This window comes from Populus trichocarpa, chromosome 2 (assembly GCF_000002775.5).
Source record: "Populus trichocarpa isolate Nisqually-1 chromosome 2, P.trichocarpa_v4.1, whole genome shotgun sequence".
Lineage (NCBI taxonomy): Eukaryota > Viridiplantae > Streptophyta > Magnoliopsida > Malpighiales > Salicaceae > Populus > Populus trichocarpa.
In genome coordinates, this window is record NC_037286.2 from 5366995 (window position 1) to 5506301 (window position 139307).

The following is a 139307-nucleotide window of genomic DNA, read 5'->3' on the forward strand; positions in this document are numbered from 1 at the left end:
AAAGTAACATGGAAGAAGGAGAGCAAGAAGCGACCTTTAGCAGCCATATCAAAGTACCCAAACCTCCCTTTTGATCAACAAGATATGATCCACAACGACGACGAAGACAATAATAGCCATACCAAGCAACTGGGTGCCTCTCACAAGTCCTTGGATTCAGAAGCATCCAATAGACAACTCGCCGACTCTTTCCAAGACCTAGGCAACAAGCTAGCCGAGGTATTTCCCTCTCTCCCTCATTCTTCTTCTTCTTCTTCTTCTTCTTCTTCTTTCTTTCCCTGAAAAGTGCAAATTTGACAATATTATTGCGGAACTTATGCTATTATTGAATTTTTTTGTGATATTTCAGTGTTTATGTTACAAAAGATTTGAAATTTATGGTTTTCCGGACATAATGCGTATGCAACATATGTGGGTTGTGTGGAACTTTTTGATATCACTGTTTACTTATTTGGAATGGCAGTGAGGAGTCTCTATGATTTGCTTGTTCATGGTAAGGAACGTTTACTGCGTTACTTGATGCTAATCTACCGGTTTTTTCCGATTCCTGCTGTTGTATTTTCTGCAGTTATGCCAATAATGCCAAGTTATTGAATTATCTCGTTTCTATTTCTGTTGATGGCATGTCTCTGATGTGTGTGTGGTGTCTGTTTTCTAGCATCTGTTTCGGTATAAGACAAATTGAAGAAGAAACTCTATTTGGAAGCACAGGCTCGAGTTTATTCTATGCTTTGCTTAAGTACATAATGATGACATTTTAAGCAACAGCTGGAATATATTTTTTGATTTGCTATCTCTTTGAAGGATGGAAAATATCGTGAGGCACTTGGGAAATGGGAGGCTGCTCTTAATTTGATGCCTGGAAATGCAGTCTTACATGAGCAAAAGGCACAGGTTTTGCTTGAAATTGGAGATCCCTGGAGTGCATTGAAGGCAGCAACTCGTGAGTTTCATGCCTTTTCATCTCTCATTCATGAATTTCAACCTGTGTTTATTGCCTTGATTGTTCTACAAATATATGTTGTATTTTGCATTTTTCTGAAAATATAAAGTCCTAGGAACCTCAATTTACTTTGGAATTTATTGACAGGAGCAACTGAGTTGGAATCGTCATGGGCGGAGGTATACCAATGGCATACTCTACAATGTGGTTGCTATTCTGCTTTCATGTTTTGTTAGCAGGATGCTATTACGGTGCCATCTAATTCACCCTAGTTAAACTAGCCCTTTCAATGAACTTGTTTGTTGAATATTTCACTGCTTCGTATAATTTACCCTAGTTTGCCATACATGCAAGTTTATGTCTGAGACTCCTGGACTGTTGACACCTCCTTGTCTCTGCTTTTATTTCTCCTTGGAAATTTTCCTCCATCTGTCCCTTTTCTTGTAATGTACAAGTAAATTTTGTTTCCCTCCCTCCTAAATGTAGTGCTTCCTTAGCTATACACAAGTCAGGTAGTAGTGGAACTTGTCTCACTTAGAATGTCAACCGATTGGCAGATGTGGCTGATTTTGCTAAATTGCAGTTACAGCTAGTCGTGTAGCATAGCATTCATGAAATATAGTTTCATAAATCACTTTATCTATTTCTTAGTGCAGTTCTAGTTATAACTAAAAGAAACTCTTGGTGCAATTCTAGTTAACTCAAAAAAATTGTCCTTTAAAGTTCGTTAAAATTATTCTCTCACTTTTTTCTTTGCCGTGGCCTTCTCAGGCATGGATCACCCTTGGCAGAGCACAGTTGAACTTTGGGGAGCCTGACAGCGCAATTGAAAGCTTTGATAAAGCATTAGCCATTAAGGTAAAAACTCGTGTTTTGGAGGCTTGACCTTTCTGTTTTAGGATCACTGTTTGTCTGAGCTTTCAACATAATATAGATTGATGGGTACTAACTGACATCCAATGGTGAAAACAAGAAAATTCCCTGGCTAAAGATTATTCGAATTCTTAACATGGGCGTAGGTTACTGAAATTATATAATGTTGATTTTGCTTATATCTTGGCAATTTGCTTGTGTTGGAAAAGTATCTCAACTTCGAATGTAGAAGCTTGAGTGAGTTCTTATTTTTCCACCCGTCCCATTCATTGAGTTGAACAGTCTAGTAGGATTGTGTGGAACACTTGTTGTCTCACTCTTTTACAGAAATAGAAACATGATGATTGTTCCTAACATCGAACTTAAGTACTTTTCCATCATTTGCTTCTTTCACTTTTGCCACCGTGAGACTGATTTATGATAAGGTCTCAGTTTAGTACTCCCATGACATGTGGCATTCCTATAAACATAATTTAGCTTCTAGAGGTTGACCGTAAACCATTTTCATGTCTGTATAATATTTGCACACTCAAGTTTTTGAAATGCTTTGTCTGCAGCCTGATTCTAAGGAAGCTCAAGGTGACAGACACGGTGCATTACAGCTTGTAAAGAAGCGAAAGCAGCTTCATTCATCAGGTTTGAGTAGTAAAGAGAACCGTTATGTGGTCAGTGACAAGACTGAGAGCTCCTGAGGGGGGATTTTAGATCATGGATATGCTGATGGCCGAATCAAGCATTATGTGCTGTATAGAATTGTCAAACATAGTGTCCTTGTAAGTCTGAATGAGAAATCTGTTTGTGTGAGTGAACCATTCAAGGTTGCTGCCAATAAGAAAGAAGAAAGTGAGTAGATTCAGGAGTAATTCCTTCAATAAGAAGGAAGAAAATGAGTAGATTCAGGAGCAGTTCCCTCAACTGTCTATTTCTATAAAGTTGAAGACAATCAGAAGCTGTCCTATCTCAATTTTCAAACGGCATGTTTTCACTTGTGTTAGGACAGCTTTTGAATGTGCAGGAAAATGAATAGTCCATGCGCCTGTATAGTGTAACTTTTCAAGCTTTAATCATTAGAGCCACGCTGTTACTCTCTGCTTCAAAACTGAATTTACATGCCTCGGAAAATCTCAAACAAAAATTGAAAGAGAAATGCCATTCATTCCAAAGAATCTATTACCGAATCAAGTATCTTATAGGTGTTATGAGGGAATTTTTATTAGGTTGTGTTTGGTTAATGTTATAGGAAAGAAGATATAGATATAACAAAGATAGAAATATTGTTGGGCTGCTACAAGTGTTCTAGGATATAGACATGTATATAAAAGAGTTAAAAATGTGATAGGTTGAGGAAAGATAGAAAATTTTAGAATGGATTTATGAATTTTTAAAAGAGACGTACTTTTTATCATCAAATGCTACCTTTATTCTTCTATCTATACTTTAATTATTCAAGAAAAAGAAAAGAAATGCCAGATTTATATTTCAGGCCCAATTCTATTACCAGCTGGGAAACCTTCACATGATAGAGAGCGAGAGTATTCCGGCACTCACGCCTACAAATAACCAGCTACTGCTGACCAAACGATCGATGTGCACAGCTACCCCAACCCACAAAAAATGTCTAGTACTGAGCAACACAACTCACTCTCTAAGAAGAACAAACAGGTAAGCTAGCCAACGGACTAGCAAATGCTGTAGTTCTTCCAATGGTACTGAAATCAGCCATTGAACTCGATATCATAGAAATCATCTTCACAGCTACTAGTGAAGGTGGCTGCGCATGCATCTCAGTGATCTCACCTGCCAAGATTGCAGCTAGAATTCCCTCAAAGAACCCAGATGCATCCGTCTTGCTAGACCGAATGCTGCGTCTTTTGGCAAGCTATGATATACTCAAGTGCTCAACATGCATTAAAGAGAACGGGGAAGTTGAGAGAGCGTATAGTGAAGGACCTACATGCAAGTTTCTTGTTAAATTGAAGGTGGAAGTGGTGGATCTGTCGCCCCTTTGTTTTTCGTTGCATCATTATGAGGTCTTCATGAAAAGCTGGTATTTCCTGGTGTTTTTTGTGTTTTTTTTGTTCGGTTCACCTTTTAAATAGTACTTTTGAATCAATAGAGAAATTAGGCTACTGCTTTAACAAATTGATGAGCATTTCTGATAGAGAAAATAAATCGTATGGGTCTGTTGGGTTGGATATGACCTAAATCAGACACCAAGAAATGAAGTGCTCAATTCAAAGAATTTGACATTTTCTGTGCTATAACTAGACCTGTATAAAGAGAGGGGGAGGTCAGAGTAAATAACTTTCCCTTACAGAATGTTGGTTTTAAGTGATGTAATGGTCTGCCAGGTACCTCCTTAATGATGCTATACTTGAAGGGGGATGACAGCTTATGAGTATCCAGAAACTGATCAAATGTTCAGTAGGGTATTCAATCTAGCAACGTCAAACCACACTACCTTGATCATGAAGAAGATCCTTGATATTTACGAAGGTTCATGGTTTCAAAGAGTTAGTTGATGTTGGAGGTGGAATTGGAGTTGCTATCAACATCATCTCTTCTAAGCATCCTCACATTCAGGGTACAAATTATGATCTGCCCCATGTAATAGCAGATGCACCGTCATATCCAGGTATCATTGCCTTCTTTTGTTTTTATAGCATTATTGTACACGCAAGACTCTATCCCGTCTGTATTTTGATGTAATTTGCTCCGTAAAGAACTGTGGCTAAACAACAAAGTGGTCCACTGTTGTCCTGTTTTTCTCTTTTCCTTCCTGCTTCTGAAATGATGAACGGTGTTTTATCACTTTGATTACTCATACACGAGCATCAGAGCCTTTAACTTACTACAAGGCATTTTACGTCTTAGGCGTGGAGCATGTTGGGGGGAGGTATTGTTTGCGAGTGTGCCAAAGGGAGATGCTGTTTTCTTGAAGGTAAAGCCTCCTTGATTTGAAATCTCTGTTTTCTTTAGTTAGTTGATGTCAGAACCAAAACTGCTAATTGAAGTTCATTGTCAAGATGTGAGAAAAAGAAAAATTAGTGAAATCAGAAGACTAGTCTGAACTTCATAGAAAATAATTTAGTCACCCCAGGCGATGGTAAGGTGATCATTGTGGAACTGTTGATTGGAGCGATGAGCGTTGCTTGAAACTTCTCAAGAACTGCTGGGAAGCTCTTCCAAGAGATGGTAAGGTGATCATTGTGGAATCAGTTCTTCCCGTTGCACCAGAGAACATTGCTTCTTCACACATTGTCATTGAGCAAGATTTGCTGATGTTAGCTCGAAATCCTGGAGGTTAAGAGAGGACATAAAAGGACTACTAAGCCTTAGCAAAGAAATCTGGTTTCTCAGGTTATCTGTTGTGCTTACAACAATTGGGTTATGGAGTTTCAGAAAGCACAGCCATGAATTCACCTTAGCAATTTTCCATTTTTGTTTCTTCTCGTTATTGTTTCTTTCCCCTCTCGGTTGCTCTTGCTCCCGGTGGTTCAAGTCACGGTGACTCTAGGCTCAAATAAGAGGGAGTCGAATGGCAATGTTAAATACCAATAAAAGCTAACTTAATTGTACTTTGTTATTTCATTCGAGATTGAGAAAATTCCTGCCAAAGTTTACAGTTAGGACTTATGATTGGGCGTAGATTGTTTAAAAAACCCACCGGTATTTAATCAGAGCACCATACTTTTTAATGTGATATTTTGCTCACTAGACAAGCTTGACAGCAGCAAGGATATCATCAGCCCAAATCAGAAATCAGTTCTGCAGCAGCACAGACATCACATTGTCAGGCATGGATTACAAAGTGTGTGTTTATATTACAGTGTAGGGTATTTTTTAAAATTATTTTTTTATTCTTGACTTCACACAATTTTTTTAAGCAAAAAACAATTTAAAAAACACTTTAAAAACAAATTGTAGAAAAAAAAAATCACAAATTCACTAAACGCCTTGTATTAAACCATCTGTAAACATCATGAAGAAGGTTTAATTACGAAAACGGTGTGCACCATGCGAGTCTTCAAATCAACTGCGCACCACAGCACTCCAGAACTGCCATGTTGAAATGCAGTAAGTATGCAGACATTCCTGCTTTTAACTTCAAATCACCACTGGCACTCTCATCAACTAGGGTACTCATTTCAAATCACTCTCCGTTCCCTTGATAAATGCAGCTGGCCAAAAGACTACACCTCCAGGGAATGAGAGAACCATCAAGGTTCACCAGCTAAAGACCTGCATTAGTTGGGCGGGGGGCGGGGGGCGGGGGACGGGGGTGAAAAGTTGGAACTTCTTCAAGTACAGAAGAAAATGTTCCCTGTCATTAAAAAGTACAGGTTGTTTGAAATTTGGGAACAGTTTCTAATTTCACAACATTACTGTCAGAATTAGCTTTCCCCTTACAAAGAATGAACCGTATTTAGTACAAAAAGAACAGAATGATGGCCGTCCACTGTTAAAAACATCATCTCCAACACATATCTTATGATTCCCTGATCCTCGTCACTCCATGTCATGTATTTGCTAGTTGCAAACCAGTAAATATACAAGCCTACAGATCATGAGCCTGCCAGGAGTCGTGTATCCAAGTCAGCAAAACCTACGAGTTTACAACCTAATGAAATATTCATCCCCTGTAAAGCGGCATAGTCAAGATTCTTGGCATCAGTTACGCATACAAAATCAGTATGATATATGATCAAAAACTCAAGACTTTTATCTTGTAATCTCCTGAAAATGTTACATGCTTTTCAACTCTTCATTCGATTGGCAGCCAACTTCACAATTTAGTGCTGCAGTTATAAGCATGTCCATTCCTCTACCTTTATCTGATTCTTCTCCACCCTCCTCGTAAAGTTTCTTGAGGTTTTCAGATTCCTTTTTAACCCCCTCATCATTCTTTTTCCGATGACTTTCAGATTTCTCATATGCCCTCCGTACCCTGCGTAATCGCTGTATTTTCACATCACACTGTCTGCAAAACCATTTCCCTTTTGGTACAGAAATGCGTGGTGGAATCATGCAATAAAGGTGGTATGCATGGTCACAGCCATCACATAAAACAATCTTATCATCATCTCTATCAGTGATGCAAACTCTGCATAAACAAGAAGGGCAATACCAACGATGACCACATGAATCTATCTGCCTCGTTGTCAAGCATCTCACATGGTAGTACTTGCCAGGGCATTCAGAGTGATCACAAATCTTTATCTTCTCTCCATTACCCACTGGACTTCCACAGATTTTACAGGTGCACACGTTTCCAGTCCCTTCTGATGAAAGTTTGACCTCATTATTCGCGCTAAAATTTGATGCCTCTTCAAAATCATTGAATGGTTCTTGAGTTGATAAACCAATTTCATCATCAGCTTGATTATTTTGGATCCTGCAGCAACTCAATCTCTCACATGCTACACAATTCTTATGAGGGGATCCCATTCCACTTGTTGTGCAGTTGTGACAGTACCAGCTTTTGGGGGGAATCTCTCTGACAGCTGGCACAATACAAGAGACATGGTACATTTCCTCACATGAATCACAAACTAAACAATCCCTCCCATCTGCCTTCTCCCCACAACGCCTGCAACTGCAGACTCTGTAGACATAACAAGCATCTGTTTGCTCTGGCTTACCATGAGAATTGGAATCCTGGGTACAGAATTGTATTGCAGCACAAAGGTTTAAATAGGAATCAAAACCAACTATAACTTAAAAGTATTACAGTGAACATGCACTTGGCTTGCTACTGCAATTCAGTGGTATATATTTCTAATGCCAGCATAACAAAACTAATTGTACTGCCATGTTTCACAAAAATTACCTCATGCTTTTTATCTTCAAATGTACAGTCTACTAATCCTCCCACCTGGAAAGCACAAGTAAACGTTTCAGGTTTAATGAAAAGAAAACCATAAAAGGGCATTAAGAAACAATGGTAAATTGAAAAATGAAGCAAATGCTGCATTTAGCACAGAACTCAAGTTCTTAGTCTGCCAGAAGAGTATCTACACGTTGGCTGGCTTACCTGTTCATTATAGCAAGTCTTTGATATGTTTGATAGGCTCTTTGCGAGAGAGATTAATTCAGCACCAAAACCTTGAAGTTTTCTCCAGAACTGAAAATGTTGTTCAGTTTAAATGAATGGCACAACAAAAAGAAATTGCATTTTCTTCTGAGAACTGGTAAACAGAAACAAAATCATACATGCTGAATGACATTACAATGAACAGGACCAGTGACATGAACATGTAGTAGTTAGCCAATTAAAATGAACAAGCTATGATCACGGTATAAATCACAGGAAAAAGTTATTGTTAATATAGTCACTTACATGTTCTATATTAACAGTAAGAGATGTGAAAAATCTAACTTATCAAAGTATAAGTAATAAAGATGAAGGCATTATAGTTTTCAAGTCCTAAGAGATCCCCCAAAATATGTGACATGCAGAAGTGAATCGCTCAAAAGTTTGTTAACTACCAGAGAGGGTAGAGGTTGCACAAGTGTCGCAGGAATTCATTTAAACAATTGCATCTAAGAGATAAGATCGTGTAAACATTGTGGTGATAAAATGAAACTTTAAAAGTATAACTCTTCATAAAGGACCACAACATCAAACAAATACTTACTTTCATTGGTGCATGATGTCTTAAACATTGTATCTTTCCTTTCAACTTTCATATAAAACAAATGTGTATATCCCTTTTGCATTTAATGGCTGGTTACACAACGTGCAGGGGCGGGGGGGTGCTAAAACCTTGTCTAAAGTGGAAGATGTATCCCTTGGCTTTTGTAATCGCATTAGTGGCACATAAGCAAGGTGATACCAGGAAAAACCAGACATTCAATCCTAAATCTAACTCAACAATGATTTCAGCAAAATCTTTGTAATTGACAATATCAAACAATGTAGAGAAGGATTGTAATAAATTACCTGCTCAATATCCTCACAGAAAAGCACAGGCAAACGGTCATAAGCTCCCTCTTTCATCCTTTTGTCTATGAAATTCAGGCTAAGAATGCTGTCAGTCGTCATTCCTTTGAAATTTTCAAACAGTAGCTTACAAAGAGAGGTGAACTTTTCTGACAGTAAGGTGTTAAGGAAAGCATGCTGGCACAAGTCAGTTACACTGTGATGCTGTGATTCTTCCAAAGTTCCATTTGAAATGACACCTACATGCCCTTTAGCTGTGCTGTGAGTTCCATTAGCCATCCGCCCCATTGAAGGTGACTTATGCCAATCTGCATTACAGTTACCAGATTCCTGCGACGAAAAAATTTAGAGACAAAAAAAATGTTAACTAGTCAAAAAACATGAATGAGAAATGAATCTTATATTTATTTAGCACATTCAATTTAATAGCTGCATAGATCTTAACTGCCATCATAAGTGCATCCCTGATGCACCTCTGTATGCCATGTTCATCATTACTTGATGATTGATACATGTAGTCAAGGACAAATTTTCTCCACTGCCTCTGTGAAACGTCACTTGAATGATTCAAAGAAGCATGATTCTCACGAAGATGGTCCTGTGAATCATTCTTTATGGTCTGCAAGAAACCACATCTTAGCTAGAGCAAAGAACAAGAATAAAATGCACAACACAAACACTTCCAGTGCAAGTATCTTCTCTACAAAATCATACTCAATAAGAGTAATTTCCAACAAGTCATTACAAGATGAGATTGCATAAGGAAAAATTGGCATGGACGGCCTGTGTTTGTGAGTTACCTGGTCTGCCAATCTACTAGCAGCTTCCATAAAAGATTTCCCATCCTGTTGACCTTTCCCATCCAAACTTGACCTCGTGTTCCTGCGTCTCTTGTAAGTTCGAAAACCTTCACTGCTGCCAGAGCTTGCTTCAACACCGTCATTTCCAAACCCATTGTCCATTGCTTCAATCTTTAAGGGCTGAACTATTTCTTCTGTACCCTCACCATTGCCCATTCCCTCTTCACCAACCATTCTTAAAACGTTCAAAAAGAACCCTAATTTCGAGCTTTTCAGCGCCAAATCAGGGTTTCATTGTGACACCCACAACAAAAAAGAACCCAACTAGGGTGAAACCACTGAAAACATTACACAAGAAATTAAAAAAAAAAAAGCAGCATAAATTTTTTTAAAAAAACCTCCGAGTCAGTAATGTTAAAAATAAACCTAGGCTTCCGTCTGGTATCCAGGAAAAAAAAACACAAAAAAAAAAGGAAAAGGAAAAAAAAATTGCACTAGGTTACTCAGCCTTAATCAAGTGAAATACTAGCAAATTCGTGTAAGTTCGACATGAATGACCGGCAAAAAAAATCTGAACATTCTTTTCTTTCTCATTTTCTTTAGCATTGCACAGTTACCACACAGTTAACATAAACAAAATAAATAGAAAATTAAAATAGAAGGGGAGAGTGCAAAGAAAGCGTACCAGACCGAGTAGAGAATTTTTTTAGTCTTTGGAAAACCGAAACCCTAATTATCTGAGAGCAGGAAAACGAAGAAGACGATGAAGGGAGTTGGATTTGTTAGAGAGCGAGAGGGACTTGGCTCTGCAAGTAGCAGGTCTTCTTATCCTTTTTTGTACTCCCTAGTTTTTTTTGAAAAAAAAAAAAGAAGAATCCGGGACCTCGTTAGAGTTTTTATCTTTACATTTTACTCCTTTTTTTTTTCTTTTATTGAAAGCGAAAAGGTTGGGTCGGATCTTATAACGAATTACCCATATGTTTTAATAGACACGTGGAGGTTTTCAGTGGGTATGGACTTGACTGTGAAATGATTCTCGGCTCCTCCTCCTCCTCCTCCTCCTCCTCCTCCTGAGTTTGGTGAGTGAGGCAAGAATCTAGTAGGTCCCTCCCAGATTCAAGTGGATGCCCCATGCCATGCCATGCCTCGCCTCCACGAGGCTTTCCATTTATGGCTCCAGCCTTCCTTTTTAGGTTTCCATCTTGCTTTCATCTTTTGCCTTACATATCGATTGATTTAACCATCCATCTATATATTTATTCGATGTGTTTTTTTAATAAAACTGATGTTCTTGACTTTAAAATACGTATATGATATACAGGATTTATTAATATTTCAAAAAAAATATTTTTAGTTGGTACAAGTCTGTTTTAATAACAGCACATGTTTTAGGCACACACCAATACTTCGGACTCCAACATAACACCTAAGCCAAGTCGCTGGGTGCACATCTAGCTTTTCATGGGACCGGGCAGCACATCCAAGCCCAGGTGTAGCTTTTCATGGGACCGGGCAGCACATCCAAGCCCAGGTGTAGCTTTTCATGGGACCGGGCAGCACATCCAAGCCCAGGTGTTGAGCACGTGACTAACACCCCTGTGGACTTGGGTGTTGTGCTTGATCCCAGGCACAAGGCATTCTCAGCATCTCATGGGCTAGGCACACGCCTAGCACACCGTGGCCTCAGGCCTTGCGGTCGGGCTCAATGCACATCCTAATTTTTTTTAGACCTGTTTTTATATCAAATCCTTATCCTTTTGCATGGATCTTTGTAACGCTTTAATTTTCTGGGACGAAACACGTGCTTAAATTTCAGAATTACTAGGAAAAAAATTTTATGTACTCAATAGAAATCTCAGAAGAGTTTTCTCTATAAATAAAACATCTCAAGTTATCAACTTATCAAATCAACACTTTTATACAAATTACAAACCACAATTCAATCATCTTGGATCATTACCGTATCAACCATTTATTAATTAAATCCAAGACATCCAATATCACATTCAAAATATTCATATGAGACATTAATAAGAATATTCATAGTATTTTAGCATACATGAACAGTGAAGACTTTTACACTGACTTATTGGTCATTAAAAAATTAAATATGGATATTATTGTCTTTTTATATTATTTTATACAGTAAAAATATTTTTCTACCTCTGATCAATGAATTTAAACCTGGTGACTAAGGTTTTCTTTTAGCTTTGTACAGACTTTAAAATAAGTAAAATACGTATTTGCCATTAAATAAAACAAGATAGCTTATATGTATTCAAGGGTGTTTTGGTACTTTCATATTGGTTTATTTGTTATCTCCAGAGTCATGGAGGGCTTTTTGGTAATTTAAAATTTTTTTAAATATTAAATTCAAAAAGTTGTTGGCTTGTGTTTTTCACGCGTCAGCACGTTGTGGTGTCCACGTTTTTTTTACATTGCGTACGAAACCACCATTTGTTCGAAAATGCCATTTCGTCATGGCATTAAAAGCGCCGCCACGTGCTATTCCTCTTGGCATGGATCATGTTGGTGGTGAACCGGCAGTTTGTCGTTGGTGGTCGTTTCTTTTTTATTCTTTCTACTTTTCTTTCTTTTTCAGTTAAAGTACATGTTTGTCCTCTTTCCTTTTTGTTTTTCAATTTCAATCCTTATGTTTTTTAATGCTTATTTTTATCCTTGACCCTTTTAAAAAAGTTTTATATGTTTTCAATTCAGTCCTTAAATTACAATATGTCATATATTGTTTTCTCCAATTCGGTCCTTGTTCTTTTGATTTGTCATTTTCACCCTTGGATCTTTTGTTAAAGTTTTATTAGTATTCAATTTTATCATTCAATCAAAGTTTATGTTGTTTTTTTTTTAAAATCTATCCTTCATTCTTTTGATTTCTTTTATCTTTTTGTTAATTGTTTTTTTCTTTTTAATTTAACATTGCAATTTAATTTTTAAATGCCCTCAAATTTATTTATTTTATTTCAGTTTCCACTTTTATTTTTTAATTAATGTTTTTTTACATGATTGATTTTTTCCCCGGTTACATCCTTTAGTGTTTGATTTATTTGGAACTAGGCATTTTGATTTTTCCATTTGTCATGCTTTCAATTTAATGACACGAGTTACAAGTTTTAAGTGCTAATAAGATTAGAAATTCTTTTTTTTTCTCATTTTATTTTGCGATTTTATCATTCTACATTGTTTTTTAGAAAATATTTTGTGGTTACCTTCATATTCTTTTCTATCAGTTTATCTCGGTCTCGTTATCTAAATCATGAGTTTTGCAAGCTATGTTTGGATAAAGTTTTTTTTTTAAAAAAAACCTTTTGTTTTCCGTTTAATTTTTACTATTTTTTTTTTTTTTACTTTATACAAGTAGGTTTTGTTTTGTACAAAAATATTTATTTTGAAACAATATTTCTTGTATGTTCGGCCATGCATACTTTTTTTTCTTTTTTTATTCACTCTGTTTTATATATATTTATTTCTATTATCTTTTATTGATTTTAATGAACAGATTTAGTGGATATAAGTGGGTAAATATTTCATTTTGCGAGATCAAATATCTTGATCTACATCTATCTTTCAATTTTTTCAGTTTCTCTTTTAGTTATTGTTAACAATTTTTTTTACATAAATAATTATTAGATATTTAGATAAACTTTTGTGATTTACACTTATAAATTTTATCATGTAAAAAAAAATATATCAAAATAGCTTATATACTCAAGTTTTTTTTAGAAAGAAAAATTATGACCCGCTACAGAGCACATATTAAATCAAATTTTTAGTTGCTCTCTAATTAATGTTCCTCCCTCCCTTTATTTTTTAGATCCTTTTATGTAGTTGATTTTTTTTCTTGATTTTATCTTTCGACATTTGATTTGTTAGAGATTCGGCTTCACACGATTTTATCGCTCTGCATTTGTTTTTTTTAACATTAGTTTTGTAATTATCTTCAAATTTTTTTTTATAAGTTTATCCCGATTTTATAATCCAGGTTGCGGGTCTTGTATGCTATTTTTTAATACAAGTTTTTTAGAGTTGTTTTGTTTGTGTTTGATTTTTCAAGATGTTATGCTAATTTATTTATATATTTTTTGGGTTTTATACAAATGAAGTTTATTTAATTTTTTTTAAATAATATTGTTGATGTGTTTGGATTTGAATAATATTTTTTTAGGGCATGAGTTTATTTAGCTAATTTCATTTGTGTTTATCTTTTAAGTTATGAGTTTTTGAGGTTGTAGATTTATCTTTTATTGATTTTAATAAACAAGTTTAGTAAACATAATTGGATGAATGTGTTGTTTTTTGTAATTAAATATCTTAATTTACATTTATCTCTTAATTTTATTAATTTTATTTTAATTTTTATTAATAATTTATTTATTTGTATAAATAATTATTAATTTATTTAACAAGATACTTCCGTACTTTTTAAAAAAAATTTATGTTAAAAAATATGTTGAAGAAGCCACCATGAAGCGTGAGTTAAAGGGCCAGTACTAAACTAAAACCAATCAAAATCTCAAAACAGTAACGGAGCTAATCATTAAAAAAAAAAAGAGAACAATTACTGATCTAATTATCCCTTGTTTCATTTCATTTCGATTTGTCCCAACAAAACCACCATTCTTCAGGCTGCGGCTGCCCCCTCGATCAATCAAATCCTCCTCCTCCACCCCCAACTCATTAAAATCCGCCTCTTCCTGTGCTTCATAAAACTCAACGAAACACGATGAGAGGCCACCTCTGTACAGCGTCCCGGGTAGACACAGAATGCGAGACTGACTCCGACTCCGAAACCATGAGGTGCATATCTTGTAAGGAGTACTACAGCAGATGCGATGCCGGAACTTGCAAAGAGTGTTACGAGGAAGCAAGCGATACTGAAGAAGAGCTTAAAAGAGAGATCGAAGATCTCAAAGCTAAAGTTGCCTTCTTGCGTTTCTGGTCTCCTCTTGATCTCCACATCACTCATCGCTCCCCAGCTGGCCCTTGCTTCACCGATGTCGTTTTGATTGCTTCCTCCGATGATGGGTTTATCGGGACTCCATCCGTGCCTGTTCCTGCTCACAAGGCTGTTTTGGTAAATACCCAATTCCTCAATCCTATTAGTCAAACTTCTTGATCAGTTAGAAGGCTTGCTTTTTTTAATTGGGTAATTCTGAATGTTGTTTACTGCAAATTCTCTGTTGATCAGTCTTTTAGCGTCTCTTGATTGATCAATGATCATGCATACACACACAGTTGCTGCTGAGGAGGCGCATGTTTCTATTATTGTAAGGATGTGGGAAAATCAGTTTAGGCTTTATCCAAGTCTGCCCAGACGCATGCACGGACTACTTGTATTTTGCAACTGTTAAATTGATGTGTCAAACAAGAGGAAATATGGACTTGTGTTATGTTAAAGACAATCGGGTATTTTCCAAATGCATACCTGGTTGGTGTTATTTGCATGGTTGTCCCTTAAATTTGGTCCATCCCATTAAGATTTTAGCTTATTTTCGTACAAATTAGACAGAACTTGAACCGATGAACCATGGGAGACAATTTTGCGTTTTGCTTTCGAGTTGTTCCTGTATCAGTCTAAACAAAAAGAATCCCTGCTTGTCCACTTAACACTGGATAAGACGATCTGGTGATGTGTTATGGGGATGCTCAATTGTTTTCTTTCTGACTACAGGTGAGCCGTTCCCCAGTCTTCAAAGCGATGCTTGAGAATGAGATGGAAGAAAGCAGGAGTGGCACCATCAAGATCAGTGATGTATCATATGATGCACTTCGAAGCTTTGTCAACTATCTGTACACTGCTGAAGCGTGCCTTGATGAGCAGATGGCCTGTGACCTTTTAGTATTGGCTGAAAAATACGAGGTGAAGCATCTCAAGGCCTATTGTGAGAAGTTTTTGGTGTCAAAACTGAACTGGGACAACTCAGTCATGAGCTATGCCTTTGCCCATCAGCATAATGCAAAGCATATGCTTGAAACAGCGTTGTCATTGATCACTGACAACATGGACAAACTTACCAAAAGGAAGGAATACATAGAGCTTGTGGAAGAGGATCCCCGGCTTGTCGTGGAGATTTATGAAGCATATCTGTCCAAACAGGTTAATACAGCAGCGCACAAGGATTCTTCTTCCATGAAGCCATAGGGAAATCTGAAGGCAGGATCAGTTTTATTTTTGGCTCATGGATTGTTGATGTAAAGATGTAATTAATTTTTCTTTTTCTCGGCAAAGTTTTGGCTTGGGTGAACCCTGTTGGACATGTCTGGGGATTAGTATGAGCGTGGGGGAGCTTTGGCAGTCATGGTAACTAGAACACGAAATCATAATGTTTGATTAGAGATTATGAACATAGTCTCTTGACATCAATTTTGCATTTGACGGACCTCAAGGGTCTCTCTTCCCCTGCAATCCCATTCAAGATATAGATTGGTGTATTGGCTTGGCTCGTCCTCGTACTTTCCAATTTCCATAATCCAGCCCCTCGTCAATTAATAATTTTGCTGATGTCACTGTTTGGTTTCATTTTGTTGCTTCTGCGGACCATCGTTATATAACTGACTTGCAAGGGTCAAAGCCTCTGTTTTAACCATATATATATGTATCACTGGATGTACCAAAAAAGAAAAAGATTTTAACTCGGAAAAACAAAATTTTAATTATTTGTTAAGATCATTGGTCCTGGCTTGCGCTTGTGTGTGAATGCAATAACATATCAGTGAGGTAGCCATTACAGTATGACAAGATATTTGCAAATGTATCTTTTCGCTTGAATTTGGGACTCGCTTGTATCAGAGAGGTATAGTGACTAATGTACAAAAACGATCACAGTAAAAAATGGAAAAGATTGTACCATGAGACAGGAGTCCCATCTTCAGAGAACCAATATGACAAACTCATGGCATCCTTTTATCGCAAGTTAAAATTTTCCAACTCGCATGGGGACCTTCACCCGTGTCCCGAAGTGTACACACCCATCTCGTGGCAGTTGCTATCTCTTGAAGCTCGCTCATAACAGATATTGTGTCACGTATATAAACAGTTCCACCAGGCCTTAGCATGCGATCCATCTCAAGCATGATACTTGAGACTTTGCATTTGTGCCTACAATCAACAATAATTTGCAGAAAGTTATATCTACCAGCGAAGCACGAAGAAATAACAATAAGACAAGCACGAGGAACCTTGAGTCGTACCTTTTCTGCTCGGCAGAGAACAAACCTGCTGCATGCAATAGGTCATAAGTTCTCGGGTATGTATCAAATGTCTCGCACCTGGGAAACAAGATTTTGAGAATTATGAATTCATGATCAAGATCAAGAGCTTGGTAACAACAAATCAACGACAAAGAACAGATACTTTTACAGTTAAACCTTTAAAAAATACCCAAATGAAGCATGGGGACTCTGGAGTAAAGGTTGGGAGAAAAAAAAATAGTTCTGGCCCAGCAAAGTCCTCAGTCAGAGTTCCCAATGGCACTTCACTTCTAAATTTCTATGGTCAAAGTGCTCATGCAGCTCGGCTTCTAAGAAATTTTGACAGGTCATTTCAGCAATCCAGGTTGTCTAGCTACACTTGTTGGTATGGTACAGGAGGGGCGAAGAATTCTAGTTCTAGTTCCGCTTCTGCCTAATCTTTAGTACCACTTTGAGATTGAATCTTTAGAACCAAGTGCCTAATAGGGCGATGACCTTTCTAGCCTTAATTCTTCCCCCGTTTCTACCTCCTTCTGCAATAGTGATCTATCCTGTCCACCTGCTAGCTATCCATTCTAACCTGTCTTTGCCTAGCAAGATACGTCTGGTTTTCCCACGCTTGCCTATCTCAGTAGGAAATTGGAACAGTGTCCGATTTCAAAGGCAAAGCCGAGGCAAGAGCTATACCTTCTGGAACCGGAGCAATAACTGCTATAAAGGAAGCAGCAGGAACGATCCCTAAAGCAAATACTCGGAATGCTTCATGACTGAGTATACCCATTCAGACTTGCTTTTGTTCAATTATATATAAATAACCACTTTAATGGATATTTGTAGCATCATTCAAGTAAATATAGATTGAGATTGTAGAAACATGAGCCTGTGATATAAAAAGCTACAGAGATCATAGCATCTACATTTTGTAGCCAGAACTTTTTAGTTGCTTGGATATAGAAGCAAAATTAAGATACTTGATTTAGAACGTATGGAAAAATCCTGTCTAAAAAACATTCCAATTCTACTAATTCCATCAAATGGTGCCCCAATATATAATTGACTTTTTCTAAATCATTTAGCTGTTTATCTCATTCTCAATAAAGTTTGTTTCCTAAAGAAAACTATGAACTGTCAAAATTATTATTATTATTATTTAAAAAAAAAAAAAAACTCCATAGTCATGTTCCTTTTACTCCCCTGATGAGTCTATAGGCACTGGGACAGCTATTCTCAAATTATTGTGAAATAGGGGTAAGAAATAGGACTGAATAAATTCAAAGAAACTACCAAGAATAGAAGGCAAAAAGAAGCACTATCCATACCAGTCATGCATGACTCCAATAAGTCCCCGGTCATAAATCACAGGTAAAGTATTGAACTCACTCACGGGAACAACATTCATAACCCAGCAATCAACATCCAGATCATGTAATGCTGCAGCAAACCTGCCATTACAAAAATGATGCACAAATTACACAATATTATGGATTCCTCCAAAAACCTTGTACAGTTAATATTGAAATTAAAATCAGAGAATTCACCATAGTGCCTTATTGAAATGCAATAGCAAAAAGAAGGTACCCTCCAAATCCCGCTCTCATGTCCATCACATTTCGAAAATTCATATGTTTCCAGTGGAAAGCTCTGACATAACTTTCTATAATCTCATTCCAATATTTTGACTCTGCCTTGAAAAGTTCTTTTCTGGAAAAGGTGGCATCCATTCTTATGCTCTGGAGTCTATCTGGTGGATAATGAAGGCGTACAGGCCATGAAGTGACATTAGCTCCATAACCATTCTCAGGCAATCTAGTTATGCATGACCTCAGACTGACATACCTGCAAAGGACATAGATATCTTACAAACTTCACACATATTGTCAAAACAATGATGATGCAGTTATCCAATGTTCAAGTCTGATGGATGAGAACAGATAGAAGCTGCTATAAGCTATGCACAGTTTATTCCTCGAAACACAGGGCCAGATTAGATCGTAAAGGAAAAAGAAAGAGAAAACAAAGCAATTGTGTATCGACCCCTCAGCATTATTAGAGCCAACACGAAGTTGCCAAAGTATGTCCACTGATTTAATTGGTATAGATTCTCTTGTTGAATCTCATTCCAAAAAGAAGATCAGAATTAAAGTATTAAACCAACTCTTATTAAAATTTACTATTCCACTTAGCCAAAAACTTGAAGGAATGAGCCAGGGCCTACCAAACACTGTCTGGATCATCATTGGAATCACATAGAGGAGGTTGTGCCCCACCATCACGACTAAGATAGCAGCTGTTGTTTAAAGGTTTCCGCCAAATGGCAATATATCCTTCCTTCTTTACAAGTTCCCAACAAATGCGTCTAGTTAGGTCCTGCATTTCTGAACGTAAAACAAGAAAAAAATTCAATTCAAGCAATCAGGAGGTCTGAGTTCCTCATCTCGAACACTATCTGGCTGATGGAAATCAGGGAGTCAGAGAAGAACACTAATAACAAAGGAAGAAAATAGGAAGAAGTGGCTGTGATCTTAAAGATACAGCAAAACAGGTTGATGAACTACAGAAAAGCAATTAAAAAAAAAAGGCAATTTCTCTTAGAATCGAGAGGATCACCTTTCCATTGTTCTTGGAGATTTTCTTCATGTTTATATACAGGTTGTGCTGCCCAGACAAAGTAGCCTCCTGCCCTTAGCATTCTGTTCACCTCAAGAATCAAAATTCCATCTTCAATTCAGCCAAAGAAAGACAGAAATGGTGAATATAAAAAATCTTTTGATTCCGACATATAATGACGAGTCTCAGACTTGATAGTAGGATGAGAAAATGTACCATCACGAGTCCAATCAATTCTACATCTTGAACAGTGTATCAAATCAAATGCTTGGCTTGGGTACAACAAACGCCGTGTTGAAAATACAGCTGCCATTGCAGGAACACCACGCTCCAGTGCAAACTGAATCTGGTTCTCATGGACATCTTTTGGTGCTATTGACAAGGTAGTCACATTACGCTGTAACAAAAAGGCACCAAAACTTGCCACTCCACAACCAATGTCTAATGCAATGCGGGTATGCTGACCAAATGCAATTTCAGGAACCATCTGCAAATCGAAGTTGATACAGCAATCAAAATCATGAGAACAAAAATAATAAGTGGCGGGAATTTTTAAGTAACCACTAACCAACCTCTGAAATCTGGTTTAAATATTGATCTGCTCCGTGAATAAATTGAGTTCCTCCTCCTGGGAAAACAAACTTATCCTTTTTTAATGCTATCCAATTTTGGCCACCCTTATCTTCGACCAGACGTGTATGTGGCACATTACTGAACCACACCTATTATTAGATCTCAATATCAGACCAAAGAAACTTCACTGGAAGATTGAACATTTATTTGCCAAGTACAAGGAAATTGACCAACATTTTCCAAAGCAACAGAACTATTGTAGACATTCAAATGTATTAGTTACTGTAACGACACAATCGGCGGAATGCATCAGAGCCATCATTATGGATCAATTAACTTCTGTACTCTTAGCTACTCGTTAGCCATAAATTTTAAACAGCCATCAATTATCCAAGCAGTTCTAACTACTCTACCTATAGTTTAAACTTGGTTATACACATTTAGCACCAACCTAACACCAAAACACCCAGAAAATCTCCAGTTTTATCAGCAATTCGACTCCCTTGAACACTAACCCACAAATCCACTAAATTCCCAGAATTACTAAACAACCCAGTTACATTACACAAAATTACAATTTCCAGATCAACCAACCTAAAAACGAAACCAAAAAACAAGAAACAAAAAACTACCGTTAGGCCGGCCATTAAACAAGTACAAAAATTAAAAAAGAAATGACAGAAAATTCACAAAATTACCTCGTCTCGACTCCTAGGCCAAGGTATAGACCTCTTATACCCTTTAGGCATAGGCACCAAGCAATCCAACCTCTTACCTTCTTCAGGGCAATGCCTCTCATATATCACCAAACTTCCACTCAAATTCAACCTCTTAATTTCCTCCACATTATCCAAACATGGTATGTAATCTCTCGTACTCTCCTCACACACTCTAAATCTCTCATACTTAACCCTGGTTAGTTTACCATCTTCTTTCGTCGATGTCTCCTCTCTGCCACCAGTTAAATTTCTAAATTCATCCATTGCACTCGGATCAAACTCCCCGATTACAAAATCCTCCGCCATTGCACCGTTCTCGTCCACTATCCCCGTCCTCTCCCCCACCGTCGGAGGTGGTGGGGGCCGGGTTTTTTTGGGACGAGGTGAAACCAAGGACGCGTTATTTTTTATTTGTTGTGGGGAGGTGATGGAGAAGGAGGGAGAGAAGGAGATAGAGGAGGGGAAGGGGGAGGAAGGGAAGAGGTAGAGGAGGGTGATAACAGAGAAGGAGAAGATGGTAATGGCCGTAACTCTGACGAAGTTTGGGGCTTTTACGACATCTAATGTGGCGGTGGAGGAGGTGATTGTGGCGGAAGGTTTCATGGTGGTTCTGAGTTTGTGTGTTTGGTTAGGAGAAAAAACGTGGAGTTGAGAGCCCACGTATGGATACGTAGGTTTAGTGTAGGGGCCGGGGAATTCACGGAAGGTGACAGGTGGGGCGGTGGGGTGTCTTAATTGTACTTTCCTCTTTCCTAGGGGGGAATTTACGGAAAACATCAGCTTGTTTGTTTTTAAACCTTGAAAATATTTTTTAAAATTATTTTTATATGTTACTATTAAAAATATTTTTTAAAAATATTTTTATATATTTTAAAATAAAAAGTATTTTAAAAAATAATTATTATCACAATACCAAACATGCTCTTAAAGTTACTGTAATTTGAAATTGCGATATTTTATTTAATAGTTCCTAGAAAGATCTTAATAATGCAAATCCAACAATATCAAGAAATGTTATCAATGATGACCGGAGTTAGTCACACTCTCCGTTTAAAGGTAAGTGGGCAATTACAATGAGGAGAGATAGAAAAAAAAAATCTCAAAGACACAACAAGTTTCAACTATGACACCACTAGCACCATCATAAAGCTCTTGACAAGACAAATACAATAACATTAAAAAATGTCACCAATAACAATTGCTATGGGCCACATTTTACATCAAAAGATAAGTGACTCACTTGTTTTTGGGTAGCGCGTGTGGCTCACTCCGGTTACTGTTGTGTTGGGTTTCTGAATATACATGCGTGCAGTGAAAATGATAAATTTAAAATAATATTTAAGAGTTCCTAGGATCTCATTAGAGAGATTTAGAGTTGTTTAAAGATTTATTACTTGAAGATTTAATCTTCTTCAGTTTTGAATAATTCTTTAAAGGTTGAGTTATTGCAAACCACAAGTCGTTCAATTGAGTGACCTCCAACAATAATCCACACTAATCACCAGTGAAAAATCTCTTAAATCCCTGTTTAGAAGAGAGGGGTTGCTATGTCTGAAGTGCTAGCTCTTTATTTTGTGACTTGTATACTTTTTTTGTCTAACAAACAAACTCTTAAAAACATAAGAGGCATAGTTTTATATTTACATAAAATCTTAAAAACCCTATAAATGACAAGATATCTACTTGCTCCTTAAATAATATCCATGTATTATTTAAGGATAATTTTAGAAATTTAATCAATTAAGTCATTACTTGATTAATCTAAAACTAGAATTATAATCCATGAATTAAATACATTCTAGAAATTTATTTTCTAAATTTATTTTCAATCAAGTTACACTTAATTAATTATCCCAGTTTAATTTATGACTAATAGTTCTTAATGTGTGTGACCCATTAGGTTCCTAATATGTTGACTCAAATATAAATTATAATTATAAATAAATAGAATTAAATAGATCAAACAATTTAATTTATTATCAATTTAATATTTGATTAATTTATAATTGAAGATCAAGTATATCGTTTAATAACATATCATGATCCCCAAAATATTAGAAAAGTCATAAGTGGTTTAACTTAACCTTCCAGTGACTTGTTTTTCAGTGTAATTATTATTCTTTCATCAATAATGTTTCGATTTAGATATTTTAACATGGAGTGTGTCTGTCATGTCAAATCAAATTTGTTCGCATATTATAGTCATTGATCCAAGAATAAGATTTGAAACTCTTTTTAAATCTCATTCCACCTTACACAAGGATTTAACAATCAATATTATTTGAGAACATATGGAACATTTTTCCTGATTCATATAGGGTGATGAATCCTCTTTTGATCACTTAAATACCTTCATATAATTTATGTTATTATATATGGTGTTTGCCCATTTGTTACATTTACCAAGATAACGTATAACAAGATCAAAATATAATATTTTCTATATAATATAACTTGGTGATCTCAAGTTTAAGAATCACTTACATAACCGTCACGTGAGCCTTTCCATAGACACAAGTGATATCTTCATATGAAATTCTCATGCGAGTCAGTTCAGTAAATATGTCTTATGACAAGCACCTATATATTAGCTCCAAGTTTTCTTTATACCTCAGTCTATGAGAACAATTGCTTTCTTTCATAAAAAAAACATAATATGTATCAGTATTTATGACTATAGTGAATGTCCAGCATTTAAGAGAGCATTGACAAGAAACATTTTATAAACAACGCTTTGATGCAATAAGAATCTTATAATTATAACAACTTTATAACTTTTTTTGCAAAGCATTTTTGTTTTATGAACTTTATCTTCACTCTAGATTTATAAATCAAATATTATATTTATTAATCTAATATTACATGAATATAAAAGATAAATTAAGTCTTTATTAATAATAAATATGTATTTATATGAATATAATAATGACACATGTAATCAACTGATTGACTACATTGCATAAAACTAACACGTTGGTGGCCTTTTTAGTGTCATTAACTTGTCCCGTAGATATATTTTTTATGGTATCAGTGATGTCATAATCGGAACTTTGGTATGTCTCCGACATAGTTTTGAAACCCGAACCGGGACCCGGGTTAAAGAAACAATAGGAAAAAAAAAACTCGGTGTGACCTAGTGATCCGGTTGACTCGGCAAAACCCGGTTGTAACCCATTGACTTTTAATTTTTATTACTAAAATGACATCATTTTAATTTTTAAAAAAAATTGACCCGGACGACCCGGTCAAAACCCGGAACCCGGGCCTTGGATCCTAAAGAGTGTGATCCACTCCAGTCACCGTTGGTGACTTATTTAATATTGTTGGATTCGTATCGCCGAAATCTTTCTAATAGTATCAATGGTGTTGTAATTAAAATTTCAGTATGTCTTTGGAGATTTTTATTTTTTATTTCTTCTCTCTTTTCTCTTTTTTATATTAGTTTATTTAATAATTTATTTAAAATGTTGTTTTTTTCACTAGCAATATCTTAATATTTATCGTTTTCGTGAATTTTTTTTTCGAACCTAGTTATTTTACTATTTTTTAAAAACCGTGCTATTTTTTTATAAAAAAAATCCTATATTAATTTAGTTTAGCATTGCTACTAGGAATCATAGGTAGGAGTGAGCCACCATCTCGCTTGGGGTGGTATCACTTTTTGGATTGCTTGAAATTTTGGGCTATGAAATCATTTCAGCTTTTATGGAAAAAAAGAAAGAAAGAAAGAAAGAAAGAAAAAGGAAGTTATGGTCACTTTCGAATCCATTGAATGATTAAAAAATCTGTCATTTTTTCGCATCCTTCGCTTCCCTTGCATACCTACGACGACATTGTTTCGTTGCAATTACAAACTTTCTTTGTCGTGATTAAATTCCGATCGCAAAAGATAACTGGACAGTGAACCATGTACAATAATTAGTCAGTTTTCCTCACACTTGTTGAAATCGGAGCTCGAAATTGGGCATGTTTTCTTGTTGGCCAATTATGGATAAGAACTCTAAATTGAGGAGGGAAGTTTTCTGCCATGTTAAGAATACTCTCTGGGTCAGGATGGAGTTATTGATATGATAAATGATCTTGGACATGCATGTCCGTTGATTGATCCTCCGCGTCTGGTAAAATGAAGCCTTGATGCTCAGGAAGATAACTCCTGGTTAGAGTGGGCCAAGCTCGGCATGGACAAACATGTTGCAGGTCTGCCCCCATCTCTAATTTGCAAGTTTACTGCAGTTTGAGACCAAGTTATGAGCCCAAGAGTGGACACAATTAGTTGGTGAAACGATATGATATGGTATCATTTCTAACAAATTCTTCATTTTCCTTTTCCTTTTCTTTTTATCCGCCTCCATATCCAGCTGCCTGCAAGGCAGGATTTCCGAAGATTTTTTTTTCTTGGAACTTGTCCTATCCACTGCTAGATCTTTCTTCAAGGAGGTTTGCTTCGTTAATTAAGGAAGCAAATCAGGTGGCGAACAGTGAAACTCTGATTTTTTTTTCCTATCCACTGCTAGATCTTTACCACCATTTCTATGTTGTGAGACTGTTGCCATGTTTATCTCTCCCTTTAAAAAATATCGTTTGATTCTTATAAAAAACTCAAGTTTTTAGCCTACGCACCTTAAGCGTGGAGGAAGAAAAAGGAGTAGCAACTTTTGTAAAGAATTCAGAAATGGAGAAGAAGTGAGATCCCATCTTCTTTGGGAAGAAAAGAACACACTGGTATTCCAGTAAAGTTTCGAAGGTCGGAATTTCCCAAGAAGGTCAACCCTGTCTTCTGATACGGTTGTCATGGTGTTTTTAACCAAGAAAGGACAAAATAACGGTCGGTGGGTTTTTACACATTAGAATCAGGTTTGGGTCCTACACTCCTACACTCCTACTCCGAAGTCCTACCTCAAAAAGGAACGAGGATTAATTAAAATTAAAATTGAGGAGCTAATTTTATTTATTTTTTCCCTTGCCTATCTTCTAATCGAGCCATGCCAGGGGAACAGATTAAGTCATTGGAAGCCATGCCAATCCTCATCCCAACCAAAAGTAACCTAAGAAATTCTGTCTCTCAAAATAGACTGAACCTGAAACTGAAACATTAGTCTGCATAACAGCTTCCCAGCTATAATTCAAGTACATTATCGAGATAAATATTCAGTAACAATAATCGGGGGCTCTCGGGGCACAGTTTCATTTTTATACCCACAGTGATTACGAGCCAGGCCTAAGATTTCATGAAAAGAGAGAGCAATACGGTCACAATGAATGCCTTCTACAATGAACAAAAGAGGTTTGCAGTAAGGGCTCTGGAAAAATTAAGGATCATAAAGTTTATGGATGCTTGCTATGGTTACAGGGAAGAGCCTTTCAAATACGGGTCATCCCTATATTTCGAGTACGTTGGAATGTCTAGAGCTCTCTCTGCAATTCTTCTATCCTCATGAATCTTTGCTATCAAGCTCTCAAGCGATGAAAAATTGGCCTGTAGTTTTTCAAAACCAAAATTTAGTGAAAAAGGGAATGCAAGACGCTGATGACAAAGGATGCAGAAAGAACACCAATTAGCGTGATATAACAAGGAATACAAAAAGGATACCGTGAGAGTTGATTATACCTCTGGTCGAATATAGCCAACTACCACAAGGCGCAATTCCTCACCATAAAAATCCCCATCAAATTCATGAAGCAACCAAGGTTCCTACAATACAAATTAGATTAAGAGAATAGATTAAGGCATGCACAGGTCATCACTTATGTCAGTGTCAAACTTACTATAGTCTTTTCGGTGTTGTTAAAATATGGGTTCCAACCAATACTCATGACCATTTTGTAAAGACCTTGCGATGATAATCCAGCCCAACCAAAATAAACACCTGATGGATGTTCTGAAAGAAGTGCTGAATAACCTTTGGTAGATAAATTAGCTGAAAAATACAAATAAACTTGTTAGATGATGGAATGACATAGAAGTCATCATAGAGAACATGGATAACCCATTTTTATGCTCAAATTCATTGAAACAAAGTGTGACACCAAGGTCAGATAAGTAGTGAAGTAGATTCCCAAAAAACTGATGATGTTATTCAACATGCACAACTTCAGACACAACACATAAAGAGAACACATAGGAAGATACATACCAGTTGGGATTCCAAGAACCTTTGAGCCACGACCAAATCCCTTGACCACAGGACCGCCAATATGCCAAGGTTCGATAGGCAAAGTACCCTCCATCCCTGCAATCACAGATCAATTTTCTCACGAGAACTAGAATGAAAAGAAAATAAAGGCAACTTCAACATTGACACAGGTCTTTTGGGATTTACAATCTTCAAATGGAGGGAGGCCCCACAATTCAGGTTGTAAATCAAGCAGAGAATTGATAACTTCATCTGCTTCTGTATAAAGATGAGATTTTGGAATGGATGGTACAGCAACTACTTCCATGCCAGCGGCCTTACCACCAGTAACACCTGGCCTGACATAGCCACAACCTTTCCAAAATCAGTAAAAGGAACTTTGTGATAGAAAGCAGGCACACATTTCTACTTTCCCATGTACTTTATTGAGAAACAACAATATTTTGATGTTATTCGGTTCAAAAATTAGAGTGCACAGACAGAAGGAGACAATGGTGGAGAGGGTAGTGGTATTCCCACTCCACATTTTTTGTTATGACTAATATAACATTCTTTAATATTTTTTTAATCATATACAATAAATATGGAAAAATTCCTTAAGTTAAATCTAATAAAAAATCAACTAGTACTCATGATCAAATTAGAGTTTCAGCATATAATATTGGTGCATGGAGCATCTTTATTTGACTTGTGATCTAAGCATAGATGCTCGGTACTGCATGAATATATCCCCCATAACAATCATGAGGCAAAAGGTCTCGAAAAAAAAAGTTGAGATGTCTTTTGATAGAATAAATCTATAATATTTTACCATCATCGATTCTTATTCTTGTTTTTGTTTCAGTATATGATTATGTTAATGAACATATAATAAAGTGGGCTACTTAAATATTTGATCCTATATTTTATTTAATAATTAGAAAACATATAAAAAAAGTTCATAATTGTCATTTCAACAAAATATGAAGCGGGAACACCATCCTAGTGGAAAAGCTGAAAACAAATGCAATAGGGGTTAAGTACTAAAGACATTGTGATTCTTGATCAAATCCTACGCCAACTTAAACTGTCAGTCAGAATTAGACTGCTTGAAAGTAATTAACTTTTGGATCATCATTTTTTAGGACTGCAACACTCACAGTATTTCTTCATAGAGCTAGGAGACACAGTTAGACAAATCAAAAGGTTTACTACAATAATAACTTATGTGTTAAACTCACTCACAAAGAATCTTCAATCACAAGGCAGCTGGATGGTTTGACATTTAGCCTTTTAGCAGCTTCCAAAAATCTAGAATGACAACCTTACAAAGTCAGAATCCAAGAACATTTGTGACTTTTCAGTCAAACAAGATTGATAATCCAAAAAAAAGTAAAATACAAATTGTAAATGTATCTTACATTTCAGGAGATGGCTTTCCTGTTCTCACTTCATCACCAGCAATGATGACAGAAAAGGATCCCTTCCAGCCTGTAAGCAGGTATAATGAGCAACCAAGCAAGTAGAGTACGAATGCAGTTCAAGTTTGACTCTTTGCTATGCCACCCTAGCTAATTTTCAAAAGAAGCAACAGGAAATAAAACCTATCAGTTTCATTAAATTTCTTAAACAAACCCACCCTGATGGTAAGAAATTTTGGATTCTATATTTGCCCTTGGAGAGTTTGAAGCCAATGCCATAGGCACATTATGACTACTCAAATGTTTTATTAACCGATTGGCACCAGGAAGAGCCTTAATGCTGCACCACCTTCAAATTGATAAAAGACCCAAGTGTCAATTACTTCCAATATATAAGATCAAGTGCGTGCACACAACAGTCAGAAATTCAAATTTTTCATAAGAAAGTCCTACTATTCCATGTTTTAGGAAAAGAAAATCATAAACAGAAAAACATAGAGGCAGCAAAATGGCAATCTAACAGTTTGTTTATTTTATCTTTACACATCTATTTGGTCACATGATCAACCATGTACACAAGTCAACTATGTGTTTCAAGTAAACCCACTGACTTACAAAAAACATTAGATAATATTTTCGAGATGCCTTCACAAAAGATCCCAGATCCACATACATAGTGCATAGGAGTGTAGAGATAAATTACTGATCATAGAGCAATGGGGTGATTTGAGTCAGAAAATCATCAGTTGAACAAGGAAGCTCGTAATCTTCCACCACAGCAGCAGCAGCTTCCAAAGGTGTCTTTCCCACTATTTTTTGAGTTTCCCTCCCATCCCATTGTTTTCCATACTTGACCACGAAAACTTTCAAAACATCGCTCACTATGCCATCTGTGCCATTAAATCGAAGAACAATTATGTCCACACACAAGCAAAAATGTGACAGCGAAAACGACCATGTAAGTAAAATGAAAAATGAATCCAAAGTGCAAAAGCTGACCTGTATGAAGAAGGGTACCATCCAAATCAAGAATAACAGCAGATACTAACTTCTTCAAAGGCTTTGCAATCGACATTTTTAATAACTATATATCAACAGTAAAATTTATGTTCATGTGAAGACTAACCCTGAAATTGAAGCAAAAAACAGATCATCAATAACCAGAACATGCCCAGTAACATATTCAAACTCAAAAGCAATCCATTCCACCAAATGGGCACTTAAAAACAGGCAGACCTCACCCCTTCGTTACCAAACAAGCTCGGAAAGAAGAAAACAACAATTTGCCTGAAAAGTAACATGGGTCTTTTATCAAACAACGTCTGTTCAATTATGATGAGAGGTAAAATTCCCAGATTTTCTACGATGAAATTGTAACAGTTAATGGGGGGCTTACAGCAGATTAACAGACAAAACACGAAAGATTAGAGAAGCAAGACACAGGCATCGTTAAGGAATCGAAGAAAGTGAAAGGAAATAAATATTCCACGTTACTCCTCGCTGCAGTAGCAATTTATACTATAGCCGAAGTTTTTTTTTCCAAATTTTATCCTCAAATCTTCTTTTTTTAATTGCATTCTTTTATAATCAATTTGATTTGATGCTCAATTTGTAAAAAAATATTATGAAAAACAAATTCGAGGATCTAAATGTAAATAAAAAAAACCATGGCCATTGTAAAATTGAGGGAAAAGTACTTTTTCATTCTTATACTTTTATTTTCCTAAGATTTTGTAATTTCAAATTTGAACCAAAAGTTCATTTCTTTTACATTTTAATCTTTATAAGCGAGAAAATAGAGATTTTTTTACTAAAACGCCTCACTAAAACACTATAAACATATATAGTAGAGCCTAAATTTATATTCAACTTTATTTTTTAATAACATCCTTCACAATTGTTAACAGAAAAAAATCCAATAAAAAAGAATCAAAATGTAAAATAATGAGAAGCTCCTGGCCTATGTGAGATTGGGGGGAATTGTTTTTCCCTCTTATCATTTTCTTTTCCTACCTTTATAGTCCCTATAATTTTTATAATTTTAAATTTGAGCTATAAGTGCATTTCATTTATATTTTAGTTAGGAGTGATTATTTTCGGTTCGGTTCGGTTTTTATCAAAAAAAGTAACCAAACCGAATTTTTTTTTTTGAAAAAAAAAACCGAAACCGAACCGAAACCGGGTCAAACCGGCCTGTTTCGGTTCGGTTCGGTTTTTTAGGGAAAAAACCGGTTCAAACCGGTTTGGCTCGGTTTTTCCGGTTTTGGCTCGGTTTTCTTGGTTTTGGCTCTGTTTTTTCCGGTTTTGGCTCGGTTTTTCCGGTTTGGCTCGGTTTTGGCTCGGTTTTTTTTCCGGTTTTTTGTCGGTTTCGGTTCGGTTCGGTTCGGTTCGGTTTTTTGTTTATAAAACCGAACCGGCCGGTTTTTTCAAAAAATTAATCGGTTTAATCGGTTTTTTTTTCGGTTCGGTTTTTTCGGTTAATTTTTTTCTGGTTTTCTCGGTTTAATTGGTTTTCCGGTTTTTTTGCTCACCCCTAATTTTAGTCCCCATAAGTGAGAGAAAAGAGAGGTCACCAGGTCCTAGTTAAAATGAGATAAAATCATTCGTTGATATCAATGTTAGCCACTAAAATCATTGATTTTAGTGTAAACGAGTTTTATTTTATAAAAGTAGTTTGATAGTGATTATTTCGAACCTTAATCTTATCTAAATTCTTTTTTGTTTTATTTTTTGTTTTTAAATTTTTAGGGGTTTTTAGGTTGATAATAGGTTTTTGGAGACTTTAAAGGTTTTTATTGATTCTTTTAAGCGAAAATATATTGAAAATAAGTTTTTAGATAAAAAAAATTAAATACAAATTTCCGCAAACCACGATTACGATTAGATTCTGGAAAACCAAATGACATATCATCTACTTATTTATTAAAAAAAAACAAATTGGGATAGATGACCTAGCCATATGCCTAAGCTTTGTTTGAAGGACCCGAGAACTCTAACTACCTATGTCAAGCCTCCATACCTGGTTTTTTTTTCTCTTTTTTTTTTCTTTTACACTATTTTTTTTTCTTACATGGTTTTCAAGTTTTTTATTTTTTTACATCATATTTGTTTAAAAATAATAATTTTTCTTGGTGATTTGTGGGACATTTTGATAATAATAAAAAAAGAATATAAGAAAAAAATAAGAATATATAAGGATGAAAAATTTCAAAACAATTTTTTTAAAAATAAAGTTTTATTTCATTAGATATTCAAATTAGTAAACAAGGTTTATTTTTGGTTTTTCTAAAAAACATAGCTATAACAAAATACAACATATATATTATATCTACATCCAAATTAATAATTAAATACATCCTAAAATTATTAAAATATAATTATTTTTTCAAAAATAATATTATATTATAATAATCAATATATTTACCATATATAAAATACATGAGTAAAAGACATCATTTGATAATCTTTATGCTACAAATGAATAATTAAATAATTTCAAGAAATTATAATTAATTCTTACATCCATATTAATTAAAAAAACCCTTTTCCAATTGCTATTTGTATGATATCTTATATTAATGAATAGTTAGTTTTGTATTAAAATATAATTATTTTTTAAAAAATAATATTAAAAAATAATAATCAATATATTTACCACATACAAAATACATGAGTAAAAGACATCATTTAATAATCTTTATAATAATTAAATAATTTCAGGAAATTATAATTATTTCGTACATCTATATTAATTAAAAAAAAGCTTTTTCCAATTGTTATTTGTATGATATCTTCTTATATTTAATGAATAGTTAATTTAATTTTTTTTTTTCATATATTTGTGCTTGCCCCCCTCCCCGGCTTTTTTTTGGTCCATTATCAACCTTCAATATTAGGTTTTTTGTTGAGTTTGTTTTTCAATTTTATTTTTCAATATTTATATAATCTCAAATAGGTTTTTATATTTATTTACCATGTAACTATATATATATATATATATATATATATATATATATATATATATATATATATTATTGAACTTATTAGAATTAATGATTTAAATCACAAGTTTAGTAGATAAACCCGGACTGATCTAATATGTCATCGTTTCAAAGCTTTTAAAAAAGTCATTTTAAAATTTTTTGACATTCAATTTTTTTTTTGTTTTACCTGCATTGTAGCACAAGAAGTAACCTAGTTAGTTATTACTCGTACAAATCGCTCATGGTTTCTGCATAAAAATTAGCCTTTTTTTTCCCAAGACTAGGAAATTGAGAAGCAACTAATTTGTTTGGTTATACAATTTCACTTTCTTTATTGTTCTTTGTTCTGTTTTTAGGGTTTTGTTTTACCAAACTAACACAGTTTGGTAAAAAATATAAGCATATAGCATACATAAGAAAAGTTTTAATGAAATAGCACACTTTCATACAATAACGAATATGATTATCGGTTTTGTCAAATAATTGTGAATGAGAATGGCAGTTGAATTATAAAACCAATAATAGGAAGTACAATTATGTTATTAACCAAAACCTTAAACTACCATAACTCCAAATTAATCCTAAACTACCTTAACCCCAAATTAACCACAAATCAAACCTCAAATTAACCCTAAACCAAACCCTAAAGTACTCTTACCCATAAATTAACCTCAAACAAAACTCATAATCCCTAACCATAAACATTAACCCTAACCTTAAACCTAAAATTATAAAATTCAAAAGCTCAGGAACTTTAAACCCTAAATTCTAAAATTCAAAACCCCAAACCCAAACCTAAGTTCATAATCCTTAACCTTAAATCTCAAATTCTAAAATCCTAAATTCTAACATCCAAACTCCCAGCCTATAAACCTTGAACTTAAACCCTAAATGAGTGTAATCCAAAACCCTAAATCAATATCTTAACATAGTGTTGAATAAAGTAAAGGATGTAAGAGAAAGTTTAATAAGAAGTCCAATAATTGATGTTGTTTTTGTTCGTTATTATAATAGTAATTGGTGTAATATTTTAACATTGTTTAACTTAAGTGTCTGTACAAACATGAAAGGACATCTTAACCCCAATTATATAGTAAAATGGAGTTGAAGTCCTCCAACAGTGGTGGGTAGAACAAAAGGCACACGTATCCCGTTAAAATCCATGAAGAGTATGTTGATAAACATATAAAGTATATATGTTCTAGCATATCTATACATCAATAGCTTAAAATCCACATCAAATCATTCAATATGTTAATTGCGTTATTAGTTAGCATAAACATACCATCGTAGAATCTAATCATTAACATGAACAGGTGATTCAGAGAAATTGTTATGAAGCCATCTCATACATAAAGTGTTTTCATTAAACATTTCAAGAGAAGAGGTGCTCGTTCAAATGCCTGCTTGCATAGAGCAATCTTATTTTGAATACCCACAGTAATAAGTGCTCGCCCATTTATAGACAAGCTAAACAAAACAACAATGTCTTATAATATAGACGTCATCTCACCTACTTGAATATGGAATGTATGAGTCTTCCTTCTCCATCTCTCAATAAGTGCACTAAGCAAGTCAATATCCATCTTGATATGCTCCAAATAAATGATGTAATAAAAAGTTTTCTTGCATGATGAATGGAATCAGAACATCTGAAAGTGACATCAACTTTTAGAACTGACAAAACATCTTACCTAAATCCTGCAAAACCAAAAAAAAATTAAATGTATTAATATAAATGATAGGATATCTAATGAATATGTTATTATAATTAGCATAATATTTTTAATTTGTTGTGATATAAAAACAAACTTGCATTCTCATTCCGTATATATGGTCTCTGAACCATACAACTCCTACATCCATAGAATAAAAGGGTTAACCAAACCAGGATTCATATACTGAAAAACTTTACCTCTACGTGTAAATGAAGAATTACCTCATATATATGGCATCCTAACTAAGGGTATATATAAAACAAATATTTGATAACATCAACACAATAAAATGCAAAATCAAATTTGATACATAACAAATTATCAAACACCACATGAACAATCATAAATCAAAATTTAAAATTTCTTAATTCAACAATGAAACCTATAAAAGTAAGAGAAAAGGAAACTATTTTACCTTGATTTTCTAATGGCTAGGTAGTGGTTTTGTCGGTTGTCACGGTGAAGAGACTGAATCAAACTGATTGAGCTAACAGTTTGTTTTGGAAAAATAATAAAAAGATACGTGGAGATGAGGGGAAGATGATTTTGATGTTTTGATGGAGAATTGAAATTTATTTTAGTGGTAGTTTTTTTCTTTAATAGAGCGGCGACAATGGGAAGCTGAAACAAAGTTTTCATATTAATTGTAATTGTGATTATGAATCATGATTATAAACAAATATGATAATAAGAATTGCAATTGTATTCAAATCACACTATTTTTCAAGTATTTTTTCAACATGTCTTATTTTTCCAAAATTCTACACTAACCATGTCATTTTTAAAAAATAATTCCTATTTTTTAGTTATGATTTGCCATGTGTAGGATTCATGACAGGGTAGCAAGTTAATTAATCCTCTACCCGACGATTTTGTTTTGTTTGATAGGCATCGATTTCCTCTCTTTATTCTATCACTATTTTTATATCTCAAAGTCATAACGAAACACAAAATAAAATGAACAAAAACAATATTTTTTTTTAAAAATCAACACAATTTGGTATATGTTGCGATTGAAAAACACAATATTTTAAGATATTGCTCATAGAAAATGCAATATTTCAAAGAAATTATTAAATAAATTGGTACAAATTACAATAAGAAGATAAGAGAGAAAATATTAAAGAGATCTTTGAGGCACCTATAACCGATTACAACACCACAGGTACCATAAAAAATATCTTGATGAGACAAATTCAACAACAATAAGAACTCACTTGCCTTCGGACAAATAGAGGGACCCAATCCTGTCACCATTGATGATTTTTCTTGGTGTCATTGGATTTGCCTTGTTGAAATTTTTTGAATGATACCGATTGTGTCGTAATTGAAATTTCAATGTCTTTAAGGTCTCTTTCTTTTTTTCCTTTCTTTTTTCTGTCCCATCTTTTCTAGTTGTAATATGTGTTGGCTCATTTAACAATATATTTGAAATACTGAGTTTCCTATTAGAAACATCTTAGAATATAACATGTTTTCATTATAACTTATATCAAACTGTGTTTTTTCATCTATCAAACTGTGCTATTTCATCGGAAAAAAAATTTCTTATGTTATTTGGCAAATATTTCTTTTTAGATAGTGTTAATAAACAAAAATACTCAAAAAAGAAAGAGAAAGTGGTGGGCAATTTGCATAAAAAGCAGAACCACTTCCAACTGCTTTTCCTGGGTCGCCTAAAATAGTATCTGACTCGATCGATTGTGATAAATGAATTAGTAACTGGCTGAGGCCTGGTTTGGTGATTGTCCAATAAGAAATTATTGAGATCTTCTCAAAATAAAGCACTGCCAGAGTGACGGTGACGGTGACCATGTACAGCACAGATAGCAATCGTTCGAGATGGAGTAAGACTCGTGAGCTTCATTTATCTCTGCCCATTACCATGTTTTATGATGACTGATGTGAGACAAACTAATGATGATTGATGACGGTAAAATTATAGATATAAAATAACTCGTTTCTTTTCAAACTAAAGCCGAAAAGCAACTAATAAATCAAATTGACTTTGAATTTTCCTCCCAATCTGATAACACAGCTACGGAAATTTCGCTGAACACAGCATTGTACTTCACCGTACAAATGAATAGTTAAAAGACAACTTTGATTGCAAAATAAGCGAATAATTTGCTTCACAAGGGGCGATTATATTGCAAAATATTCCCAGTTGAATATCGATTTCTACGCATCCTGGTCTGTGTTTCCATTGCTTGAGAAGTCCTTCTCACTGCTGACGTTTTACTGTTTATATGATATACCATTTTCCGTGGAAAATTGCAAAGTGGAATACTGTGAAGAGAGCACGGACGGCCAAAAATACGAGTTAGAATATATGCTCCTTCATTGACGAAAACAAAGTGAGCTTCCATGAAACCTCAGAGAGTCATAACCTGAGCTCAGGATTTTACAGATCAATCAGGGGGGAGAGCCAATTTGCATTGCATGTATCAGCCCATCGTAATTGAATGAATGTGTGCGGGCTACGTATACATATATTGCAGTAAACTTCATTGCTCTTTCGGGTGTGTTTGGTATTGCGGTAGCTGTTGTGGTTGTGGTTTAAAAAAAATTATTTTATAAAAAGTACTTTTAGTTGAGGTTGGTTTGAAAAAATAGATGTTTGGTTAAAACTGTGTTTGAAATTGAGGTTTAAGAAAAAGTAGTTTAATGTGTTTGGTTAAGAATGTTTTTGAAATTGAGGTTATAAAATAATTTTTAAAAAAATATATTAATATTGATGGTTTTAAATTTAAATATTGTAAAATTAATTACTCTTATTACATCATGAAAAAAAAATACTTTATATAAAATATTTTTTATTATTCTATTAAACTATTTATAATTCCATTGCGTCCAAAATTCATCCGATAAGAACTACAGTTTTCATATCTTTTTGAGTGTGTAATAAAATTAGATAAAATATTATCAGATATAAAATTGATATTACTGTGCGCGTAAATTTAATTCACTCTATACTAGTTTTTCGAGAAAAAAATATTGTTCACATCGCGAATGAATTTAATTCTCTAAACTAGTTTTTTTTTTAAATAAAATTAATACAATTAACACACTAAAAAAAAACCGAGAACAATGCAAGTGAATTGCACTGTTCACGTGAACAGTGCAATTCACTCGTGAACAGCAGTGAATTGCACTGTCCGCAGGTTTCTACAGTGCATGCAAAGCAGGTTTTCGTTGCCTTTTCTTTTTAGCGTTTTAAACACAAAAAACATGTGAACCTCATACACAATAAAGTAAGTTTTGTTATTACCAAACGCTGTGTTTTAAATAAAACGCAGCCGCAGCAACAAACAGCCTCTTCATGTGTCCGTTGGCCACGATTGGAATTTTGACGGTTAGAGATTTTTTTAATTAATAATGCAACGAAAGGACATTTGACACTTGCAGGTGTACGGTAGTCTATTTCATGGGTGTTTTCTGGGAAATTCCCATTAAACTAGTAAAATTATATCACAAAAGATGAGATCAACAGCTTCTTCATATACTGTCTTGGTCCTACGAACATCCTGGGAAAGAAACCCGCACGATGTTCGTGCATGCATCTTTAAATCCTTTTCTTGTTTAAAGATAAAAAGGGTTTTCGCATCCATTAGAATATCAATCAAGATTCAGCATCATTTCTAAATGATTCTGATGACGCATCTTCTTCATTGATTTCTTGCATCTTTAAAATTTAATGAATTTCCCCATATGTCTATGAAATTCAAATCAGAAAGTTAGAAAAGAAGACAAATTTTCTTAACCATCAAGAGAGAATTCCTTACGAATAAAGATTTATATATGTTCTGGATTCAAGATTCTATATCTCATGTATGAATACTGTGTCCTTTTCTTAATTCGTACTGCTAACTGATTCAAATAAAGGGTACAATTTGAAGATTGAATTGAGTTACTATTTAGAACCTTCTGGATGCAAATGGAAATTGGTGCTATACTGATTGCGTAAACCAAAGTTATCAAGACAGAAACAGTAAAAGGATAATATGGACAGCAGTAGCTAGAGTGGCAACCGGAAATCAGTTCCGATCATAGTACTCGGTGAGAAATTCCGCTTTACATACATATCTGTGACATAATACAACAAACATGAAAGGAAAACATATATAGTATGAAAAGCTGGCTGCCAAGGTCGACTCCCAGTGAGGTCGTCTAAGAGGCTGACCACCACAGTCCTCACAAATTCAAACCGAAGGCAAAACTCCAACCCTCTAGAGTCCTAGAGTGGCCCAAAAATGAATAATTACAAACTGGTACGCAGCATCATTTTCTTGAATTCTTCAAAATCAACAACCCCATCCAGGTTCGTATCATATCGGCAAAGCATACTCCTACAATCCTTACCAGTCTTCTCATCCCACAATCCAAGTTTTGACAACAAACTTTGAAGCTCCTCGCAAGAAATGAATCCGTCTCCATTAGAATCAAACACCTTAAATGCCTCAAAAAGGTCACATTCCTCCTTGTTGCGGCCTTCCTCATCGTCTGCTAGCACTGCTTTGTTGCTGGGATCATCGCTCTGCTTTGTTATGGAGTCGTAAAATAACGAGAACTCGTCAAAGCTGAGGCATGACTTCCCCACCGAAGACTCAAGCTCCTCTAGGCTAAAATGGACTCCGATGCTCTCGAGAAGCCAATTGAGCTCCACTGTACTCAAAAGACCATCACCATTTTTGTCAAGTTCATGGAAAATCCGGTGCAGGTCATTTGTTTTAAGAGGACACATGGTATACCTAGCTAGCTCTGGAATCACCGAACAGCACAAATAATGAGAGATTTAATTTGTGAACGTAGTAGCTTGCACGTATTGTTGACCTAGCATTAAGGTGGACGAGGGTATATTTATAGATGCTCCATGGAATTTTTTTCTTATAGGGAAAAGGCACAAGAATGAAAATCCGATAGTATTTTTCTCTGGTGAAATAAGGATCAAGGAAGCTTGCAAGGAAATTGCTAGGAGTCATGATAGCTGAAAAGCCTCAAGTTTCTTTGGTTTTGAGCGTTTAATTTTTCAGAATTTTCGCTTATATAGTTGAAGTCCACCTTCTACAGTTTGACCTCCGAACGTATGGTTAAATGTGGTCCATATATAATTTTTCCATAAAAAAGATAATAATCTACATTTCTCTGCATCAAAATCTGATTTTTGAAGGACTTGGATATTTCGCATATTGGTACACAGGAAAGTTGGACCGAAAACAAGCGGTGCCAAATCAAGGATCCTACGTGTTGCCTTGTATAAGTAGAACATTTATGTAGTTTGATTTTACTTCTGTTCCTTAGTTTTACACGTAATAACAATGACCAGAAATTTTTTTTTTTTTTTTGGCGGCTTTCGTTCCAATTCAGAACAAGAAAATTGGTTCCTTTAGAAGACACGGGAGATCCGTGGGCGCAGGCCAACTTATAGATCCCTTCTCCTCATTTTTACTAGCTTACCCGTATCAACACTAAATGAATTTTAAGCCAGGCATCCATGTAGACTGTAGAGTTTTCTGCCATTTATTCAATGTGTTCACGGCCTACAAGGACAGGTCCCGACATCCTGACAAGCAGAATAACAGATAAGCATGCGCAATACTTTTTTGTTTCAGCTCTGTTTTTGCCATCTTTTCCCGGAAAAAGACACGAGTGTAATCGGCAAGATACACGACGAATCATTTGCAACCTTTCCGCAGCGTTGAATCCCATCAAAGGGACTTTCTATATACGCCGATAGGTTTATTAACTTTATTCAGTTAGAATCACGACGTTTCGAGGGACAAAGAGGCTCTGTTCCTTCTTTTGTCCCTTTTAGGTCAGTGTCACGAGTAAACTTGAAACAACAAACCTCTGCGAATGCATTTTTGGTTCATGGAAGCGCAAGATTGCGAGCGGTGTGGCTCGGAACAACCCAAGACAAACTCCGAATCCAAAACTCGATTATTATTATTTCATGGATCTCGATTTGGTCAGGTCTTCTTGTATCTTTGATTAAACATTTCAAAATCACTCTAGATCACCTGAATCAGCATGTGGGTGACCAAGAGCTCTCCTTGTCCAGAGAAAGGCAATGTTCACATGAATGTTTCATGCTCATAACAACACAGTCGAGCTTGGTTTTAGTAGTCCAACATATTGGCTCACATGCTAGTGGATGTCAGAAGTCACGACACAAAGGATTAAACCTCTTAGTTAAAAGATGAGAGAGCATCGATGTAGGAGAACATTCAGCATAATCTATTATTCCTTTCCCCAGAATTAGAAAGGGAAAAAGAGAGACAGCAAATTTTTTTATTTTTTTTAAAAAAGGAACACGAAATCAACAAAATCTTGGCAGTTCACATCACATCACCTCGTCATATCCATTCAAAACTATTTCCGGCCCAAACTTATTCATGGGGTAAGTGATGGTTTTTTAGTACCGGAGAAATAACTTGAAAGAAAACTGTGATTGGTCCTTCTGTATCAAGTTCGCCTTCTTCAAGCCTTCAATTCGAACTTTCCAGGCTCACTGAATTGCTTTTCCAGCTGCTCAATCTTTTTGAATCTGAAGCCCCTGATCCGTATTGCCTCAGGTACTGAAGTATCTTTGTAGTCAACTTTTTCCATGAGCCAGCCCTTGTTCTGCACTGAACCTCCAGCTTTAACCTGTCAAAATATTCGTGTTAGAAAAGTAGAGGAGACTACACATGAGTTCATTTTCCAAACATACCTCTGCTTCATCAATAGAGTCAATCACAAGTGCCCCATCCAAGGAGAGATCTTTGACAAAGATATTCCGACCCTTAATAGCCATGGTAGATCTTTGAGTGATGGAGCAACTTCCACTAACTTTACTTCTGATATCTGCATATGTCAATCCCCATGTTGGCTTCCATACAATGCGAGGCCACACTTCCACCTCTTGTCCATTGAAGACCTCATTAACTGGATTATCCACTTGGACACCAACCTAGTAAACACATATATTAAGGGAGAATGAGAGAGAAAAGTTAAGCATTAAAAAAATCACAAATTATAAGAAAAAGGCTCACATAAAACGAACCTTTCTAAGTATGAGGCTGTTTGCACGATAAATGGCCATTTCTCCAGAAGTTGCACTGTGATATGGATTCCCCTTTGGTACCTTCATTAGTTTTAATGGGAAAAAAAAAAAGTAATAAATGCTGTTCAGGACCTGAATCCCCAATCAGAAAGCTTTTCATGCAACGTCATACAGAGATGAGCACAAAAAAGCATAAGAACCTTGAAATTGGAATTAAAGATAATCTGAAAATAATAATAAAAGCCTTAAGCAGACAACAACTGGCCCTTTTCTTCTACAACTGATTATTTACTTCAAGGGATGCTTTCTACTCTTTCACATGCTTCTGGGCATTTACGATCTCTTGACCAGACAACAACTGGCCCTTTTCTTCTATAAAGAAAGACATCGTTTCAAATAGCCATGCTAAGTTACTCTGTGATCTAATCTCTAATATAACAAACCACTTGCTTCATAATCTCTCTGCATGTTTTAATAGAGGATTTGCAATGATAGAAGATAGCAGGATCGGAGAGGAGTATCTATATTTGGCTCCAGCACGTAAGCCAAGCAGGATAACAGGAGCAATCAAGTAACTAACTTAAGGCATCTCAAACATTGCATGCATATGTGTATATGTCCGCTGTACCAATCAAGGCAATCAACAGAAAATTAAGAACCACTCAAGAATTTACCTTCCGGCTTGAAGTCAAGTTGGAATAGGTGTGTGAGTAGGGTGAGGTATTAGGTACAAAGATCACCAATCAGAAAATTAATGATCAAGACTCTGAATTCAGCCTTTGAGCATCACTTCCGAAGCAGTCAAACAGCAAAATTCATACAAACTTAATCCCACCAACCAAACTGGGCAGCTAAAAGTTGTCTACAGATATATATAGTAAACAAGTGGTGTATGCAATCCCCAGAAATTGACTCCATAGTCTGAAGGCCGGCTGTAAGTTTTCTTTTGCACTATTGCAACTTCATTGGCCTATTTTAAATGGCACAAAATTGACAACTGAAACAATTAACAATGACCAACAATTTTTTTTACCTTGGCAGCATCCTCAGGGTTGTTCTTCACAGGTGCATAAGCAAGCCATGTATCCATCACCTAATTAAACACATAAGAACTAGTTTAATGAGCATTACAAAGATGGCAATACCTTAATTATCAATGTTATTGCCAAATGGTGGAAAAAATGTTCAATTGAGAATACATAAAAGACTGAGTTCAACAACAGACAAAAGGGCTCAAGTCCTAGGGCAGGACTATCAATAAGGTAGCTGAAAATCCATGCTCTTACAAAGGTAAAAATGGTTACCGTAAATCCAACTCTTGCTGATGGAGGCAGTGTTTTTGGATAATCTTGCATCATGCATTCCAGTCTAGTTGAAGATTTAAATGAAGTTTTGCTGGCATCTTTGTATCTGCAGGAAGAATGTATAAAACAAATGGGCTGATATAGAATTCAGAAATGCCTTTTTATGCAGTAGCATCATGTTTCAGAACTAAAAAAAAAGGGGGGGGGGGGGGGGGGGGGGGCAGATACTAGTAGGAAGAATTACTTTGGGTTAACAAACTCCTTTATTGCACCTCCTGTTTTTTTGAGCTCCTCAATATAAGAATCAAGCTCCAGAATCAACTGTGAAAGGAATTCCGATGCAGAAAGCAAGCATAAGCATGAAATATTCAATGGACATCAGAATATAAAATATAATCACCAAACAAGTGATGGCAAGCTACACCAATTCCAATGATATCTCATATATGTTATACCAAAAATAGTGTATATTTCTAAAAGGAAAAGACATTTTTATATTGCTGTTAAATATTTTAGGATCATGAACAAGTACAAAACATGTCTGCTTTCTGCAGGATCATTTTTCTACATTTTTGGTTCTTCTAGGCAATTTCATTCCATTAACATTGTGGCCCAACATGTGAAGACAATGCACATTGAAACATTTGCGCTTCCAAAGATTATGTGTGTCTGAAATAAAAGGCTAGAGGATGGTTGGCAGGAGAGAGTGATATGAAACAATGGAACCACATGCAAGTACATGACAACTGTTCTCATCACAGTACACTTTAAGCTGCTACTAATAAAGCCAATATATAGAAATCCATATCAAAAACAGAAAAAAACTGACCTTTTTTTAATCTGGAATTGCATTATTATACATCAAGTAAAGATAATATCAAATAAGCAGCAATCGCAATTCGAGAAAATTAACGAGCACAAGTTGTTCGTTTAAGTATGATGGAATTCTGTAAGAATCTGTAAGAAATTTACTTGGTTTATATTTCCTGGGAAAGGAGAATAGCCTGTCTCGCAATTGACATCTCCACCAGGAAACCCAGTTGCTCTAAGCAGAGGATCAAGTTGATTGTATTCCACATTAATCACCATGGACCTTCCTGGAAAATCAATTTCACCCCGACATTAAGAACTTACACAAAAGCATAAGATATATCAGTCATTATTTAGAATTTATATCTAATGGGTTATCAAAAAAAAATATTTGAAAGGGTATTTGCTTGGAGTCAGAAAAAATACAAGCACAACCTTCGCTCAGCAGCATAGATCACGATCGCTAAAGTACATGTATCCTTTATTTTTTTTAAGATAAAGCGTATGCATTCCATGAATGTTTGGAAGAATGATCTTGCATACCATCAATATGAGTAAGCTTGGTAATCCCTCCTATAGCTTCTTTAGCTTTGCGAGGGACAGCAAGAGAGTTAACATGGTATCCCTTGGTGGCACTGACACCAATTGAAGCTGGAATTGCCTACACACAATCATGTAGAAACATAAAATTTGGAGTTTTCATCCAAATATAACTGTGAAATAAAATGTGTTTGCATAGACAATCATAAGGCGTTGAAGTAACCAAACCTTGAATAGAAGTCCATTTGTATCTTGGAAAAATAGAACCCATCTCAAACCAGCATCATGCCTAAAAAGGTGATGGAAACACAACAAAGATCAGAAGACTAAGGACCTACAAACTGCTAAACAAAAACTCATATGCAAGCAAGTCATGTAACATGGTGACTATGTCTATTCCTATACGTGCATGCATAAGTATATGCCTGATGATGCCTTTACACTCTTATTTTACTTTACTAATCAGTAAGGCCAGAAATCCTACTAACAAGGCATCAGGGGTCACCAGTCATTCCATGTGTAGGATCAAAAAACTTCAATTTGTACTGCTTTGAAAATTAGAAAACAAAACAAATAATCAACAGAGCTTAAGAAATCCTCCTCGTTAACCAAAGATTGTCATGCAAAACCAGAATATATACTCTTAACACAAACATCCTTCACAAAGATGAGAGGATATTCCAGGGTCTTATTTTTATTTAGCAGCATAATTATTCTAAGGGTTTCAACGGACTTTCTGAAAGGGGCATGATCAAATCACATGCAAGTTCTTATGGCCACACATTAAACAAACACACACACACAAATATATATATATATATATATATATATATATATATATATATAGAGAGAGAGAGAGAGAAGAAACTAAATAACCATTGAGGCATACCATTCATAAAGAAGGCCACTTGAGTAGAGAAGTGAGTGAACATCACCATGCCCATGAGGTTTTGTCTACAGCAAAAAGATAAAGGTTAAGAGAACACAAAATGATCACAAGCATTATATAACAGTCTCAAGTTTATGGCATTTACATAATAGCTACCTGAACTCGAAATTTGTTTTGCGGATCCAAAGCAAGTCTGGCATCATTATCCTCTAAGCATGCAACTTTTTCCTAAAATAAGTAATAAAATAACATATTCATATACATATTTTGCATTTTGAACTAGCTCTCCAATTAGGCATCAACGACTAATATGTTACCTGCTTGAGAAGTTTTACTTGAGTAGGTTTCATTCCAAAATAAGAATTTGATTCTAAAAGCTCCACTGTGCGTGAATGTGTATCATCTGATGTCATGATAACAAAAGGAACCTCTTTTTTCTGTCCACCTATAATTTACAAAAGCAGAGGTTACTTGGAAATGCTAGAACTATTTAACATGATAACCATCATCTTTTACTTTTTGAAGAAGGAAGGTTGAAAGTAGCTAGCTTTGACTAAAAGATACTCAAAGACATGGCAAGGTAATAGGCTTCGGGTGACAAACCCTGTGTCATTCTATAGCTAGCTTCCTGAAGAGCCAGAACAGATTCAATATAGCACTGTAAGAAGCATGTTCCTGTTATGGTCTCAAATGGAAGAGCCACCTGCAAGGGGAAAAATAAATTCAAAGATTTTTCAACTAATCCAGATCAACATAAAGTAAATATGTTAGCAGTATCATTGTTCACCTTTATTCCATTATATCCAAGACGCTCACCAAGCCCACCAGCAACAAGAACAAATGCAGCATTCTGGGCTTCTTTTACGCCTGCCTCTTCAAATTTGATAAAGTTTTCATCACCATAACTCAGATTTTCACCGGTAGGAACCTGCAGCGTTTTTGCTTTCATATCAACCAAAGTTCTACTTGTTTATATTTTGCTAAAGAGGCACATCCAAAAGGCCATCACTTATGTGCAACAGATGTATAGAATTTTCTCTTTCTGTTCCCCCTTTTGGCATAATTTATTGATGATGCATGGAATTGCTAGTGTGCTCCAAGTATTTCAAAATTTTCATATTTTAACCAATTGATGAATTACTTAAACGAAATTCAACATGAACCAATGCATTGAAATTTAAATAAATTTGAAACCTAAACGAAATTTATGGAGCACAAATGAGTAGGTCAGCCATTGAAAAAGTGAAATATCTATTAACTTACCGAAGGTGTAAAGCCATCAAAAGGGTTCTTTCCTGCTCTAGAATCTGCTAAAAGTTCTCTAGCAGTCTTAATATACGATCCCAAGCCTCCAGGATAGCTAGAATTGAGCCGAGTCACCTGCAACCACATGGCCTGAACGTTACTGCACAGTCAAATTGTTCGTAGAAGTCAGAACTGAAAACTCAAACTCATAGTTTCCATTAATAGACAAAAAACATGTATAAAAAAGGCAGCAAAGTGTAACAAATCCACATTCAAAAGGATGTCCAAATTAATTTCTAATTTAACTCAAATTATACCAAATTCAACATCGTTCTTTTTCACAGTGCCATTGTAATTTCTAATTTAACTCGCCAAAAAATATTAAAATTATAATTCAATTCTAAATCCAAATCCACATCGCAAACAGCTAAACAATTCGCAATTTCCTGTCAATAGATCCACCCAAGGAAGAAAATCTCAGCTGAATTCCAAATGAAAATGAAAAAAACCTGATCAAAAAACGCTTTCTTCTCGTCATCATCAACACCGGGCTCTGGCCAATGCTCAAACAAATGAGATTGTCCTTTCTCCACTAACATCTTCGCCAACTCAACCTGCCATGTCACCACCACCAATTACAATCAAAATGAACTGCAAGATGATGTTCACACAATACACGCATGTGTGGATATATAAAAAAAACAGACATGTACCTGTTGAGGGGAGAGGAGGTGAAGGTTTTTGTGGAGATTGGGAAGAGAGGAAGCAAAATCGCCATTGATATTAAGCTTCGAGAGAGATTCCGTCGCTACAGCTGCTTCCATGCTGAAGAAGAGTCTGTTTGTTTTGTCTTGCGGATTGATAAGGAGGAGGAGGAGGAAGAATCGGTGACACGGTGATTGATATTTGAGGGAGGTTGAGTTGGAGTTACGTGAATAGAAACCAAATTCCACTTGCCAATATCTGTCAGAGAGAGAGAGAGAGGGAGGGAGAGAGAGAATTAAGAAGCATATGTAATTAATTATTTATTTAACGGGATGGTTACAAATCAGACCCCCAATTATTATTCACTTCACAATCCAGTCCTTATTGTTTTCTAGAACACCCCCAATTTGACGAGGTTAAATATTTTTTTCACAATCTAGTCCCTTGAAGTCTTAGATATTTTTTAAATTTTAAATTAATATTTTTTATTACTTTAATATATTAATATCAAAAATTGAAAACAAATATTTTAAAATAAAAAATATTTTTAAAAACAATCAATTAAATTAATAAAAACTAGTCACATCACAGATCATGCTAATCCAAGTAGACTCATCTTTTGCTTTTTAATATAAGATCCTTCAAGCACTCGCGCTTATGCTTTTCATGTCCGTTTAAGAACATCATTAGCTTTCTAGGAAAAGTAGTTATTTTGGTGAGCTGTCATAAAAAGTGGTGTCGCTGTTTTTTTTTTTTTTTTTTTTTTTTTTTTTGATTTACGTGGGGTGTCCGGGCCAGCTTACGCGCACCACGACTATTCCCCACGGCCCACTGAACATCCTGCAAGCCCAGGAGCAGGTAAGGCACCGCGGGGGTGACAGGCGTGCACATAGAGGGTCGAACCCGGGACAGGAGCGGAACAAGTCACACGGTTGACCACAGCAGCTAGACTCTCAAGTGCTGGTGTCGCTGTTTTTAGTTGTTCGGGTAATTGTTACTTCACTCTCGTCAATCACGAGCCACTTGCAGTCCATACATATGTAGCTTGATTCTGTGAACAACCCCTCGAAGGGAATTAGGCATATGCTTCGGCTCAGCTATCCAGAAAGAATATTCTCAATTCAATTAATCTTTTCCCCTTCTTGCTCTCGAGCATAGTTGTCCCCTCGGCAGCGGACTCAAACAAAAAATTTCTATTTAAGTAAATTATTTTGGTTAAAAAAGCTTGGTTTTCTTCTCGGGAAAAAAAAAAAAAAAAACAGTTAGATTTTATCATGTTAATGGGGTCATTAAAAACCTTCCAGTTTAAATCAAACTTCAAATTACAAGTTTTTCAAATTAATATATTGAATTAGATCGAATTTAATAGCTTTTAGTTAATATATTCACGCTTTATAGTGGGTTAATATCAAATTTTAAAAATATATATAAAAAAATATTAAGTGTATAGAAAATATTTTGAGTGAAACGAGTTTGACAGATATATCAGATCTAAGCAAAGTGGTTCTGACAGTCATGTCTGACCCAAACGTTTTGGATCTGATAACCAAACCCAAACGAATTAGATCGGGCACATATACCAAATCTAAATGTTTTAGATCTGATAATTATATCAGATCCAAACTAATTGAATTTAACAGGCATATTAAGTCTAATTTTCTCCTATTATTTAGCTTTTTTTATAATTTTACATGTAAAATATTATACTAGAAGAATTTTATCAACCACACCGTCGACATGATTGGTTTATAAGCTGGAATATGCTTTTGATGTTTAACATGTCTTCTTTTATTGTATTATTTATTACAACAAATAATCGACATGGAAGATTCATTTTACACATGTACACAAATCATTCATAGTAATAATATAATTATTATTTTAACAAAAAAATCAATTAACTTGTTAATCAGGTAATACAATCTTTTCTATAAAATCCACTCGTTGATATAAACAACTTGATCTTTTTTACATTTAAAAAGCATATTACCTTAAAAATAAAATTTCTCAAACTTCCATCAAGGAGATTTTTGTATTTTCAAAAAAGTTTTTTAATGCTTATTAGGTTGTCTAAAGGGTGATTTGGCATTTTAATAAATATAATTATTATTTTCAAAATAAAAATGGTTGGTGTGTGGAATAGAAGCTCCAGCAAGTATAAGACTTTTGCGTTCTTCAGATAGCGCATGAGATATCATTCCATCTCCTTTTACAGTGGCGTCATAAGCAACCCAACGTGATTTTTCTGGTGGTGTGGTGAGTGCCACAACAGGACAGTGATTGAGCTCTGGTAGATTTTTTTTTCTCTTTTCTTTTTTTCTTTGTTCTTTTTCTCGCCAAAATATAAAAGTGTCATTTCATTTATTTTTTATATTCAATTTGATCCTCATACTTTTTATTTCTATTTTGTTTGTCTTTTTTGATTGATTTTTCTCTTTAATTTGATTCATCATCATTTAATTTCGTTTAATTTTTATATTAAATTTGATCCTCATTCATTTAATTGTTGTTTTTTTATTTTTTTTCTAATTGAATTTTGTTTTCAATTTCATTCCTCATTGTTTGATTTCAAATTATTTTTATATCAAATTTAGTCCTCATTTTTCTTATTGAATTCTCTTTTGCTTTGGATCTTTTTTTTAATTGTATTTTTTAAAAATTTAATCTCTCAACATTTTATCAACTTAGAATTTTGTTTTGTTATTTTTTAAGGATTGCATTTTATAGGGTTAGTCTTGGGCTCATGACCAGAGTTACGAGTTTTGAAAGTTAACACGAGTTGACATTGATTTTTTGGTTTCCTTTTTAAAATTGTTTTTTTTTTAATTTTATCCATCAACATTTGATTTATTAAGAATTAGTCTTCGTGATGTTTTTTTTTCACTTTTCTTTCCAGGAGGTTATTCTAATATTGTACCCATGATCACGAGGTTAGCAACTTAACCCAAATTGACCAAGATTTTTTTTTCATTGTTTTTTTTTTTTATTTCGCCATTCGATATTGGATTGTTTAATAATTGTGATTTATAGTTTTATTTTGTTTGTTTTTGAAAGGGTTGCCTCAGTATTACAACAAGATTGTAGATTTGATATATTAACTGAATAGGCTTAAATAAGGCTTTTTAAAACTTTTTTATATTTTTAATTTTTTTATTATCATTATAATTTTTATTTGTATTATTTAAATTACTTGAGTTTATTAAACCTGAATAACGAACCTCAGGTTTTTTATGCTACCAAAAAAAAACCCCTTACATTATTCTAGCATCTATTCATGGTTGGGTTGATATCTGCCTCTTGTAGTCAATTTCACGGCGGGGATGGTAGTTGCTTCCCCGGAACGGGCTCCATCTACATCAGGTCTTTCTTTGGGTTTTCTACCGCTATTCCCTCTCATGGCAAGGAGTTGGTGTTCTGCCGAGCTTCCTGTCTCGGTAAACTGTGGTTCTCATGTCAGCTTCCTCTTTTCCTTGTATATTTTGTCTCTATCTTGGTTTTGTCTTTTATTTATTTTTTTTTTTTTTTTACTGTGGTGATGTTGCCACCTTCCTGCTGTTTGCCTTTTGTTTTCTTTGCCAGCTCTTTTGGCACTTTTATATTTGATCCATTGGATAGAAAAGAAAAAGGCATGATCAATTAATGTATTGTATGATGATTATAATTTAATTTAGTGTTACAGTAAAGCCCAGGACAGGACCCTAACAAAAAAAACAAATCCATAAAACAGGCCTAAACATCCCAGTATCATTATAAAAAACTCAAAACAAGCCTAGAAAAGCTTAGGCCCATTATAAGAACACTTAAAAACCATTTAATAAGCCATTTGTTTAACCGGTTTTTAGGGAAAAAATCAAAACCAAACCAAACTGATCAGTTCAGTTGGGTTCATAATTTAGAAAAAAGATTTTAGTTTAATTTGGTTTTTATCCAAACCGAACCAAACCCGGTTCTGCTCATCCCACAACAACTCAAAGTTACAATACATGATTTTGGACCTGTTTGGAAGTATAGTTTTCGGTTATTTTTTAAAGTGTTTTTCATGTTGAAATGAATTAAAATAATTTTTTTTATTTTTTAAAAATTATTTTTAAAATCAGTACATTAAAACATAAAAAAAATAATTTTTAATAAAAAAATTTAATTTTTTAAAAAACACTCCATTGGAGCTGACCATACCAAACCCGGGAGGTCTTTGTGGATTAGGTTGACCTAAACTTTGATTTTTGTTAAAAAAATAAAAAGATATAAACTACGTTGTTTCAATTTTTTTTTTTTTTTTTAAAAAAAAAGCTCATAACGATATTAAAAAACAGGTTCTAGGTTGACCGTACAAACCAAGCCGGATCCTATAAATAGGCAACAACTTGCTCACCATGTCAGACTTTGATTTCCAAACACAAGTCACTCACTCCCTCTGCCGTCTCTCTCTCTCTCCCATTCGATTCGCTACCTGTCCTCCATTTCTGATTTACTTCAAAGCTCTCTCTTCAAAATCTTCCCAAATATAACTTTAGGTTTTCCTTTTCTATCTTTCTTTTTTTGTTCTGGCTCTCTTCAACAATATGTCATCAAAGCATCAATTTTTTTGCTGATCAGGTAAGAAACTCTTCTCCCTCTTCTATAATTATGGTGGTTTTCTGTGGTTTAGGAGAAAACGAGAGAGGAAAGGAGGGTATCTTTACTGTTTGTGAAAAGGGTTTCTTTGTCTAGAAATCTGCATGCATGTAGATTTTTTTATGGTTTTTTTTCTAAAGAAAGTCTAGACCCTTTTTTCTTTCATCCTTGTAATTGGTGTGTTTTGCAGTTTGTTATTTTCTTTTTCTTTTTTGTGACAAGCTGAAAAGTTTTGTTTTTTTAGCAGTGAACTGATAATTTTTTATTGTCCATCTTTTTACTTTGAAAACAGGGGTGATTAATTAGTTCAATTATATTAAGTAAGGACCTCTTTTTCGGGGGGGGGGGGGGATATTGATGGGGTCTACCGAAACTGTTGTTGTTCAAAGTGAAGGGTTTGATTTTATGCATGATGAGAGGTTGGATCGGAGGTTGAAGAGAAGGAATATTGGCACTCGACGATTCAAGGTCAATTCTAATGGAAAAACCGACAGCTGTAAAGACATTACAGCTCTGAAGAGTAGCTCTGAAATTTTTTGTGCTCAGAAGGATGGCCATGACAGCGATGTTGGTGATGAAGATTACAGGAAGTATCATGATGGTTCAGTTAGAGGGCCGTTTATTGATAGTGATGCTCATCTTGACACGAAGTCTTCTTCATCCAAGAAAAATAACGAAAGATACAGTGGTATTAAATATACCGTGTCTCCAATGAATGCACCCACCAGCAGCAGCTGTATTCTACTTGATGATGATGATGATTATGAGGTTGATGAACATTACAAGAAGTTTTTAAAGGACTTAGATGGAGGGCTGTATGTTGATAGTGACTGTGATGCTTGTGTGGATATCAAGTCTTCATCCACGAGAAATGTCAGGTCAACTGATAATGGTAATGCTGTTGACCTTGTTAATCGGTTTGTGGAGAATAGTGTTGGCATTAATGGGGCTTTGGATGGTGGTAATGCGGATACTAGTTTTGTTGATGATGATACTGCTCCTATGCCTCTGCCTGATGGCATTGCTAGTGTTGGGACAGTTGATGTTGGTCTAGATGGTGCTAGGGCTGGAGATAATGATATCGTTGATGGTGGGCATCTCAATAATGGCATTGTTGGTGAAGATGAAGGAGATGATGGTAATAATAAAGATGATGGTTTTGTAGGTGATGGTGCCGACACTAATGAGGATCCTGACTATAAGATGTTCTTGGATAATCTTAGACAGGATGGGAAATCATGCATTCTTGAGATTCCGCTGACTAATGAGATATCAATAACTGTTAGGTATGACTTACAAGATGGCGCATATGATGGGTGTAACATTGAGAAACCAAACACTCAGAAGGACTGTCCAAAGAGAAAGAACAAAGGAACCACGGAATTGTTGAAGAATGATTCGAGAATTGAGAGAATGAAAACGAGGAGTGTTACGAGGAAAGAGAGAGCGGCAGCTTCGAGAAAATTGAGGGGTGTTCCAGCAAGAGCAATGAAGATTTCAGTGGTTGAAAGCAAGAAGAAAACAAAATATATGAATCCTATTTCTTGTAGAGCAGATGGACATGCTGGCAAAAGGCCTAATTCAGAATCTCTTGGTCCAACTAATTGCAAGAGCAAACATGAAATGAAATTGGATATGAACCAGAGAATATTGAGGGATGTCCCAGCCCGAGAAAGAAAGGTTTCAGCTGTTGAAAGGAATTTGAACGTGGAAACTGTGGATCTTACAAATGAAGGCGCAAGTAAAAGGCCTAGTCCAGAAGCTCTTAGTTTGACTAATTTCGAGCGCAAACACAAGGTGAAAATGACAATGGTGAATCATATAACAGAGAATCAAAGAAAATCCAGGGCTGCTCCATCCAGAGAGAGAAAGATTTCAGCAGTTGAAAGTAAGGTGAGAGAGGAACCTTCGAATCTTGTTTCTTGCAGAGAAAATGTAATTGCAAGGAAAAGACCTAGTCAACAAGCTATTGGTATGAATAATTGCAAGCGCAAACATATGCATCTGGATATGGAGAATTGTAGGATGGAAACTCAACAAAATATAAAGGATGTTCCAGCCAAAGAAAGGGGAAATTCGGCAGTTGAAAGGACGTTTGAAAAGCAGTCCCCGAATACAGTCCCACATGGAGCTGATGGGCATGCAAGTAAAAAGCCTAGTCCACAAGCCCCTAGCTCCACAAATTGCAAAAACAAATGTGAGATGAATCTGGATATGGTGGATCATAGCTACCAAAGTTTTTTGAATTCACTTAAAAAAAATGGTAGATATGCAGTATTTGCTCCTCAAAGTGGAAAAGGAGTTTTGTTTGGAGAGGATGAACAGGGTTCCTCTGATTCTGAGGTGATTGTCATGGACAAGGATCAATTTCTTGATGGAAATGATACTCCATTTGTGAGTTCAAAAGCATACATTGTAGAGGTAATTCATCCTTTCCTACCCCAATTCTTTCGTTTCCTTATTTATCATGTTTCTGTGCTTTCAAATGAATTATGTTAGCATAATTATAACAGCTGAAGTCTGTTTTGGATTTATGTTTTTGCAAATTAAGGATGAAGGTTGGATGGACAACGGAGTTTCCAGTAAATTTAGAGAGGAACTTTTGAAAATCCTTGAAAAACCTTATGATGAAAGGGAGTTTGAAGACCTGTGGCAAAGAATATCTCACCGAAGTCATGTGAACCGTGATATAAACTTGCGGAGTGGGTGTATAAGATTTGAAACAAAAGCTATTGGAAAATCTTATCTTGACCATCATGCAGGTGATTTTATCATCAGCATTGTTTTTCAGTTTACAAATGCATGCCATCTGAATTTTGAGCTCTTGCTACTCTCTTTGTTACTCTCCTTCTCTCAGTATTTATGCATGGCCATGATTGATATACCATTTTTATGATTTTTTATTATTTTGTTTGTAACTTACTAGTAATTTTTTTTTATTTGTTCTTGTAGATCTTGAAGCAAAGATCCGATCAGCTCAGGGTAATCAGCCAGAAATTTTGAATCTCATGCGTGGTTTTTTCTATTGGTTGATGGTGAGTATAAACTTCTATTGTGTTTTCTTTTCAAAACCTTTTTTAGTGTTAACATCAATCTGTTTCAGTAATGCATTTAATCAATGAACGAACCAAATTGGAAATTATCTTTCTTTTCAATTCAACAAGGAAGACAACTGTCTTTGGTTTAGCATAGATATCTATTAAATTGCTAGTTTTAGCCTTAGGTAGACTGTTGTGACCTCGACTTTCCATATTTGCCAGTTAACACAAAATAATTTATGGACCCGAATTTGCTTTGTGTGCTTAAACGTATTTGACATTGTTTTAATTGTTGTAAGCACAAATATGGCACTTTCTAATCCATATGGTTGTTACTTTTTTGTCCAGAATGCATCGCATGCTGGATCTCGAGCACTTCGACCTTGGCTGGACTCTTTATGTTTGAAAGTGCGGCCACAACATAAGAAGGAGATAGATGTCTTATGAGTGACTGAATTAGATCATGAAATATAATCTAGCATGTGAAGAAGATTGGTAGATGCGAAGGTTGTACTTCCAAAAACTATACCAGGTAGAAGGTGCCAATGTATAGAATGCTAAATACTGATGCAACTTTTAGCAGCTCGTGGAGATGAGCCGTCAGTATGAAACCGTATTTAAACATTCCACATCTCAACTTGATGCTTTCGTCTATGTTTTGTCTGGACACCCTATCTGTATCTTATGATTGTACATCTTCCAGCTGGCCATCATTGTTAAATAGAATGCGTGGTTTCCCCATGCTGAAATTCAGGACCCTTGCATTCATGTTGTATTTGATTTCTCCATCATACAGCAGCTTCCTTAATGTAGTGCTCTATATCCGAACCAATCAGTCGCAGTGTGTATTCTGTCAACAGGGCACCCTGTTTGCACATAACACGACAGTATTCGTAAGGCATAACAGGGATCCACTGATCACCCAGACAGAACTTTACAGAACACATCTTCCATTCAAGATTGATACAGATGCTTGGTAATTTCCAGGTTCCCTGGCATCCTTTTATTCAAATCAAAGCTGTTGTTGGTTAAAATGCAGTATGAGGATGCTTCAGCAGTATCAGTGCCGATTGGATGGAAAGAAGATGATTTCAGTCCTAAAGTTGCAGCCGAAAAAAAAAGTTTTAAGTTGATGTTTTCTGGAATGGATTTTTTGTTGCGGTTGGGATGAAGAAAGATGTGGTTATATCACAAAACGCCTCAACATCTATCACTTGATTTGGCGTACTCTTTGGATTAAAGATGTGTTTGTAAGGGGGTAAAGGAAGCCGACTATCTCCCTGCCCCCAACTCTTTAGTCTTTATCATGATGCAAAGATCAGGGTAAGCATGTATTTACCGATGCAGTTCCATTTGTTTTAGGTTTGATACGGGACTTTCATGGGAGATTTAATATGATATAAAGACTACTAATTAATTCAGGTGCTCTTGTTTTTCAATGAAAAACGAATAAAAAAAATGTCATGACATTAAATCATTTCCGATAATAATTTCAACCTGTGTTTCTTTCTAAGAGGGTTTGCAAATCTGAACAAAAGATGGAGTAGAACTTCCAGCAATTTGAACAATTTTAAGTTCTCTCAAGATTAAAAAATGCATGATTTTTATGGCAGACTCGCCTCGTAGTGATCCACAAGCTCCTGGAAGTAGGAGTAAACCTTATGGCAACTCTCTTCTGTCCAAACGAACTCATCTGTAGGATCAAGGATAAGGGTGAGCTTATCCATCCGAGTTTGATCGAACTCACAAGTTTCTGGGTCAATGTAGGCAGCATAGATTCTCACGTGCCGTGTGACGCTGCTGAGCCACTGCCCTCCATATTCCCTGCTCATGTTCTTGCTCTTCACGTTCACTTGTGGTTCCACTGGTCTTGGTTGCGTTGGTTGCTTCACTTTCTCCTGTTCTAGCTCTTTTTCTTCTTGTGCATCCACTTCCTGTGATCCTTGGACTTCAGCTTGCTGCTGAGCTGAAACAGAGATTATGTGTCTCCTTCTCAGTTCTCTTCTGCCTCCAAGCCAACCCAGCATAGAGAACTTTGCACCAGCTAGGTAAGAGGAAGTTGCTGCCATTGCTAAAAATCTAATGCGCTGTAGCATTTGGCACTGGTAGTCAAATTCTATTAACTTTTTGTTTGCTAGCTTTTTAGAGATTTACTTTCCAGTACTTGAGATTTTGGGAAATTCTTAAAAAAGCCAGCAGATTGAAGTCCATTTATTTTCTGGATAAGATAAGACTTAATTTTATTGACGGTACGAAGGTCTGCGTGGTGAAGAAAAGCAGAAAATGATGGGCTGCCACGAATTGAGCTATGGCACTCTCTTATAGCCTGGCTTTTAGCTTTTAGCTTTGAGCTTAATGTAGGGTTTCTATTTCCTTCTCTGTATGTATATTTTTGGGCTCTTTAAATTGTGCTTCTACATTAATGAATTAAAAAGACGTATTGTCCATTTGCAACGGTGGACTTTGGACGTTCAAAACATTTGAGCTGATCATTCTTGCCACCCTCGACCTTTTTTCTTTCTTGGTTTTGTGAGGAACAGGCACCAAAGGATGCGTACAGGGTAACGCATGGCATGACTGCACAAAAACAAAGATGATTTAAGTTTACGGCGATATTAATTAATGATTAGCAACTCCAAATTTGTAGTAATTATTACTCTGAATTTTCTCACTCCCTTCTGCAATGCAAAGGCTAAATATAATCTCATATTCCTGGCCTGAAAATGCCTGACGTTCAATAACTAACTTTGATACCACTATCTTTTTTGCACAGCGCTCATGGCTCTGCCAGAAGAACTGGGATCGATTCTCGATTCTCATCAGTATTCCAGAAATCAAACTTGACGGAAACCTTCCAACTCATTCAAGTTCAACTTCGGAGCCATGCCTATGAAAAGGCCACGATTTTTCAAGCACAACTAATGCCGAGCACAATGCTTTCATCCTCCAGGGAGGGGGGGGGGGGGTAACAGTAGTATTATTGGGCGCCAAAAGAGCATGAGAAACACAAAATTAAAGAAGTTGGAAGGACGAAAACTTAGCAGCATCATTTCATTTATGAATTATTACAACGTATCATGTACACAAAGGAAGCCACAAAATGTATTCCTATAAAAAGACTATAAATGAAAGAAAAGAAAAGAAAACACAAGGCATCTGTATTCCTGTTCCTAATCCTATTCCTGTTCCTATTCCTATTTCCTAATGAAGAACTAACATATACCCTATGCACAACCAAAGAAGGTTGCAAGCTCATCAAAATCATTCCATCTTTTCCCACGCTATTCTATTGACCGAAAGGCATTTGCAATGACAGAAAACCAGAGTGATAAAACCTGATTTGCCTCCTGTACAACAAACAGACTTCCTGTGGCACAAGCTTGGTGCTTAAAAATTGAGCTACCAGAGATCTTGGCGTTAGATGTTCATTATACGGACTGGTTTAATTAACTTATCAAGATCACCTAATTGCAAGTTCAAGGGGTCACTATCACCGAATGCTGTATGCAGATCACCTGGATTGTTATTTTCTACCACTTCTTCATCACTAACATCAAGGCTGATATAATCAGCAATTCCTTTAAAACAAATGGTATCATTATCTTGCACATAGAGCTTTCCAGGCACTGCATTTCTCGTCTTAGTGGCATTGATGTGCATCAAGCCAAAATATCGCCCTTGTGCATTGTTCTCTCGTGATCGCTTGCTTTTCTTTTCCTTCGTTCTGTTTTTGGGGTGGTGTAGCTTGCATTTGGATCCTTGAGGACAGGATCCTATTGCTTCAAAGGAGGGGCAGACATAGCTGTGCTTCTTCGGACACTGCATAGCAGATTTATATTGCATTTACAAGCTTAAGGTTTGCGAGGTGTGTGGGCGGAGAAAGAGAGTCATCAAGCATTAAAAAAACAATAGATATCTCTAAGGATTAAACAGAAAAGATCATCAGGAATGAAATGAAGCATTTCTAAAACTTGTTTCAGGGGCAAAACAGTATCTCAAAGCCTAATCAATTGGATAATCTTATAGCAATTGCCAGAGACAGCTTGCGTCAGCCAGCGGTTTTAAGGAAAGGAAGGTCCGGTGGGCGGGCAATCCTACAAGTAATAATGTCCCTGTAATTTTACTGGATGTGGCAATGTAAATCATCTTTGGAGCAACTAGCACATATTTTTCTCCTTTTGACGAAAATTCAATATTTAATCATCAAAAGTCAATCAAAAACAAGTTACTCGAATACAAAGAACATGTCAATACCTCATTCCCATCAGCACAATAGCCCCTGAGAAATCCCTCGCAGGTAGAAGCATTTGGGTTGACATGCACGTGTCTATAAGGGCAGTTTTTATTGGTACAAAGGCCTGCCAGAAAAATTCTCAGAATCCTGCACTATCACTAATAGATTATACAAAAGCATAATAGAAGGGGTGAAAGCACCTTGCAAAAAGTAAGAACAATCAGGCATCCTTTCAGGAATGACCTGCAAAAGAAATAAAATCAAGAAGGAATGTCAACAAAGGCAAATCAGCCATTTGAAACAGGGATGTCAAGTTCTTTTGACTAGAAACCTTATGAGTCAATTTGCAGTCAGGATTGAAACATAAACCATTCAAAAACTTTGTGCAGACAGCAATTTTGGAGGAATCATGAATGAAAGGACATTTCCCATCATCTTTGTTGCATTTTCCAAATCTTGTGAAAAATTGACAGTACTTTCGCTTTCTGGCCAACCGTGATCTTGCAGTGTGCAAACTCCATCGTACTTTTTCACTGGCCAAAATGCGAGTTCGCTTCTTGGGATCTCTTATGAGCTGGTTACCATTGCCAATTCGAACATATCTGCCAGTTTTAAAATTTGTTTGTAAGCAGCCACTTTTATAACCCAGTAACCAAAACATAAATCATAGGTTTCTAAAATATCAGGCAATTAACAATCCACCGTGCTCTCAACTAGAAACTAAATATTCAAAAGCAACAAAACCAAAGACATACTCATCTTTCCCAATCATTAATCTCCTTGGAATATACAGCTTCTTGGCATCCTTTTCTTTTTGAAGGGCTCCGGCGCACGATGACTCATCATCTACAAATCATTTTTCTTCACTTATTAGAAACCAATTCGGTGGCATAGGCCCAAGCTATCAACACCCAACACAATAAATAACCTACAAAATGAACAACAAAAAGATCAATAAAGGACCACCTGATATCCTCTGAAGAGTCCGCCTTGAAGAATCCATTTTGTAGCGTACTGAACCAACACGGAAAATGCGTTCTCCTGCAAAAAAATTGTAAGTATATTTTCAAATCCATTATATTATAGTTCTACAAGACAATCATTAAAAGCATATTTCAAAAAACCACATGGATGAATGAACACTAAAATCCCATACAAACAGATTATAAGCAAGCACTATGGAGACATCTGCAGACCAGAATCACTGCATATTCAGCGCAGCTCCATACTTCGAGTAAACTTACGAGAAATGTTTCTACTCTTTGTTGGACAAGCAACGTGTGCAGCACCTCTCTGTTCCCTTTTCTTTCTCTCTGCTGCAGCAACAGCCAGGGTAGCTTCCTGCATAGAAGCAAAATGGAGTATTTTCAAGAATGATGAAACTCTTACATTGTAAAGTGAACATACATGGACTTCAAATCTGTTTAAATAGGAAAAATAAAACAAAAGGTTTGCCTGCAATCCAGCCTAACTGACCTCATTGGCTTTCTTTGAGTGCTTTTCAATGGATTTTGACCATTTTAAACTAGACCCACCAACACTTAATACCTTGGATTTTCGAAGTGAAAATCCATGTTTTGACCTCGTGTACTCTGTATTCCTCTTTCTCAAAAGTAGCAATTTCCTGCTGAGAAAGAATGGCAAGTTTTTTATTTTTTTGTGGAAAGTTACAAAAGACAGTGAAATTAGTAGCAGAAACCTAAAGGAAAACACCACCAGTTATTGTACCCAATTGTAGACAAGGAACTATGATCAGAAATGGAAGACGAATTTGGCAAGGAACTTCTCCTATAGGTTGCTCTTTTCCAGGGAAACAAATGAGGCAAGACCTTCCCACAATGCGACGAATCACCATCATTCTTTGATAACTGTGCACCATGCAGTGTCCAGACTAAAGACAACTTAGAAGGTTTACAAGTCTTTGTCACAACTGCAAATGATGGCCAACTTCAGTTTATTTTCTAATGATTCTTGATTTGTCAAAATAAAATGATAAAAAAAGCTATTCCAACAATATCTGGAAGCTAATTCATTGGAAGTAAATCATGACCAAGATCACAATACGTAACTTGCAGAAACACACCAAGTTTGGGGGGGCTGTGAACAGAACTGCTATAGCTAAAATTAAAATTTGGAATGCAAGAAATGGAAAGAATGTCTTTGCTTAATAAATATTTCCGTTCATAAGCAGAAGCCATTTAACAATTAAGATTAGCTAGAGCCCAACAAATGATGAAAAGCTATTCCAACAATATTTCCACATTATACCAGGGAGTATATTATGGCTTCATCCACTGTGGGCTACAGCTTAACATAGAAAAAATTACTTAAAAATTTGCTACAACAGACATTATAAACGGGTACAAAAAAAGTTATGCAGAGAATGTCTATGCCAAGCAAAAAGTTTAGCTAGAACTTTAATTTCCATATAATGTTCAAAGGATATTAGAATACATGGATCTTCAAACTATTCAATTTCTAGTATAAGATAACATCCCAGATACATTTTGTTTTAGAAAGAATTAAGGAAAAAAGAATTAGTCAAAAACTAGTTTTCCAATGATGTTTGGACTAACTTGAACACATTAGGTAAGTACATCCAAAAAAGTGGTGATCACTCAAACAAAGAATCCATGATTATGTATGATGCATGCACACTAACTGGATTCATATCTTCTTAATAAAAATCGGTCCACAATAAATAAATTATGCCATTAATTTTGCCAGTTCATTCTTAGATATATGATACAAGCAGCGCGATAGCCAGAACTCCATGTTCTCATACATAAAGCTGATCCCAACTTTATCTCTTTATATAGATTCAGAAAATTAATAAAACACTGGAGCCTGAGACTTCCTGCCAGCCAATTCATTTGACCAAGATGTCATCAGTTAAAAAAGAGGGCTCATACCAAAGCATTCTCAATTTGCCTCCCTCAGAGTAACTAAACTGATAGCATAATTAAATAGCTTAGGGGTGTACGCATTCAGTAGAAACACAGCAAATGTGGAATAAAATGTAGGGTGAGAGATTTTTATCAGAAAAAGAACCCAAGGTGAGAAACATGTATTTCGAACTTCAACAAGTAAATAGTAAAAGAAGGTATAGTCAATGAAAGCTGCTCTGCAGAGTTTGCACAGAGCATGTCAGGTGTTTTAGGTGCTCTTCCAGAACCTGAAATATGGAACCAAATTCTGTTTTTTTTCCCCACTTGCTAATATTGAATCTCACTACTCGAATCCAGAGATGTCTTTACCTCTGCACCAGGACTACATTACCCCACTCCCTCAAAAAAGGCTCCTCGCATGGCTATGATATAATATAACACCTAAAATTTTCCTGTTGTGCAAGTGCTTTCAGCCTCGATATTATAAAAGTCATAAGATACATAAGCCTCATAATCAACCAGTTCATTTAGATTGATCTTCACGGAGATTAAAAATGCAGTGAGTGAGAGAGAGATAAGTTGATCAAACACACCTTTACGCTGTCGTCTCTTACTAAAATTTCTGCTGAAAGAGTTAAGAGCAGTTTGTCCCTCTGAATTTAAACTTTCATCAGGGATGCTGGCTGTCTGCTTGATCTGACTTTCCAGTGAAGTCCTAATTAGCTGATTTTTCCTCCTCTTGTAATAGCTATCAGATGATGTGTTATGAGCATTTTGAACAGAAGACGCGCAAGGATTTGAAGATGCAACCAACTGATTTGATTTTCGCTTAACATATGTTAGGCTCTTACCATTTGCTAAAGCCACGGTATTCCCATCATTTGTATCACTGTGACATTCCAAATTACTAATTTGGCTATTTTGAGTAATTGGAGATCCTGAAATTTTCAACACGTCATCAGAAGACTTTGGAACGTCATTGCTTTCCAACAATTTTGCTGGGACCGTTACGGTTTCAGTACAAAGAGAGTGAAGATGCTCAGCTAATGGTGAAGATGCACGACCCCCCAAAGAGTTGCTTGCTCGATTTGATATTTTAGAGACACTAGATAGTGAAGGTGTTCTCGGTTTCTCAAAAGAAGCATCCATGCCTCCTGTTCTCAAAACATTGAGAGGATCAGCAAGATCAATTCTACTGTCAGAGCCAGCACTCTTCTTTGGCTCATCAGTACCAGAAGAGTTGAGCTGATATACAGAAGAACTCAAAGCATGGGGGCCTGGGGATTGAGCAACTGAAGTAGGTTTTCTGACAAGACTGTTACCCTTGCGAATGTAAGAGGTGCGCTGGGACTTATCGCCTTTTCTAGGAAATAGCCTTTGCGCAGGAACAGTGCTCGAGAAAGCCTTGTTTGATGGCGGAGCAGAATCAGAGCAATTATCATTTCGATGCCATGTTCGAGTTTTTGAGATGCGAGATGAAGAAGCTGAACTCTTTGAAGCAGAAAAAACAAAAGATGAGCGACCTGAATAAATCTTAGAAATAGGATGACTACTATGGTTCTTCTTTCCATATAAATCCCCACTCTTGGCATTTGGCATCTGAGTTGTAATTTTGGAATCCTGTGAAGGCAAATGCCCTGTCTTCCCAGTCAACAACTGATCACGTTCCACTGCATGATCCAAATTTAAAACAACTTTAGCATTTTGTGAACTTGAAATACTCATAGATGAGTCAGAACCAACATTGATTACAGGCCTCTCAGCTGGAATTTTATCATCATTCTCATGAATCTTTTCAACTGAATTTTTGCTGAGGGATGTGCCCATGACATCAGGCAAAGTTTCTGGAGAACCCCTATCAGACAGTGTCTCAGGTACAATCTCCACAAGTTCATCACCGGAATTGGTAAAAGAAACTCCAAAGCCATCTCCAAATGAAGATGGATTGTTTGACATACAAGGCGAATCATTCTTTGCACCATGAAACCCGCCATCATCCACATCTATACTAGGAATATTTTCATCCAAGTACTGGGTCTGAAGTTTTGAAGGGATTTGGCAATGATCAGTCACACTCTCAGTACCGACTTGTTCTTCTGCAGCATCAATGTCCACTTTGGCTCCCTCAACAGCATCAATATCCATGTAATCATTTTGATTCCTACCTCCAACCATAACTGGAGTGGTGTTTATGATGTCCTCGCCAACCGATACAAATAGACTATGTGATGTCACTTTTTTAACTGCCAGTTCCTCAACAGACAAATGAGATTGAACATCTTTTAGACCATCAACTTCAAATGCATCTTTGATAGAAGCCACAGAGCTTAAATGCTCCCCTGCTGAACCATTTTCAAGCAGCGCAGTGATCCCCTTCTGCGCCAATAGCAAATCAGAAGTACACAGAGAATCCATATCAGACACTACAACTTCCCCTTTTGGCAGTGTTAGACTATCACCAGAATTGGATGGCACTTCCATACCTGATGTAGAGTTACCTGCAAATACAGGTCCCTCATCAGCATCAGATTCTACTGGAGAACACAATTCCAGTTGAGGAGCAGAGGACTTTCTATTCTTTTCATTCCTTTGTGATGCCCCTCTTTGACCAACATCAGCACTACTCCTGACAGAAACCTTAGCCGCTGAAACATCTGTTAAACTGCCCTCATGAAGAACACTGACAACATTACTACAAGATTGTGAGCCAGCATCCACAAATTGAGCACCAGAAAACGTACACTGAGCTGTACCATCATCTTCAAAACATAATCTCAAAGTTTTGTCCACCCAATGTGCAGTGGTACTGGTGACCATATTTGCAGGCTCCAAATGCATGTCAGGTACATCTGTCCTTGATAAATCTGACTGAGGCATTTCAATTTTTTTATCGTTCTCCTTAATGTCATTTGCCTCCTCCTCGCCGCCACTTGTAGAAACCTTGGTGTCTAGAGAACCTCTGATGGGTTCACTCTCCAATGTTTTAGCAGCCCCATATTGAGATAGCTCCTCACCCATACCATCACCAGTTCCATGGCCGGAGATATCAATTTCTTCTACATTAGTAAAGCAGTTTGGTGAACCCAAAATGGTCCCTACTCCCTGATTGAGGCGTATGACAGCATTCTGACTTCCTGTTTCCTCTGAAATGGATACAGTGAAAATTTCATTGCTTCCTACAGGGAAACTAGCACCCTGAAGGAAATCAGTGATGCCACTCTCAGCTAATGGGCTACCCTGATTTCTACAGGGCTCCTTGCAACCAACATCAGATGTCCCCTTGTCAGAAACCGTAATTCTCTGTTGTGAGTTGATTGAAGCAACATCTAAACCCATCACAGGGATACATGAATACATAGGATCCTCATGAATTATCGTTTTTTCTAAACTTAATAAACCAAAATCAGTATTGCCCTCAATAGAATCCATAACCTTGAGAGATCCCCTCACTGCATTGTTCTCAAGTAAGCAAGAATCTCCATTCTGACAAGGCTGCTTGCTGACATCTTCAACACCACCAATATCAGAGCTAATAATTTCATCCAGAGATTTTGTTAAACTGTCGTCAATATTTGGGATAGCATGCAAGGCTTCGGCACAATCACCATTTACAAAACTCTCACCAAATTTGGTTTCGTTGTGATTTGAAGAGCCCAAGGGAGAACGTGAGCAGCTCTTCTTTCCACTGCTATTATATGAAAATAAATTACCAGAATATGCTCCGGCACCAGCCTGCCCTGATTCCATAAACTTTTCAAATCTCTCCACCCTGTCATTCTCAGGTATCACTGTAGCTTCAATTGGACAAGGCTGTGAATTAACATCAGCCACAGTTGCAGCCTTGTCAGTGTCACGGGGTTCAGCTGGAGTATGGGCAAAGCTATCTGCTTTCACAGGTTCATCACGAGTTTTTGTTGGTTGTGAACTAGATAAAGTTGAATTATGGCTTACAACTTTCTTCACTACTCTCTTGACAACTTTTTTCTTCTTTCCACCGAGTGAAGATATTTTACCAGGCGTTCCAATTCTAACAGCCACAGTCCTCTTCATAGACATCTCCACTCTATTCTTTAGAGGCATTGAACTACTATCTCGCACATTAGTAATACCAGAAGCTATAACTCCCTCTCTGGACTTCTTTAGATCCTTGTCAGAACTGGAAGCTTTACTTGCAACACTTGCACCTTTGCCCACTTCTACTGCAACCTTGCTGGGTTTATTCATTGATGAATTAATACTGTCCTTATCCTTAGCAGGGACCAGCACTTTCCTAACTTTACTATTCCTAGGTGTCAAAATCGTTTCAGAAGCACCCACTGTAGTTGAAGAAGGCGTCAAAATTGCCTTGGCTACCAATGAATTAGACTTAAAAGACACATCAAGCTCTACTGGGCTTCCCTCTCTTTCTCCCTCTCCCATCCCACGATCTGTGTGTATAACCTTATCTTTATCTTTACCTCTAAAAAAACCAGATTCCTGATCTTTACCTCTAAAAGAACTAGATTTGGTATCATCAACATAACCTGAGTAAGGCAATCTCTCATCCTCTCTGTTCCTGTAACTAGGCTGTTGAATCCTAAGTAGAGCACTCTTTTTCTGTACCTGCTTCCTAGGAGTCCTATTGAACTCATAACTACCCTCTCTACTTCTTTTACCACCATGCCTTTCCACCTCCAAATTCCCTTCTCTACTCCTATAATGCTCACGTTTCCCAGTAGCAATCCTAGTTTCACCATCACCAATCTCATTACTACCAAATTCAATCGATGAATCACGCGGTTCTCTCACGACCTCTCTATCACGAAACCAACTCTGATTCGCACTCCCCTTATCATGATAATCATAATTCAAACGACGTCTATTCTCATAATTCCCCGAATTTGACTCAAAACCCCTCACTTGATTCGATACAGTTCGAAAATCGCCAGCAGAAGATCTATCAGAATTCGATCCAAATTCACCACGAATATGATAATGCTCGCTCTCACGATCAATCACGATATTACGGTCCTGAATAAGTCTAGAATTAGGATTGGGATTACCTTCCAATTCATGCCTAGTTTGCCGATCATGACGCAGAACCCTAAAATCAGGTCGGGGTTCATGAACACGGTGGTCGGATTCTGGTAAACGACGCGGCGGCAGACGCTCGTCGTTGAATTGATGAGAAACCCTAGGCAGTTGAGTGAAGTGAGGGAGGTCATGGTGCGACAGCTGGGGGTGATAGTTATCGTGAATTGGGGTGATTAGGGCTATGGTTATAGGAGAATTGAGGGTTCCGAGGGGAGAATTGTGGTGTTTGTGGTGGACGGAGTTGTTGTGGAGGTGGCGGCTGTGGTGCAAGGAAGTTGATATGGTGATGAAAATTAAGGTTGTTACGGTAAGGAGGAGGAGGAGGGGGGGGAAGAGGAAGAGTAGGAGAAGGAGGATTGGCGTACTTTGTGTGATGGAAATAGGAAGATCGAGGATCCATAGCGGTGGTAGCTATTCTTTGATCTTTGACGTATCTGTGTGGCCGCGTTTGGACCATGTTATGAAAGAAAAGAACGAGAGGGTGATCTCTCTTTGTTACGCTCTCAGCCGGCTGTTTACGCGTGTGGTTGATTATTTCCTGTTTTCTATTTGTACTTTTGAAGAAAAAATCAGAAATTGCATTTGGTTTTAGAACCATAAGCCAAAATGAACTCCACAATATGTGACAAATGAAAAGCTTTAAATCAGAGTAATATTTTAATTTCTTAGAAAATTAAAGTGAAAAAATGATATTTTTTTTAAATACAATATTTCTCAATCTAAAAAGCTTTTTATAAAAATATATATATATATAAAAAAAATTAATCATCAAAAATGGTACAATAGCTCGTGAATAGTCAAGCTCAGTAGTTTGTGATATATTAGATTCTAATAATTTCTTTTTTTATATTATTTTTTTTAATTCATTGATTTTTTTTTTAGGAAACATATAACACTTTATTGAATAAAAGATATAGGGACGATCTTTTGACTCATTCGAAACTCGATTTAGATTTGTGGTTAGAGGCAGTATCATCCAGTGAACCTGATAGAAATCGGATGTACGATATCTCAAATACCATAACAAGAACTTGCAGATAGTCCGAAGTATTTCAACTGTTGGATGCTCGCAATCAATTCCAAGTACTCAAACTCTAGAGTTTGAGGCGATTTTAAACCAACAAGTTAAAACTTAAACAACTCATCTTCTGTTGCTAAGATAGAATAACTTATTGTTATGCTTAAATCATAATCATAGTAAAACAGGCATTAGTAAATTAGTAATAGGATACTAGGATGCAATACATATCCCATCTTCGCAGTTTGATGATTCCGAATCTCTTAATTGATTGTTACCCTTGATTCCTTTACATGTTCGCAAATTAGTTTTTTGTTTTCCATAATCAAAGTCTCTATGCATCTTTTACCAGTTGTTCGGGCAAAAGGAGAAAACGAGGCTAATTATTTTGCCCATACAGTACTGCTCTGTATCTTGTTGTGCAATTGATAGGCCTTTGCAGAGGTGGAAGGTGGAGAACAGGGATATTTTCATGGGCGAGTTTCGTCAGGGACAGGGATAAAGCTCAGACAGTCTATCCATAGGTAAAATCTTTCCAACGTTTCTCGCCCTCTGGATTCCTTCAAAGCCTCTGGTTGTGTTAGTGTCATAAACATGGTGCTGGTGGAATCGGCGAGTGAACAGGTGATGTTTTGGACTTGGTTATGAGCCCATGACTGTGACTGGAACTCCACTTTTAGCTTAGTGCCATGAAGGTATGGGAAATTGAGGATGCAAATGAATGACGGTGATGAGAGAGGAGAAAGGGAATCTGAGGCCGTGACGGAAGGACATAACCGAGGCAATGCAACCATAATGGCACTGGAGAGGGATGACAGAGACTCTCAAGGACCCATCCCACATGAGCATTTTGTCATGAAGTTCCAAATGGATGGACCATACAAGCATTTTGTGAGTCACAAAGTCCCAGAAGAAAAGACTATCGATCTAATTAGCTTGGACTGGTTAGACAGCAGATACAAACACAAGCAAATCAGGGAACAAACAAGCATGTTAATCAAAATCTATTCTATTTAACCATTTTTAAGACACCAGGAGCAGTGGCTTTTTTTGTGCTCACCGTCTCACTTTATCAGAAAACGTTCAGTGTTACAGTAAAATCATCATCATCATCGTCAACCATTATAAAAAATTACAATCTTGATCCATTTAGATCAATCACCGACACCTTTGAGGTAAAAAGGAAAGAACCGTCCCAACAAGTTGGTGGCTACATTATGACCGCTAAAGGGAAGGAGGAGGACACACCACAAACAGCCTCTCATCCAAAACCCATCTGTCAGCAACCCAAAGAAGAACACAAACCTAACTGAACAAGAAATGTAAAAACCAAAAGGATGTATATACAAAAGAATTGCAGGGAGTGAACAAGTTCTACTTGCATTTCACCTGCCAGTAATGGTGTTGGTTAGTCTAAGCTTGATGAGCGGCTCCACCTGCCAAGTAATCCTCCAATGATATACTGTGCTCAATGCTGCTCAAGGAGAGCAAATCATCCTCAACATCAAGCAATGCAAGGTTAAGGTGGGACAGGAGATTAGAACGCGGACATGCTTCATCATCCAACACGTCAGATTCTTCTGCAGCGTTAACTTGCAACCTTGCCCACTTGGTCGCTTCCGCGTCACCTTGGAGGAGCTTCACAACCTTATTGAACCAAAAAAAATGAACAAATTATTTTCTTGAACAGGACACCAGGAAATGCAACAGGTAAACTGTTCATGTTTAACAAGTACACTTCAGAGTTAATGATGCTGTAATTGAGGTAATGCATCGTGAGTGGTGAGAGATAAGCAGGCATATCATGATGAACAAAGAGAATACAGAAATGCCTTACAAGGCTCATTTGAGGCCTAGCTCGGGGGGCACGTTTTACACACAGATTGGCAGCTAAAACCATCCTCTCCATCTGATCAAGATCATAGCTATCACCCAAGCTTGAGTCTAACAATTGGGAAACCTTTCCACCGTTTAGGATCGGTTTTGCCTGGACGAGCAAATGCATGTGATTTTCAGAGACAAAATCCAGATGTAAAAATCCAGTGCTAAGTTAATTCAACGAGTAGCAAAGGACATACCCACATAACTAGGCTCTCTTGGCCCTTTGGAAGATCATTGCTTATTGGCTTTTTCCCCGAAAGAAGCTCAAGGAGTACAACACCAAATGCATAAACATCAATCTTCTTGTTAACCTTGCCATACATGAAGTATTCAGGAGCCAAGTAACTGCAGCAATTATCTATTCTTAGTAACCAACTAGTGGAATAAATTATTATTTAGTCCATCAAAGTTAAAATCCACAAGACAATCAAAATCATAATATTAACTCTTTGAAATGAGAAGACAAGAAAGACAAAACTTAATAGTAACATCAAAGGTGTGGCAATAGAAATAACATACCCAAAAGTTCCAGCAACATCAGTGCAGATTATATGAGACGAAGAGGTTGGTGCCCATTTAGCAAGTCCAAAATCAGAGAGCTGAGAATACCAGGAAAGCTTCAGAACTTACAAACCCAGAGAGTAAACTATTGTAGGAGAAGATGAAGAGTTGAAAATGCATCGATCACCTGTGGCTCAAAATCATCAGATAATAGTATATTTGATGATTTAACATCTCTGTGGATCACAGGTTGAGCACTGCAGCTATGAAGATAATCCAAGGCCTCTGCGACTCCTAAAGCCACCTTATATCTTTCATTCCAACCAAATGTAAGTGGGTCCTTCTTATTACCTAAATAAATAAGCACGGGAAAGATTGAAAGATTTAAACAGTTTATTTAGAAACTAATTAAGGGATTGACTATTATTTGATCAAGAGAGAATTTTTAATCAATTACCATAAAGGTTGTCTTCAAGACTTCCTCTTGGTAGGAAATCGTAAACTAAGAGAAGATTTTTGTCCTCAAAACAGAACCCCAAGAGAGAAATGATGTTCTTATGATGCAAGGTAGTGATGATCTCAATTTCCAGAACAAACTCCTTCAACACATCTTCAGATGGCTTTAAGATTTTCACAGCAAGTTCCTTGCCATCAGAAAGGCAACCTTTATAAACCTGACTGCTGCCCCCTTTACCAATCAAATTTTCTGAAAGACAAAATAAAAGGATCGGATAAATCACATGATGGCGAAAAAGAAACTGAAGTTGCTTTGAATTTCTAATTGTACAAGGAAACAGACCAGCCAAGAAATTGGATGTAGCTGAGAGAAGTTCTTGGTACTGAAACAATCTGCAAGTTGCTGAGTATTTCTCATGAAGACCCTCCAATTCTTTTGGTGGACTTCTTGAATTGTGGTGAGGAGTATGCGGGGCTGTCGCTGTCTCCATTCCAACTGCAACAATTGCACCACTTTCTCCATCTAAATTGAATTTATCTTCACCCTTATCAGAACCATCCTGTTTATGATCGGAATTGACAGTGGATAATGAGAGTTGCTCCCACTGAACCACACAGACCTGCCTTACCAAGGATATGTTTGATTCTTTTTTATCTGGTAAAACTGCACGACAGAGCAGTGGCCAACCAGGTTTTAATTCAGGCACTTGTCTAATTAATGTGGAAACTGAACTCGTGGGTTCCTCTAGCCTTGGTACCGGAACTAGAGCTAAAGACTTGTCATCACCTCCATTATCACTGGAAGATGCTTCTGCAGATTCATTACTGGAATCATCAGCAAATATCGTAGCCGACCCACAAACTGAGCAATTCTCTTTCATGATACTTTCCAGACTATTCGAACGAGCTTTCATTAAGGCCTTCTCCAAAATCTGGTCACTATCCTGATCATCCTTAGAGCCCCCATTGGCACTACTTTCATTCAATTCTCTGGATTTCTTCTCAGAGGAAATCGTACGGTGAACGACACTAAGCAAACTCTTACTATGATCTTTTGTTCCTGTAACAATTACATAATTGTTTACTACTGCACCCAGAAAATTGAGGAAAAAACCATAAGAGAGAAATTAAAATGGGATAAAGCTCCAATAAACAATAAAAAGTTACCACTAGTATTTGGAGAGCGCTCCCTTTGAAAAACAACTTTCCCATTATTGACAGCAAGAACAGAACAATCCTTTGGTAGCTTTTTAGCACAATACTTGGCCACAGATGTTGATGACCAAATTGAAGGATGATTCTTGGCAGCTCCAACTATAACCTTCGTTGCTGCATAAGATTTTACTTCCCTGACTAAAATTTTTCGAGTTGAAGAACCTCTGCATATCTTGAGCTTGAGATCCACCTGCAACACTCATCCCATTAAAACCCCCCAAACTCTCCAATTTTTCTAACTTGTCAACGAACATTTACTCGAAAATTTTCATTTTCTCATCAACCAAACAGATGGCAATAAAATCACATCACTTTAAATAGCAAAAACACGCATGCCATATATATAGCAAATGAAAGAATACAAGTTTAAATTAATGTAATAAACCAGAAACCAACCTGTTTCAAGTTACAGAAACCTTCATAAACAGCAAGAACAGAGTCAAAGGCTTTAACAAGCGAGAGAAGCGAAGATTTCCCTTCACGGTCCACAATTTCTATTTCACCAAATCACCAAAATCAGACCACCAATACCAAAAACAATATCAGTTCAAGTTCAAAGTTTCACTTACCATTACTACCTAGAACATGAAGAGCAATAACAGTATCTCCAGGTTGAGCCACTTTGACTAAAGCCCAAGTCAACAACTCTCTACTCATTGAGTCAAGCTTGACTCCTACAATCACCGTACTGTCACCGGAGTCTGTCATTTCCTCTCCTTCACGGTGCAGCATTTTCTTCATGCTCTGCCTTTAAAATCCTAGTGATCAGAAAGATGTCGTTTTGGGGTTTCTATATTGTCTTTTTGCTGTCTAGAATAGAAGAGGATCATCCCGTGCTCATATAGCAATTAGAGTAGAGACTTGAAGAGAAAGATGTTGGTGTTTTTGGTTTTAACCGTCAGTTTGGTTGTCTGAACCAGACTCGAAAAGGGGAAGGAAGGGAATCTATCTTAGAGTACACCCAGGTGTATTTTAGTTATATGGATATGACATTAGGAGTGGTGGATTTTTTTATTTTTTGGGACAGTTTTGAAACAAATTATGTCTGAATGTGCTAACCACACACAGTGATTAAATGATAATTTGTCGTGTTGTTGCGATAAGTATTTGGATTAACCGGTATGTGACTGCTATTTTTGGCCCTTTTTTTATTTGTTTTTTGGTGGGATTGGGTCCCACTTCCCCTTGCAAAAGACATAGGACCTAAAGAACTGAGATACTCCTGTTGGCTAGATAACGAGATTACTAGGAGTTTTTTTTAATAAAGATGGAAGGGGGCTGCTGCGCTGCCTGGCGGGGCAGATGTGTACTTGCAACGTTTATTTAAATGATGATTATTTCCTTTTATTCTCATTTCCCTAATTGAAAATTTCTTAAATCAGCTTCCTTTTATCTATTATAGTGTTTGGCAGTTTTTTTAAAAAATATTTTTTTATTTTAAAATATATTAAAATATTTTTTTTATTTTTTAAAATTTATATATCAAAATGATCCAAAACTATTATAAAAATAATTAAAAATTAAAAAATTAAAAATATTTTTTGAATGAAAAAACAAACACTCCAAGGGGTGCTTCTACCCATGTTTCAATCAGAGTTTTTAAATAGTTCGAAGCATTTTTGTTTTGAATTAATTTTTTTAATATTTTTTAATTATTTTGATATGTTGTTATTAAAAATATATTTAAAAAACTATTATTTTATTTTATTTTTAAATAAAAAATATTTTAAAATATAATTATTATTACTGTCTCAAATATCCACTAAAATTACTTTTCATTTCTTATAACATCGAGGTTGAAGGTGTTAACTGAATTCTATTTCATGATGAGATACATGTATTGATGATTTTCATGATTTTTTTTTAATTATATTGTATATATTTTTATTTTTATTTTTATTTTTATTTTTATTTTTATAAAATCAGATAACTGTACTTAATTTTTGCAAAGTGACTGTCGGCTAGCCTTTTCTTTTTTGGTGCTATTATAGGCTTCTGCTAAAAGTTTATAGCATAATTCTTTCCTGCTAATAAACCAGAAGTGGTCATCATTGGGGCCTCCGGTGATCATTTGAAGGCTCCCTGTCCCTTAAATTCAAAGTACTCAATTAATTGTGCCTCGCAGACGGTCCTTGACCCCATTTTCAAATCGAACTATCAAGTAGAGACTGGGATCTTTCTTGACATCAAGACTTAAATAAATTATTATTTTTTTATTAATACAAATAATTAGATTAGTTTGTTCCCTGACAATCTTACATGTCCTGAAATTAATAACTATTTAAGTTTATAGTGATAATGAGAACTTGAATCCGTGACTATTGAGAAATAAACTCAAGATCTAACCAGTTAAATTACCTTTCAGGGTTTTAAATAAATTATGTTTGTTGAATATGATGTTGATTATAATAACTTATTTTTGTGTTTTAAAAATATTTGTTAAATAAATAATTTTTATTATTTTAAATAAATTTTTTTATGTGTTGGTATTAAAAATAAATTAAAAATATATATAATTTTAATATATTTTAAAATAAAAATTTACCAAAATCACATCAATATATTTTTAGGTCGTACTGGCAATAGAGTGCAATCAAATCCTAATCGTGCCTTGTTGATAATTCTTAATTGCTGTACCATCTCTTAAAACTCAATCATATTTGATATTGACTTGTGATTTAAAATACTGTTTTTTTTATAAATAATTCATAATAAAAATAAGTTAAAATAATTTTAAGTTAGAAGTATGTGTTAATAAAAATGGTTTAAAACAATTTTTTAAACAAAAAATAATAATATAAGTAAAAAGTTTAATTTTTTATCAAATAAATATTTTAAATCAATTTAATAAACTTTATTTAAGTTAAAAGTTATCTATAACCAAATATATTTAGAATTTCTTTATATATCAAAAGATTAAAAAATAATTTAAATTAATTTACAAAATCATACTAAATATAGCCATGAACATATACTATTATTTTTCCATGTTCTTAATACATGTTGAATTTTTTAACCCGGTTTTTCTTATTTCTTTTTCTCTCTTACCGTTACATGGAGATTATTCATTCATTTGGCCGGTGGCGGCCACAACCGACTGCGTGTTAATAGTCCCGTGACTGCGCACCTCTCTTCATGGCCACGCTCTCTGCGGCAAGGTAGAGTGAAAACCATAATCGCGTGGCTCCTCGTCAGATACCAATCACGTGGTATATATAAATGTTTTGAGCCCCACATCAACGCCTCTCTGATAACGTGGTCCAGAAGATGACAGCCACGTGCCAGCCATATCCTTAAAAAGCTCGAAGCAATTTTGAAAATAGGTGTCTTGTCCACCGGAGAATTATAAGTGTTTGGAAATGTGAAAGTTATTTTTTATTTGAGAATGTTTTCAAATAATATATTTTTTTATTTTAAAAAAATATATTTTTTATTTTAAAAAAATATTTTTGATATAGTACATTAAAATAATTTAAAAAATATATTTTTTATTTTAAAAAAATATTTTTGATATAGTACATTAAAATAATTTAAAAATATACAAAAATTAATTTAAAGTCAAAAAATATTTTAAAAATGCAAAAATATATCAACGAAAAAGGAGGATCAGTATCCATCCCATTAGAAACTAGTCGTTCCTTGTTGGCGAACCTTATTTATCACATTTTTTTATATTCTTTGTCACATTAATCTCCACCGTTCATTTGAAAACTCAAGCTATTTTGACAACAGACGGTCTGACATGTATCGAAAAGGCACCGAGTGGTGGCGGCTTGCCCCGCTGATGGTCCAGGTTGGATTTTAAATTATCATTGTTGAAAAAATAAGATGACTTGGTGATTCACTGTGACCAATGAGAGGAATCAATGTGGATTGCAACAACGATTCCTCTCTATTTTGATCCCTGTGATTTTTTCACATCGGTCCCGTGATTTTTTTTCTTTTTATTTGGTTTTATAATGTTGTATTGATTTTAAATTATTCTTGATAGTTACGCGGGAATCTTGTATTATTAAAAAAATATTTTATTGCTGATTAATATTTAGTTTGGTAAAATAAAATTTAATTATATTAATTTAAAATTTTTTGAGCTACGGTGATTGAATTTAAATCTATATCAAATGTTCAGTCATTTTTTATATAAAATTATAGAGTGATTTACACGGTTAGAGGAAGAGTTCGTGTTTTTTTTTTTTTCAACCATTCAACTTTTTTTTTAATTTGATCATTTTGCATTGTATTTGTTTAGGATTTGACTTGGTATTTTATTATGGTTGACTAATATAGGGTTTTTGCAGTGTCAATAGAAGATTATGACGCTCAGTTGATCTTTGATTTGACAAAATAAAATAAAAATATATTGATATATAATAATTAAAGCTTAAATGGATCAAAATTGAACATAAAATAAATACGATGGGCTATGATAGATGGACAAGACAACTTTATTGGTGCGTGCATTGCACATGCTAACTTGTAAAGGCAAGTCATCATATTCTAATGGCGTGCGTGACTTACTACGACGTCCAAACACAAGCTTGCTCGGTGGCGTGAAAATGGTTCGGCGAGGGTTGTTGAGTGGTGCGTCGCATGTATGAGTTAGTGGCGCGTGACAATCTATTTTTCATTTTTTTCTTATGCTCTCTCTTTTCCTTGTGATTTGCGTTGATTTCCCGTAAAAATTGAAGGTGTCATGTCATTTTGTTTGTGTTCCAAATTTGATCCTTATTCTTTTTATTGTAATTATTTGCTTCGTGTCCTTTTTTATTTTCCTTTTAATTTTATCATTCAACATTAAGTTGTTTTGAAACTAGGCTTCATGATTTTTTTTTCAACAAGGTTATCCTGGTTTCATAACCTGATTCACAAGTTTGAGGGGTTAACGCATATTGACATCAATATTTTTTAACGTCTTTTTTATTTTTAAATTTTATCCTTAAATATTAGATTTATTATAAATTAAGATTTACTATTCGAGATTCTTTTTCATTCAACATTAAGTTGCTTTTAGAACTGGGCTTTATATTTTTCTTATTTTGCCTTTCACTTGGTTATCCCATCCGCACGATTCAACTCAAGGAGTTTGGCGGACATGTATGGGTTTGCTGGTGTGTTTTTTTTTGTCTTGTTTGACATTTTTTTTTTCATTTCACCATTCTATAACTGGATTATTAGTGATTGTGCATCGTTATTTTTTTTATTTGCTTTATATGAGGTTATCTTGACCTCACGACATGAATCGCGAGCTTGACATTCTAATACGGTTGACTCAAGTTGCTTTTATTGTTTTTTTTTTTTTTTCATTCATGTTTTTAAGTGTTAGATTGTCTAGGAATTGAGCGTTGTATTTTTTTTTCTGGGCAATCATTATTTTCATGCATGTTATCATGATCCTTTAAAAAAAATTAAATCCATTTAATATCATTTTTTTTGTTTTATAATTAAATGAAACCAGTTTATTAAACACAATCAAGTTTATTACCTGAATAATGTATTTTTCATACCTTTATAAAACATGTTGTCAGGGCTTAAATATCATTTTTTTTGCATTAAAAAAAATTAGCCCAACCCATGGCATAACACGGGTTATATCTAGTGATGTATAAAATGGAAAGTTGAGTGTACCAAATAAAAATCATATTTGGTTACAGAAAGGAGACAAATTTCATTTTTATCTTGGTGTCAAAGATGTAAATATGTGAAATTTGTATACAGAGAATACAGGAACAAAAAAATTATGTTCACTTTCAAAAAATGGTTTTTTTTTCTTTCAATCTCAGTTTTTTTAATTATTCTAGCTATGTTTTTTTTTTATATAGAGAACTATGAAAATATATTTATTGGATACAATTTTTTTTAAATTTATTCGTGCGTGAATAATTAAATTCATGTAGTTAGAGCAACATGACATGATAAAAAATAAATTAAAGTGAAATACATTGACTATCGAGAATTACATTTACTTTAAGTTCGTAGTTGAGTTTTTGTGCTGTGATTACGAACTCAATCCCAAAGGAAATAATTAAAAAAAGCCAATTAGATTATATTCACTCAAGCTGTGATTTTCTTTTTAATTATAAATAGAGAAAAGTTACTCTTCTTAATAATAATAATAATAGTAAAATAATTAAGTGTATGTTCGGAAGTGTGGTTGCGGTTGCTTTTTAAAATATTTTTCGTACCGAAATATATCAAAATAATTTTTTTTATTTTTAAAAAATTAATTTTGATATCAGCATATCAAAACAATTCAATATATATATATATATATATATAAAAGTTAATTTTAAAATAAAAAATTATTTTTTTATAAAATATATATTGCATTACTTCACTATGCACGACGGAACATAAGTTAGACATGGAACGTGCAAAAAGAAAAGGATTAAAAAATAAAGTTTTTACTTTAAACGAAATTGATTCGAGTTAGGAGCTAGTGATAGGAACAAGGAGCTAAATAAACAATCCATAGGATCAGTCCAAAACAGAAGCAACAGCAAAACGCACCAAAGAGATTGACTAGAAGCGTGGCACATTGGTGAGAGATACGTGTGAAGGATGGGTCCCAGTGAGGTTAGGTGTAGGTCCACATCTTCCCCAAATTGCGAGTTGCAACTATATATTCAGTGCTAATTGATTATACTTAACAGGCTATTAAATATTGGTCTGCAACGCGATGCGTCACATATCTGCCTGTTTGTTAAAGTGTTTTTTTTATTTTAAATTATATTAAAATAATATATTTTATTTTTAGAAATTTATTTTTAATATTAATAAACCAGACAAGAAAAAAATACAAGAATTGTTTTTTAAATAAATTAATTTTATTTTTAAAAATACAATTAAATTGCAATACTGGACACCACCATAACACATGTAAGTGGATGCAACTGTGTAGTTTCACGTGCCAAATAAGTGCTAAAACCCTATTTTAAAAGTAGATCAACTGACCAATGATGTAAGAGGTAATCATGGCTGGATGAACTATCCCATTTATATTAGTATTAGGTGAAAAGATTTTTCAAATTTTTCAAAAAATTAATAATTTGGCCAAATTATCTTTCGGGCGTAATCGGGATCTTCATTACTTAAATTTTATATATATATATATATATATATATATATATATATATATATATATATATATATTAAAAAAATAAATTTGTGGATCTTTCTTAAATTAAATGGTTTGTAATTATTTTTACCAAATCTTGACACGTAAAAGCTTTCCCTTTGACCCAATCTTGGATAGTAAATTACAAGCGTATTATAAAATGTTTGGAAACGTAGTATGCACCGTATTTTTTTTAAAAATTTTTGGTTAAAAATTAATTTTTTATGTGTTTTACATCGTTTTGATGCGCTGATCTCAAAAATAATTTTATAAAAATAAAAAAAATATTATTTTAATACATTTCAACACAAAAAACACTTTAAAAAACAACCGCAATTACACTCCTAAACAGTCACCAGTCTTCCTCGTGAGAAAATTAACGGGCAGCGAAGAAAACCCATGTTTTCGAACCACCCTATTTCGCCTGAATTGTTTGAAGAAATCTCGTAAATTGGGGCTTTATCTTGTTAGATAAAGCCCCAGTATATCATTAATTAATTTCAGGAGATAATATTCCTTGCCAAGGGATTAGGTATGTATGTTTTCCGCAGGCGATACTGCTCGCCAAAATTGTGGGTCTTGTAGCCAAGGAGGTGCCTCTTGTCTTCTAGCTTGTGGATGATTTTTTTGTTCTTTTTTTTTTTAATGTCTACGTGGTATTCTCAAATCAGATTGTACCCACAGAATTTATATACATTAGTTTTAAAAGCAAATTAAAAATTCATAAAATTCTTATTAACTGCTTATTAATCTCCATAACCCAAGATCAGTATAGAACTTTAAAAAATATAAGAAACCACGCACTTTGAACCATCAAACGAGATAATCCTTCAAGAAAACATTAAAACAAATACTTGGACACATTTTCTATCTACAAGTCAATGCGGAAAGGTTGGACCGTGCCTTGAAGCAAGGCCCTAGCTATAAAAAAATGGGCTGAAAGCAACTCCCAACGAACTTCCTGCCATTAATAAGAGAAGAGACAACTGGGTCGCGCATGGCGCCTCTGCATAGGACAGGAAAGGCAAGAGGTTGAAACCCTAGACTATGATTTGTTTTAGCAGTTAGGCATAAAGATACTTGCTTTGAGTTCTGTGTTCCTAGCTAACCATTGCCGTTAAAATGGGATTTGGATGTCCAAAACGACACATTAACCAGAAGAAAATCAGACGCAGGCGGCGGCAATGGCGAACAGAATTAGAAAAATACCCCTCTTTCCCGCCTTAGTTTTACCAACAAACTTGTCGATTGTCATGTGACAACTGACAGAAAAGGAAACGTAACCTGTCAGTTGGCGGGCTTATATGCTGCTAGGTAATCTGTACAGGAGTTAGCTTTTTTTTAATGTAACAGGAATAAAACTGAGCATAGCATAAAACTCCAAGGAATCAGAAATACAAGCCATCAAACAATAAGCTTGCCAAATTGTTTAAAATTACAGGTATAGCCCGTAAATTACCAATCCTTCCCAGTAACAAAAGCACTTGTCGTGACCAAACCACTGACTTTATGGTCGATTTAATTTATTTTTTAAAAATATTTTTTTATAGTTTTGAAAATTAATTAAAAAATAATATGCATCATATTGCTAAACACATCTTAAATGACACGTGTTCCCGTACGTGATAGCCGGCATTAAGAAATGAGAACCGCTGATCCTTTGAACCTCCCCAATGCACCAGTCCCACTGGCAAGGCATTTAAAAATCACACGAACTCGATCAATTAACAGGGCACCACCGCATGAAATTGTAAAAAATCTCCTTAGAATAAAACTACATAAGAATAGCCCCGCCAACTGAAGCATGTTAATTTCTTATTCAAGGGAGATGGTCAATTTAATATTCAAATATTTAGATGTTCAGGTCCGAGGTGATTGCGACTACATTCTGGTTAGTTGCGGGTCACCAACAGAAGTTTTTAATTCTGGACACTGGAAGTAGGGATATCATTCTCCCATAATATTATATTATGTTTAGGAATGTTATAGTAATTATTTTTAAAGTATTTTTTATATTAAAATATATTAAAATAATATATTTTTTAAATTTTTTAAAAATTAAAAAAATTAATTTTAAGGTTTTCAAAAATTAAAAATTAAAATAATATATTATGCCTTTCATTTTAAGGTTTTTTTGGGAAGAAATTTGTCCCGTCGTCGCTGGGTGAGTATAAGCACCCTAATATATAATTGCGGCGGTGTCGTCCTACCAATTATTTTTAAAATATATTTTATTTAATATATATTAAATTAATATTTTTTTATTTTTTAAAATTTATTTTTAATATCAACATATTAAAATAATTTTTAAAAATTAATTTAAAATAAAAAATCAATTTGTTTCTTCCAAAGACACTTTTGAACCGACTACGAAATTAAAATCATAATAATATAAGGGTGGCGGGCCTATCTTTGTCCTGGGCTAAAGTTCTAGGCTGGTTCTCATGGGCCTAAAGTCTGTTCCAGATTGGCGACTCGTTACGAAATCCAAAAAAACACTAGCATGACAGCACAAACTCCAAAGCGTGGATGACCGTGTTTTCTTTTTATCGTCTATGCACTCTTCTCCTCCTACAAACCTCCAATACTGTGGCGTGAATAACGGTAGGATAAAATTATTCCGTTTCCATTAAATATTAATGCAGTAGCAGAGTCTTAGAAAATGACTATCGACATTTGGTTTTAACCTTATATTTTTTTTTTATTAATATGGGTAATTAAATCAGTTAGTATATACCTCGATTAATTATATGGTCTCGATTAATTATATGAGTTTTGAAGTTAACGACTATGTAAATCTCTAATGATTCTCTTAGCTTGCCATCTTTAATTACATCTTTAATTACAGTTGTGATTTCTTTAGTGATTTAACATTTTTTTTTTTTATATATATATATATATATAATATAATATAATATAAAACAGTAGTTCTCAGTAGAAGCAAATTGGCAGTAGATCACTTGGGATAGTTAGCAAATGCTGGTAGATTACTTCACATAATTGGTAGATATTATCAAATTTCTTGGCATAATTAGCGGATGCGGAATCAATATATTTAATAAGTTCTTTCTGAGTTTAAGAGATTTAAATATGTATTTACAACATCGTTTTTTTGTCCCTGACGAGATATTTGTATAGCTATCATTATAATATAATTGAGTTATTTTTATCATTGAATAAATATTACTTTTTTAATATATCTCTAAGGAGATATTTTTAGATTAATAATTAAAATTAGTAATGTGATTTATACGAGAAAAGCGTGACTAAAAAAACTTGATATATGCTTAATAAATTCATTATCATGTATAAATCACATGATTGATTTGGATAAATTAATTTAAAAATCTCATATAAATAATAGAATATACATATGATAAAATTATTAGAGATATACCAAGAATCATGTAAAAACATGTTAAATCATTGTAGAAAAATGAATGGGAGCTATGCGAACTTGTGAAAAGTATATTGTCGGAGATAATGTTCTGTGAATTATTTTTGTCGTTTTTTTTTTTAAAAAATTTCTTTTAAAAAAAAGCTAGTAAAAATAAATTGCTTTTGTAAGACAAACGCCATTTTCCTTTATAAATCGTTGTTGTTTTTTTTTTTTCCAGTTCCCAAGAAAATTCTCTCCTCCTGATTCTTCTTCGTCTATTTTCCCCTATATTTCACACAAGAGAACCCCCACGTTCCTGTTAATTTCTTTCCATACAAATTATCTCCTGCTAAAGATCCATCTTCCCAACATTATGTTAACAACAAAGTGTCAGATTATAATTTCTTGAAATCATTAGGATGGATAATAGAAACATTTGAATTATAAAGGTTGTGAAGTGGAAACTTGAAAAATTATCAGGGGCTAAATTATTTGCTGCGTGGCTACTGGCTACAACGCAAAAACCAACGAAAGAACTCGAAGCAGCAAACACACCGGCGAATCTCTAAGGCCCCCCTCAACGCGCACGCACGCACCGAAAGACACACAAACCGAAAGAGGAAAAACCTCACATGGCCACCGTTCCCGCTCTCTTAAACCCTCCATTTCTCCCATCTAAACCACCTAACCAACAAACGGCTCTCTACTACACCAAACCCATCCTCACTCTTCCTTTCTCCTTAACCCACTCTTTTCCAAGGCTTCATAGGCGTCTTGTTATCCGCAGTAGCACTGCTATTCATGTTTCTCTCAAGGTTCCTTTTGCTTTGCCCACCACATGTTCGATAAAAGGATTATCTGAGTTTGTTACAACGATTGTGTGTATTTGCTAATCACGTTTTGCAATATTTTAGGAGAATTTGGGCAGTTTGAAGAAGAGAGTGACTGATTTTACGAGCTTGAACTACTGGATTGTGAAGGATTATTATCGTTTAGTGGAGTCTGTCAATGCTCTTGAGTCTAAGATACAAAAGCTCTCTGATGATCAGGTTTGCGAGTTTATTAATTAGCATTCTAAGTGTTAAAATATGGTGTTTTTGGTCATTTTGGGTAATGGGCCGTTTTTTCTTTTTTGGTAGTTGAGTGCTAAAACTGTGGAGTTTAGGAGAAGGTTGCGACAAGGGGAGACACTAGCAGATATTCAAGCTGGTCTGCTGCTACTGAACTCCTTTTCTTATCTGAATGTTATAAATTACACTTGTTAGAGAATGTCAGATGAGAGTTGGAATATGAATTATTTTTCCATATCATTTATTTTACAGAGGCCTTTGCTGTGGTTCGTGAAGCTGCAACGAGGAAACTTGGGATGCGCCATTTTGACGTGCAGGTTTTCGATTACACTCTCTATTACCCTTATACATGTACGCATGGATGTTTGAATCCATGCATAAGCATATGCATGCTTATAATAGGTTATCATGTATAATTGTGCTATGGAACACAATGTATTTATTGAAATTAGGTTGTCATGTTTATTTACGTTGTGATTTGCAATGCTAGATTATTGGTGGTGCAGTGCTTCATGATGGATCAATTGCTGAGATGAAAACAGGGGAAGGGAAAACATTGGTTTCCACACTAGCAGCATATCTCAATGCATTGACTGGCGAGGGTGTTCATGGTATGTTTTATATCCCGAGTTCCAAAAGATAGATATCTGTTTTATTCCAATTGCAAGTTATGCTTAGCTATCTTCCTAGCATTTTAAAATTGGGTTTAAAATTTAGTTGCGAGTTTTTCAGGCTATGACTGAGATGCTTGTTGGTAAAGGATAATCAAAGTATAATTAAAAATAAAAAGTCATGTGCAGGAGTGATCTTCTATGACTAATCACTACGAGGCTTGAACTGTTTTTACTGCAGTTATGAAGCTGTGGTCGTACTGAAATGCACGGAAATTGCTTAAGGGCAGCAGCTGAACAAATTATTTGTGGATTTCTTTTGCTAGATGTATGATTTTGCTTTTCTCCCTTGGCAGTGGTAACTGTGAATGATTATCTGGCTCAACGTGATGCTGAGTGGATGGGTCGTGTTCATCGTTTCTTGGGCCTTTCAGTTGGTCTTATTCAGGTTTAAATATGTCACCTAAGATTTTAACATGTACTATGCAATTGCAATTACCGGGGGCTGATTCCAGAGGATATCTTATAAGAGAATCAAAATTAAACAACTATTCATATACTTACTTAGACTGCAAGTTGTTACAGCTTTAAGCTGTAGTTGTTTGCATATGCAGAAGGGGATGGCATCTAAAGAGAGGAGGTCCAATTACAGGTGTGATATAACTTACACCAACAATTCAGTAAGTCAATCCTGATTTCCTGTTGTTCCTTAATGAATGTTGCTAGTAGTCCATTTATTTTCTCACAACATGTGGTGGCTACTTGAATTTTTTGTTTCATTGTCCCTGTGGAGTTGGCTGGTGATTGATGCCCCTCTTTCGAAGACTTATCTTCTTTCTAATGATAATTGTCATTCTGAATGCACTTAGGAACTTGGTTTTGATTATCTACGAGATAACCTTGCGGGAAACAGTGAACAACTTGTGATGAGATGGTATATATCAAGAGATCATCCAAAGTTCATTTTTACATTATCATTGTGTTTTTTTTTTTAACTGAACTATACCATTCAACTGTGCTTATACAGGCCAAAGCCATTTCATTTTGCAATAGTTGATGAAGTTGATTCAGTCCTCATTGATGAAGGAAGAAATCCATTGTTAATAAGTGGTGAGGTGATTATGCCTAGCTCTCCTAAAAGTATCGCCAGCAAATCTCAAAATCACCAATATACTAACTGTTTAGCATCACAAAAAGGGTCTACAATGTTAGAAATAGTTTTTATTTTATTTTATTTTTATTTTTATTTTTATAGGCTATTACCTCTTCTCTGTCTATGACAGGCTAATAAGGATGCTGCACGATATCCAGTTGCTGCTAAAGTAGCCGAGTTACTTATTCGAGGCATCGTGAGTCTAGTCTGCCATCATGCTGAATTATAGACTACATACAGCTATTTTATACGTGAACCATCATCTATAGTTGAAAAGTCATATGCTTTACCTTTCAATTCTGTCAACAGCATTACTCTGTGGAGCTTAAAGACAATTCAGTGGAGTTGACAGAGGAAGGAATATTACTTGCTGAGATGGCTCTTGAAACAAAAGATCTGTGGGATGAGAATGATCCCTGGGCTAGGTGAATATGGATGTTTTTATTGGCTTTTTTAATGGATATGAGGTGAAAATGCTATTATTCTCTCATTTTTTCCCTTAAAATATCTTTTCTCATACCAGCCCCTTCACAAGAACTTACAGACCCATATTGTGGTTTCTGGAAATATTTGTTTGAACTTACAGACCCATATTTGTTTGAACTATTTCAAATCGCTTTCTTTTGTTCAGTTTATATTCATTAATTCTTTCAACGGGTTGAGTGTGTCTACCCTCGTGGTTTATTTCTATAGCTCTTTGCCTGGAGAATGGCATATCAGGTCAATGCTATTTCATTTCCTCTTTCAACTTAGCAATAAGCAAAATATTGCAGATTTGTGATGAATGCTTTAAAGGCTAAAGAGTTCTATCGACGGGATGTTCAATATATTGTTAGGAACGGGAAGGCTCTCATAATCAATGAGGTATTTATTCAAAGTTTGATATTGTATGTTTTTCTTATGTAGAAGAACAAGTAACTGTTACTGTTGATACGCCAGTGCAATTTGAAGACTTAAATATGGTAATCAGATAGAAGAACTATAAAATTTGTGCAGTTGACAGGAAGAGTTGAAGAGAAAAGGAGATGGTCTGAAGGTATTCACCAGGCTGTTGAGGCTAAGGAAGGTCTGAAGATCCAGGTAGAACTGGATGTTTGGAAACTGTTAACTGAAGTTCAATATGCACTAATTACATAAAACATGTTCTTTTTATCCAATTGAAAGTTGCGGTTTTTCAACACTTTTGTAGGCTGATTCAGTTGTTGTTGCACAAATCACATATCAATCACTGTTTAAGCTCTACCCAAAGCTGTCAGGAATGACCGGGACTGCAAAAACTGAAGTAAGCATAGTTGTATACGGGTCACACTCAAAGATATATGATTGCTTTTAACTTATTAGTTATCAATGCAATTTTGAAAATTTCCATTACATCATTTGCAGGAGAAGGAGTTTTTGAAAATGTTCCAGGTGCCAGTTATTGAAGTGCCAACAAACCTACCAAATATCCGTAAAGATTTACCCATACAAGCTTTTGCGGTAGTTGTTTTTTTGTTTTTTTAAATATCTCAAATTCATTTTCTTTTGATATACAACAACTTCATAAGAATTGAAACTTATTTATTTATTTCAACACCAACTAGTTTGGGATTGAGGCTTTGTTGTTATTGTTGTGCATCTTTCTACTTAATCATGCTTTTTGTTTGTGAATTCTATTAGTCTGCTCGCGGGAAATGGGAGTATGTTCGGCAAGAAGTCGAGTATATGTTCAAGCAGGGCCGTCCTGTTTTAGTTGGAACCACTAGGTAAATCATCAACAAAAAACACAAACAACTCCTTCTATTGTCTTTTTACATATAACTGTAGACTTTCTTTTTCTTGCTTTAAATCTAGAAACAATAAAATAGGAAGAGGAAACATATCTCAAAAGGGCAGTGCACTTCAATTTTACTGTTTAGATGCAAACAGTTTCATGAATTTGGTCCAGTTCTTTCTTAATGCAGTGTTGAGAATTCTGAATATCTGTCTGATTTGCTTAAGGAATGGAGAATCCCCCACAATGTTCTGAACGCTCGACCAAAGGTTTGATAAATTTGACCACCAAATGCTGCATAATTGATGCACAGTTTTCCATGCCAGTTACATGCTTGTGTTATGGCATTTGTTTCAGTGTAATTTTTTCACCAGTTTGTTTCATAATATTGTCCATCAGTATGCCACAAGGGAAGCTGAAATTGTTGCCCAAGCAGGACGAAAACATGCCATAACCATTTCTACAAATATGGCTGGCAGAGGCACTGATATAATTCTGGGAGGAAATCCAAAAGTAAGTGTGCGTGCTGGATGTCTGTCTCTTTTTTACCGAATGATACGTGGGCAAAAATTTTACCGCCACAATGATTTTGGGTAACTTTGCAAGACTTGGATTTCTTGGTTGGAATGTCTTTTGATTCCAGTGAATGACATCTTTCACCGCATCTCTGGTCTCAATATATGTAGATGCTTGCAAAAGAAATTATAGAGAACAGGGTGCTCCCTTTTCTTACACAAGAAGCTCTTAATGCAGAAATCGACCACGAGATATTTTCACAAAAGGTGATTTCTTGTGGTAACTATAAGTTACTAGCACAATCCTTTCAAAAGTTTTAATCATTCTATTTGGTGTAGGTATTGTCAGAGATAAAGGTTGGATCAATATCATCTGCTCTGCTAGCAAAGACAGCACTAATGGGTTTGTGACTCTACATGGAAGCTTTTTTTCTGCTTTGTTTAAGACACCGTATGCTTCTATATGGAGATTTGCATTAAGTAATCTGGTGCCTGTGTCTTGATTTTGAATGTGAATTATTCAAGCCAAGTATGTCGGAAAAGGTGAGGGTAAGAGCTGGACGTATCAGGAGGCGAAATTGATTGTATCAGACTCTGTGGAAATGAGCCATTCAATGGATGCAAAAGAGCTCCAGCAGCTTGCTAATGAGCAGTCTGAGATGTACCCTCTTGGCCCAACTATATCACTTGCCTATCTGTCAGTGCTGAAGGATTGTGAAGTACACTGCTTCAATGAAGGGTCTGAGGTGAAAAGGCTTGGGGGCCTCCATGTGATTGGAACATCTTTGCACGAGTCTCGGAGAATTGATAATCAGGTGAGTTATCTGCAATTACAGTTTCATAGAAGCAAGGATTCTAAATTTATCCAATTTTTTTGGCAAGATGGATCATTTAGTCGTGTCACAAAAGTTATTCCCACATATAATGCTCTATGTGAATTTATTATCTGAAAAATTTGATTTCTAGAACCAAGATACTTTCTACCAGTGGGATACATAATGTGCTCATATTTAGCATACTGGTCATTTTATATGCAAGTTGTTGTCTCACCATTGAAGTGTCTTGTTTCGGCTAGCTGAATTAGAGCTCAACTTCTTCTGATTGACAACAAATATCTTGTTTTCATGTTATTTGTTAAGTTTCAAAACATGGTTATAAGTTCAAGATTGTGATTCCATTTGTCAAACTAGCTTCGTGGAAGAGCAGGAAGGCAAGGGGATCCTGGTTCTACCCGGTTTATGGTCAGGTACCACTAGACTTGTTTGTTAGTCTTTTTATCTTGATTTGTTGTTCTTGAATAGTTTCTTAGTATACTAATGTGCCTTTCTGTCATGAAGTCTTGAACAACAAATACTTTGCTAAATGAAATTCTAAGCATTTAGTTATTGTCTCGGGACATAAGAGACATAAATAATTGGGACATAGGGCCATGTCCCCCTGTTAGAGACAAATTTATTTTATGTCTGCTTCTCTGTCTCTCCAATCAAACATGATTTTGTCTCTTCAAAATTTATCTTTTTTGTCTTAGAACACTAACCAAACGCAATCTAAATAAGATGTGTGCTATATGATATTGAACCTTTTCTAGAAACTCATTATGACAGTACCATCTGAAGCATTTCTAGGTGATAAGACATCATGCAGAACTAATAATTTGGAAAACTAATTCTACGTGAAACAGATAGAGGGTTTTGACCTGTACAGTACTCTACAGCTCTCTCATAGTCCGCTATCTTCTTACCCTCACTGTACTGATGCTCTTCTTTTATGCTTCCCCTATCACAATGGTGCTTTTATCTGAATAATTGTTTTGCTGGAGCATCTACGTAACAAAAGACCGGCCTTGTATATTTTAGGGCAAAGGACACATTTATCCCCCAACCATCACCCAATTCACAATTGGATCCTAACAAAAAAAAAAACCCAACTGGGTCCCCATTAGACGTTACCCTATTACCTTCTCCTTAAAAAATGGTGGACCAATTTGTCTTAAAGTGATGGTTTTGTCATAAATTTTAATGGTGGGGGTTAATATGTTTGATAGATGAGGATCTGATTAGGAATTTTTTTTTTCCGGGATCTAGTTGAGAATCATGTGATTGTTAGTGGACAAGAATGTCCATTGCTCTAAATTTTATCACCCGTGACTTATCTTGAAGTTGAGGGAAGTGTATTTATTATTTTCTTTTTTGAACAATAATGGAACTTTGTCAATAACATTGTCAATGAGTAGAGGTGTAACATCACAAAGTGTGTGTTTGGTATGCATCAAATAAATGTTTATGATGTTCCATTATTGTTAGGTGTTTTAGCTAATTATTGAGCTAATTCATTTTGACACAGCTTGCAGGATGAAATGTTTCAAAAATTTAATTTTGATACAGAGTGGGCTGTGAGACTTATCTCAAAGATTACTAATGATGAGACTATACCGATTGAAGGTGATGCAATTGTAAATCAGGTGATTATTTAGCTTATGTGAACAAACATTCTTTTTCTTTATATGATGTCGTTCTAGTGGTCGAGTACTTTATTACTAACTTGGAAATGAAATAATTGATAGCTTTTATCCCTGCAAATCAATGCGGAGAAGTACTTCTTTGGCATAAGAAAGAGCCTAGTTGAGTTTGATGAAGTATTAGAGGTATGCATAGAGTATAACATTTGCCTTATTTTAGCTCTTGCTGCTGTCACTTGCACAATGACTGGATAATTGATCTTGTTATATCCCCTCATTTGACATAAGGCAATCAACAACACGAAGCCACCTGTTCCCATTCATATTAAGTTCATGTTGATAAGGAAATTTTTTTTTTCAAGATGATAAGAATGAATAATTGCATTATCCGCAATAATTTTTACCTTCCATGGACAGCATGGTATTAAACTAGATGCAGCAGATTCTGTTAATCCTATTTATGTAATGGAAACCATTTAAACTCTTTGCTAGCAAAGTTTTAGTAAATATTATCTAAATATTTCATCAGAGACTGACAAAACCATAAAAAGATATTTGAAAGCATTGGGTAGTTGATAGTCACTGCAAAGTTCATTTATTAGAAGCTAATTTTAATTGCTTTCCATCAAGTAATAAAGGAAATATCCCAATGATCAATCAAATCAGACATTCAATTGAGTCATAGCATAGGTCTCTACTGTTATTGATTTGTTTCTTATTTTCATCAGGTACAAAGGAAACATGTTTATGATCTTAGGCAATTGATTTTAACCGGAGACAATGAAAGTTGTTCTCAACATGTATTCCAGTGAGTGCCCTTTTGACTTTCAACATATTTTGTAACTTGGACTGCTATTTGCATTTTCCATGCATGAGAGCTCTGTGGTTGTTTTTGCATTGCTATCATTGCTTTTATAAGGTATACTTTTGTGCTTCACACAGTCCGAATGAAGGCAATTCAGGGTGTTAAAACTTCTTGCTGTGGTTGTTATCTATTGAAATTCTAATTCAATCTGCACACTGGCATTAATGACATTCAGGTTTGATCCTCCACAATGAACATGCAATAATAAATTCCTCTCATATCCCTCCTCAGGATAGTAGATAGTGCTGTGTTGTGTGGTTGATTGTATGGCATAGTCAACAGAATGAAAATGAAATGTTGAAAAAAATATGAAGTGAATAATGCCTTTTCATGTTGCAATCCTCCAGATTTGTGAGGGCCCAAATTTGAGATGGGAAGACCTGATACCAACCTGAACACTAAGTGGTAGCTATTTTAGTTGGTTCTCGCCTCATGATTAATTTTTGTTGCTCTGTGCATCTGTGAGCTCACATGCACCTAAATTTTTGTGAATTGTTAGCTCGCATGAACACTCATTTTTGCGAATTCTACTTCGAATTATCTGTTTCCATTAAAACAAAGTTGTTAATTAGGTACATGCAAGCTGTGGTGGATGAAATTGTCTTTGGCAATGCTGATCCGCTGAAGGTAGTTGCAATTTCCCTGTACATGTTACCTTTAATCACAACTTTCTTCTATTGATTGTTCCTCATTTATAGCATCCAAGAAGCTGGAATCTGAGTAAGCTCTTAAAGGAGTTTATAACTATTGGGGGAAAGCTACTGCATGGTTAGTTTCTTATCTGTATCCTTCTTTGCTCAATATGTTCAGCTAATTTTGTCAGCAAGTAATTTAGAATTATAGCCCACTATATTTCAAGATATATCGTTCTTATATGGAGTTTCTCCAGAACCATTTGTAGGCATCAGCGAGGAAGCCTTTCTGAAATCTCTCTTACAACTACACGAATCAAGTTCTATTAATATCAGCAATTTTCACCTTCCAAACTTGCCGAAGCCTCCAAATGCTTTCAGAGGAATCCGCAGGAAGAGTTCTTCATTAAAACGATGGCTTGCTATTTGTTCTGATGATTTGACTAAGTCAGTGCAATCTTAATAAGCCTTATTTAGTTTCATTATTTCCAATTCAGTATGTTGAGTTCTATGATCCACTGATAAGTTTAATGTAGGAATGGGAGCTACCAGACAACAACCAATCTTCTTCGCAAATACCTTGGAGATTTTTTAATCGCTTCATATTTGGATGTTATACTAGAATCTGGTTATGATGATGCATATATCAAAGAAATTGAGGTAAGCTCCTCTTTTAAGTGCTTCCGTCATGTGGATGAGAAACCTCTATCCTGTTTGATTGCTGTTTTGAAAAGCAGAAAACTGGTTTCTGGGTTAGAAAAGATGTGCTCTCTTTCCAGTAACAGTTTTCTGGAAATAATTTCATTAAAAGAACCCTGTTTGTTAAAATAGGTAAAAGATGTTTTTGTGTAACAAGAAATGAAAACAATATCCAAAAAGCCCTTTGTTTGCAAATGAAAATGGGATCAAGATGAGTTAATATTATTAACAAAGAGCTTGAGACCTTGAGTGCAAATTTTTATATTTCCTAGAATTTTCTCTAGCATCTGGTATCAGTTTGCTTTACTCAAATTTGGTGTTTTGGTTCACATGTGTCGTTCCCCACCCTTGGCTATTGTGTTTGGGAGTTCAAATCCAAAAACTTGTAACTTTCAGATAAGAATAAGTGCTGCCACATTAACTGGGTTTATTGAGTGCATTTGGCACAGTTTTTGGTAGAAGCTAATTTACTGTGACAAATCTCTTTTAAATCTCTCACCCGAACCCTCTCTTTTACAAAACTACTCTGTTTGAGGTGAGAAAACAGTCTCCTAAATTATTGAAAAGAATAATGGAAAAGGATTGAAAATAGTTAACACTTTGATCTCCAATTGTGGACGTATGAGAGCAAGAAGGAAAGGAATCAAATTCTGATTGAGGGTGTGGATGGAGTATGGTTTTCTTGAGAACTGAGAGAGATGCCAAACTTTTTTAGTCAAAAACCCTGAAGATTTATTAATATTACATTGAAAAATTGTTCATAATAAAGATTTACTGATGTTTCAGGGAGTATGGTTTTCTTGAGAACAGAGAGATGCCAAATTTTTTGATTCAAAAACCCTGAAGATTTATTATTATTACATCGAAAAGTTGCTCATAATAAAGATTTACTGGTGTTTCATCAGAACCACTGTTTTTTTTTGTCAGGCTTCATAGAATTCCGTGTTTAGTTCCCTTATTTTTTCACTATTGAATACAGAGAACAGTTCTTCTGAAGACTCTAGACTATTTCTGGCGGGATCATCTTGTAAACATGAATAGGCTCAGCTCAGCGGTCTGTATGATTTTGTTAATGTATTTCTCATTGTCTTTCTGAATGACTTAAACTGACTGAGAAACCTGGCAGGTGAATGTAAGAAGTTTTGGGCACAGGAATCCTCTCGAAGAATACAAAATTGATGGTTGTCGGTTTTTCATCTCAATGCTGAGTGCAACTCGGAGATTAACTGTTGAAACACTTCTGCAGTATTGGTCATCTCCTACAGAATCTCAAGAACTCTTTGTATCATAAATGTCAGATTAATCATAAAGCGGAAGGTATATATCCTCCTCCTTTGTGTTAAACGTCAACTCTTGTTCAGGGGAAATTGTTTTGATTCTGTGAACACTGTTTAAGTCAATGTGCCCCATAAAAACAAATCATTGGTTCGTTTCCACTGTAGCTGGATCAAGGATGTAACATTCTTTCTTTAATGGATTAGTGTTATGTTTGATGTCATGGTCATGGTAAGAGCTTTTCTTTCACCGCTGGAATGAAAATAATATTTGGGTTCAAGAATATGTTAAGAGTCTTCAGTGTTGTATTATTTTGGATGAGACGAACACAATGAAGCTGTCTCTTCCAAAAAAAAAAGCATCCCGGTGGTGCTACTCTTTCTGGGAAAGAAACCAGGATTCACTAAAGAATATTCTCAAGGAATTCCTTTGCATCAGAGCAGGGGTAGCATATTTCAAATATTAACACTCTTCCCCATTCTAATTCTAAAATTTTCTACTGTCTTGAGTTTTGTGTCAATATCCAAGTCACCGATGCATTAAGTGCTCTTTGTTTGCCTGGCAGAGCGAGGGATTACAGCATGATGTCTTGCCACATGTATGTATCAATCTTGGGTGGGATAACTTATCCCTCGAAATGAAACAGGTATGCGTTTCGGTGCACTGTACAGAAGCGGTAACATACCACCTAACTGGGCAAATTGCATGCGAGATTTTATCTAGGCGCTTGTGTTAATAATAAAAAAAGAGTTTATACCGTTTTTTCACTGTTTCCTTTTTAAGATTATTGGTCAAGTGTAATTCTAAAAAAACAAAAGATTGTGGGCAAACTGTATGCATAGAATACCAAACCACACCAGAGATCGCAGTCGTCATCCCTCTTGTCTCTAGGTGATAACTGTCAGGGTTCCATACTTAGGGAAGAGGCTCGAGTCCTCTAGTTTTGATTCAGTTCCATTACTGCTAATCAGTGTTGTCCATGTTCATGTTGTATCCTTACAAAAATATTATTGAAATTGTAAAACTTTTCGACATTAGACGAACAAATACAAGTTTAACATTGGGAGAAATTGACGCTGAGCTGTTTCTCCAACACAATCGGAAGATATAATGTGGATGGAGAAGTCCCTTAGACTTTGGCATCAAGCCTTAAATATGACATTTTGTAAATCAATATTCCTTACGGGTCCCTTGAACCATTTTCTAGCATCAAACGCCCACCAAAGCATTATCAGCGTAAAAAACATACCAATAGCTAGTGGTGCATAGTTGAAAGTTTTCCACTGGATGGGGTAGAGAGTTGGCAAGAGGAAGGCTGAACAAGTGTAACATATCCATAAGAACGCTACCAAGCAAATGGGCCTTCTTGCTCTACCCAAATAAAAGGGCCCTGGTTTGAAGTTTTTCTCAGCCATGACAAGCCTTGCAAATATTGGCACAGCATAGCCTCCAACCCAGCCAATTGTGCTTATCGATACAATGGCTGTGAAAATCACATCAAGCTTCAGGATGGGTAGTCCAAGAATAATGCTAATGGCAGCACACAGCCACACAGCATTTGTTGGAACCTTGTACTTTGGGTGAATTGTTCTCCAGATAGGTGAAAATGGGATCCCATTGTCTCTTGATAGGGCATAGACCTAAAAGGAATCGTGTGAGTGCCACCAGAAGAAATACTTGTTTGTCAAACCAACAAAATTTTAGGAACTGAAGAAGTTACAGTGAAATATAGCTGCTAGATGTATTTTCAAATCCCATTTTAGAGAAGGAGAACGAGATTCGATCTCTTACCACTCTGGCAGCACATGCGGTTACTGAGAGCCCACAGAAGAAGAAGGATCCCCAGATTATACATAGAAAAACTACTGCTCCAGTTGAATTATGGTACCTTCCATAGAATGCATCATAGATTATCTGTGCTGGTACTAAGACGCCAGCAGTCTCGTTGTTCACATCGTACAAATAGTTAAAATCCTACAGTAAAATCAAAAGCCTCGTGTCAGCATAAACCCATCTTTCTGGTAGGAAAATAACCCAACAGAGAGAATACCTGGATACTGAAAGTAAGAGCCAAGTAATATGCCCATCCCATAACTGAGATGATGCCGATACTGGAAAGAATAGCAGCAGGGCCTGTTCTATCAGCACCTTTTGTTTCTTCGGTTAAATGAGCTGCTGTGTCGTAGCCATATAGGCAGTAGTTGCTTAGCAGCACAGATAGAATGACCGCATAAGGTTTACTGCTTATTCCAGTTGCCTCAGGTGATGTTTCGAAATGAGTAAACACAAAAGAAGCAGATTGTGTTTGTTGTGCCACCAAAGGAAGTATTACAATCACTGCTAAACCCCCAATCACCTGCACGTTTTCATGAGCAAGCAGTCCTATTGAACTTAATAAGATTGCTTTAATTTTCTAGGAGGAGGGGGCAAATTGCATGAATTGAAGACCCTAGAGTGCTTATGTACGGAACCCTTTGGAAGGGAGAAGAAGGAATAACTAGAGAGGCAGCAAATTAACCTGCCACCATATGGAGATAATGCCAAGGAATGCAATGACTTGTAAAGCGAAGCTGTTGAGTACTGCCCATGTGATAGTGAAACCAATATACATACACAAGAAAACACCTCTTGAAGCGAAGTAGCCTCCGCCCTTGTTGTTTCCAGTGGCGAGAAAAATAATCATCTGTAGTGCTTGGGCTCCTGAATATGCCTGCAATGCTAGACGGAAGGACATTATAGTATAGTTGTAGTTGTTTTTTAAAATGTTTTTTATTTAAAAGTATATTAAAATAATGTTTTTTTATTTTTTAAAAATTATTTATGACATCAATGTATTAAAATTATCTAAAAATACTAAAAAGAATATTAATTTTAAATAAAAAAAAATTTAATTTTTTTCAAAAATGCATATCCCAGTTCATTGCATATCATGCTTCTTCAACATCATTATTCTTACAAAAGAGTTAATAATTCAACTAGCCGATACCAACTTAATTGACAAGACACTATATTGACTTCATAATAAAAAAAATAAGCATGGTGTATGTTTATATAGACATACCTGAGCACCAATTCCAGAAACGGCTCCAATGGTCTCGAGCCAAGCGCAGCACCAGGATGCAAATGGCCCCCACTTGGGTCCAGCCAAATGAGCAGCCCAGAAGTAAAGCGAACCCGTGGTCTGTTTAGTGTTTTAAGAAAAGTCCGTGAGAGAAAAAATGAACAAATTATTGACAAATTTTATTTCTAGGCAATGATGGACAATATGGAGGTCTAATTCCTCGGTGTAAATAGAGGCAAAGGCACTCTGTGAGAAAGGAACATATATATATATATAGATACAAGAAATCAAGATGTATACGGGGAAAGAAGAGCAAATCTCAGCCATGGCAATCCCAACAAACCAAGTGAAGAAAGTGACAACAACCCATCCCCATATCAAGCTTGCAGGTCCTGCATAACGGAGGCTTGACCCATAGAGAGGTGTCCCGATAAAAACTGCCATGCTCGAAAATGTAATCGCAAGAGTCTTGAAAAATGTCTGCAAGAAACCAACCATGAAAAACATATGAATCCATACATCAACGATGTCAAAAAAAGAAGAAAAAAAGGGGAAGATTATTAATATGCGAAACCATTTCTCTTCTGAGTTCTTGCTTGTATCCGAGCTCATTGAGACGCTTCTCTGCAGAATCAATTCCGAAAGCTTTTTGATCCATGCTAACATGCTCTACTCCTGAACCCATAACGAAAACTAGCTAGCAACGAGAACCAGGTTGTTCACCAAGGATAAGAGCTAGCTAGAGCTGAAACTCTAATATTATTTGACATAAACTGTAAGTTGCTATATGAAGGATTAGGTTATATGTAGCTGTAGTTCGAATACCATGGCTCCATGTTCTTTGGTTGTTTTGAAATAGTCATAACCAGAATTGAAGGCATCCTAAGACCACGAATAACAATATCAAATTAGTAAGCAGCAAGATGAAACAATTAATGACCTCGGAGCGCGATATCATTCCATGTGGGAACCTATCCTATTATATTGGTGAAGGCAAATATTAAAGCAAAGATACTCTGAAGAACGACTTGTTTAACTCTTTTGCCTTCTTTTCGGCACTTCTCTCTTGTCTTTACTGCTAGAATTCCACCCTCAAGATCTTTTGTTATTTTGTTTTTTAAAATATGGCCCCATTTAATACGTTTGCCTTTTCTTTGACACAGACTGAGTTTCTCTAGTAATTTGTTACTGTTTTTTGTCGGGCTTCCGATATAATCGTCCCTCTATTATTTGAAAATGTTTCATTAATTGAGTCTCTCTACTAATATAATTATGTCTCATTGTATCCTTGGATAGCAGGTGTTTTTTAAATAACAACTCTCCGTTAATTAACGCCATTAAAAATTAAGGATTGACCGTTGAATTAACGACATGTTCTAGATAATTTTTTCAACAATTCTTTTCACAGGTCGCGATGATTGTTCTATATTTAATAAAAATTTATTATATAGGTACACAATGCGATGATAAAAAGACTCAATGAAACATTTATTAGTACGAGGATGAACTATATGAAAATCTTATTTTATTTATTTATTTATCAAACATGTTGATTGAAGTACATATATAATATCTAGAGATAATTTATGATAAAGGGGAAATAAACAGAGAAAAACTCGTTTTAATAAGATTTGAGGAAGGTCTAACTGTCTGAAGTTAGATTTACAATTAAAAAATTGAGAAATTATACCATTTATAGTTGTGGACTCATAACTCACCTAGCTGAGTTGCAAGTTGGAAAATATATAAACTAGATATATAATGATGAAATTAAAAAAAAAATCAAATTATTTTTGGCCTTCACATGTCTGTTTAATGGCATTTAAGAATTTTTGTGAAGGTAGGCTATATTAGTGATTTTAAGTATTTATACTCGATAGATTATATGAATTTAAACTGTGAAGGGGAGGATTGTAGACATGTTGTTCATCCTACTTGTACGAGTAATCAGGAAAAATAATTACTTTTATTATATTATAGGACAAACACAAAATCATACGACTAACCCATGTAAAATCATCCGTGCAGGACACACGGGGCTTGTAGCTCAGTGGCCTTGGCAGGCTTTGCTCTGCCTGAGTGCCCTGGTTCGAGCTCTCGTGTGTATTCAGCACTTGAGGGTTTAACTACTGTGGTCAATTCGTGTGACTTGTTCCGTCCCCGTCCCGGGTTCGACCCTCTATGTGTACGCCTGTCACCCCCGCGGTGCCTTACCTGCTCCTGGGCTTGCAAGATGTCCAGCGGGCCGTGGGGAATAGTCGTGGTGCGCGTAAGCTGGCCCGGACACCCCACGTAAATAATAATAAAAAAAAAATCATCCGTGCAGGTGTGTTACACTATTAAATTGTAAAACAAGACATTCAGTAGGCGCTCACACTAACAGCTTGTAAAATATAGGATTCATGTGGGTGCTTTTTTTTTTGTCAGGTTTCATAGAATTCCGAGTTTAGTTCCCTTATTTTTCACTATTGAATACAGAGAATAGTTCTTCTGAAGACTCTAGACTATTTCTGGCGGGATCATCTTGTAAACATGAATAGGCTCGGCTGAGCGGTTTATATGATTTTGTCAACGTATTTCTCATTGTCTTTCAGATTGACTTAAACTGACTGAGAAGCCTGGCAGGTCAATGTAAGAAGTTTCAGGCACAAGAATCCTCTCGAAGAATACAAAATTGATGGTTGTCGGTTTTTCATCTCAATGCTGAGTGCAACTCGGAGATTTAACTGTTGAAACACTTCTGCAGTATTGGTCATCTCCTACAGAATCTCAAGAACTCTTTGTATCATAAATGTCAGATTAATCATAAAGCGGAAGGTATATATCCTCCTCCCCTGTGTTAAACGTCAACTCTTGTTCAGGGGAAATTGTTTTGATTCTGTCAACACTGTTTAAGTCAATGTGCCCCATAAAAACAAATCATTGGTTCGTTTCCACTGTAGCTGGATCAAGGATGTAACATTCTTTCCTTAATGGATTAGTGTTATGTTTGATGTCATGGTCATGGTAAGAGCTTTTCTTTCACCGCTGGAATGAAAATAATATTTGGGTTCAAGAATATGTTAGAGTCTTCAGTGTTGGATTATTTTGGATGAGACGAACTCAATGAAGCTGTCTCTTCCAAAAAAAAAAGCATCCCGGTGGTGCTACTCTTTCTGGGAAAGAAACCAGGATTCACTAAAGAATATTCTCAAGGAATTACTTTGCATCAGAATAGCAGGGGTAGCTTATTTCAAATATTAACACTCTTCCCCTTTCTAATTCTAAAATTTTCTACTGTCTTGAGTTTTGTGTCAATATCCAAGTCACTGATGCATTAAGTGCTCTTTGTTCTCCTGGCAGAGCGAGGGATTACAGCATGATGTCTTGCCACGTGTATTTATCAATCTTGGGTGGGATAACTTATCCCTCGAAATGAAACAGGTATGCGTTTCGGTGCACTGTACAGAAGCGGTAACATACCACCTAACTGGGCAAATTGCATGCGAGATTTTATCTAGGCGCTTGTGTTAATAATAAAAAAAGAGTTTATACCGTTTTTTCACTGTTTCCTTTTTAAGATTATTGGTCAAGTGTAATTCTAAAAAAACAAAAGATTGTGGGCAAACTGTATGCATAGAATACCAAACCACACCAGAGATCGCAGTCGTCATCCCTCTTGTCTCTAGGTGATAACTGTCAGGGTTCCATACTTGGGGAAGAGGCTCGAATCCTCTAGTTTTGATTCAGTTCCATTACTGCTAATCAGTGTTGTACATGTTCATGTTGTATCCGTACAAAAATATTATTGAAATTGTAAAACTTTTCGACATTAGACGAACAAATACAAGTTTAACATTGGGAGAAATTGACGCTGAGCTGTTTCTCCAACACAATCGGAAGATATAATGTGGATGGAGAAGTCCCTTGGACTTTAGCGTCAAGCCTTAAATATGACATTTTGTAAATCAATATTCCTTACGGGTCCCTTGAACCATTTTCTAGCATCAAACGCCCACCAAAGCATTATCAGCGTCAAAAACATGCCAACGGCTACTGGTGCATAGTTGAAAGTTTTCCACTGGATGGGGTAGAGAGTTGGCAAGAGGAAGGCTGAACAAGTGTAACATATCCATAAGAACGCCACCAAGCAAATGGGCCTTCTTGCTCTACCCAAATAAAAGGGTCCTGGTTTGAAGTTTTTCTCAGCCATGACAAGCCTTGCAAATATTGGCACCGCATAGCCTCCAACCCAGCCAATTGTGCTTATCGATACAATGGCTGTGAAAATCACATCAAGCTTCAGGATGGGTAGTCCAAGAATAATGCTAATGGCAGCACACAGCCACACAGCATTTGTTGGAACCTTGTACTTTGGGTGAATTTTTCTCCAGATAGGTGAAAATGGGATCCCATTGTCTCTTGATAGCGCATAGACCTAAAAGGAATCGTGTGAGTGCCACCAGAAGAAATACTTGTTTGTCAAACCACCAAAATTTTAGGAACTGAAGAAGTCAGTGAAATATAGCTGCTAGATGTATTTTCAAATCCCATTTTAGAGAAGGAGAACGAGATTCGATCTCTTACCACTCTGGCAGCACTTGCTGTTACTGAGAGCCCACAGAAGAAGAAGGATCCCCAGATGATACATAGAAAAACTACTGCTCCAGTTGAATTATGATACCTTCCATAGAATGCATCATAGATTATCTGTGCTGGTACTAGTGCACCAACAGTCTCGTTGTTCTCATCGTACAAATAGTTAAAATCCTACAGTAAAATCAAAATCCTCATGTCAACATAAAACCATCTTTCTGAAAGAACTTCCAGTAGGAAAATAACCCAGTAGAGAGCATTCCTGGATACTGAAGGTAAGAGCCAAGTAATATGCCCATCCAAAAACAGAGATAATGCCAATACTGGAAAGAATTGCAGCAGGGCCTGTTCTATCAGCACCTTTTGTTTCTTCGGTTAAATGAGCCGCGGTGTCGTAGCCATATAGGCAGTAGTTGCTTAGCAGCACAGATAGAATGACGGCATAAGGTTTACTGCTTATTCCAGTTGCCTCGGGTGATGTTTCGAAATGAGTGAACACAAACGAAGCAGATTGTGTTTGTTGTGCCACCAAAGGAAGCATTACAATCACTGCTAAACCCCCAATCACCTGCACGATTTCATGAGCAAGCAGTCCTATTGAACTTAATAAGATTGCTTTAATTTCCTCGGAGGAGGGTGCAAATTGCATGAATTGAAGACCCTAGAGTGCTTATGTACGGAATCCTTTGGAAGGGAGAAGAAGGAATAACTAGAGAGGCAGCAAATTAACCTGCCACCATATGGAGATAATGCCAAGGAATGCAATGACTTGTAAAGCGAAGCTGTTGAGTACTGCCCACGTGATAGTGAAACCAATATACATACACAAGAAAACACCTCTTGAAGCGAAGTAGCCTCCGCCCTTGTTGTTTCCAGTGGCGAGAAAAATAATCATCTGTAGTGCTTGGGCTCCTGAATATGCCTGCAATGCTAGGTATTAAATATTTGGAACGAAAACATGAACAATTCTAAGAATGCATCCGTTTGCAAGTTCATTGCATATCATTGCATCATCATCATTCATACAAAAGAGTGAAAATAATTCAACTAGCCGATATCAAGTTCATTGAAGAGACACTGTATTGACCTCACCAAAAATAAGCATGGTGTATGTTTATATAGACATACCTGAGTACCGATTCCAGAAACGGCACCAATGGTCTCGAGCCAAGCGCAGCACCAGGATGCAAATGGCCCCCACTTGGGTCCAGCCAAATGAGCAGCCCAAAAGTAAAGCGAACCCGTGGTCTGTTTAGTGTTTTAAGAAAAGTCCGTGAGAGAAAAAATGAACAAATTATTGACAAATTTTATTTATAGGCAATGATGGACAATATGGAGGTCTAATTCCTTGGTGTAAATAGAGGCAAAGGCACTCTGTGAGAGACGAACATATATATATAGATACAAGAAATCAAGATGTATACGGGGAAAGAAGAGCAAATCTCAGCCATGGCAATCCCAACAAACCAAGTGAAGAAAGTGACAACAACCCATCCCCATATCAAGCTTGCAGGTCCTGCATAACGTAGGCTTGGCCCATAGAGAGGTGTCCCAGTAAAAACTGCCATGCTCGAAAATGTAATCGCAAGAGTCTTGAAAAATGTCTGCAAGAAACCAACCATGAAAAACATATGAATCCATACATCAAAGATGTCAAAAAAAGAAGAAAAAAAAGGGAAGATTATTAATATGCGAAACCATTTCTCTTCTGAGTTCTTGCTTGTATCCGAGCTCATTCAGACGCTTCTCTGCAGAATCAATTCCGAAAGCTTTTTGATCCATGCTAATATGCTCTACTCCTGAACCCATAACGAAAACTAGCCAGCAACGACAACCAGGTTGTTCGCCAATGATAAGAGCTAGCTAGAGCTGAAACTCTAATATTATTTGACATAAACTGTAAGTTGCTATATGAAGGATTAGGTTATATGTAGCTGTAGTTTGAATACATGTCTCCATGTTCTTTGGTTGTTTTGAAATAGTCATAACCAGAAGGCATCCTAAGACCACGATTAACAATATCAAATTAGTAAGCAGCAAGATGAAACGATGACCTCGGAGCGCAATATCATTCCCTGTGGGAACCAATCCTATTATATTGGTGAAGGCAAATATTAAAGCAAAGATACTCTGAAGAACGACTTGTTTAACTCTCTTACCTTCTTTTCGGCACTTCTCTCTTGTCTTTACTGCTAGAAGTCCACACTCAACTTTGAAAACAAGACACACTGGAAAACTCAGTTTTAGATTTTTTGTCAGTCAATATTTCTGTAGAATAATATTGATTTTTTGTTATTTTATTTTTAAATAAGGCCGCCATTATTTAATACGTTTGCCTTTTCTTTGACAGACCGGGTTTCTCTCATAATTTATTACTGTTTTTTGTCGGGATTTCGATATAATCGTCCCTCTATTATTTGAAAGTGTTTCATTAATTGAGTCTCTCTACTAATATAATGTCTCATTGTATCCTTGGATAGCAACTGTTTTTTTAAATAACAACTCTCCTTTAATTAACGCCATTTTTAATTATGGATAATTTTTTCAACAATTCTTTTCACATGTAGCGATGATTGTTATATATTTTGTAATGTTTTGTATTAAAAGATAGGAAATGGCAACAAGGCCCTTGAATGCTTAGATGTAGGAATAAATTAAATGAGGGGTAGTGTGGTAATTGAACAATAGTTGATATATATAAATAGAGAGAAGGAAAAAAAAAAAAAACAAAAGAGAGATCTGAATTTTGAGAGAGAACCGGCAGGAGAGAAAGGGAGAAAGAAGAAGAAGAAGAGAAAAGAGGGAAATTAGAAAGGAAATAGAAAGGAGTTGGAGAAAATAAGTAAAAAGGTAAGATTATGTATAAATATATGTTAATTAAGCTTTAATTTCGATTTTGATAAATGTTAGGGTTATGAAATTTGTGTTTTGGGTTTGATTGATGATTTAATTTGAATATTATAGAGTTAATTGTTGTGGGTATTTGATTATTTGGATGATTTTGAGAGATTGAATTGAAAGATGATGATTTTGAGTTATGATTTTGTTTGAATGGTGAAATTGTGTTAGGAATTTGGCAAGAACAGTAGGTTTCTGTTAAAAATTCTGGGTTGGAGGTTGAAGATGACAAAATTTCGGTTTGGTCCCTCAATTTTGGAAAATTACAGTTTAGTCCCCAAACTTTGGAAAATTTGCAGATTGGTCCCTGGAGCATATTCCGAGATTCTGAACAGAATAACATATGAATTATGGACAGAATTACTGTATAGATAAGAGAATTTAACACTTTCAATTTAGTCCTCCAATTTGACAAAAATTACAATTTGACCCTAAAAATTTGGTAAAATTCCAGAATGGTCCTTGGAGTATAATGAGATGATCTGGACAGAAATGAGGACTAATTATGGTCAGAATTTCAGTATATTCATGGATTTATGATAAATTTCAGTTTGGTCCTCCAATTAGACAAAAATTGCAATTTGACCCTTAAGAATATGATAAATTACAGATTAGTCCCTAGCTGTAATATTAGCCTTTTCAGATTAGTTTGATGAATAATTAAGGGTTATTTAGTGAATTATTGCCAATTTTATTAGTTGTTTTATTATGGATTAGATTTCGGGAAAACCGTTAAATTTTGGGTTTTTGAGAAAATTGACTAGTTAGTTCAAAAACATATAGGGTTACGGAATACATCATTAGTTAAGTTTATTAAATAGGTTAAATGTTATTTTGAGTCGTTCTTGAATATGTCTCCTTTGTATTCAGATAATCCTGATATTCTACCGACAGGACGTCAGTAGGATTTTCTTCGGTGTCTGCTTTTGGCTTCTGTTTGCTTTTGAGTCAGGTGAGTGGATAATTTTCCATATGCATGAGAAATAGTATAAATATTTGATTTGTTAATATGAATTGAATCATGCTTCTTGATAATATATATGTTGATTATTATCCTTATTTTGATAAAGCATGATCAATTGTTGAATCTGAATTCTTGATATGAACCAGTATATATTTGGGATTGACTTCTGAATTGATAGCTCCTCATTTGATTGATGTCATGAGTTGAGCCTTGAGATATGAATATGTCTGTTTGAATATGATTATGAACCTATGGTATGTCAGTCAGAATACCCATGCTAACAGGGTAGTGTTAGTCTTTGTGCACATCGTATCTGAACCCTAGTTGGTCGGGGGAGTCACCAACCTGTGTGGACTGATCATCCCACAGTACGGAGCCTCATGCTCATTGCATTTTGATTTTCTGACGAGTTTTACCATATGATCTTCTTGTTATGGCCAATTTGAGAACAATTCCATAAGAACCTAAAGCCATACTTGTATATATATTTCTCATTGCTGTATTACCTCGTGTGTGTATATTGAACGTTATCTACTCATTGAGTTGTTGAACTCACCATCTCATTATTTACCTTTTCAGGCTTATAGCTTGATAGCAGGTCACTTTTGTTGAACCTTCAGAACCTGCTCTTTGGTTGTACTTTGTACATTTTCCTTTATGTCTAGTTAGTGCTCCAAAACTATGAATTATATTAACTCTTGTATTAAGACAATTCAGTTATATTATGAAGTTAATTTTGTTGTTATTGCTGCGTTGAACTCTGATTGACTTATTTGAAGAATAAGGTTGTGTGTAAGTTTGGGTTCGCATAGGTATGGAACCTTGGAGGGGAACCTTGCCTATGTGCCGGTCATGGATCCGGGATTCGGGTCGTGACAAACTTGGTATCAGAGCTTTAGGTTAAAGAAACAATAATATAATTAAATTCGTAATAAGTGGAGCATTAGGATCCGTGTTGTCTTATTTGTTGTCTTTGAAATTCTGAATTCTCATTAAGCATGTCTTCTTCCTTGTGATAGATATGCTTTCCTATAATTCTGTGGTAATTATCATGCTATTGTTCTAACATGACTTGAGTGCTCTCATTTTTATTTTAGGAAATGCCGAGGAATAGACGAATAGCTGATACTGTTAGAGTAGAGGATGATCAGGATAATGTCCCTATTGGGCGGTTGAGAACTGCAAGGCAGAGAAGGAGGCGCGGTGCACCCGTGCCTCAACATGTTGAGGAGGTACCTCCACCAGTGGAGGAAGAGCCTCAGGAGATAGAAGAGGAAGATATTGTTGATGAAACAGGTGTGGGGGTAGCTGACCCTGAACCTGTTACAGAGTTTCAGCAACTTAGTCAGGTTGTGCGGACCTGGATAGAGTTTTCTATGGAGAGAGATAGAAGGAGGGATAAAGATGTACCCTCGACATCCCACACTGTTCAGGGAGTTAATGTGCCGTTGAATGACTTCATGAAGTTGGCACCTCCTATTTTTACTGGGATGGATAGTTCAGAGGATCCTCAGAGGTTCCTAGATGATATTTGGCGACGGTGTGAAGCTTTGGGATGTACAGACCACCGAGCTGTGAGTTTGGCATCGTTCAGGTTGGAAGGAGATGTGGCAATCTCTTGGTTTGAGTCTAGGAAAAGAGCAAGACCAGTAGAGGCTCAGTGGACATGGAAGGAGTTTAGCTCCATGTTCTTAGACAGGTTTCTCCCTCAGAGCGTCAGGGATGCTCGACTTTATGAGTTTGAGAGGCTATCTCAGGGGAGCATGACAGTGGATGAGTATGATCTGAAGTTTACTCAGCTGTCTAGGTATGCAGAACATCTTCTACCCACTGAGGAGTGAAGGGTGAAGAGGTTTATTAGAGGACTCAAATCCTCTATGTATAAGGTGATGGTGTCACAGGTGTTTCCATCATACTCTTTAGCTGTTGATAGCGCCAGATTGATAGAGGCGCGAGAATTGGAGGATATGACTGCAGGCCAGTCTAAGAGGCCTAGAGAAGAGGGTCAGTCTTTTAGGCAACAGGGATTAAGTGCAGGTCCGTCTAGGGGACGAAGCGGCCGTCAGGGCTCATGGGTTCAGAGGAGGTTTAGACAGAGACCGTCAGTTAGTGGCTCAGACGGTCAGAGTGGCAGTAGTGGTACTCAGAGTTTAGTTCAGACTGCACCTCGTAGTTCATTTATTACACCTAGTGATAGTTCTTCATGTCAACACTGTGGAGGAAGTCATACTAGTGCAGAGTGCTACAGAAGGACCGGGGCTTGTTTTAGTTGTGGCCAGATAGGTCATAAGATCAGAGAGTGCCCGAGGAGACAGTTGTCAGCTTCGGGGTTATCTGCTTCAGTCCAGCATCCTATTCAGGCACCATCGACGAGCCAGTCTGTGGCTCATGGGGGTAGAGGTTTTGGTGGCCGTGGTCAGAGAGGCCGGGGTGCAGGTGATAGAGGTCAGATACAACAGGGTCAGGGGCATGCTAGAGTTTTTGCCTTGACTCAGCAGGATGCTCAGGCATCCAACACAGTTGTTTCAGGTATTCTTCCTGTTTGCTCTTTTGAAGCAAAAGTGTTGTTTGATACGGGTGCAACCCATTCATTTGTTTCCCCATATTTTGCCATGAGGTTAGATAAACAACCAACTTTGTTAAAATCACCAATTTCAGTTTCCACTCCCTTAGATGAATTAATATTAGTGAAGTATGTGTATCTGGATTGTGAAATAGAGATTGGAGATAAGATTTTTATGGGAGACTTAAATGTCTTAGATATGGTTGATTTTGATGTGATTTTGGGAATGGATTGGTTGGCAAAGCATAGGGCTTCGGTAAATTGTTGGGGTAAGAAAATAATATTTGATCTAGATGAAGAAGTTGGGTTGGTATTTCAAGGAGATAAGATTGGGTCTCCATCAATTATGTTGTCGGCTATCTCGAGGAAAATGGCCAGAAAAGGGGTACAGTGCTACCTAGCATATATAGTGGATATAGAGAAAGAAGTTCCTCAATTAGACCAAGTCCCTATAGTTAGGGAGTTTATTGATGTCTTTCCCGATGACTTGCCTGGATTGCCTCCATATAGGGAGATTGAGTTTTGTATTGATTTGGTTCCGGGTACCGAACCAATATCAATGGCACCATATAGAATGGCGCCAGCAGAATTGAGGGAGCTAAAGGAGCAACTGCAGGATTTGTTGGATAAAAAGTTCATCCGACCAAGTGTGTCCCCCTGAGGAGCCCCAGTGTTGTTTGTGAAGAAGAAAGATGGGTCATTGAGGTTGTGTATAGATTATAGGCAACTGAATCGAGTGACTGTTCGAAATAGATACCCACTCCCTCGCATTGATGATTTGTTTGACCAGTTGCAGGGAGCTCAATTCTTTTCTAAGATCGATCTTCGATCTGGGTATCATCAGTTGAGGATTAGGGAGTCAGACATTTTGAAGACAGCTTTTAGAACTCGGTATGGTCATTATGAGTTCTTAGTGATGTCTTTTGGGTTGACGAATGCACCAGCAGCTTTTATGGATTTGATGAATAGAGTGTTTGGCCAGTTTATTGATCAATTTGTGATAGTTTTTATTGATGATATTTTGGTGTTTTCGAGGTCTAGAGAGGAGCATGAGCAGCACTTGAGAATGGTGCTTCAAACTCTGCGAGACCATCAGCTGTATGGCAAGTTCTCAAAGAGTGAGTTTTGGTTGGAGAGTGTAGCATTTCTTGGGCATGTAGTGTCAAGGAATGGGATTGAGGTTGATCCTCAAAAGATTGAGGCAGTTAAGCAGTGACTTAGACCTACTTCGGCGACAGAGATTAGAAGTTTCTTAGGTTTGACCGGCTATTATCGGAGGTTTGTGGAGAACTTTTCTCGGATTTCTGCACCATTGACTAAGTTAACGCAGAAAAATGTTAAGTTTCAGTGGTCTGAAGCTTGTGAGAAAAGTTTCTTGGAGTTGAAAGAGAGATTGACTACAGCGCCTGTTCTAGCAGTACCATCAGGTTCTGGTGGTTACACAGTGTATTGTGATGCTTCGAGAGTGGGGTTAGGATGTGTTCTAATGCAGCATGGCAAGGTTATTGCCTATGCTTCACGGCAGCTGAAGAAGCATGAACAGAACTATCCTACACATGATTTAGAGATGGCGGCTGTAATTTTTGCCTTGAAGATTTGGAGGCACTACTTGTATGGTGAAACTTGTGAGATCTTTACAGATCACAAGAGTTTGAAATACATCTTTCAGCAGAGGGATCTAAACCTGAGGCAGAGGAGATGGATGGAATTGCTGAAGGATTATGATTGTACCATACATTACCACCCGGGTAAGGCAAATGTAGTTGCCGATGCTTTGAGTAGAAAATCATCAGGGAGCTTAGCTCATATTCAGGAGGTACGAAGACCTCTGATTAGGGAGCTGCATGAGTTGGTGGATGAAGGAGTCAGATTTGATCTTAGTGAAGCTGGAGCAATGATTGCTCATTTTCAGGTTAAGTCAGATTTGTTTGATAAGATAAAAGCAGCTCAGAAGAAAGATGATTCACTACTCAGGATTAGAAATGAGGTTGAGCAGGGTAAGGCTGCAGGTTTTATGATAGGTGATGATGATGTGCTGAGATATAGGGGTAGGCTTTGTGTACCTGATGTAGATGATCTGAGGAGAGAATTGATGGTAGAGGCACATCAGACAGTTTACACAATGCATCCAGGTTCCACCAAGATGTATAAAGACCTTAAGGTGTGTTATTGGTGGAATAGGATGAAGGCTGATGTAGCAGACTTTGTTTCTAGGTGTTTGACCTGTCAGAGGGTAAAGGGTGAACACCAGAAACCTCCTGGATTGTTGCAACCATTGTTGATTCCAGAATGGAAGTGGGAAATGATCACAATGGACTTTGTGACAGGATTGCCTAGGAGTCAGGAGGGTTATGATTCAATATGGGTGATTGTTGACAGGTTGACAAAATCAGCCCATTTTCTGCCAGTTAGGATTACTTATGGATATGCAAAGTTGGCAGAATTATTTATTAGTGAGATTGTACGGTTGCATGGAGTGCCAATCTCGATAGTGTCTGATAGAGGTCCACAGTTTACATCGCGGTTTTGGGTGAAATTCCAAGAAGCTATGGGTACTAAAGTGCAGTTGAGTACAGCTTTTCACCCTCAGACAGATGGTCAATCTGAGAGGACTATTCAGATCTTGGAGGATATGCTAAGGGCTTGTGTTATGGATTTTGGAGTTGGTTGGAGTAAGTTCCTACCATTAATGGAATTTGCTTACAACAACAGTTATCAAGCTAGCATAGAAATGGCACCTTATGAGGCTTTGTATGGTCGGAAGTGTAGATCACCGGTTTGTTGGTTTGAGGTTGGTGAGAAGAGGCTAATGGGACCAGAGTTGATTCAGATTACCTCAGAGAAGATAGAGGTAATTAGAAATAAGCTTCAAACAGCTCAGAGCAGACAAAAGAGTTACGCAGATAAAAGAAGGCGTGACTTAGAGTTTTCAGTGGGTGATTGTGTGTTCTTAAAAGTATCACCGACCAAAGGAGTATTTAGGTTTGGGAAGAAAGGCAAGTTGAGTCCTCGATTCATTGGACCGTATGAAATTCTGGAGAGAGTTGGGGCAGTTGCTTATAGGTTAGCATTACCACCAAACTTGTCCGCTATTCATCCGGTATTTCATGTTTCCATGCTAAGGAAGTATATGTCAGATCCATCGCATGTATTAGAGGTCTATCCCATTGAATTGAGAGATGATATGGTTTATGAGGTGCAACCAGAAGCTATAGTCGACCGACAAGTGAGGAAGCTTAGGTCAAAGGATATAGCTTCAGTAAAAGTGAAATGGAAAGGTCATTCACGTGAGGAAGCGACATGGGAGCTCGAGGATAAGATGCGTGAGGAGTATCCTCATCTTTTCGATAATCTCGGTAAGTATTCAATCTTTTCTATTAAGTTTCGAGGACGAAACTTTTATAAGGTGGGGAGATTGTAATGTTTTGTATTAAAAGATAGGAAATGGCAACAAGGCCCTTGAATGCTTAGATGTAGGAATAAATTAAATGAGGGGTAGTGTGGTAATTGAACAATAGTTGATATATATAAATAGAGAGAAGGAAAAAAAAAAAAAACAAAAGAGAGATCTGAATTTTGAGAGAGAACCGGCAGGAGAGAAAGGGAGAAAGAAGAAGAAGAAGAGAAAAGAGGGAAATTAGAAAGGAAATAGAAAGGAGTTGGAGAAAATAAGTAAAAAGGTAAGATTATGTATAAATATATGTTAATTAAGCTTTAATTTCGATTTTGATAAATGTTAGGGTTATGAAATTTGTGTTTTGGGTTTGATTGATGATTTAATTTGAATATTATAGAGTTAATTGTTGTGGGTATTTGATTATTTGGATGATTTTGAGAGATTGAATTGAAAGATGATGATTTTGAGTTATGATTTTGTTTGAATGGTGAAATTGTGTTAGGAATTTGGCAAGAACAGTAGGTTTCTGTTAAAAATTCTGGGTTGGAGGTTGAAGATGACAAAATTTCGGTTTGGTCCCTCAATTTTGGAAAATTACAGTTTAGTCCCCAAACTTTGGAAAATTTGCAGATTGGTCCCTGGAGCATATTCCGAGATTCTGAACAGAATAACATATGAATTATGGACAGAATTACTGTATAGATAAGAGAATTTAACACTTTCAATTTAGTCCTCCAATTTGACAAAAATTACAATTTGACCCTAAAAATTTGGTAAAATTCCAGAATGGTCCTTGGAGTATAATGAGATGATCTGGACAGAAATGAGGACTAATTATGGTCAGAATTTCAGTATATTCATGGATTTATGATAAATTTCAGTTTGGTCCTCCAATTAGACAAAAATTGCAATTTGACCCTTAAGAATATGATAAATTACAGATTAGTCCCTAGCTGTAATATTAGCCTTTTCAGATTAGTTTGATGAATAATTAAGGGTTATTTAGTGAATTATTGCCAATTTTATTAGTTGTTTTATTATGGATTAGATTTCGGGAAAACCGTTAAATTTTGGGTTTTTGAGAAAATTGACTAGTTAGTTCAAAAACATATAGGGTTACGGAATACATCATTAGTTAAGTTTATTAAATAGGTTAAATGTTATTTTGAGTCGTTCTTGAATATGTCTCCTTTGTATTCAGATAATCCTGATATTCTTACCGACAGGACGTTAGTAGGATTTTCTTCGGTGTCTGCTTTTGGCTTCTGTTTGCTTTTGAGTCAGGTGAGTGGATAATTTTCCATATGCATGAGAAATAGTATAAATATTTGATTTGTTAATATGAATTGAATCATGCTTCTTGATAATATATATGTTGATTATTATCCTTATTTTGATAAGCATGATCAATTGTTGAATCTGAATTCTTGATATGAACCAGTATATATTTGGGATTGACTTCTGAATTGATAGCTCCTCATTTGATTGATGTCATGAGTTGAGCCTTGAGATATGAATATGTCTGTTTGAATATGATTATGAACCTATGGTATGTCAGTCAGAATACCCATGCTAACAGGGTAGTGTTAGTCTTGTGCACATCGTATCTGAACCCTAGTTGGTCGGGGGAGTCACCAACCTGTGTGGACTGATCATCCCACAGTACGGAGCTCATGCTCATTGCATTTTGATTTTTCTGACGAGTTTTAAGGCCAATTTGAGAACAATTCCATAAGAACCTAAAGCCATACTTGTATATATATTTCTCATTGCTGTATTACCTCGTGTGTGTATATTGAACGTTATCTACTCATTGAGTTGTTGAACTCACCATCTCATTATTTACCTTTTCAGGCTTATAGCTTGATAGCAGGTCACTTTTGTTGAACCTTCAGAACCTGCTCTTTGGTTGTACTTTGTACATTTTCCTTTATGTCTAGTTAGTGCTCCAAACTATGAATTATATTAACTCTTGTATTAAGACAATTCAGTTATATTATGAAGTTAATTTTGTTGTTATTGCTGCGTTGAACTCTGATTGACTTATTTGAAGAATAAGGTTGTGTGTAAGTTTGGGTTCGCATAGGTATGGAACCTTGGAGGGGAACCTTGCCTATGTGCCGGTCATGGATCCGGGATTCGGGTCGTGACATATTTAATAAAAATTTATTGTATAGATACACAATGCAATATATAAAAAGACTGAATGAAATATTTATTAGTAGGAGGATGAACTATATCAAAATCTTATTTTATTTATTTATTTATCAAACATGTTGATTGAACTTAACGGGGAAATAGATAGAAAAACTCATTTTAATTAGATTTGAGGAAGGTCTAACTGTCTAAAGTTAGATTTACAATTAAAAAATTGAAAAATTATACCATTTATAATTGTGGACTTATAACTCACCTAGCTGAGTTACAAGTTGGAAAATATATAAACTTCAGATGATTTTGGGCCCTTACATGTCTATTTAATGGCCTTTAAGAATTTTTTTTGAAAGTAAGCTAGATTAGTGATTTTAAGTATTTATACTCGATGGATTACATTAATTTAAATTGTGAAGGGTAGGATTGTAAACATGTTGTTCATCCTACTTGTAAGAGTTGTAAGAGTGATCAGGAAAAATAATTACTTTTATTATAGAACAAACACAAAATCATACAACTAACCCATGTAAAATCATCCGTGTAGGTGTGTTATACTATTAACTTGTAAACCAAGACATTCAGTAGGCGCTCACACTAACAGCTTGTAAAATATAGGATTCATGTGGGTGCTTTTTTTTTTTTTTGTCAGGTTTCATAGAATTCCGTGTTTAGTTCCCTTATTTTTTCACTATTGAATACAGAGAACAGTTCTTCTGAAGACTCTAGACTATTTCTGGCGGGATCATCTTGTAAACATGAATAGGCTCAGCTCAGCGGTTTGTATGATTTTGTCAACGTATTTCTCATTGTCTTTCTGATTGACTTAAACTGACTGAGAACCCTAGCAGGTAAATGTAAGGAGTTTCGGGCACAGGAATCCTCTCGAAGAATACAAAATTGATGGTTGTCGGTTTTTCATCTCAATGCTGAGTGCAACTCGGAGATTTAACTGTTTAAACACTTCTGCAGTATTGGTCATCTCCTACAGAATCTCAAGAACTCTTTGTATCATAAATGTCAGATTAATCATAAAGCGGAAGGTATATATCCTCCTCCCCTGTGTTAAACGTCAACTCTTGTTCAGGGGAAATTGTTTTGATTCTGTTAACACTGTTTAAGTCAATGTGCCCCATAAAAACAAATCATTGGTTCGTTTCCACTGTAGCTGGATCAAGGATGTAACATTCTTTCTTTAATGGATTAGTGTTATGTTTGATGTCATGGTCATGATAAGAGCTCTTCTTTCACCGCTGGAATGATAATAATATTTGGGTTCAAGAATGTGTTAGAGTCTTCAGTGGTGCTACTCTTTCTGGGAAAGAATCCAGGATTCACTAGAGAATATTCTCAAGGAATTCCTTTGCATCAGAGCAGGGGTAGCATATTTCAAATATTAACACTCTCTTCCCCTTTCTAATTCTAAAATTTTCTACTGTCTTGAGTTTTGTGTCAATATCCAAGTCACTGATGCATTAAGTGCTCAAAAGGAAACAGGTATAAACAGGTATGCGTTTTGGTGCACTGCACAGAAGTGGTAGCGTTACAACTAATTGGCCAAATCACATGCGAGATTTTATCTAGGCACTTGTGTGTTGATAAAAAAACAAGTTTATACTGCTTTTACACCATTTCCTTTACTTCGATTATTGGTCAAGTGTAATTCTTAAAAACAAAAGATTGTGGGCAAAATGTATACCTAGAAAACCAAACCACACCATAGATCGCAGTCTTCATCCCTGAGTGATAACTGTCAGGGCTCCATACTGAGGGGAGAGGCTCATATCCTCTAGTTTTGATTGAGTTCCTTTACTGCCGATCAAGGTTGTCGTATCTTTACACGAATATTTATTGAAATTGTAAAACTTATCCACATTAGACGAATAAATACAAGTTATCATTGGAAGAAATTGAAAATGATCTGTTCCTCCAACACAATCGGAAGATATAATATGGATGAACAAGTCTCGTAGACTTTAGCATCACGCCTCAACTATGACCATTTTGTAAATCGATATTCCTTACGGGTCCCTTGAACCATTTTCTAGCATCAAACGCCCACCAAAGCATTATCAGCGTCAAAAATATGCCAATGGCAATTGGTGCATAGTTGAAAGTTTTCCACTGGATTGGGTAGAGAGTTGGCAAGAGGAAGGCTGAACAAGTGTAACATATCCATAAGAACGCCACCAAGTAAATGGGCCTTCTTGCTCTACCCAAATAAAAAGGTCCTGGTTTGAAGTTTTTCTCATCCATGACAAGCCTTGCAAATATTGGCACGGCATAGCCTCCAACCCAGCCAATTGTATTTATCGATATAATGGCTGTGAAAACAACATCAAGCTTCAGGATGGGTAGTCCAAGAATAATGCTAATGGCAGCACACAGCCACACAGCATTTGTTGGAACCTTGTACTTTGGATGAATTCTTCTCCAGATAGGTGAAAATGGGATCCCATTGTCTCTTGATAGAGCATAGACCTAAAAAGGAATCGTGTGAGTGCCACCCGAAGCAATACTTGTCAAACCAACAATATTTTAGGAACTGAAGAAGTTACAGTGAAATATAGACATGTCAATGACTGCAAGTGTGACTAGATGCAATGTTCATTTTCAAATCCCAGTTTAGAGAAGAAGAGCGATATTCAATCTCTCTTACCACTCTGGCAGCACTTGTAGTTACTGAAAGCCCACAGAAGAAGAAGGAACCCCAGATGATACATAGAAAAACTACTGCTCCAGTTGAATTATGGTACCTTCCTTGAAATGCATCATAAATTATCTGCGCTGGTACTAAGGCGCCAGCAGTCTCGTTGTTCACATCGTACAAATAGTTAAAATCCTACAGTAAAATCAAAAGCCTCATGTCAACATAAAACCATCTTTCTGAAAGAACTTCCAGTAGGAAAATAACCCAATAGAGAGCATACCTGGATACTGAAAGTAAGAGCCAAGTAATATGCCCAACCAAAAACAGAGATAATGCCAATACTGGAAAGAATTGCAGCAGGGCCTGTTCTATCAGCACCTTTTGTTTCTTCGGTTAAATGAGCCGCGGTGTCGTAGCCATATAGGCAGTAGTTGCTTAGCAGCACAGATAGAATGACCGCATAAGGTTTACTACTTATTCCAGTTGCCTCGGGTGATGTTTCAAAATGAGTGAACACAAAAGAAGCAGATTGTGTTTGTTGTGCCACCAAAGGAAGAATTACAATCACTGCTACACCCCCAATCACCTGCATGTTTTCATGAGCAAGCAGTCCTATTGAACTTAATAAGATTGCTTTAATTTCCTCGGAGGAGGGGGCAAATTGCATGAATTGAAGATCCTAGAGTGCTTAAGTATGGAATCCTTTGGAAGGGAGAAAAGGGAATAACTAGAGAGGCACCAAATTAACCTGCCACCACATGGAGATAATGTCAAGGAATGCAATGACTTGTAAAGCAAAGCTGTTGAGTACTGCCCATATGATAGTGAAACCCATATACATACACAAGAAAACACCTCTTGAAGCGAAGTAGCCTCCGCCCTTGTTGTTTCCTGTGGCGAGAAATATAATCATCTGTAGTGATTGGGCTGCTGAATATGCCTGGAATGCTAGGTATTAAATATTTTGTAACGAAAACATGAACAATTCTAAGAATGCATCCGTTTGCATGTTCATTGCATATCATGCTTCTTCAACATCATTATTCTTACAAAAGAGTGAATAATTCAACTAGCCGATACCAACTTAATTGACAAGACACTATAATGACTTCATAACCAAAAATAAGCACGGTGTATGTTTATATACATACCTGACCACCAATTCCAGAAACGGCTCCAATGGTCTCGAGCCAAGCGCAGAACCAGGATGCAAATGGCCCCCACTTGGGTCCAGCCAAATGAGCAGCCCAGAAGTAAAGCGAACCCGTGGTCTGTTTAGTGTTTTAAGAAAAGTCCGTGAGAGAAAAAATGAACAAATTATTGACAAATTTTATTTATAGGCAATGATGGACAATATGGAGGTCTAATTCCTCGGTGTAAATAGAGGCAAAGGCACTCTGTGAGAAATGAACATGTATATATAGATATAAGAAATCAAGATGTATACGGGGAAAGAAGAGCAAATCTCAGCCATGGCAATCCCAACAAACCAAGTGAAGAAAGTGACAACAACCCATCCCCATATCAAGCTTGCAGGTCCTGCATAACGGAGGCTTGACCCATAGAGAGGTGTCCCGATAAAAACTGCCATGCTCGAAAATGTAATCGCAAGAGTCTTGAAAAATGTCTGCAAGAAACCAACCATGAAAAACATATGAATCCATACATCAAGGTTGTCAAAAAAAGAAGATAAAAAGGGGAAGATTAGTAATATGCGAAACCATTTCTCTTCTGAGTTCTTGCTTGTATCCGAGCTCATTGAGACGCTTCTCTGCAGAATCAATTCCGAAAGCTGTTTGATCCATGCTAACATGCTCTACTCCTGAACCCATAACCAAAACTAGCTAGCAAATGATAACCAGATTGTTCACCAAGGATCGATAAGAGCTAGAGCAGAAATTCTACTGTTAATTGACATAAACTGTGATTTGCTATATGTAGGATTAGGATATATGCAGCAGTGGTTTGAATACATGCCTCCATGTTCTTTGGTTGTTTTGAAATAGTCATAACCAGAAGTCATCCTAAGACCACGATTAATAATATCAAATTAGTAAGCAGCCAGTGCAAGATATATGAAATCATAACCTCATAGTGCTGGTAAAGTAGTGTATACAAGCAAGCTCCAATATCACTCCACACGGGAACCTATCCGATTATATATATTGGTGAAAGCAGAAGCATAGGACGACTTATTTAACTCTCTTTCCTTCTTTTCGGCTCTCGTATCTTGTCTTTACTGCTACAAGTCCACACTGAAAACAACATTCATTGAGAAACTCAGCTTTGGACTTGAGACGGTCCAAATTCCTGTACAAGAAGACAGCCCGGGTTTGAATATGGCCGCATTTAATACATTATTGTCGTTCCTGTATTATTAGAAAATGTTTCATTTAGTCTCTTTACTAATATAATGTGTCATTATATAGCAATTTTTTATTTAATAATAACCTTCTGTTAATTAGCATCCTTAAGATGTAAGGATTGATCAATGAAATAGCGATATGTGGGCTAGATAAAAAAAATTCAACAGTTTTTTCCATGTATTGAGATCTCGTTGGTCAATACTTAATTTATAATTATGTTAATTTACGGGTGATTGTTATTAATCAAGATTTATTGTATCAAGACACAATACGATAATATTATATTAATTGAAGAAGAGGGGTGCACTTTACCAAAAATTTTCTGTTAAATATGTTGATTGTTGCTATGTATAATACATAGAGAATTTAGAACAATGGGAAAGAAAAAAAAAATCCCATTTTAATTAGATTTGAGGGGGTTTAACTGTATGATATTCAATTTGCAATTAAAAATTTTAATTTTTTTTTATTAACGTGGGTGTTCGGGTAAGCTTGCGTGCACCTCAACTAATCCCACAGGCCCTGAAGTTAATGATCATGTAAGCCTTCAATGACCATCATATTAACAACTATAAAGCTTGAACTTGAAATTACAGGGAGAACAAATAAAAAAAATAGAAATTATACCATATATAGTTGCGTATGAACTTATAACTCACTTGGCTGACTTGCACACGGAGAAAATTTATAAATTATACATATAGTTATTTATTTCATGTTGATAAAGGCTACTATGGTTGCTCATTATTTATAAAAAAATTAAACCAGAGAAATAATATTAAAAAAATTTCAATATTATAATGAAATTCAGCGCATTATAACATCTAAAATAATATATTAACCTTATTCATTATTTATATCAACAGTTAAACCGAACTTACTAGATGACATGTATTTTTTATCTAAAAACTTTTATTTGCTTTTGCTAGAATTCAAACCTATAACATTAAAGTTACACCACAAGTTAACTATTGAGTTATAACACGAAGTTTGTTGCCATACAATTAAAATAATATATTAATTTAGTTTATTATTTATATAAACAGTTAAATCGATGTCACCATTCTAGATGTATTGATAATTTATACTTTATATTTACAAAATTAAAGCCGAGCAAGCTTCCAACTTTTTTTACCCGTTGTTATTATTATTATTACTAGGATGTTATTGGAAAGTACCTGGCTAGTTAAAGATGTTAATCAATCCAATATAAACCAATTTCTTGAATTTATATTATAAACAGCCGAAGGCCAAAGCCCGGGCGTCCCAAAAGTTCGAAGAAAACCCCAAAACAAATCCAGCCCAAATTGAAATTAAGCCCATTTTTCAAAGGAGACGCCAGAAGCATCTTGCATCATGTATGGAGTGTATCTTGCTTCTGGTGAACCAACTTTTATTCATAGTTATGCTGAATCCTGGCAACAAATTTCAAGAAACCGGAAGGGCAGATAGTGGTTGGACGGGGTTTGGATCCACCAGTGAACAAGCATCTATAGATTTTGCTTGGTTAAAGGTTGGGCTAAAAATGGATGTCCTGCAGGCAGGCCCTGGCAGGTGCTCGGTTTTATTAATCTGCACTGGGAGAAATATAGTCTTGGGCCAAATCATAAGAGTAAAACCCAAGGCCATCGTGCAAATTCAAATATGCCATTATCTGTAACCCCAGAAAGGAAACAAAGAAAAATGCCTTAACATCCAACCAAATACTTCAAGACTTTAAACTCTTCTTGTATACGAAACCAATGAGATAATCACCAATTCTGCCTCTATGAAAAGGGTTAAGGAGCAATCATGCTGATAAGATTATTGACAGGATGGTGACATGAAATAATAGAAAATATATATAAAAGGAAGATGGTTTCAATGATCAAACCTAACATTTCATGCTGAGCTTGAGAGGAGTTTTTAAATCTAAAATAAAGTGTAATATATATACAGCATTCAGTGATATAAAGGGATAATAAAATATTAAGTGATGCAAACTGTTGATAAAAAAAAAAAGAGTGTGAGTGGTCCGAGTGGAAAACAATGTATATTATATATACACTTGATTTTCTAAACTACTATTATATATACATCCAGGAAAAATGCTTAGCTTGCCGAACGAAGATAAGAATCAAGAAAGGATGTGGCTGAGAGATGATCACTCGGTATGGTTTTGTCTTATCTCGGGAGCTTCTTTTTCACGATCGAGCTTCTATATGTATGTATGCATGTGCCTCCGAGTTAGGAATGCTTTTCGACTTGAATAGACCAATGAACTAAATCAATCTGGTTCATCTAACATTTGGTTCTGTTAGGTTCGGTTGAAAAGTGTAGGAGAACAAACAATCGGTAAATGATTTTTTCTTAAAGAGATTCGGTATTTTATGATCGGTTTTCAATCAACATCATTTTATTTTTTTTACAATAAGGGATTTGGATCTCTACCTTCTAAAGGTAAATCAACAAATCTTGGATTACTGAAGATCATGTAGAGCCAGCAAGTCGCGACTGTTGGTAGAGATAAGGCTTGGTTTGACTAGCAGTCCGTAAACAGAGGGGAAAATTTTTCTTTCTTGATTCGTTGAAGGGAGGGTTTTAACCCTAATCTTGCAAGTTCTTATTTTCTTTTGTAATAGCAGAACTATTTTTCTCCCGGTTTTCATATATATAAAGATTAAGAGTTGGTTTATTCTATGAAAAATATTTTGTAGAAAATATTTCGTCCATTTTTCACTACAAAATAATCACTAAAAATTTAATCATTAATCACTACCACCGTAACAATCACCATAATCATCTTGACAAGTAAATTTCATTTTATAATTATAGTCATTATATTACAATAATCATTTTTAATAACCAATCACCATCACTATTATTATTACTACTACTATTATTATTATATTATTATTATTACAACCATACAAATCGTCAATATTATCATCATCATTATCTTTAATTATCATTATTAATTTATAATCATTATTACTTTTACCACAAACATTGTAATCTTTCTGATATTATTATTATCATTCAAAACCATAAATAAAAAATAATTTATTTTAAAAATAACTCATTTTGAAAAAAAACTATATTACTTTAAAAAATATTTTTCACATTATAATTATTTCTTTGACCAAAAATTACTTTCTTATAAATGTATCAACATTGATACTTTGATATGATAGTATGAATAGCAAACTAATTCTAATCTAAATAAGTTAGTGGTGTAACTCACCTCCTTCACTATTTATTAATATAAACCTAAAAGGCATTGGGAAAATATTATGGCACAAGATAAGAAATATTATGAATAGAATAATATTTTGATGTTTATAAGATTATCACACATTTTTGTTTGATTTTTATTTTGTTATCAAATAAGATCCTTGAGATATATTTTTAAAATATTTAGAGGTTATTTTTCATAATATTGGCAAACATTCATTTTTTTTCGATTGATTATTGGCTTTTTTAAAAGGTTTTTCATTGTCTTTTATTTTTTAATCATATTATTAAATTAATTGAGATTATTGAACCTATTTGAATCAATAACCCGGGTTCTAAATTTTTCTTACTCCTTTAAAAATGTTATCATCGTCTGGACATCATTTTTTAATGTAAGGAAAAATTTGACCCGATCCATAGCATAACATAAACCACATATCTAATATGAACAATGAAGGACCCCTCCTGTTTTCTTTTTTTTTTCTTTTTTTTAATTTCATTCTTCAATATTAGGTTTGTATTTAGTTTATTTTTTTTTTCAATTTTATCCTTCAATATTTGATTGATTTTTAATTAGTCTTTATAATTTATTTCAATTTCATTTTTATGAGGTTATCGAAGTTTCATACAAACGTTTTAATATTGGTTTGTGCTTGATTTTATGAATATTTATTTTTATTATTATAAAAAATAGTTTTAAAAAAATAATATTAAACTCAGTAAAATTCATAATCTGGATCACAAATCTAACGAATTAAACCAGAAAGTCCATGCCTATAAAATATATCACCTTTTTAATATAAAACAAATTATTACTTGAAATATTTTTTAAACAAGTGCATCAAAACATTCTTTTTTGTTTTATGGGTTTGGAAAAAAAAAATCTACCAGCAATAATTTGCCTTTCCTAGTATCCCATCGAGTGATCAGACCTAGCATTCAGTTTAACAATCACCAAACTGTTGCCCGAAATCCTAATACAGTTGCATGTGTACTATTTTCTAACTAATAGAAGGTTGCTTTTCATCAATCCCTAACAAAGTTTCAAGTAATCAACTGCTAGAGTTGGTCGTTGCCTTGATTTTAACCATTTTAATCAAGAAATGTTAATTACTTGGGCATATATATATATATATAAATCATTGTTTATTATCATCTTATTGAATATTAAAATAATTTTAATTGAGAAGATTTATACACATAATTAACTTTATATTATGAAGGAATTAATTTATCAAATTCAAAGGTCATTCACACGTTCTTTGATTTCCCATTGAAATTAAGTGGTTGAAAATTATGTGGACCGATCGATGCCGACCACGGAGATGAATTTGCAGGCTTTATAGCATGTTATCATAATTCGTATACCAAATTATTATATGTTTACCATAGCTTAATTCCAAAAGATAATTTATAAGTTTTCATGATGAGATTGATTTTTTCTAATTAAAAAAAAAAAGATGAAAGACATAGACCACAAACCAAATCTATGTACAGACACCCTAGACCATTTCTTTGTCACCCCAATGGATGCCTTGTTAGAGACACCATTACTCAGCACCATGTGAGGATGAATAAGAGAGGAAGAGTTCTTCAAAGGGAAGGAAGGGGATCGCCATTAACCACCGTACGTACAAGCACTTCACCTTTTTCAAGGCATTAATTATGTTCTCCATGAGCATGGTGTCGGGGGAATGCATTTGATCAGCGGCCATTTATGCAACCTTGGATAAAAATAACAATCAGGGTAATATCAAATAATTGTAATCATAATATTTTAACCGAAGAGATATAATAATTAACCATTAATTCAACCCATTTTTTAAACTGATATGTGAGTTTTTTCCATTCTCAAGGTAAATGGTATTCTATTGCATTCACTTTCACACCTTTTCAGATAAAATCTCTTCAATTAATTGAGACTTACGTTAATTTGATATTGCTTAATTTGAGCTAAAACTTTTATCCATACCTTGTTTACATTTACGTTTCAGCATAATAATATTAATTTTGAGCCTGAACTTTATGAAAAACAAATGATGATGAAGATAAGAGGTGGCGAAAGGGCTGCGTTAAGTATGCCTAACTATATGTAATCGATTACTCTTTGGCTCGAGTTCTCACAAATTTAAATATAAGGTTTGCAAATTGCCAGCTTTGTACGTATATAGTCCTGGTCAAGGGGGGAACAGTCTTTTACTATGTACAGAAATTTTGTTGAACAGAACATGGGTTCTGTGTTCCAACGTCAACTCGACTTGCTGATATATATATATATATATATATATATATATATATATATATATATATATATATATATATATATATATATTTCTGTACATAGTAAAAGACTGTTAAATTTTTATCCATTTTTTTTTAAAATAAGTCGTTAAAGAAGGGGTGAAATTTCCTTTTAAAATGAAGTTTTATGTGCCATCAATGTCACCTCATCAGTACTTAACAACCATGTTATATATTTGTCATTAATTTGTCATGTCATCATTTAATGGCCAAATTGGTCGTCATACATTAACACACATTCAAAATTCCACTTAATTATAAAATTTATAATGTATTTACCATATGCTCCCAAACAGTTTATTTAATATTTACATATGGATTTAACAAAAACAAATTTTAACACATTATTGTTAGAAATTACAAGATATAACCATTTAATATATTATTGTTTGTATATTCTCACCAAGTTGCAGGACATGGGCGTACGTCCAAACTGAACTCGGGATGTTGAGAGAGTGCTGGCATGCGATGCACAATCGCACCCCATTTTGCAACCATGCACGCAACCTGGCCCAAAACCAATACTGCTAAACCTTGGGAAATGCATGCAAAATGAAACCTGGCCCTACGTTTCGCTACTAATGACACTAAGATCCCAACACACCAGCTGTTTTCTGTTTTCTACTGGTAGGGTTTTGTTGAGAGGGTGGCACAGGTTTATCAGATATATGTGATATGTCTTCTCGATCCACCACAGATATGAAAGACACAGATGAGGCATGATGATTCTATCAATCAATAATTAGCATATAATACGTGGCCACAAGAAGCATCAGAACTCATGAAACATTGCTATATATGATGGATTGGATCTGGAAACATGCCAATTATGCAAAACCCGACCATGGGATACAAAACAAATCTTGATAATTTTTATGACTTACGAGTACTGCTTGTCAAAGAACCATCTTAACCCAATAGCTTAAACTGTTAGGTGAGGTTCTAGAATATGATTTATATTATTCTCTAACACACCCCCTCAAGTGAAAGCCTTTTGGACTTGAAACTTGCACAGATTCACTTTACCTTGTGCTTAATTTTTATCAAATAAATAGGGATGATGAGATTCGAACTCGTGACCGCTTGGTCATCAAGGCTCCGATACCATGTCAAAGAACCATCTCAGCCCAATAGTTTAAGCTGTTAGATGAGGTTCTAAGATATGCTTTATATTATTCTCTAACACTGCTAAGTACAGCAATGAATAAGGTAGCATGCCAACATTAGTTCCAGATGAACAGCAATGAATATTCAGATAGCTTTCCCAAATACAGCAATGAAAATAGATCATAGCTTCCTAACATTATCTCTACAAATACAGCAGTGATGTTGATTTGGTTTTCCAGCACCAGTTCTTCATCGGGTGGTCATATATTGTCTGTCTGATCCCTAAATGTATCCTTCCATTCGGACAACTATTACACCAAGAGGTATATATTAGCCGATTGAGACACGGTTCACTCCCTCCTAAAAACAATTACCACTAACTAATTAAACCCACGAAAATGAGCAAATTAAAGGGTATAAATTAAAATTGGTCCGAGAGATACACGAGAAGATGCTGAATCCAAACTCTACAATATTTGGATAGCTTATAAATTTCTAATTTGATGGATTATTATGGGTGGAACCTTTTCCAATGAAACAAGGTGAGGACGAAAATATAAAAGAACAGACTATTAATTTCTCGCTAACATGCATAACCAACAAATATTATATTTTGATGATTTGGTATTGTGTTAACTTTTGTGGTTGTGGTTTGAAAAAAAATGTTTTATAAAATGTATTTTTAGTTGAGGTTGGTTTGATATTTATATATGTTTAGTTAAAATTGTGGTTGAATTTGAGGTTGAACAAAAAATAATTTAATATGTTTGGTTAAAAAATTGTTTTTCAAATTGAAATTATAAAATAATTAATATATATATATACATATACATATACATATATATATATATATATATATATATATATATAGTTTTGAATTTAAATATTGTAGATTTAACTATTGTTATTACATCATGAAATAAATAATACTTTATATAAAATATTTTTTATTGTTTAATTAAAGTATCTACAATTCCATCACGTATGAAATACATCCGACAATAACTACAGTTTCCTTAGTTTCTTAAGCGCGCAACAACATCAGGTAAAATATAATCAGGAACAAAATTGAGATTGCGATCAAATTCTGCAAATGTTACGTCATCAATAAAACATAATTAAAAATAAAAAATTTAATTTAATTTTTTTACTTGGCCGGACCTGGTTCAATGCATTTAGCTTTGAACCTGATCCGGTCCGGCCAGAATCATGTACCACTGTTCACGTGAACAGTGGAGTCACACTCCACTGTTTACTTAAGTGAACAGTGGAGAGTGAAACTCTCCACTGAACGCGTCCGCAGATTTGCGGAAAGCAGCTAAAAGTTGCTTTCCACAAATCTATATAATTTTTAATTTACATGGTTCCATACACAATAAACTATGTTTTTGAGTTACCAAACAGGTTTCATTTGTATTTAGCTTTAAACGCATACTCAACCTCCAAAACAAACAGCATCGCAGTAGTTTAATGTTTGATGGGTAATTTTTATTTCTTGAATATTTTTTTTTTTTTTTTTTTTGAAGTTTTCACCATTGGCTTCCTTAGTCCTCAAACTGTGCCTACAGATCAGTACAGTTAATTTAATTGTACGATCACTTGTTGTAGCAGAGCAGGTCCATGTGTAAAAGTCAAAGGTTGGTGGCTGTAAGAACGGGGAGGAGTCAACATGATGAATGAACAGTCGCAGTCGGCAGAGATTTCCATTATAAGTAAAATGAACGTGAAAGCATGATATAAAAGACACCAAAACTAAAGTAGCAATTAAGGTCATATATATATATATAAAGGGGAATATTGCACATGAATGTCGGGTATCATGCCACTTGCCATGAACTCTAACTCAAATTTACTGGCAAAGCAAAGAATTAGAGGCATCTCATTAATTTCTTGACTTCCATTTGGCATACGCAATCTTATTGGTCATATTTTTGTTTGTCCAATGGCTAGACTACCCTTTCCTTGACCTGTTTCCATTTAGTTTTAACATTCATTATATTTTCAAGTCAAAACAAATCGTATTTTAGACAGATTATGATCATCATAATCTGAACTCTATTCTTTAATGTGTTGACTAAAACAAAGTAAATGACAGGGAGTTCATTTGAGATTTGGACCGTGAAACAACAGTAGCCATGCTTTCCTGTTAGAAATTGGCTAGGGTCCCAATCTTCATGGATGTCTACACGGTACTGTGACGTCTATGGGGGGAGTACGTGTCTGGTACAGCTTTTGTCTTTGGCTTCTCCCACCCTTCGCAACTAAACTAAAGAAATTTGGTATTGAAGGCAATAACAGTTGAATATAGCAAAAGAGGGTATGCATCACCTGTAAGAAACTAAGACAGATCAAGAGAATGCTTCTGTTTTGGATTACCAGTAGCCTTACGTAGCTAATAAAGCGTTGACCTTTTGTTAAGCAAAATTATCGCCGTCCAACACCTCACCCCAACGGCTGCTTAATTATTAAAAAAGTAAAAAGAAACCAGAAAAGGACTGATTAAAGTGATTAAGAGAGTTGACAATCTAGATGGCGGGAAATGTTACTATAAATTACCCCCCCTGCACCCTTCTCTTTTGCAACCAAAGCAAAAGCAAGACTAATTAGCCAACTAAGCAAAACATTACACTCTAAAAACTCTTCTCTCTCCCCCTGTCTCCCTCTCTTTCTCTGACCTTGTGTTCTCCATTGCTTCCATGGCAATTCCAGTGATTGATTTCTCTAAGGTAAATGGCACCGGTGAAGAGAGGGCCAAGACAATGGCTCAGATTGCCAATGGATGCGAGGAGTGGGGATTCTTCCAGGTACTCGTTTTAATTAGTTTCTTGCAATATTTCTATGCTGTATGATCATAGCACACAAAATCATGCCTTATAAAAGAATGGTGGATTATATTGAATTTCCTTCAACATTCAAACCTTGAAAAGAATTTCTTGGTGAGGCATTACGTGCCAAGAGCTTATAGTGGCACGCTATACATAACGTGTGTTAGCGTATATTAAATGAAAGCATCTAGCTGCAAATAATGGATCCGATCTATAATGAGCTTTTTAGGTAGCATTTTATTGTGCATAAAAGAATTTCTGTAAATCAACGTGCGTTGTACATGACTTGTTACAGCTGATGAACCATGGAATTCCAGAGGAGCTCCTAGAGAAAGTGAAGAAGGTTTGCTCTGAATATTTTAAACTGGAAAGAGAGGAAATTTTCAAGAACTCAACGGTAGCAAACACTTTGAATGCTTTAGCTGAGAAGAATAGCGGTGAGAAATTGGAGAATGTGGACTGGGAAGATGTCATCACTCTCCTTGATGATAACGAGTGGCCATCAAAAACCTCTGGATTCAAGTAAGTACAAGCACTTCTAATTTCTAAGTATTATAACTTAATAAAGAAACGGGCATAAGGGCTCACCGCAAAGACAATATAACTCAAATTTCATCATTCCTGAAAAATATCAATGGGATAAACTATTCAAAGAAAAAGATGCAGTGTATATCTAACTTTCTGGCTTTAATGACAGGGAAACCATGACTGAATATCGTGCTGAGCTCAAGAAATTGGCTGAGAAGGTCATGGAAGTGATGGATGAGAACTTGAGCTTGCCAAAAGGATACATCAAGAAAGCATTCAATGATGGAGAAGGACACAGTGCCTTCTTTGGTACCAAGGTTAGCCACTACCCACCATGTCCTCATCCTGAGCTAGTCAATGGCCTCCGAGCCCACACCGATGCTGGGGGTGTCATCTTACTCTTCCAAGATGATGTGGTAGGCGGCCTTCAAATCCTCAAAGATGGGCAATGGATTGATGTCCAGCCAATGAAGAACACTATTGTCATCAATACTGGCGATCAGATTGAGGTCCTTAGCAATGGTCGATACAAGAGTACCTGGCACCGTGTTTTGGCCACCCCAGACGGGAACAGAAGATCGATTGCTTCGTTCTATAATCCATCACTTAAGGCCACCATTGCCCCTGCACCAGGATTGGTGGAAAAAGATGACGAAGAGATCAATCAAACTTACCCCAAGTTTTTGTTCGGTGATTACATGTCTGTTTATGCTAAGCAGAAGTTCCTTCCTAAAGAGCCAAGGTTCGAAGCTGTAAGGGCCTTGTAAAAAAGTGCAGCTTCATATTAAGAAGATGAAACCTTCTCTTTATCTTAATTTTCCCTTTGTAGTTTATGTTCTAGTGACCAGTTTCCCTCACGGCCGAGTGCTTCTTTCTCTTAACTATACATATGAAGAGAAAAGAAAGCCGGGTCTATCCATGTGTTTGCTTTAGATTGTTGCTGTCTTTTCCTTGTTATGTAATGATGAGGCTTTTACACACTGCACTTGCAGATGTTTGCTTTTTTTGTACGAACAAATAGTATCATATAAACTGTACTTCTCGGTAATATATGAGAGCTATATTCCTAAGAAACAACCTTTTCACCAGACGTGTATCTGCGTCATACTTTCACGTTATTTCATGACAAAATTGGTTGATAAGGAACCAAGCAAGATGGTTGAGGGAAGTGGGGTGGTGGAGAGTCCAGCAACTCTCTCTCTGTACATAAAACAATACATACATGGAAGATTGGAGACTGCAGAAACAAAGTATTGGCTTGTTTAAATGGTTATTGATTAAAAAAAGTGTGTCCTGTGTTGTAAACAAGAACGTAAGTGGGTTTTTGCACCCTTCATAAATAAAATGGAATACTTGCTACAAGATGGGTTTTTCCTTGCCCTGGTCTCCTTGAACGCAGGCTACTTGTAATTATCTCATCTGTAAATTCTCCTGTGACGCTTCTTCTGAAAGACTAGAACGACGTGCATCTCAACGGAAGAAGGGCAATGTTGTATGCTTTGTTTGGTGGGTAAATTACATCAGTGGTCCCTCAAGTTTTGAGATTTTGATCATGTTATCCTTTTGTATGTGCACACATGGCTGGATTTGATGAGCATTGAGTTTTATGAAGGGACCGCACATGACCACAAATTGAAAAAATGTGAAGGTTGCCATGCCCAAAATTTAAGTATATGGGTTAAAATGGCCACCTTCTCAAGTATCATAAGGGGGCATAGACGTAACTAAACCTGAGTTTGATACGATGATCAAGATCATTGATGATGCTTTAAAGATTTCTAATTTTCTTTCATCACACAAATGGAGAGGATGCGACATCCAGATTCGAGTAGCTAGTTATTACACAAACTTTCGATACTAAGCCAGTATAATATCCACTCTGCCTTAGCGGCTTGCGCTTTTAAAGTTTGTTAATACATTGTGCTTCTTACTCTCTCCTAGACATTCCAACGCAGTAATAAACAAACATATCAATATATGTAATAAAATTTATTAACAGAGTATGAGCAACCAAGCATAGAGAATGTAAGTCCAGCAAAGATTGAATGATTATATTTCTACTACCAATAATCGTTGATGGTATATACTTACAATTGTCAATAACATGTTAAAAAAATAGAAGGAAAAAATGGCAAACCCTATCCTCATGTGGGAGTCAATGTTGGTTATGACTCATGAATAGTAATTGCCCACTTTACGTTAGATTTTCTTTGTTAATTCTAATTTACAATCTGTACAGAAATTTACACAAACCTCGATCTTGGGTAGAAAATGAAGCAGGTTTCTCTTCACTCTTCATTTTGAGCTTCAAAGGGCCTTCTGATCTAGCCTCTCGTTCCAGTTTAGGCAGCGGACCAAGCTGTGAAACCAATCGCCTGTTTGATCAGATTTGTTGACTGTTGGAAGTGGGTGCTGGCTCATAGATATCCGGACTGAATCCCCTCTTGAGAGCTGCTGCCTCCTCTTCCCATCAAAAGAAACCCATGCATTACTTCGAGCATCCTCTGGAATCTGTTTGGTCAGCAATTATGAATCCTCTAGCTGAAGAATATAACAGAAAGAAATATAATTGCAAAATATGAGCCTTTAATTTACCTTTAATTCAAGTCTCGCAGAATCTGGAAGTATGACTGGCCTAAATGAGAGAGAATGCGGGCAGATAGGGGTAAACAGCATGCAAGGAACATTTGGATGCACCTGATCCAGTATACACATCATTACACAGATGATGATGCCAATTGAAAGTGACCAGAAATTGCAATAACCACAGGGAATATATTTAGACCACGTTTGTATCAAAGGTTCTGAGGAAAGGGAGAGGAATAAGTCCTCCATCTTGTTTGCTAATTTTTTTTGCAAGGGAAAAATGGATTGATTGATCGAGGATTGAGATTTTCCATAACATTGTGTTATGGATTAAAAAAATGGGTGAAAGAAGAAGATGGATAAATATCGCAAAATCCAACTATCATACAGCAAGCTTCAGTCAGATTTCTCAAATATATTCTCTAGCAATTCTTAAGAATACCCTGACACATTCATACAACCCCCAAACATCATATCGAGGCTTGAAAACCTAAAATAATGTAAGAAATCTCATCTAAGAGTAGATAACTATCTGGATGCTAAACAATACGAAATGCAAGTGACACTCAAAAGGACAATTTACCATGGAACCTCCAGCAGATGTGGAATAAGCAGTACTTCCTGTAGGTGTAGCCACTATGACTCCATCACCTTGCACCTAGAAGAAAAGGTATTCATTAAAATAAGTGCAGATATATCATTGAAGATATTAAAAAATTTTGTATGCCATGTATATGTTTAAACGTTCAGAATGTGAAATGTTCATTGCTGTAGAAAAAAAAAATACAACTTAATATGTTCTAGGGGCCAAGATAGGTAGGTTTTGCCCCTTGAGCAATAATTGAGGGCAGAATACAAGAAAGTGAGTTTGTGTCATTAAGGCGTGATATTGCCCAATTCACCTTGGTTATAAGTCGGTCATGCTCATAGCATTCAATCTTGGAAAGATATGGATTAGAACCCCGATCAACAACCACCTCATTTAAGACATCAAAAACTTTCCCGGGCACTGCTTTACCATTGCGAAAGATTTCGCACCGAAGGCGCATTCTAAGAGTTATATAAACACCGTCCAAGGTGTTATTCCCATGGATAACTTGTCTCAAGTCCTGCCTGTAGTCTTCAAACTATATTAAAAAGAAAGAACAAAAAGGCAGCAGTCAAGTAAATGGTTGCTTATGAGAGCATCAAAACACCATTAACAATACACGAGTCATATCAAACTTACATAATGGGAAGTCAGAAATCCAAGAGATCCAAGATTAAAGGACACAACAGGTGGAAACGCCCCTCGAAATAAATTCGATGCGTGTAATATAACCCCATCTCCTCCCAAGCAAGCCACGAAATCAACCATCTCATGAAGATCACTGCATCAAGAAATGCATTTACAACCAGAGAGGCATTTAGAGCATTAAAATATACATCAATGTCATTGCTTGTTTTGATCTCAATTCCCAACTTTCAGTACCTGGTATCTTGACTATAAAAGGTCTGAACAAATCCAAACCCTGGAATTCTAGCAAATATGTCATGAACGTCCGGTTCAACAAGAACATTCATTTTCTCTTGGTGGTACAAGAAGGAGGCAACCTGCACATTGGACAGGAAAGCCAGTTAGAATTACTACACTTGAATAAAATGATTTCAGTGGTACTCAGAAGTCATAACCACAAAAGTTATGAAAATATTTTCTGGAGTTAATCCCTGCATCAATTTTCCATTCTCATTTCTCAGCACCCATTTGGCCCTGTAGGACCCGTAAACTGTTTCCCCTATGGGTATCCCTCTGCATTCATGTTCAACCAACCAGGGATAGGACAGGATGGATACTGATTTCCTTCAACATTTCCCAAGCATTGAGTTATGAACTCAATGGACAATGTTTGTCTTAAAGAAGATGTAACACAAAGCAATCAAAGGTGATGGAGAGAACAGATTAATCGAAGCGACAGGGCTTCATTTGTGTTCTTATGTTCTCATAATTTTGGCAAATGTAATCTTTAAGGCTTCGTTTGAAAGAAATTTGACTCTAGAATACCCAGGAGCAGGGGCAAGCACTCAAAAAAAAAAATTATCCAAACCAATTCTGATAATAAATTTTTAAAAATTTTGGAGAATCAGTAATTCGGACCTGAAATTTATTTGGGGTTATTCAGATAAAACAAAGAAAACTTCAGGTTACCCAAATTATATGTTCTGTTTATTTATATGGTTATTTATTTTTAAAATTTTAAAATTAATGGGTTGTAATTTTCCTTGAACATTATTTTCGTAGTCAAAACTTTTATTGAACCTAATTTCATCTAGTTAATTGAAAATTTTTAAGGAATTTTGGGTAAAAACAAATTAATTGGGTGGTGAATAAAACATTTGGATAATTTGGGAGACCTGAATTACCTGAATTGTTTGATGGGGTAAAAACATTCAGGTAAAAGGAAAAAAAATTCTGGTGATTACCCAAAATGGAAATTACATGAATGCTCACCACTACTGACCGGGAGACACTTGACTTTGGATGGATGAGACTGTAACTGCTTCTGTTGATTTTCTCCATTCCACAGTGGAAATTTTCCAAATTTAGAATGAGAATTAAGAAAAACCAATGTGAAATTTACTGGATGAAAGTTCAAGTAAAATCTTGATTTATTTTTTATTACTATTCAAATCCTTTGATCCCAAGAAATTTTATATGCATACAAGATTAAACAATGACTTTCTACCAGCTATAAGTAACCTTCACCTCTCTGGAACAAATGCCAGTGAGATTAGACTTTGAACAGAGAAAATAGGAGTCATATATATATATATCCAATACTCAGAGTCAAAGGTTGAACCATCAGATTCAACACAAAATAAAACTTGGAACAATATCTACACAATCATGGTTTCATAACTCACTAGAGGGAATTTGGCATAAATTAAGGATATTTTTGAACTGTACCTCTTTTGCTTCTTCCAAGAGTTCTTGCCCCAGCTTCTTCAACAATAGTACTGTCTTTGGCATGGATTTCCACATAAGCATCTGTTGCTGGGTGCTAGGATGAGTGAAGGCCAGGGAAGATTCTGTAACCTGCTCTCTGGTGCAGGAGAATCCATCTGTCCGCACAAGAAACATCTCTGCTTTCCTTCTTGACTGCACCCTTACAACACCAGTTGCAGAAGCACACATGTTTCCTTCAATTGTGCACAAGTCATCATCACTGGAGGATAAGTAAGCAACACCATTGTTTTCACCACCATCCTTGATTGATGCGCATGCTAGATGCTCAGTTAAATTCTCAACCACAGTGGTAGAGACATTGTTTCCAGTCATGAAACGCCTCTCCCCTCCACTAAATACACCCATGCCTGAACCAACAGAAGCATCACTGCTGCCATTCAGATGCTTGTCACTGTCAGCAGGTGAGCTCTGAGGCTTTGAAGATGCCATTTTACCACTGACCAATCCATTGGATCTTTTTGCCTCCACGAACCTTGACTCAGGATCAGTACCATCAACTTTCTGGAATGTCCCAACACTTGCCGTTCTAGAAACATGCAACTTTTCAAACCCTTTCAACTGATAATTAGAGTATGCTGGAGGTTTGAATTTTTTACTTCTGAAAAATTTGGACATCTCTGCTTTGGAAAAGAAATTGCAAGGAGGAACCTGAGCCTTCAGAGGGTCAGCTTCCATGGATATGTTTGCAACAGATCCTACCTTGTTTTCTACCGTTTCTAATGGAATAGAATCTTGAACAGAGGCATGGACATTGTATGTCTCATTAATGCTCTGACCATTTTCATCCTTTGGAGAGACAGCTCCATTAGATAATCCATTTGAACTGTGACGTTTATTCAAAGTCTCCGACAGAGATCCATTTTCCTGTCTGGGGTGGGACCCCCCTCCAATGAGGGAAGGTCCCTGCCTTCCTCCCTTTTCATTTTTATCTTGTAGTCCCTTGTCTCTCGGAGTGGTGATCAGAGATGCACTGCGAGTCATATACTGCCTCCATCTGGAGACCATAGCGGAAGTTCTCCGTACTCCTTCCTTGCTGTGGAGATATATGGGCTTTTTGCTGCTATCTGAAACCAAAGATGCAAACTTTTCAACCTGCTCCATTGAAGGAGCTGTCCCATCTTCAACAGCAATTTTAATCAGTTCTACTTTCCCAGCCGCAATAGCATCATCTACCGCGGCTTTGTAGAAGTTATCCTTAATAATTTCTGCTCTAAGATCTACAATGGTCTTGAATCCTCTCTCCAGCAACCAATTTAAACCTTCCTCCGTTACCTGCCCACCCATCCAAAATGCAAACTCGGAATTTTTGGAGATTATGTCTTCTCTAGAAGTGGAGAAATAAACAGCATTCCAATTTGCAAACAGCATATGACAAGGATAATCATCACGACGGTGGAACCCAGAATCATAGCATACATTCTTCAGCCTCTGCAGTTTCCTCCATACATCCAGGCTTCGATCATCGTCAGGTGTCAAAAAGTTTTCAAGAGCAACATGCAAACTCTCACAACACCTTTTCATCTCACTCCTGAAAATGGCTAGCGGTGGGAGTTTACCCTCCATCGCACTTACTTCTGCAACCCGAAAGGAATTCATGATGGAAGATCTTCCAGAAAGAACATCTTCTCTTCCTTTGTTCAAAAGCGATAGGATGCAGCCAAGCACGGGTACTATTTTATCTTCCAATAATGGCTTTTCCTCTGACGGAAAATCATAAGAAATTTTACACTCCCCAGTCAATGGATTGCATAATGTATCCATCAATGCAGCATGAAGCCGTTCAGCTGCTCTAAATATTCTACAATAAGCCTCGACTTCTGCAATGTCCCCAGGAACTGGACCAATCCAAGGCAACTGTGATAGATCATGAGACTGGCTGATGTTCTAATTAAAATAAATCTTTGTCAGTCTATACTATAGTTGCCTTCCCTAAATCATTAAATCACCATCTTTCTATCAACCATACAGATTAAACAAAAATTAATCAAAATACAAAGGTGGAAATAATCTAATATACCTGGAAAATGAGAAAAAATGTTCTTACTGATGCAGATAAATTGATAAAAAGGGAAATACCAGCACCTTTTAGGATGTGAAAGTAAAAATGCAAGAGGGTGACCACAGGCAGTAAGAAAAGATGATTATGACAGTAGAAATAGCTGGAGAGGGGAGCTCAATATTAGTTCCCACTTCTGTTACCCAAACCCATGATCAAGTTTTCAAATTTGGTTTTTCAAATCTGGTAGACTTCCGACAAGAGAAGTTGCCCTGGTATAGTATCATGGGGGTGTGACGAGTTAACCAAAGGATCTACTTCTAACTCATTGTACACTTTTGCTATTTCAAGTCTATAACTATATTTAAAGCCTGGAATGTCTGTCTGAAAGAAGTAAAAACAGATAATCACGTAAGAAGCTCCTCTTTTAATTGTTTCCGAGCAAAATTCTGGCTTTCTCTCACACTTTTGAAGACAAATAGCTTAACAACATTATTGTTTCAATCATGATTATACTTAGCAGTATAATTAAGAGTTACAGAATCAAGGTAATTGCAATTCTGAATTCAACAAGCTTGAATAAGAAAACTCAGTTCCAACTAGTCAGCAGTTTTCCTTTTGAGAAACTACGTAAACAGACCGCAAAGTGTCAATCAAATTATGAAACTGGATCAAACTAGATAAAAATCTATTAGCTGATCCGAGAGTTTCTTCGATATATGCACCATCAAATCTTTGCATGGAAAAGTTTCCAGGTCCCCTGGTATCAAACAATTATTTTAATTTTGCTCTCAGGAAAATAAGAACAACGAAACTCGTTTCTCTCTGGGGCATATAATCGAATAAAATAGACCAAATACACGAAGAGATCGAGAAGAATTCATAAAGTGAGAAAGAGAGTGACCTTAGAGTCCAAACCCAAGTTCACAGAGAAAGACTTGGATAACTCCGCGCTGACGACAAACTTAAGCTTCCTCTTTAACCTCTCCTTTCTTTGCAACTCAAACCCAAAACCCACCAGTTTGGTGTCTCTGTTATTGAGCTTGAAGGAGCACGAGCATGACGATAATATTCCGGTGACCGGAGATAACCTATTCATGATGACAGGCACATGGAAGAGACATAGCACCATGTGCGTGAATCTTTGGTTGTTTTTATTTTTTCTATGGGTCTGTCATCTGCGTATAAAGTGTGATATTTGATTGTTGAACATTATTTCTTTGAGGATAATAATAATCGAGAATTGAGAAAATGATGGCGTCGGTGTTGTGGATATAAAATGGCCGCTCAGAATTTTGACAATTATTAAGATTTTGGAGTGATATTATTGGTCGGGTTTTGGAGTTTGTGGTGATGGAATTTTTGCCTTCTTTATTTTCTCTTTTAGAGTTCTTGTCTTGTTACGTACGGATGCTAGTTTTTGTTTTTAAAAATCTTAGGAATTAAGCTCAGCTAGGAAAAAAAAAGTAATATTAATAATTCATAGATAAAATTAGTCTTGATTGGTATCTAAATTATAAAGAAAATATCTTAACCATTAAAAATATCTTAAGATGGGATTGAATAGGAGGAATATTTATGTCGGTTATAAAAGAATATCTTTGTTTTTATATTTTAAAAATATTTTTAAATAAATTAAAAGTTATTTTGTTTTTTATGCTTTTACGTAGTTGTTTTAATATATTGATATTAAAAAAATTAAAATAAAAAAAATATTATTACAATGTAGTTTTAAGTAAAAATATTTTAAAGAATAATCCTTACTGTGACTATATCTATCTAGTTAGTTTCATGTAAAGATTCATGGAAAAGACAAATTTGACCCTACCCCATCTATCAACTATCCCAATCTTAGATTGTGATTCACTCCATTTATCTCTCTCTTTATAGGATGAATTTTCCTTAAAAGGATAATGCTCTATTTGATGCCCAGTGTATGTATGATTCAACTCCATTCATCTATTAAGATTTTTATTTTCAGATTGGACACGTCATTTAAGGAAAGGAAATTATTGCACAAAAATACTCTATCCTGCCGACTTTACCCTTGTGAACTCAAAGGGAGATCGGATACTCGTGTGGAATTTCTAGGCCTGTAACATCAAAAATCATATGTGTAGACATTTTTAGGTTGACCTTTCCTTTTTAATTTAATTTTTTACTAACTCAAATTTCTAATTAAATTATACGAAACTAGCCTAAATAAATTGATTAATTTTATAGGTTTAAATATAATCTTAATAACCGGTAAAAACACAATTTATTAAAAAAAAACTTTAAAATGATAATATTTTTAAAAAAGTATTGAGACAGTGACATATTAGATAGATCTCAATCTCCTACCTACCCTTGTTATAGATTTTATTGAGTTCAATAATTTTTTTATATATTATTTTTATTTAATTATATAATAAAAAATAATATATAATGTATCCCATATTTTTTTAAAAAAAAAATGAGTTTTTTTAGTAAATTTTACTTGTCTTAGCCGATCCTTCAGTAAAAACCAACTGTCCTTTTTTGTTTCAAGAGGGGCCTCAAGCCCAAACATAACTGCATATCTCGCAAGTCCACCGGAGCGCGTAAGAGGGCTTTAGGAAATCACTCTAGGCCAGCTTCTTCGACATGGAACGAAATGCCTTTAATGGGCTTAGTGTAAAACGAAGCCTTTCTACTGCGAGTCCAGAGATAAAAACTTAAATAAAAAACAATAAGCCCACATTTTTCAATGCTAAATATCTGGTAAAAAATGATAATGGCAGATCATATTTGACTGCTCTTGATATATTCTAGAAAGTATTTATTTGAGATATTAATAATTTTATAGAAAATAAATAAAAATAAATTGTGTAGTATATTTTTTTAATTAATTTAATATTAAAGAACAGAATCAAGATAAAAAAATTAACAAATAATTAAAAAATCAAAAACAAAAAAAGTATATCTGGTCAGTAAGTAAACTCGTCAAACCTGTAAACCGGTTAACACGTAAAAATTCTGAACCGGGTTATGGACTCCAATGAGATTTTAATTTGTTTTTTTCCCAAACTATTTTTTGTTAACTATATAATAACAAAAATAAATAATCACAAAATCAAACACCAATCTAATATCGAGATGTTGAAAAAAATAAAAAATGCTAAACTCGCCAGACCTGCAAAGAAGGTCAACCAACCAAACCCGTGAACATGTCAATGGACTTTATAAAAGTTTAATAACATGGTTTTTCTCTTAAACTAATTTTTTTAATATATGAGAAAAAAATAGTCAATAAAAAAAATCAAGCTCAATTAAAAAAAAAACACTTCATCAAACCCGTAAAACAGGAAAGCCAGGGAAGGTTCTAGGATCCAATTTTAGCAGGGGAAAAATAATATAAGTATATAACTAAATTAATTAAGATTCAAAAAGTTCAAAAATTATAAGCTTTCAATATAAAGTTCAAAAATTTACTTACCTAATAAAAAGATGGTCCATAAAATTCTGTTTTTTTTATAATTCATAATCATTCAACCAATCATCCCTGATTCGATTGCGTGACCAACTTTTAATCAATTTCATTATTGAAAATATTATCCCTACTGATGCAATGACCACTAGTAAAATTAAAGCTAATTTTACAAGTAAAAAGATTAAAGGATATACCACAACAATCTTTATCTCCACCAATTTTTTTCTCATTGATGCAATGGCTACCGGTAAAATTAATGCTAATTTTACATGGAAAAAACTAAAGGATATACAACAACTTTATTTTATCAATTTCTCATAGTCTTTTTTCTAAGTTACATTGAAAATTCAACAATAACTAAACAACATAATTAAATCCATTATAATACTTGTACATACTAAATATACATAACTAATAAACATTTGCTTTAGTTCCAAAAGTTCTCATCCCAGGCTAGCCTATTTTCACCCTAAACATCTAATTTTTCTTCTTTAATTATGGTATATTAAGAGTTATTTATAGTATATTTCATCTCAAAATCATATTTTCACAATTTTACTTTTTCTCAATTTAACGTTTAAGAACCATAATCCAAAATTTAAAAAATTTACATAAACTTTGTTGATCTTTACTTAAACTTGTACAATCAAGTTTAAAATATCTTACATGATAATGATATGAATTTTGAATGTTAATCAGTCAAAGTTTTATTCTCCTCCTCTATTTTCCTTTTAATGTCACGAGTTTCCTCTCTCTACTCCCTTTCTCTTACTCAATTCTCTCCTTAATTAT

The 139307-nt window shown here is 35.6% G+C and overlaps 16 protein-coding genes, 1 long non-coding RNA gene and 1 pseudogene across 32 annotated transcripts in view; 7 read left to right on the forward strand and 11 right to left on the reverse strand.

Annotated features, from left to right (window-relative positions):
- The window catches only part of LOC7467852 (uncharacterized), a 2987-nt gene extending 72 nt beyond the window's left edge, over positions 1 to 2915 (forward strand). The window contains exons 1-5 of the mRNA XM_006386281.3: positions 1 to 219; positions 805 to 943; positions 1091 to 1122; positions 1715 to 1801; positions 2374 to 2915. The exon at positions 1 to 219 is cut by the window's left edge and continues 72 nt beyond it. Coding sequence (XP_006386343.1) covers positions 1 to 219; positions 805 to 943; positions 1091 to 1122; positions 1715 to 1801; positions 2374 to 2508 — 612 coding nt within the window. The 3' untranslated portion in view covers positions 2509 to 2915. The remainder of the gene's footprint in view (positions 220 to 804; positions 944 to 1090; positions 1123 to 1714; positions 1802 to 2373) is intronic.
- Positions 2916 to 3332: 417 nt separating this feature from the next.
- Positions 3333 to 5452, forward strand: LOC18096196 (caffeic acid 3-O-methyltransferase-like; annotated as a pseudogene).
- Positions 5453 to 6122: 670 nt separating this feature from the next.
- LOC7466438 (PHD finger protein EHD3) lies at positions 6123 to 10453 on the reverse strand. Its single transcript, XM_024595099.2, has 7 exons — positions 10245 to 10453; positions 9560 to 9897; positions 9205 to 9378; positions 8760 to 9089; positions 7851 to 7940; positions 7647 to 7691; positions 6123 to 7474 (listed from the first exon to the last, which is right to left on the reverse strand). The coding sequence occupies exons 2-7, from the start codon at positions 9791 to 9793 to the stop codon at positions 6563 to 6565; spliced, it is 1785 nt and encodes a 594-aa protein (XP_024450867.1). The 5' UTR covers positions 9794 to 9897; positions 10245 to 10453; the 3' UTR covers positions 6123 to 6562.
- Positions 10454 to 14102: 3649 nt separating this feature from the next.
- LOC7467853 (BTB/POZ domain-containing protein At4g08455) lies at positions 14103 to 16014 on the forward strand. Its single transcript, XM_002300923.4, has 2 exons — positions 14103 to 14648; positions 15246 to 16014. Exons 1-2 carry the CDS (start codon positions 14298 to 14300, stop codon positions 15714 to 15716), a joined length of 822 nt encoding a protein of 273 aa, XP_002300959.3. The 5' UTR covers positions 14103 to 14297; the 3' UTR covers positions 15717 to 16014.
- A 187-nt stretch (positions 16015 to 16201) lies between these two features.
- On the reverse strand, positions 16202 to 21441 carry LOC7466439 (probable methyltransferase PMT10). The gene is made up of 9 exons (XM_052450909.1): positions 20644 to 21441; positions 19945 to 20094; positions 19589 to 19859; positions 19373 to 19483; positions 18981 to 19140; positions 18344 to 18601; positions 18085 to 18207; positions 16766 to 16843; positions 16202 to 16673 (listed from the first exon to the last, which is right to left on the reverse strand). Exons 1-9 carry the CDS (start codon positions 21439 to 21441, stop codon positions 16466 to 16468), a joined length of 2157 nt encoding a protein of 718 aa, XP_052306869.1. The 3' UTR covers positions 16202 to 16465.
- Positions 21442 to 25743: 4302 nt separating this feature from the next.
- LOC7467854 (bifunctional riboflavin kinase/FMN phosphatase) lies at positions 25744 to 29753 on the reverse strand. Of its 6 annotated transcripts, none has more exons than XM_002302178.4 (12): positions 29595 to 29753; positions 29440 to 29485; positions 29198 to 29325; positions 28902 to 29088; positions 28417 to 28547; positions 28199 to 28268; positions 28023 to 28088; positions 26985 to 27136; positions 26799 to 26894; positions 26431 to 26582; positions 26273 to 26356; positions 25744 to 26140 (listed from the first exon to the last, which is right to left on the reverse strand). In XM_002302178.4, the coding sequence occupies exons 3-12, from the start codon at positions 29271 to 29273 to the stop codon at positions 26009 to 26011; spliced, it is 1146 nt and encodes a 381-aa protein (XP_002302214.4). In that variant the 5' UTR covers positions 29274 to 29325; positions 29440 to 29485; positions 29595 to 29753; the 3' UTR covers positions 25744 to 26008. The 6 variants fall into 6 exon arrangements, with proteins under 6 accessions (XP_002302214.4, XP_024450253.2, XP_024450254.2 ...); XM_024594485.2 differs by having other exon boundaries at positions 29435 to 29485; XM_024594486.2 differs by having other exon boundaries at positions 29198 to 29485.
- An 8078-nt stretch (positions 29754 to 37831) lies between these two features.
- Positions 37832 to 38918, reverse strand: LOC7467855 (probable calcium-binding protein CML44). The gene has a single exon (XM_002302179.4). The coding sequence runs from the start codon at positions 38641 to 38643 to the stop codon at positions 38161 to 38163; it is 483 nt and encodes a 160-aa protein (XP_002302215.1). The 5' UTR covers positions 38644 to 38918; the 3' UTR covers positions 37832 to 38160.
- Positions 38919 to 40115: 1197 nt separating this feature from the next.
- LOC7467856 (UDP-sugar pyrophosphorylase) lies at positions 40116 to 46722 on the reverse strand. Its single transcript, XM_024595653.2, has 17 exons — positions 46446 to 46722; positions 46242 to 46346; positions 45751 to 45867; positions 45275 to 45415; positions 45091 to 45190; positions 44805 to 44932; positions 44644 to 44715; positions 44488 to 44552; positions 43827 to 43887; positions 43602 to 43719; positions 43221 to 43345; positions 42493 to 42569; positions 42249 to 42354; positions 41978 to 42037; positions 40945 to 41025; positions 40612 to 40851; positions 40116 to 40547 (listed from the first exon to the last, which is right to left on the reverse strand). Exons 1-17 carry the CDS (start codon positions 46554 to 46556, stop codon positions 40380 to 40382), a joined length of 1875 nt encoding a protein of 624 aa, XP_024451421.2. The 5' UTR covers positions 46557 to 46722; the 3' UTR covers positions 40116 to 40379.
- A 4086-nt stretch (positions 46723 to 50808) lies between these two features.
- On the forward strand, positions 50809 to 54847 carry LOC7467857 (uncharacterized). The gene is made up of 5 exons (XM_002300924.4): positions 50809 to 51033; positions 51344 to 53472; positions 53603 to 53813; positions 54004 to 54086; positions 54438 to 54847. The coding sequence occupies exons 2-5, from the start codon at positions 51409 to 51411 to the stop codon at positions 54534 to 54536; spliced, it is 2457 nt and encodes an 818-aa protein (XP_002300960.4). The 5' UTR covers positions 50809 to 51033; positions 51344 to 51408; the 3' UTR covers positions 54537 to 54847.
- Positions 54586 to 56566, reverse strand: LOC112326486 (NAD(P)H-quinone oxidoreductase subunit M, chloroplastic). Its single transcript, XM_024594422.2, has 2 exons — positions 55709 to 56566; positions 54586 to 54955 (listed from the first exon to the last, which is right to left on the reverse strand). Exons 1-2 carry the CDS (start codon positions 56183 to 56185, stop codon positions 54878 to 54880), a joined length of 555 nt encoding a protein of 184 aa, XP_024450190.1. The 5' UTR covers positions 56186 to 56566; the 3' UTR covers positions 54586 to 54877.
- A 550-nt stretch (positions 56567 to 57116) lies between these two features.
- LOC7467858 (uncharacterized) lies at positions 57117 to 66833 on the reverse strand. Its single transcript, XM_052450665.1, is given in 11 exon segments — positions 57117 to 57908; positions 58344 to 58447; positions 58524 to 58566; positions 58655 to 58925; positions 59079 to 59169; positions 59290 to 59364; positions 59568 to 59664; positions 59800 to 59947; positions 60052 to 60253; positions 61805 to 66450; positions 66452 to 66833. Coding segments are annotated over 11 exon segments (6369 nt in total). The 5' UTR covers positions 66742 to 66833; the 3' UTR covers positions 57117 to 57506.
- A 1462-nt stretch (positions 66834 to 68295) lies between these two features.
- Positions 68296 to 72349, reverse strand: LOC7467859 (probable receptor-like serine/threonine-protein kinase At5g57670). Of its 2 annotated transcripts, none has more exons than XM_024594420.2 (10): positions 71925 to 72349; positions 71752 to 71849; positions 71308 to 71545; positions 70484 to 71227; positions 70142 to 70390; positions 69872 to 70035; positions 69703 to 69782; positions 69381 to 69528; positions 69140 to 69289; positions 68296 to 68949 (listed from the first exon to the last, which is right to left on the reverse strand). In XM_024594420.2, exons 1-10 carry the CDS (start codon positions 72094 to 72096, stop codon positions 68716 to 68718), a joined length of 2277 nt encoding a protein of 758 aa, XP_024450188.1. In that variant the 5' UTR covers positions 72097 to 72349; the 3' UTR covers positions 68296 to 68715. The 2 variants fall into 2 exon arrangements, with proteins under 2 accessions (XP_024450188.1, XP_002302218.2); XM_002302182.4 differs by having other exon boundaries at positions 70484 to 71200; positions 71925 to 72346.
- A 9756-nt stretch (positions 72350 to 82105) lies between these two features.
- LOC7467860 (protein translocase subunit SECA2, chloroplastic) lies at positions 82106 to 113712 on the forward strand. 6 transcript variants are annotated; one of them, XM_052450666.1, is made up of 32 exons: positions 82110 to 82663; positions 82763 to 82897; positions 82988 to 83057; positions 83171 to 83235; positions 83409 to 83529; positions 83886 to 83977; positions 84144 to 84209; positions 84399 to 84463; positions 84557 to 84644; positions 84813 to 84878; positions 84992 to 85107; positions 85456 to 85546; positions 85679 to 85762; positions 85872 to 85964; positions 86066 to 86161; positions 86342 to 86427; positions 86626 to 86704; positions 86835 to 86948; positions 87122 to 87217; positions 87290 to 87353; positions 87476 to 87765; positions 88141 to 88196; positions 89294 to 89411; positions 89514 to 89594; positions 90137 to 90216; positions 90846 to 90900; positions 90972 to 91041; positions 91163 to 91352; positions 91442 to 91565; positions 92584 to 92658; positions 92731 to 92921; positions 113532 to 113712. In XM_052450666.1, the coding sequence occupies exons 1-31, from the start codon at positions 82481 to 82483 to the stop codon at positions 92893 to 92895; spliced, it is 3174 nt and encodes a 1057-aa protein (XP_052306626.1). In that variant the 5' UTR covers positions 82110 to 82480; the 3' UTR covers positions 92896 to 92921; positions 113532 to 113712. The 6 variants fall into 6 exon arrangements, with proteins under 6 accessions (XP_052306629.1, XP_052306626.1, XP_052306628.1 ...); XM_052450668.1 differs by lacking the exon at positions 113532 to 113712 and adding an exon at positions 99283 to 99592; XM_052450667.1 differs by lacking the exon at positions 113532 to 113712 and adding an exon at positions 98758 to 99000.
- LOC18096197 (amino-acid permease BAT1 homolog) lies at positions 93876 to 96674 on the reverse strand. The gene is made up of 7 exons (XM_052450670.1): positions 96515 to 96674; positions 96241 to 96420; positions 95941 to 96060; positions 95398 to 95589; positions 94930 to 95235; positions 94671 to 94853; positions 93876 to 94519 (listed from the first exon to the last, which is right to left on the reverse strand). Exons 1-7 carry the CDS (start codon positions 96623 to 96625, stop codon positions 94022 to 94024), a joined length of 1590 nt encoding a protein of 529 aa, XP_052306630.1. The 5' UTR covers positions 96626 to 96674; the 3' UTR covers positions 93876 to 94021.
- LOC18096199 (amino-acid permease BAT1 homolog) lies at positions 99633 to 117289 on the reverse strand. Of its 3 annotated transcripts, XM_052450671.1 has the most exons (8): positions 116860 to 117289; positions 116586 to 116765; positions 116290 to 116409; positions 115887 to 116078; positions 115419 to 115724; positions 115148 to 115330; positions 114898 to 114969; positions 99633 to 100285 (listed from the first exon to the last, which is right to left on the reverse strand). In XM_052450671.1, the coding sequence occupies exons 1-8, from the start codon at positions 116968 to 116970 to the stop codon at positions 99860 to 99862; spliced, it is 1590 nt and encodes a 529-aa protein (XP_052306631.1). In that variant the 5' UTR covers positions 116971 to 117289; the 3' UTR covers positions 99633 to 99859. The 3 variants fall into 3 exon arrangements, with proteins under 3 accessions (XP_052306631.1, XP_052306632.1, XP_006386352.2); XM_052450672.1 differs by lacking the exons at positions 114898 to 114969; positions 115148 to 115330; positions 115419 to 115724; ... (2 more) ...; positions 116586 to 116765; positions 116860 to 117289 and adding exons at positions 100507 to 100687; positions 100776 to 101083; positions 101246 to 101437; ... (1 more) ...; positions 101940 to 102119; positions 102214 to 102602 and having other exon boundaries at positions 99633 to 100357; XM_006386290.3 differs by lacking the exon at positions 99633 to 100285 and having other exon boundaries at positions 114258 to 114969; positions 116860 to 117286.
- On the forward strand, positions 104245 to 105122 carry LOC127905007 (uncharacterized). The gene is made up of 2 exons (XR_008058573.1): positions 104245 to 104365; positions 104957 to 105122. It is a non-coding gene; the product is annotated as an uncharacterized LOC127905007 (long non-coding RNA).
- Positions 117290 to 126678: 9389 nt separating the features above from the next.
- LOC7467861 (1-aminocyclopropane-1-carboxylate oxidase 5) lies at positions 126679 to 128555 on the forward strand. The gene is made up of 3 exons (XM_002300926.3): positions 126679 to 126929; positions 127246 to 127472; positions 127648 to 128555. The coding sequence occupies exons 1-3, from the start codon at positions 126822 to 126824 to the stop codon at positions 128243 to 128245; spliced, it is 933 nt and encodes a 310-aa protein (XP_002300962.1). The 5' UTR covers positions 126679 to 126821; the 3' UTR covers positions 128246 to 128555.
- A 949-nt stretch (positions 128556 to 129504) lies between these two features.
- LOC7466442 (NAD kinase 2, chloroplastic) lies at positions 129505 to 136373 on the reverse strand. Of its 3 annotated transcripts, none has more exons than XM_024594672.2 (8): positions 135969 to 136373; positions 133009 to 134922; positions 131536 to 131657; positions 131293 to 131434; positions 130967 to 131191; positions 130648 to 130722; positions 130074 to 130175; positions 129505 to 129989 (listed from the first exon to the last, which is right to left on the reverse strand). In XM_024594672.2, exons 1-8 carry the CDS (start codon positions 136194 to 136196, stop codon positions 129786 to 129788), a joined length of 3012 nt encoding a protein of 1003 aa, XP_024450440.2. In that variant the 5' UTR covers positions 136197 to 136373; the 3' UTR covers positions 129505 to 129785. The 3 variants fall into 3 exon arrangements, with proteins under 3 accessions (XP_024450440.2, XP_024450439.2, XP_024450441.2); XM_024594671.2 differs by having other exon boundaries at positions 133009 to 134952; positions 135969 to 136371; XM_024594673.2 differs by having other exon boundaries at positions 133009 to 134944; positions 135969 to 136112.
- Positions 136374 to 139307: the final 2934 nt, after the last annotated feature.

Coding starts and splice junctions, on each gene's coding strand:
- LOC7466442 (XM_024594671.2), bottom strand. CDS start 136,196: ATGGTGCTATGTCTCTTCCATGTGCCTGTCATCATGAATAGGTTATCT. Junction 130,176..130,647: donor CATCTGCTGGAGGTTCCATG/GTAAATTGTCCT, acceptor ATACTGGATCAG/GTGCATCCAAATGTTCCTTG. Junction 129,990..130,073: donor CTGCGAGACTTGAATTAAAG/GTAAATTAAAGG, acceptor CTGACCAAACAG/ATTCCAGAGGATGCTCGAAG.
- LOC7467861 (XM_002300926.3), top strand. CDS start 126,822: ATGGCAATTCCAGTGATTGATTTCTCTAAGGTAAATGGCACCGGTGAA. Junction 126,930..127,245: donor AGGAGTGGGGATTCTTCCAG/GTACTCGTTTTA, acceptor GACTTGTTACAG/CTGATGAACCATGGAATTCC. Junction 127,473..127,647: donor TCAAAAACCTCTGGATTCAA/GTAAGTACAAGC, acceptor CTTTAATGACAG/GGAAACCATGACTGAATATC.
- LOC18096197 (XM_052450670.1), bottom strand. CDS start 96,625: ATGGGTTCAGGAGTAGAGCATGTTAGCATGGATCAAAAAGCTTTCGGA. Junction 96,421..96,514: donor AAGAACTCAGAAGAGAAATG/GTTTCGCATATT, acceptor GGTTTCTTGCAG/ACATTTTTCAAGACTCTTGC. Junction 95,590..95,940: donor TTTCTGGAATTGGTGCTCAG/GTATGTCTATAT, acceptor CTAGCATTGCAG/GCATATTCAGGAGCCCAAGC.
- LOC7467854 (XM_002302178.4), bottom strand. CDS start 29,273: ATGTCGATTGCAAAGCCTTTGAAGAAGTTAGTATCTGCTGTTATTCTT. Junction 28,089..28,198: donor GGAAAGCCATCTCCTGAAAT/GTAAGATACATT, acceptor TTGTCATTCTAG/ATTTTTGGAAGCTGCTAAAA. Junction 26,141..26,272: donor TTGGCTATATTCGACCAGAG/GTATAATCAACT, acceptor GAAAAACTACAG/GCCAATTTTTCATCGCTTGA.
- LOC7466439 (XM_052450909.1), bottom strand. CDS start 21,441: ATGTTTTCCGTAAATTCCCCCCTAGGAAAGAGGAAAGTACAATTAAGA. Junction 19,141..19,372: donor TCTCCAAGAACAATGGAAAG/GTGATCCTCTCG, acceptor TTTTACGTTCAG/AAATGCAGGACCTAACTAGA. Junction 16,844..18,084: donor ATTGGAGTCATGCATGACTG/GTATGGATAGTG, acceptor CTTGTTTCCCAG/GTGCGAGACATTTGATACAT.
- LOC7467856 (XM_024595653.2), bottom strand. CDS start 46,556: ATGGAAGCAGCTGTAGCGACGGAATCTCTCTCGAAGCTTAATATCAAT. Junction 43,888..44,487: donor AGTGGCCTTCTTTATGAATG/GTATGCCTCAAT, acceptor TCACCTTTTTAG/GCATGATGCTGGTTTGAGAT. Junction 43,346..43,601: donor CAAGCTTACTCATATTGATG/GTATGCAAGATC, acceptor TTGATTTTCCAG/GAAGGTCCATGGTGATTAAT.
- LOC7467855 (XM_002302179.4), bottom strand. CDS start 38,643: ATGTGTCCTCTTAAAACAAATGACCTGCACCGGATTTTCCATGAACTT.
- LOC7467857 (XM_002300924.4), top strand. CDS start 51,409: ATGGGGTCTACCGAAACTGTTGTTGTTCAAAGTGAAGGGTTTGATTTT. Junction 53,473..53,602: donor CAAAAGCATACATTGTAGAG/GTAATTCATCCT, acceptor TTGCAAATTAAG/GATGAAGGTTGGATGGACAA. Junction 53,814..54,003: donor TTATCTTGACCATCATGCAG/GTGATTTTATCA, acceptor TTGTTCTTGTAG/ATCTTGAAGCAAAGATCCGA.
- LOC7467859 (XM_024594420.2), bottom strand. CDS start 72,096: ATGAAGAAAATGCTGCACCGTGAAGGAGAGGAAATGACAGACTCCGGT. Junction 69,529..69,702: donor GATGTTGCTGGAACTTTTGG/GTATGTTATTTC, acceptor TAATTGCTGCAG/TTACTTGGCTCCTGAATACT. Junction 69,290..69,380: donor AAGAGAGCCTAGTTATGTGG/GTATGTCCTTTG, acceptor TTGCTCGTCCAG/GCAAAACCGATCCTAAACGG.
- LOC18096199 (XM_052450671.1), bottom strand. CDS start 116,970: ATGGGTTCAGGAGTAGAGCATGTTAGCATGGATCAAACAGCTTTCGGA. Junction 116,410..116,585: donor AGATTTGCTCTTCTTTCCCC/GTATACATCTTG, acceptor AACACTAAACAG/ACCACGGGTTCGCTTTACTT. Junction 114,970..115,147: donor CTACAAGTGCTGCCAGAGTG/GTAAGAGAGATT, acceptor ATTCCTTTTTAG/GTCTATGCTCTATCAAGAGA.
- LOC7467860 (XM_052450666.1), top strand. CDS start 82,481: ATGGCCACCGTTCCCGCTCTCTTAAACCCTCCATTTCTCCCATCTAAA. Junction 82,664..82,762: donor CTATTCATGTTTCTCTCAAG/GTTCCTTTTGCT, acceptor GCAATATTTTAG/GAGAATTTGGGCAGTTTGAA. Junction 90,901..90,971: donor GCAATGCTGATCCGCTGAAG/GTAGTTGCAATT, acceptor CCTCATTTATAG/CATCCAAGAAGCTGGAATCT.
- LOC112326486 (XM_024594422.2), bottom strand. CDS start 56,185: ATGCTACAGCGCATTAGATTTTTAGCAATGGCAGCAACTTCCTCTTAC. Junction 54,956..55,708: donor AGCTTGTGGATCACTACGAG/GCGAGTCTGCCA, acceptor ATGTGCAAACAG/GGTGCCCTGTTGACAGAATA.
- LOC7467853 (XM_002300923.4), top strand. CDS start 14,298: ATGAGAGGCCACCTCTGTACAGCGTCCCGGGTAGACACAGAATGCGAG. Junction 14,649..15,245: donor CTGCTCACAAGGCTGTTTTG/GTAAATACCCAA, acceptor TTCTGACTACAG/GTGAGCCGTTCCCCAGTCTT.
- LOC7466438 (XM_024595099.2), bottom strand. CDS start 9,793: ATGGTTGGTGAAGAGGGAATGGGCAATGGTGAGGGTACAGAAGAAATA. Junction 9,379..9,559: donor CTAGTAGATTGGCAGACCAG/GTAACTCACAAA, acceptor GGTTTCTTGCAG/ACCATAAAGAATGATTCACA. Junction 7,692..7,850: donor AGACTTGCTATAATGAACAG/GTAAGCCAGCCA, acceptor TGTGCTTTCCAG/GTGGGAGGATTAGTAGACTG.